Source organism: Amphiura filiformis, chromosome 10 (genome assembly GCF_039555335.1).
Source record: "Amphiura filiformis chromosome 10, Afil_fr2py, whole genome shotgun sequence".
NCBI lineage: Eukaryota > Metazoa > Echinodermata > Ophiuroidea > Amphilepidida > Amphiuridae > Amphiura > Amphiura filiformis.
The window spans coordinates 43,152,879-43,259,054 of record NC_092637.1 but is presented as its reverse complement, the minus strand read 5'-3'; the positions used below and the strand labels follow the sequence as shown (position 1 = coordinate 43,259,054).

Below are 106,176 nucleotides of genomic sequence, written 5' to 3'. Positions count from 1 at the left end.
GGGGGCAAGCGATTTTGGCGGGCCGAGAGGGGGGGGCAAGCGATTTTTGGCGAGCCGTTTGAAATTTACCCCCGGGGCCTCATAATTATAGCACAGCCCCTTAGCACTCTTATTCAACCCATCGTGGTACGTTTTTCCGACAAATCCTGCCGGTCAATTTGTTTTGTTTTTGGTTGATTTGTATGGCGCTTTCAACTACTGAGGTTATTTGCGCCAGTACTCACTCCTTTGTCAAGTCGCACCTGTATAATTCCATTCAGTCACAATACGTAGTTTTCTGCTTCACTGCATCATATTTATTTCTATCCTCTTCATGCCTAGCTCGTTGATATCTCCTGAGTAGAGACCTTGCGGAATGAAGTTACTTTAACTTTAACTTTAACGTCTAGAGGATTATAGAGGATTATGTATTCAAAACCACTCTGCCATTAAAGCCGCTTGAAGTTAAAGTTAACGCGAGAATCTATAGTGTGCCGTAAATTATGATGAAATACGTCATACTTTAGAACAATAGTTTGCCTATTTCCTCATAGACTACATAATTACCACTTATGTATTATCTAGTTAATAGACCAATTATTGGAAATCTAATTTGGTTTGGGTAAAAACATGCTACATGTTGCTGAAAATTACTGATTGAATTAAATCAAAATAAATTTTGTTCCAAACGTCACACTTGATATATAATTTTGTGTGTGCTCATGACGTACACCAAATCAGCTTGCGGAACCAAGTTTTTGGCTTGACTTCAACGCCAGGGGGATTAAGTTCCCGTAAAATGGTCTGGTTTTACTTGAGCCAGCAGTGTACGATACTTCTGGAAGAGTAAAGCAGGTGCATAACATTTTTATATATAACATGTCATAGGTTGTGCCTGGTAAGAGAGAGAGAGAGAGAGAGGGGGGGGTAGGGAGGAGGAGAGGAGGGCATTGGAAGTGGACAGGGAGGTGCTTTGCTGGTAGCCAAGGGGGGCTCCCCGTGGGACATCTTCTCTTCCTTCTTGACCCTTCCCTTTTGGATGCTGGCCGCCGTGATATTTTACGCTTTTAGGCCTTTTTCTGCCATTTTAAGCCCATTTTTGTAAAAACGTTTCCCTTTGAGAATCGGCCCACGCCCTCCTAACAGAAAAACCCTGACAAAATCACTGGGGAGGGGGAAACAGGAGTGCGAGTGGGTAATCATAGGAGGGTCAAGTTTGAGAGAGCGAGTACAGATAGAGGGGAGAAGGAGGGGAAAATAAGGAGAATGTAGCGAAGGGGAAACAGGAGGGGAAGGGGGAGAGAGATTCAGAAGGAGGGGAAAGAAATAAAGAATATGTATTTCATTAGGCTTTGCGAAGTAAATTGGAATATGGAATTGACAAAGCTGACGAGCCTTTTTTAAATAATATTATATATATATATATAGGCCTATAACTATCGTAAGAATATTAATTGAAACGTATAGGGCCTAGCTAGTTTTAAAATAATATGATAAGGAGATTAACGCTGGGTCCCGACATAATCCATGTTGAGTGGTATCGCGAGTTCATTTATGTTTACTCAAACGAAGCTCTTAAGGTAGAGTCTTTTGTCTTGAAGTGGGACTAATAACCATTTGACTAAACAAAAGAGAGACATTTGGATGTAGTTGGTAACAAGCTATTACACATGCCCTTCTTTTGAACGCACATTGATACACATGTCCCGAGTTTAAGCAACAAGACGCTGTTGGTACAGAAACCAATCTGACGTTCGCGTTGAAGTGAATTTGAGCAAGAAATCCAATCAATATTTTTGAAGTTGCCGTTAAAGTTCCAGTAACTTCATTCCGCAAACTCTCTAGTATCTGCTCGTACACTAAAATCCAGATTGTTCCTCTGTCTGCGTGGTAAAAACCAAACGGTGTCTCTTCAGAGCCACACCAGGCTGAGTCAGCCGAGGAAGGGCTAAAACGTGGTCAAATTACTTTGCATGATCCTACGCTAGCTTGACTTCCTCGCATCCAAGACTGTTCCCCAGAGCCCAAGTTAGCGTTATCCATCCGACACCACGTGGAGGTTTGGGTTGAGTTGCCCGCGAGCAATTACTTTGCCAGCTCTACGGACCTTGCCGGACTCTGCCGGTCAATCATCTGTGCCTCGTCTATATAGCGTACGCATGATTGCCCGGTAGCCTGAATTTGTTTGAAAAACGTTCCACGATAAGTTTAATCCACAGCTATACAGACTATTCATTTGAAACCGTGGAACGGCATGAATATGAGGTAAAACCCTTATATTTCCGACGATACACCCCGCCTCACTGAGAACGCAGATATTAGTGCATAAGTAAACCCCATAGTGAACGTTATTAGAAAGCATCCAACTGGAATCTTCCATAGAAACCTTCGAGAATTTAGCAACACCTGGACACAGCAAGTTTGATGCGTCACTGGACATGAGAATTGAGAAGTAGGCCTGCAACCACATCATAAGGTTGCAATCTAAAACTGGCTTTTTTTTTCAGGTTAAAAAGCCACGATCAAATGAATTGTAATTTCTATTCATTCAAGGAATCGATTAATTCTCTTATTCATCCATTACAAATTGTACCAATTTTTTGGAACCCATGCCAGCTCATGATATCTAAAAAAAGCTCTTTAAGGGGGTACTACACCCCTGGCCAATTTTGTGCCTATTTTTGCATTTTCTCAAAAATTATAGCGTATTGGGGACAAGTAAGATATGTATATTAGGCCCAAAAAAAAAAAGGTTCGTCTCAAAGCTGACGCGCGCGTTTGTAAAATCCCACGATTTGACAAAAAACAAATGCGGAAAATTTTTTTTATTTCAAAAAAAAATATTTTTTTAGTTTTTTCCAGAAAAAATAGGCGAAAATCAGACTTTTTTCTCAAAATACCATGAAAAAAAGTCGGGGGAAAAAAAAAAAAAAAATCGCATTTCGCATTTGTTTTTAAACATATGGATAAAATCAGCCGCTTCTTTATTATATATTAGTAAATTGTGATATTACAATTCATATGTATATCAACATCATGAGGAATATTTGGACTAAAAAATAAAAAAAATATTTTGAGCTTAGAATTTGAGCGTGATCCATATTGTATTTATTATGCAAATAAACAATTTCAATGAGCCGGTAGCTAACTTTTTGTTGACCATTGAAGGTCGCGCATTTATACATGAATGAACATGAAAAGAGCTCAATGCTCATGTGTTATCGTGAACATATAGGGGAACGGCGGGTAATCCCACTCTTGATATTGGTATGATGGTTTATTCTATCTTACATAGACTGTCCCACAGTCTCGGTTCCATCTCTGGGTAAATAATTAGAGCTAAAACCATCTTCTCCTTCACTCCAAAGATTAATACCAACACACCACTAGCTAAGCCCTTACTATACTTGATTCATTTTACCTTGACAGTCGCGGGGGTTCGAACGTTCCAATGAGTCAAATAGGGCCCAAACTTACGCAAAAGTGAACACGATAATGCGATTGATTTTCTCACACGTAAAAATACCGCCAATTCAGAGAGAAAATCTTGTTTCTAGTATAGGGCCTCCTATAGACAATTTCTTTGTTGGCCGGCCGCTGAGCTACATCTTGTCACTAATTATAGATACTTCATAATGTGTTCCCATGTTGAAAGTTGACAAGATAGCACAATTGAATGAAGACGATTTATTTGTGCTAGGATTTCATTTAATATAACTATTTTTTATTTTAATAATATCCCATACCTAACCAAGAACATAAGAAAATAGTGTAAAGGCCATAAATATACGCACTCATGCATAGGGAGACAAACATGATAAAGTTAATCTTGTTCTTTTCATTCTCGATCATTAACCTTTGGAACATTTCACATGCATGCTGTTTGCCTCAATGCCTCCTCGGCAATCTCGAGCCATAGGCCTATAGTAATTTAAATCGTGAAACCGTAGAACGATCTGTTGGTCAGCATAGATATTGAATAAAATTGAATCCCATCACATCAATTCAAAGATACACCCTTTTTTTTGAAATACTGGTTACCAGCGACTTAAAATGAATTGACTATACCAGCAACAAAGTTATGGTGCTCCTGGAGCATTGTGTGTCGACGAAAACTCAATCAATCTACAGACCAACTTGTTTATTGTTTTATAATAGCTCTCCTAATCCGAGAGTGTTCCGTTTTGATAGTAAACTCCCTTCGAAATAATTATCAAGCTATGTAACGTGATTGTTGCGTCAATTATGATAGCCCCGCCCCATTGTCAATTCAAATATGGTAGGCACATAACATGCATGAGCCAGTTCTACTGTCATTTTGCGCGCGCGTTGGTTATGATCAATAAATTATCAATGAAAACATTTCAAATATCGCCTTGCTTGCTGAGATCTACATTGATTGGTCAGGCTAAGTAGCCGCTTACACAAACGGCAAGACAGTGAGACCACGGGCGTATATAGAAAACTCGTCCTACCCAGGCTCGGTGAAAGTGAATTCCCACAAAATGCTGGGAACTGGAAGGCAATTTGCCTAAAGATTGGGATGGTCCATGTATCGGGTTTATTTTAATGTTATATAATCTACATTACCAGTCGTTCTCCATGGACCCGAGGGAGGATCTATATCTTACGTTGTTTTAATGTGTAGTAATAGGCGTAAATGAAAAGGTGTTCGGGATTACCCCACTCTTCCCTATAGTATCCTCTTCATTTACTTACGTCATTCAGCCCACTGCCTTGAAAATTAATTTCGCTTCGAACGGGGGAAGGACCCGTACGAGCCCGAATTTTACCAACAGAATTTCTCTTTTTTCGGGAGAAATACGCATAAAAAAATTGCAACGAGTGTCAACATTATTGTAATGTAATAATTATTCTCTTCGAATGGAGTTAAACTTATTTTTGCAATAGATATGCTCTTTAAAGAGGCGTGGTCAGATTTTTTCATCTTCCGTTTTCTATCTTTGATCAAGGTATTATAGCCATGGATAGTGCACTATCACTTCCCCTTTGATCCATCAAGTTTGCCGTCTGAATAAATAATAGCATACCATTATCATGAGGCCCAACCTCACAACGGATCATAAATACCACAGCTGAAAAGAAATTTCTTCTTTGAAAATATCTATTCAACACACAAAATATGTTAATTTGATCAAAAGACAAAACTTCAAAATAATTAAACGTATGAAATTCAAGTCCACTAAATAATTAATATTGGGCAGTGGCGTATCGCGGCGGGTCATCATGTTCAATTAAAGTTTTATTTCATCAAATTCCATCCATGCAAATAATTACAATATAAAAAAAGCTTTTACAATGTACAAACATCGTATAATATGGTGAAAATGATGAGGATGCCACTGAACACAGAGCGTGTTGTTGTGGCACCCTTTACAAATGTCAGTATTAAAAATACGATAAACAAAATTATACATGTAGAAGGATAATAAATACATTTGTAAGATATGTGCCTTGTGGGTATAAACTTATTATCACAAGAGCTATGCTTTCAATTATAAATCAATAAGTAATGATGGTGAAAATAACAACCAAACCTACACAGTAGGTGTAAATGGGTTGTAAAATCCCATTATAAAATAGTTCTGGCATGGCATAAGTATTACAATAATAACAAAAATGTATTTAGCCCGAGTGATAACATAAGCAATTAAACATTGCACGTGCACTTGAAACGAGTCTATATAATGAGCAAAGTTATAACCTATATTATAGGGATGACCAATGAACCATCAACTGGATTAGAACACTCCCATAGACATGCAGGGAGCTCAACTGTGCACTGCTTGCACAGACATTTCTAAATTGAGCTCATTCTTTTATTTTTCATAATTTTTCTGTCAAAATTGGAGATGTTAATGCCAATTATGTTTTGTAACTATCCTGCAAATTACAGCATCATAACTTATTTGGTTTTTCTGTAAGTGTGAGTCAAAATTGGTCCATCGCCACAGTGCGCTTAATTGCCAGTGGCCCAGTGCAGCACTGCTCAGAATGGCACAAAATATTCAGATGAATAAGATCAGGTGAACACCTTGACCTACTGAGCTGTAATTTGGCAGAGTTGTTGTTATTACCTCTATCATACCCTCTGTAAAAAGGAAAAAAAAAAACGGACAAGTAGATCTCGAGTTAAAAATTAAATCACCAGCTTCCCTTTGGAATTTCCAAACACCTTTCGAATCATGTTAAATAGACACCTTTCTGAACATAAATGTGAAGTTTCATGCTCATTTGTTGTATTATTCACCTGATCTCAACCCTAAACATTTTCTTATATTTATACCATCTGCACTGACTTGCTGCTATACACGCACAGGAGCTGTACTTTTAAAATACGCGCCTAATCAATAATGAGTCTTTCACTCCATTGTTAAAGTACTGTGCTCCCTGTAGCATATGGAGTGACCAGGCCCTGGAGTGTGATGGTTTTGTAGCACATGACAGTATTCATTCAAGCCTATCAAGGTCTGTTATTAGTCACTTGCTGAATGGCTGGGCATTATCAGCTATCAAAGAGATACCTTATGCTGCTGCCAATCACAATAGAGGTTAAACATTTTGTTAAAACCCCAGAAGTGATATCAGGACAAAGCTGTGCATGTTGGTACTTGATTGTTTGGATTCCTATGTTGAAAATCCCTTGTAGTACATTAATATTTTTCTTATGTGTAGTGTATATTGTTGTGGAAAAAAAGTTCAGCTGGACTTTTGATTTTGTGCCACTTTGGCCATTATGGAAGATTTTTGGCAAATGTTTTCTAAAAGCATGATTTCAGTGCCTCGGTTTGAAGAAATACTTAATGCTATTGACTAGTAAAGTGCCATTTCATAAGAAACCCTTTGATACTTTCACAATATGCTTGTTTCATGTTTGCATATATATTAAAATAAAGAAATATAAAAAGGTAAATATATGCTTATACCAATTTTGCTCACATTGCTATATTTAGACTTTGTCAATTTATTTCGTTCTAATGACCGGTCAGAATGGGAAACTTTGAAAATTCATAATTCGAACAGTTTTTGACCGATTTTGACCATTTAACCACCAAAATACTTCTGTTGATGAGTTCTTTCCAGAAAACAATCTTTTGTAGCAAAAGGGGCAACATGAAATTATGATGGTCATCCCTACTATATATGTAGCTATTTAATGCAATATTTTGTAAATTAAATCTACACCAAGATATTTAATGCAATGATAAATTACTAAAACATGATAAATGGTGTATAGTTCTGCAGAGCAAGAACGATGAAATGTAAAAGTGATAATCTGCCTATAAAGCCAAGCGAGATGACAAAATGTATCAATTTTGTACAAGAGAAAAATATAACAAAATAACAATAAGGGGTGGTGCAATAATTATGTGTACGGGGGTGAATTCTCAAAATGGTCTGCCAAAAATCGCTTGCCCCCCAAAAAAAACCTTTCCCCCCTTTCGACGTGCCTATAATTCCCCCCCCCCCGGGTACACATAATTATTGCACCACCCCTAACTAAACAATACAAACAGACAGACGAACAAAATTCTGGCTTCTCATGGGCCTTCAAAAGGTATAGATGATTACAGTTGCTGTTGTCGGCTATAATAAATTAAATGGGAAGAAAATGACATATTCTGTTACTAGATAAAAACAATTCGGGCGATTCTGGTCAAATATCATTATTAGTTGATTTCATTGATTTGGCATTCTTTCTCCATGCATACTATTTGACTGCCCTGATTAGCGCTTTGATGTAAAATAAATTTTCGAGGTTTTATAATGGTGTATTTTCGGTAAATAATGTATATTTTCAGTTTTGCTGCTCTTCAGTTTTTAGCTAATTGCATTTATCATGCTTATAATTTTAGATTTTTAAACAGGATACTGAGCACATATGTTCACCAAAGTAAAGTGTATAATAGAAAGCATTGAATTGTGTATAATATGTTGTATCAACAAGCTAAATTCAATACTCAATAGGTTGGCAATTTTGCAGACAACGCACCTGTTGTCAATGTAATACACAAAACAGTTTAGAAAATAATTTGTATAAAACGAAATCAATTGTATTCATTTTATATCCTGTTCAGCCCACATAAATCATGTAAGGTACTCAACTTGTATGTGTAATTCATACAAACCTGCTCCAGACTCATAAAGCACTAATTTTGTTGGGATTAGGGGCTCGGATAGCGACGTTTTAACCTATTTATTCTGGGACCTGAGAGTATATCAGACATATCGAATTGAAAACAAATGAGAAATGTCCTTCTGATATGAAATAATTTTGATTTTTTTTTTTAATTTGCGATATAATATAAATAATTAAAGTGCATATCAGTACATTTATACAATTTACGTCGAGGACTGATAAATTTCAAAATTATCAATTTTTAATCATTTGCCATAAAATGTTTATTATATCGCTAATTTTAAAAAAATCAATATTATTTGATATCAGAAGGACATTCCTCGTTTTCAAAATGCAATTCGATACACCTGATGTGCTCTCAGGTCCCACAATAAATACGTAAAAACGTCGCTAACACAGCCCTTAACACAATAAACTAAGCCTCTTCTGTTTTGCCATAGGCCTAGTAGACCCTGCAGCGAGTACATTACAATCAAGCGCACTTGCAATACACTTGGTACTCGACTATTATTAAAATAATCGTATTTTTTCCATGCACTAAATGTTTGTTACTACCATTGCACACATATCATAGTAATGTACATTTTCCAGCTCAGAATCTCCACCTTAAGGTTATTAATTATTTTAAACTGTTGTGATTTGGTAGTTCACAGCATCTTACGAATGGTAGTGAGCTTTGGCAAAAACTATATTGCTCAATTCATAGCGAGTGTGTAGAAGAATTAAAATATCACATATATACTTTTATAGGTGCTGCGGTTCTTGAGTTACGTTGTAAAGAGGGCTGAAACAACAACACTTTTGTAAATCGTACATAACTCATAAACAACAATAAATTAAGCAAGTTTGCAAAGTATATGATTTGCAGAATTAACTTTTGCAAAACATCAAGGTGTTATTTTTCAATAATATATTGATCTAGATAATGAAAATCGATTTTAGGTTGCTTCGACGAACAATACCTCGTCTACCCTTAAAGCCTTAAAGCAAACTGTCAAATTCGCCCTATTTGTAGTAAAACGGGATGATTTTCTGTTGGTCCGACATAAAATCATAATTTTTTAGATTATGATTTTATGTCGGCCACGATCGCAAAGCGTAGTCTCCTACAAAACTAGTTTGGTTACGCTCCCTCCACATGTGGAGGGAGCGTAACCAACTGGCCGCGTAAGAGACTAACTCTGAGGCCGCACTCGCTGTCCTAATCCAAATAGTGCGAGATGTTTCGAGTGATAGAGGTGAAGTTTATGATGTTGTTTCTTTGCAAATTCCCAATGTTTTTCGTGTCCAAATGTATTGTGAACTTTCATAATGATTGCATATTATCATTTTGGAAGAAAAAAATTTTCTCAACAATTATAGCGCATTTGAGCTCATTTGGGACAAGTAAGATATGTATATTATAGGGGCAAGGACTACAACCACTGCACTGGAAATGTTATTTCAGCACAGACAACAGTTGTGGAGTTACATTCACAAATGAGGGAAAACCAGTATTTGATCAATAAATCAAATAACTACTAGCTTTGAGTTGCTGAATATTCAGTACAGTAGTTGTAGTCCTTGCCCCTATAATATGTGAGTGGACGCGGCGAATCAGCCGTAAACTCGGCAAATTGTATTCTGAGTTCAATAATACTACTGCTGAAGAGGATAATAAGCTTATACCTGTTCAAGTGGTAGATAATAAAGCATTGTATTTTGTCTAGGTATGTATAATCAACAATGAACAATGAGAGGATATTTCTGAACCTCGTTGACTTGGGGATGATTTGAAATGACCGCCAATTATGACTGTTGGATATTTATTACCAGAAATAAAACAAAATTGACCGGGACCGACTTTACGGCTGATTCGCCGCGTCCAGTCACATATACATATCTTACTTGTCACGAATGTGCTATAATTCAGGAAAATGCAAAAATAGGCACAAAATTGACCAGGGTGTAGTACCCCCTTAAGGGCTGGGGTATGAACGTTTGGACAGTATTTATTTTAGGACATCAGAGCATCAGACATATCGAATTGCATTCTGAATACGAAGAATGTCATTCTGATATCAAATAATTTTGATTTTTGAAATTCGCAATTTAATACACATTTTATGGCAAATCATTAAAAATTGATATTTTTGATATTTAACAGTACTTGAAGTAAACTTTATAAATCTGATGATTTATACTTAAAGTGTATGTAGGTGGGATGAAAAGCCGACGATCAATTGAAAATTTTGACCTTTCGTATTGAAGATATGGATTTTTTCCCAAAACACCAAAAAAATTAGGTCTTTTGGGAAAAAAATCCATATCTTCAATATGAAAGGTCAAAATTTTCAATTGACCGTCGGCTTTTCCTCCTGCTACATACACTTTAAGAATATATCATTAGATTTATATAATTTACTTCGAGGACTGTTATATATCAAAATTTGAAAAATATCAAATTTTTATAATTTGTCATAAAATTTGTATTATATTGTGATTTTCAAAAATGAAAATTATTTGATATCAGAAAGACATGCTTCGTATTCAGAATGCAATTCGATAGGTCCGAGGCGCTCTCATGTCCCACAAAAAATACTGTCGAAACGCAATAAACGCTCATTTTAGATCCCTTAAGGCTTTAAAATATTTTATGTTAATAATAAAATATCACGCTCGGGCAGTGAAAAGTAGACATGACGCACTATAGAGACCGTTCAATATTTACGCCAGGGGAGGATGGGAGTTTTGACCCAACAAAAAATCGGGGGAAAACAGCGTTCCTGCACCTCGCGTCCGCTCAAAATTTTCGGATCCTCTTTTTTTCACTTTTACTCCATTAAAACTTAACATTGCCCCCTCGGATTCTGCCCTCAGAGCTGAGCGTAAATATTGAACAGTCCCTAAGAGTGTCATTTCCAATGAAACAGCAGCATTGGCCCACCAAAATGGACCATTCTTAATAAAAATCAGTTCATTGGGAGCACTGCATTTTAGGAGAGATTGTGAACACTCGTCAGCACGTGCGCCCCAGGGGCGTAGTCAGCTTTCTTGGTCAGGAGGGGCAAAATTAAATTTCGGGGGCACAGACGAAAAAAAATTGCAGTTGCATCATACAATACATTATACCGGTTTTGTATTTAGAGAGGCTTTATTGGGACGATGCGCGTGTAGCGCGCAAAAATTTGTATTTTGCACTATTTTATTTTTGCCCATGATTGGGATGAAAAGGGCTTTATTGTGACAATGTGCGCGCAGCTGCCAAACATTTTATATTTTACACTATTTTGGCCCATGATCGGGGTGAATTTTGGTGGAAAAGGGGCTTCTTGCCCCTTTTCTTTTCCTTTGCCCTCCAGATTTTCTCTTTTTGTCAGAGGGCACTTTTTTCTTTCATTTTTGTCAGGGGCACTCTGCCCCCCTTGCCACCCCACTGGCTACGCTACTGGTGCGCCCCCGGAACTCCCCTATGCGGGTGAATCTGCCACATCCTAACCACAAACACCCCACTCCTCCACACAAACCCACCCCGTCATCCACACCCACGGAACACAAGCAAATAAGCCTCAAATCGCAGACACGCACAGATTTATTTCTATTTACACCATTAACTTTACATGTATTTCGTTGCGGTAGCTTATTTACTTTGGAAACGATATTGTAAAGTAGACCTACGTTTTCTTAGCACAGGATCTCCACTTTTTTTAAACATAAGCGCAGACACACACCCGGACTAACGTAGTACCTGCTCCCACCCCGCCCATCCCCACAAAACACACCCCTGCACATAGTGGCTTGTTTGGTTGATATCTATACGAAATATCGAGAAGTCATCAGTGGTGGTGGAAGCATTAAATTACGAGCATATTTTCATATTTCAGATAGCCATTTGTGCGCGAAATTGTTTTAAAAAAGTATTTAGCCCAAAATGATGGTGTATCTTATTTTGCAGGAAGCTTTATTCAAAATGTTTTTGAATGATTATGAAAACGTTTTATACCCTTTATCTATACCCCTTTTCTAACTTTTTGCGAATTATGTCAAAAATGTTTTGTATTTGCTGTCTATACAGGGGGATTCTGTCGCAAAAACGTATAAACACTGGTCCTTATAGTACACGGCGCCATGTGTTCGGGGTATAATATTGCTACATTAGTGGAACCAATGTTTTCCGGCCTCCTAACACCTCATAATAAAACTATATGCCCCTATGATTCCCACGAGGGGGTGAAGCTTCATAATGGTTCCAAAACTCAAAAATGGTCCTGTCATAATCGCTAGGAATAAAATATTCAATTGTCCTATTGTTGTACAGGAGTTCAGGGGTTATAACGTCGAGTAGGTCAAATGTCAAACATTTCATACACAGAGGTCAAATTTTAAAAATGGCCCGATTTCATCGAAACTGGTCTCAAATTACTCCCCTAACATAAGAAATCTCAAACATATATTTAATTATGCAAATTAATGAATTATCGTCACAACACTATAAACATTGAATTGCGTTATCTGTTGACGAAATGAAAAAAAAAGTGCTTTCAGTGGGAAGTGTTAGCTTTCGTTCGATATAAAACTTTTCTGATTGGATGAAGGGAACATTCGGGGTTTTGACAAAAGCCAATCACAGATGCCGTATTTTCCACTAGTCACCAGCTAGAAGCTCTTACAGCTTTTATGATGCTATGCACTCAACCGTGTAGTGTTTGTGTAGTGACAAGGCATTGCTGGTCTAACTTTGCTTCGACACAAATTTGTGTGCTCAGGTGTATCGAGGTGGAAACTGTGCATAGGTGCGTTTTTAAGAGAATCGTTTTGTAGCCAAACCTTTCCATATGTAATGGTATTTTACAAGTTGACCTCAAATGACCTTTGACTTCAGTATATGACTTTGAACACCACCATAGATGCAGCTATGATCCAAATGTGAACAGATTTGAACTGTTCATATGAGATCAAATTTTCACGAGATACAGCATCTCAGACTGATAGAGGTAAAACAGTATCCCTCGCGGTGGATGCATAAAAATGGATTCATTAATCATTTGAGATGTAAGGTGCCAAAAATATTGTTTACACTAATGTAGCAAAATTCGATGCTAACTCAAATACCACCTCATAGCGCCATGTACTATTAACATGAAAGTGAGATACGGATACATTTGTTTTTAAAAATCAATTGTTCACCCGGATTCATTTTGTTCTAAAAAAAAAAAAAAAAAAGTAGTAACATCAAAGCTTATTTGAAGCCTCACAGACATGGCAGGTGTGTGGTTCCCACGCTACTATATATAAACCCAAGACCAACCCCGACTCGCAGCAAGTTGAAGAGGGGCAGCTAACCGACAAGCAAGACAAACAAATTGTTTTAACCTTTTGATATTTGGACCAGACTGATTGAACATTCTCCACGCGTTTTATTTGCACTTCTTTACGAAGGTAAGATTTTCTGTTAGTAATTAATTGAACTTTGTGCCGAATTATTCTATTAGATTTTCCTGGTTATTTTCGAACTTTGGTCATACCGTCATTGATATTAATAGAAAGACATCAAATACGGTCAAAAATCGCGCTCGCAGAAACTCGAAATCAATTTCATTTAGGCCATCTTGATTTTAATAGTTCGTCTGAAAGTCCTCCCCAAGTTAAACACTTTATGCGGAATGCGGTTTTTAAGGGGTGTTTTTTTTTTCTTTATTTTTTTTTTTTTGTCTGTGGATGAGCTTTTTGACAAGATTAAACCACCTTTTCTTCTCTCAAGGAGGTTTCACTGTGGTCAAGATGAAGAATTTTATTGAGATTTATGATTTGGCTGATGATGTCAGACGTGAGATTTTTGTGTGGTGGATTTGAAAAAAAAAACAGCCGCAAAGATACTGAAATTGACTAAATCCATCTGAAATAACGCGCAAAAAACGGGTGATTTTACTAATGCTCGCGGGGGCTTTGAGACGAATTGAGATGGCCTTATCGGTCATTGAATTCATTTTAATTTCATTATATTTTAAATCTTGTGTCATTTACCTTCGTCTAGTAATTAGAACTTGTCTGCTATGATCCAGCGCTGACTTGCAGCAAATTGGTCATTTTTTGTCAATGTTTCGGTTAATTTCGTCAGCGTATACGCCTACTACATAAAATCAAACATTTCTTCACTCTGTGGAATTTATAGGGTAAGTGGGACACTTAAGGATATTATTGGATATAAAATTCATGTAGGTGAATAAAGATTGGACTTATATTTTTATAATTCAAGTATAATCCTAGGACAATGTCTTGTAGTTTTGGGGGCGATACTCCAATTCAGTAGAGAATGGCGGGGCCAATTATGTAATGACTCAACTGTCCCACTTACCCCCAACCCTTTGGGATAAGTGGGACACATAAGGGGTAGGGGTAAATTTGACACATATATTTATGGTATTATTACATTAAAAGAACATATTTTAAAGCAATACATATTTATATTGGAGCATTTGGGCATTATTGACATACCGGTAATTATACCCAAAAAATAGTACTACTATACTATCATTATGTTTATTAATTTCATCTGAATACATGAGGCAGATTTTTTTTCTTGGTTTTTTTTTTTATAACCCAAACACGATTTGCGATTTTCATTCACAAAATCAATAATCAAGTCATTCAATAGGCGTTTTCAGTACTAATTTAATTTTTGAGCTTGTTGGCGGCATTATATGCAATTTAACTTAGTAATTTTGTTATTTTTTGTATCAAAAATTCATTTCAAGAACCACTGTCCCATAGGGTGCATCAAAAGCCCCTCATGTCAACCACATTTTTTCTACCTAGTGTCAAACTGTTCCATTTAACTAGAAAATCATCCCCTCCAAATTTAAATTCAATCGGAGGTCGGGAAGGGGGTCCACCGTGAGCTTAAAGTTCGGACAGAGGCAACCAGTAAAAGTTCGGCCGGCAGCTATTGAATTATATATACAGTTATACATGTACGTATTAATAGCTGCCTTTAGTGAATGTTTTTATATTACCTCGTGTCTCAGACAATACTCAATAAAATGCAAATCCATTTGGACTAAGCAAAAAGGCAGCTATTTTCAGACATATTTGAAGTTATAATAATAGCTGTCATGTGCACGTTCCTCTATTTACAGCCATTTCTGCATGAAAAATGGGTCCATCGTGTTCTTGCGAGCTGAAAGTTTGTGCATTATAGGTGCCTTTTACTAATGACAAAACAATCAGGCAGCTATTTAGTTTTCATTACTTTATACTGAACATCACTGTGGCTGCCATATGAATAACAATCATGACAATGTAATAAATGTACTTGGATCTATGTTGCTTATCAGTGCGAGAGCACGGTGGCCGAGCGGAACGGGCTCCGACTCATAATCGGAAGGTTGCGGGTTCGAGCCTCGGCGACGCCATCACGTTGTGCCCTTGAGTAAGACACTTTATCTCGATTACTCCCCTCCACCCAGGTGTATAAATGGGTACCGGCATTCTTAAGTGCTGGGAAGGTAACAGACTCGCTGTAGCGGAGGTGTAGCGATCCCCCTATAGCAACATTACATGGAGGAGTCTGGCCCAATCGCCAATGAAAGAGAGATGGGCACTCCGATCATTGTTTATACAGGATCGTCTCCTTTACCTTTACCTTATCAGTCCATATGATATTGGCAAATTAGGTAGCATCATTCAGTTTATGCTCTCTCAGGTGTCTGTTTTCTATCTTGCTCCACCACTTGCAAGACATTTTGATTATGTTCCTCACTCTGGGCAGCAGCTAGGAAATCTGCACGCTTTCACGCCACGTTCTACTGCATCATTTACCGCACAGTTGACGGGTCTAACATTGCTAAGCAATTGCAGATAAACTGAGGACTCAGGCCAAGTGTCAACATTGTCTGCTAGGAATTTGTTATTGATCTGCAGGATAGTGAACATTGCCTGTAAAATCAGCTTGGATGACTGTTGACTAAGTGATATTCTCAGGGTCAGGGAACTTTGGCTTTCCAAAGCCTGCGCCAAGTGAATACATGGCTTTAGTGCTGCTGCATCAGGTTGAAGATGAAGTAGCTTTCTCGCTAAAGCTTGTCTCTATTGTACTGGTATCTGTATGGGGACATTCCACCTGTGACCTCAAAAATCAGCACAAGACGGCTACGGTTTGCGGGACACTATTCCAGGAGATTTTAATGCAAGAATTGGACTGGATGATGCAAAATTTGCATACCACCAAAACACAAACAGAAATGGAGACTTCCTACTTGAGTTTGCACAGGAGAACAACCTTATCATCACCAATACCACATTTCAGAAGAAGAAGTCAAAACTTTGGACATGTGTGCTGCCGAGTGGATTCAGAGCACAACTGGATTATGTTTTAATCAGGAAGAAGTGGAAAAACTGTGTAATTAATACACAAGCCTACAACTCTTTCGCAAGCACAGGTTCAGATCATAGGATAGTGACTGCAAACATCCGACTCAGTCTAAGAGCCAACAACAAATCACCTTCAAAGAGAGTGAAATATGATTGGGCCAAACTAGCAACAGACCCTGAACTTCAGGACAGGTATACTCTGGAGATTAAAAACAGATATTCTGTTTTATCTGATGATAATTGTGCAGACCAAACACAAAAATATAATTACCTGATTCAGGCCAACAAGGAGGCTGCTGAAAAAGTAATGCCTAAACTACCAAAGAAGCAAAGAAAAGCACTTTGCTTTGACTCAAGAGTAGAACAAGCTAGACAACACCTAACAGAAGTCAACAAGAGACACGTCAAAGAGAATACCAAAGATACCCATTTAGAATTTGAGCAGAGCAAGGATGAACTAGACCAGGCATATGAAAGAGCAAATAGGGAGTTCATAGAGAACAAGTTGAAGGAATATGAAGAGGCCAATCTGAACCACAGACATAAACTAGCATGGGGTATCATCAATTGTGTTAGTGGCAGGAAAAAGGCAAGGAGTGGAAGACTAAAGGATGACAACAAAGAAGAAAGAATGAAGAAATGGCATGACCATTTCAAGAACCTACTAGGAATCCACCACAAGTGACAATGGAAAATGAGGATATACCAACTATATTTCATGAACTACCCATCAGAACAGATGCTTTTGATATGGAGGAATACCAGAAAGCAAAGATGGCTATTAAGGAAGGCAAGAGTTATGGAGAAGATGGTATTCCACCAGAGGTGATCAAGAGATGCAATATTGACATAATCATACTTGATTTTTGCAATCAAGTACTACTAAACCGACAGAAACCTAACCAGTGGTCCATCTTGAACCTCATCCCAGTACCTAAGAGCGGCGATCTCAGCCTAACAGCCAACTACAGGGGAATCAGCCTAAGCTCAATAGTTGCTAAAACATTCAACAGGATGCTCTTGAACAGGATCAGACCACACCTTGATGATAAGCTCAGACAGAATCAGTGTGGCTTTAGAGAAAAGAGATCGACCACTGAGCAGATTCTTGCCTTGAGAAGGATTATTGAGGGCATTGAAGAAAAGAACCTCTCTGCAGTGGTAACATTTATTGATTTCAAAAAAGCTTTCGATACTGTCCACAGAGGGAAAATGATCAAGATCTTGAAAGCTTATGGCATCCCAGATATCATTGTGAATGCAATTGAAGACACCTACCAGGGTACAGAGGCTAAAGTGACGACCCCAGATGGTGACACAGATGAATTTGAAATTTTAGCAGGTGTGTTACAAGGTGATACGCTGGCACCATATCTGTTCATCATCGTCCTAGACTATTGCCTCAGATCTGCAATAGACGGCAGGGAGGAGAGATTAGGCTTCACTATAAAACCTAGAAAAAGCCGACGAGTTGGTCCACTGAACATAACTGATCTTGACTTCGCAGACGACATTGCGCTACTATCTGATACTGCCAACCAAGCACAGGAACTGCTCAAAATGTAGAAAACGCTGCACTTCGTGTGGGATTACACATGAATGCGAAGAAAACACAATTCATGGTGTACAACCATTCAACAGATGTTGAAATCCAAACCGAGGATGGCAGCTTCCTGGAAGAAGTAAAAGACTTCAAGTACTTGGGGTCGTGGGTCAGGAGTACTGAGCAAGACATCAGAGTAAGAAAGGCAATGGCATGGAAAGCTTGTAACAAGCTCAATAATATTTGGAAATCATCTCTACCTAGACACCTCAAAACACACCTATTCCAAGCTACTGTAGAAAGCGTCCTGCTGTATGGTTGTGAAACCTGGACCATTACCAAGAAAATTGGCAAAGCAATGGATGGCTGCTATACAAGAATGTTAAGATCAGCACTAAATGTGAGCTGGAAAATGCATATGACCAATAAGGAACTGTATGGGGACATTCCACCTGTGACCTCAAAAATCAGCACAAGACGGCTACGGTTTGCGGGACACTGTAAGAGAGCCAAAGGGAGGATTACATCTGATCTGGTAACATGGAAGCCTACCCAAGGAAAACGAACCAAAGGACGTCCCAAGAAGACCTTTGTGGACCTGCTTCAACAAGACACAGGATACACAGTGGCAGAAATTGAGACCAGCATGCAGGACAGGCGGTTATGGCGAGCCATCATTGATGCCCGACAGCAAGAGTCGACGGAGTAAGAGTAAGAGTAAGATCTTTCCACTGAAGACAGCAAGCGGTGCCATCTCTTCGGTGAGATACATGTACCACAGATGTCTGTTCAGGGCTTTGTGGGTTTGCGTGCACTTGTTGCAACACCAAAATTGATATCGGCATACTGCAGGAGGCGCTTGTACAACTGAAGATCGTTCCATGGCGGGCCAGAAGCAACACTGCATGTTATCCAGCAGGAACTTAAGATTATTGTTGCAAATACAACAAATTCACATATCTTTAGTAGCTGGTGCTTTGTTGTCACAGTGCCTTGCGGAAGCTGTTCAATGTGATTCTGCATTAGAGAGATTTTGATACTATACAACAGTTTGGACATACATGACTGCTTGAATGTAATTGATTGGCCCGAGTCCGTAGCTTTACTGCTATCGCTTAGCAATGTTAGAGCCGTCAACGTGGTAAATGATGCAGCAGAAAGTGTTGTGAAACATTTCCTAGCTACTGCCCAGAGTGAGGAACATACGGTAATCAAATGTCTTGCAAGTGGTGGAGCAAGATAGAAAACAGACACCTAATCTGAGAAAGCATATCATATGGACTGATAAATATTAAGCAATTTATTACATTGTTATTCATATGGCAGCCACAGTGATGTGCAGTATAAAGTAATGAAAACTAAATAGCTGCGTGATTGATTTATCATTTAGTTAAAGGCACCTATCATACACAAACTTTAAGCTTGTACTTTGTAGCGCGTGATGGATCCATTTTCCATGCAGAAACAGCTGTAAATAGAGAAACATGCACATGGCAGCTATTATTATGACCTCAAATATGTCTGAAAATAGTTGCCTTTTTGCTTAGTTCAAATGGATTTGCATTTTATTGAGTATTGTCTGAGATATGAGGTACTATAAAAACATTCACTAAAGGCAGCTATTAATATGTATGTATAACTGTATATATAATTCAATAGCTGCCGGCCGAACTTTTACTGGTTGCCTCTGTCCGAACTTTAAGCTCACGGTGGACCCCCTTCCCGACCTCCGATTGAATTTAAATTTGGAGGGATGATTTTCTAGTTAAATGGAACAGTTTGACACTAGGTAGAAAAAATATGGTTGACATGAGGGGCTTTTGATGCACCCTACTGTCCCACCTACCCCAAGTGGCTGGGGTAAGTAGGACACCATATTAAGGCCCTAATTGGCTAAATTGCATGAGTTCATCATGATTTTTTGATATCGGGCTTGGTTTTTTTTATGGTAAATGAAATATATTATCTCTCAATTTCTCCTAATTCTTAGCAAAGACTTTTAAATATTCAGTAATAGATAAGTATAATTCCTCAAAGTTGGCCGCCACATCAAGGTAGTGTTGGTCTCAAGCATCTCCCACAGCTCAAATACCAAATAAACTCCAATGTTGAGCAGTGAAATTATAACATGCATATTTGCAATGGGGTAAGTCACCATTCGGTATAGTATTGGTGGATTTAGTGATGCAATGAAGATCTAGTATAGTAGGTGTCCCACTTACCCCACTGGCCCACTTACCCCATCTTACCCTAAACAGCTTATGAATAATTAAGTATTTTTATTTATTTTTCCAACGTATAAAAGTCTGTCTCTTAAATAAATAAATTTCTTGCTCATTAGTATCTGTTAAAATAATGTTCTGTTAATAAGTATAGTGCATTGCATTTTTTTCCGACTTCCATGGGCATATGAATTATGTTTATTTAACACCTTTAAGTTAATTATAGTTTGCTCTGAAGTTACATAGGTCTGTACCATTTCTATGTTAATTTAACGTGTCAAATTCATTACATATGTTACTCAACTTCATGCGTTTATATTTATACGTAACTTATGTGTTTTAATTATTTAGTAATAAGCTTCCATAAGTCTATAAGCTTCTATTTAACATGAGTGTTTAATTCTTTTCTCAACTTACAAATCTATATTTTCATTCAGAATGTTTAAATCATTATACTTTTCTTAAGGTCTCGGATAGCAACGTTTGCACATATCCAATTGCATTTAAAATACGAGGAATGTCCTTCTGATATCAAATAATTTTGAACGTTTTTGAAATTCACGATATAATAAAAAATTTAAGATAAATTATTCAAAATTGATATATTTAACATTTAACAGTCCTCGAACATTGTCGAAGTAAACTTTTTAAATCTCATGATATATACTTAAAGTAGCCCTATTATGTGGGTGGGAGGAAAAGCCGTCCATCGTTTGAAAATTTTGACGATATCAATTTTTCCCCCTATTGCAAGTAGTCTCATGTATAGTGATCATTGCAATATGGATCGAGGCGATTGTATTGAAAAACCTAAGAAATAATTTATAGCAGTTTCATAATCAGTCGATAGTGCGAACATGTCTTCACTCGCAAACCACCCGAAAATATTCGTCATGCGTTTGCGTTTTAAAGAATCCACGGAAATTTAGTTCCTGTGATCGCCAGGTGAGACAATTTTGAATGTTCGACGACTATGAATGACACAAATATAAAATACAATGATATGAATTTCAATGACCGATAATGAAATTGATTTCGAGTTTCTGCAAGTGCGAGTTTTGGACGAATTTGAAATTTCTTTTTTGCTAGTCATATCAATAAGCAAAGTGCAAAAATAACCAAATGTGAAGTGCGGTTTTTGAATTGTATATTATTATAATGGTGGTGTATGCGCTCCGGTGCGAGCAGCTGCGAGCATTCTTGTGGGGTACTATGTAAGTTACTGCACTGATAGCTTATCATGCTTATGGGGCACAATTTCTCTGTGGGATATAAATTATGGTTCCAACAAAGAAAAAAATAACTTGTGAAAAAGAAACCGTTTCTCGCAATCTATAGGCCTAGGTGTAGGCCTACGTTTTTTGTGCGAGCTTACAAGAATGGTGTGATTATAAATATACCCATCAAGAACCACTGGCCTATTTTGTACACACATAATGCTGGACCCACAAGAATCCTGGTGGGGGTGGGGGGTGTCTGTAGGAGTTTGAGGTGTGTATAATACGTGTCCTGTGTTATATTGTTTGCGTTAATTTGCTATTTTCTATCATTATTATAATCATAGATTCAAAGACAGATATTGAAAATGAAGTTGGGACTTCTGATGTGCTGTATCGTGTTTGCTCTGGTGGCGCACCAACCTGCTTTTGCGGCTGAGGATAGACCCACATCTACTGTGTACGATGAACGCGCCGATCTCATTATCATTATCGTCACTGAAGATGCTATTTATATCATTGTAGTCCGGTAAGAAAACAATTGCCCCGTCATTCCTAAAATAATATAACCATGATTTTATTATTAGACCAAATTACTATTAGAATTATTATAATAAAACGTATCCAGGGCTGTCGCTAGATCATTTTCTCCAGGGGGGTGGGGGGGGGGGGGGGGGGGGTCGAGATATAATTTTTGCTGGTATGACCTGATTTACCTTTTGCCGGTCTCTGGGCAAGGCAACATGATTGCCACCCCTGGCTCAGTCATCGGATAGAAGACACCCCTCCCTCACAACTGTAACCCCCCGTGTAACCCAAGTGTTTTCCAAGCTGTCCCGATTTCTTTACTAGGAAAGGTGCACGAAAATTTGATCAAGTGCGCGCGTAGCGCGAGAAAAATTGCTATTTCAATGCTAAAATTCAAAGGGGGTGCGACGGAGTCACCGAGCCAGTAGGTCAAAGATCCGAATCATCCACGATCTTCTACTAAAAGAACATTACTGGGGCAAATGCGCGCGAAGAAAATGCATTTTCAATGCTACAATGAACAAAATTGAGGACAATTGTGTCCTAAAATCGCCAAAGGAAGATGCATAGGCCTTTTACGACTTCTGGTTAATTTAGTCCCGGTATATTGATCCAACACACGATCACGAGTTTATGCTTTTTCCAGGCATCAGAGGAGCTGCCGGCTGCCCTAGCACTCATAATTATGATTTACATATAGAAAGGATGGAATTATAACTTTTATTTTTGATGTTCGTGTTCAAGTTCGAGATAGGAAAAAATTGAATTTGTAAGGGGACGTCTAGCTCGCAGATTTATCCACAAAATCTAAAAATAAAAATAGACCAAAAGGAAAATTTAAATCGTGAATTTTATCAGAACATTAACCGCCGACTGGGCTTATTTGCCACCCTGCTTAATGCAGTGCCGGATTTACCGTTTTGGTGTCCCTGAGCCAGGCCAAAATTTTGCAGGCCCGCCAATCTCACCGCGAGGAAGGCATGTACACTACAAATTCAACTAAGACACTTTCGCGCGAAGTGTGCGAAAAATTTTCAATTGATCGTCGGCTTTTCATCCCACCTATACATACACGTTAAGTATAAATCATCAGATTTATAAAGTTTACTTCGAGTACTGTTAAATATCAAAAATATAAATTTTAATGATTTGCCATAAAATGTGTATTACATTGCGAATTTCAAAAAATCAAAATTATTTGAGATCAGAATGACATTCTTCGTATTCAGAATGCAATTCGATATGTTTGATGTGCTCTAATGTCCCACAATAAATACTGTCCAAACGTTCATACCCCTTCCCTTAAATAAATAATAAAATAAATAAATTTCGATATTTCAGACAATTTCTGGCCAAAATGAAGGTAATATTGTCATGTAGATAGCCAGTGCGCGCGAAGCGTGCACAATGTTGCAATTCATATTTTGGTTCAAAACATAGTGTTTTGGGACTAAAAAGGAACATACAGGGCACTTGTATACTGGTATTAGAACATCAGAATAAAGACAAACAAATGGTAAGGACATTTTCAAAAAACTTTTTATGATGAAATGTAAGGAATAACTCATATTATTTTGGTTTATCTAAATTTAAAATGTATGTAAATATCGCCCTCAATTTGCACACAAATGTTTAGAGAATAAAACTTACCACAAAAGAGCAGAAAAATGTGAATAATATTTGATATAGAAAAGAGAATCTTTGATAAACAAGAAATGTCTTTAAAAAAGACAATGCCTCAAGAGATTCCAGCGGGCACCATCTGTTATTTGCCATAAGAGATACTTGAAATCATAGAATAAGCTCCGCCACCCGCTGTTTCGGATCCCTCACTGTCTCCCAAAACATCAAAAGCGTTGCACGTATACTTACTTAAGACTGTCCTTTTTCACACAACGCAGACAAAGTAAGGCCAACTTGCCTACAAATGGTCAAATTTTGGCAAGAAATATCTCTGTGTAATCCTATGCAAGTCCCACATCACATCGATATCGGGGATCGTATTTTTTTTACTGAAGTTAGGCTAGGCTGGTTACCACCAGCGTCATGCGCGTGACGTGACACAGCTAAAATAATCGACCGGAAATCGGGGATCATTAAAACAATTTCAAAATACGCAATGACAGTAAACTTAATGGCGAACGGTCCGAATTTTGAGCCATACAAGTTTACGTGGTGAACTAGCTTTATTTAAGCCATATCTTGCAATGGTAATAATTCTGATGTATTTAATGCAGGAATACTTGCATGCCGGGTGGTAATCCGAATAATCAGTCTTAAAACAAAATATTCATTTACTGACATGATCGATGGACCCTGCATTTTTCAATACATTGATGCTGTAGCCTTCGTACAGAGTGAAGAAGGCTACACACAAGGAAGGCTATAATCACGTATCATGTGCCCAAGATGCGTATAGATAATAGAGGCCCTCCAACTCCCAACTTGTGACCACGGAAATAGCTTAATAGCTGTGTAGGAAATTTGAAATTTGGACACCAGAAACTTCAGGTTGAAAGTCAAAAAGTGTCAATTAGTACACCTTGATACAGAAGTTATCATACAGTGATAGTAAGATTTTTTCAAATAAAATCTCTTTTCTGTAAAATTGATTGCTGTGCTGAAAAATATTGCATATAATGGGTACTTGCTTTTTTGTACAGTAATTCATTGTAAGGTACCATCAATGATGGTCACAGAATTCGGAAAAATACATTTATCCATAACTTTGTTAATTTTTTTCCTACAGATATGGTTGACCCTTCATTTTTCAAGTTAAATAATCACCTTTCTAAACAAAACAATTTCAATGTGAAATGTTGTCAATGTTGTCACCAGGACCAAAAAAGTACTAAAAAGGCTACTTGGAAATTTGATGATCATACCTAGCATCAAGGGCTTAGGCAGCCAGCCGTGTAGGGAGTGTTTTACACACCCAAATTTGTAAATACACACCCAGTTTTTGCCCACTTTGTACATAAATTTTAAATTTACACCCCCCGTTTTTAAATTTACACACCCAAACCTTCTGATCCTGCCTAAGACCCTGCCTAGCATGGAGGACAGGCCTAGGCAAAATAAAAGCTTTTTTTCTAATAATTTCTCCGCAAGCGTCATTTATGTCAACAAATTGTTCGCAAATCCACAGCAGGGTTGCAAATATACCATATGTCACTCGGAGTGCGACAATTTGTACAGATAAATTTATCACAGGTATTTTTCTATTAATTTGGCCATTCGTCTGCATATTACCAAAAATAATGCATTTTGGGCGACCGTTTCTCCGCGAACGTTATTTATGTCGACAAATTGTTCGCAAATCCACCACAGGGTTGCAAATATACCATACGTCACTCAGAGTGCGACAATGTGTACAGATAAATTTATCACAGGTATTTTTCTATTAATTTGACCATTCGTCTGCATATTACCAAATATAACCCATTTTGGCCCACCGTTTCACCGCGAACGTCATTTATTGCGACAAATTGTTCGCAAATCCACCGGTTAGTTTTAAGAATATAATACATGGCATAAAATGTGACAATTTATCAAAATAAATTGATAATAATGAACGCTTTTGTGGATATTTACCAATACAATTATACATCTGACATGTATATGAATTATGATTATGTCTTCAGGCTGTCTTCAGTCAGTAGGAATTCAGATGAGTACATGCAGCTGAGACTAGTCAATGATAGTCTCAGGTTGTAGTAAGCTACAAATTTCAAATGTTGGATGACTTGTTCTCATTGCTTACCTGTGTTTCACATCATATTTTGTGGTCAAAATGATTACAAATGTGTAATTTGCAATCATTTCCGACGGCTAGTAAGGATTTGAATGCACACTAAACCCCGGGCCGTGACACTCGTATTCAATCTCTGTATAAAAGTGAATTCACTTTTCGGCAGTTGACACATCGTAAGTTTGAGTGACAGTTGCTAGGCATTTTAAATACACATAGTAACACTTAGCCTAAAATGTACGTACGTAATGTACGACGAACGTATTGCGTACTACTTCAATAGTGAAACAGACTTATCCCCGTATTTAATTGACAATTCCATATTTGATTGCACCAAAGAAAGATGGCGGATGTCGATCGAGTACGTGCTATTTTATCAGCAAAAATACAGCTGATTTAGCCAAATTCAACATGGGGTCATCGGTTATAATATTTTCCTAGCATATTGAGCTAACACCACAGCTACATGGTTTTTCACAATATACTAGTAATAAAATAAAGAAAATCAGTAAGCTTAAGACGAATATTACCTAGGGGAGATCGGGGGAAAGTGGAACATATTTTTGTCCAGCCCAAACAGGATTACGAAGCAAGCATGGCAAAACGTAAGGTTTACAAGATACATATTTGGTGCATACGCACCAATATGAACCTCGCGCCAATCAACCTTTTTGTTCCTTACGACCGGAGGAAAAGTTCGACATATCGCACGACTCTGTAGGATATTTGATTAAAAAGATACAGAGTTAAGTGCACAAAGTACAATAAGTGACTATATCTCATTAACCAATGATCGTACAGATACGCGACCACTGAATTTTTGTACCTTATGACCAGACGAAAAGTTTGACATATCGCACGACTCTCTAGAATATTTGGTTAAAAAGATAGAGGGTTAAATGCACAAAATTGAAAAAGTAACTCTATCTCATTAACCAATGATCCTACAGATATGCCACCGCTGACTTCTTTGTTCCTTATGGCCAGAGGAAAAGTTTGACATATCGCACGACTCTGTGGGATATTTGGTTAAAAAGATAGAGGGTTTGGTGCACAAAGTACAAAAAAGTGACTATATTAAAAACCTCGCGTCGAGGTTTTGCCAAGTTTAAAAATAACGGTTACTTAATAAAATAACGGTTAGTTCATGAAAAAGAAGAAGTGAAATTTAGCAAAACGCGACGAGGTTTATTTACCCGTAAGAGAGCTCTATTGTTCCGCTATTGTATCCGCTATTGTATCCACTATTGTATTCTATTCATAAAAGCTACTGCAGGAATCGCGGCAATCCCTGATCTTGCAGGTGTCTACCGCCGGCGTTTCGTATTTATTAACATTCAAAATGATCCGATACTCTTACATTTATAGACTTATTCCCGCTTTTTATATAATATTCAGAAATTACAATTATGAAAACTACAAACTTTGAAAGTGAAAATATATTACCATCGAAAATATATCATACTTAAATTCTATAGAATCTATAGAGGCATTGCATGTGACGTATCATCCCGTAAATATGGCAGACTACTCAAATGCATTCAACAAAAGCATGATTGCAATCTACCGTGACAGTTCGTCTCACACACATAACCCTGCACTACGATCAAATAGGTTGATGACAACATTTGATTGAATGGACTGTACTCCGCCATAACTACGGTGAAGGACACCGGTTCAAATTCTTTGTTTGGAGCCAATCAATAATTTCATGCAGAGCCTCTATAGATACCCAACCCAGAAGTGCCCATTTATTTTCTAATTTTTTGTAATCGCGCCCAAATATCCCCGCAAATATCTTATACGCGGTTTTATTGATTCATTTTGGGCATTTCAAAAGTTATAAGTCGTCAAAAATGGCAACATCCATTGATAGCAATGGTTGAGTAAACATTGTCTAAACACTAGATAAAAAGACAGCTTTGTACGGAGAAGATGTGAGGAAAAGGAGATAGATCCAGCTATCCTCAAACAAAATATGTGTGCTGCCGCTCATTCAAAAGTAATCATGCTATTCAGGTTTAACAATAAAATACAATAAAGGGGTTCGAACCCATGATGGGTGTGATACACAACTTGCTGCTTAATAGTTTTAGGGAAAGGTCAGTGTCTGTATATCATCATACTATGCATACCATGCATGCAGACCCCAACATCCAGTTATATTTAAAATAAAATATGACCGAAGTTCCATGGCAAATTATCATTTCTGACGCTTGTTGACTCTTTTAACCTCTACGATTTATGATACAGACTATTTTCAATTATCAAAATATCTTTATTAGGTTTGCAGGAAATGACAGGAAAATACATACAACAATAAAATAAACATGATCAACAATCATCCCTTTTCTAACAAAATCCTAAAACACTCTCCCTAAATAATTATAATTCGAAATAATAACACCTATTCATTTATTCATTATAAACCTCTCGCAAACTGGAATGTGTATGTGGTGAATTGTAATTTTAATAACCGATATATGGAAACAAACAGGTACTATAATATTATTCAAAATCAAGAATAATATCAAACAAATCATCCTAGTCGAACAGTACACTTAATTTAGGCCCGGGATTTAGGCCTGCATTATGATTATAGACCTAAAGTAAAAATACTTGAAGAGATAACAAGAAACCTTTCGTGCTTGGCCACTGTATGCTTGGCTGATCCTTGCTGGATGAAGGTCAATATTGATCTATTATGTGAGTGAAATCAAACACCGTGTCCTCGTTGCTACTCCCATGTAATCGAAGGTCGTAAAAATTAATCTGATAACAATAGAAGGTATTCATTACTACATCATTGATGTGGTTGCTCAATGCTCATACATAAAAAAAATTCTTCCACATAGGCTGTTTAGCTTAATCATGTTAATCGGGAAGTGACCTCTTGAAATGATATCATCACACTGATCAGAATGATCTTTATGTTATTACAGTGCGGCCCACATAAAATGTTCAACACAAAGTGAACGATGTTATAACTTGGAGGGCTAACAAACCAACACCGCCAAATTCGACTGACGTGTGTACAACGTGAGAGGCTATGAGGAAATGGAACACTCGTTGTCTGATAATGCATGTGTTTATGGTTCGGATAGCGGTTACTTAGCAGCTCTCCTTCCGCTTGGGTTTATTGAATACACTCTATATATAGTCATCAATATGTCGTTTCCAATCCCTGGCTGAACTATAGGGTTCAGCTATTATTTTTTTAAATAATTCTTTTACCCCATGCAGCTGATTGGGGTGGTTACGGGTCGTTTAAAAACCACTAACCGCGAAATGAGGATATCGAACATAGGCCCCCGCAGGGCTACAAAAAACTGCTAACCGCAAAATATGGATATCCAACTAGTTTCCCCCTCGAAGCTGTAAAAAAAACACTCATCGCAAAATATGGATATCCAACAAGTTTGCCCCGCAGGGCTACAAAGAACCACAAACCGCGAAATATGGATATCCAGCAAGTTTGCCCCGCAGGGCTACAAAGAACTGCTAACCGCGAAATATGGATATCCAACTAGTTTGCCCCTCGAAGCTTCAAAAAACCACTCATCGCGAAATATGGATATCAAACTACTTCGCCTCGCATGGCTACAAAGAACCACTTACCGCGCAATATCTTTTTACCTCAAAAAAAGAATTAATATCTACCAAAACACGTTTCAAAACGTAAAAAGGGGCCAAGTTTAAAAAATCTTTCCAGTGTGGCTTTTCACCCTTTTTTAAACTTGGTCCCATTTATGAAAGTTTCTAAAGACCCATATGAAGTCATCATTAGGCTACTTGTTTTTTTCTTTAGTTGTCAGTGTTCATTTTGTAGAGTAAATTAATTAATGTTCGTGCTTGATTGAAGTTTTTCCGTAAAGACGTTATAATGTAAACTCCTCAACAAAAGTTTGGAAAGTTTTTTCAAGCATCTGTATCTCAAATTATTTGTGACATATTCATACCGTGTTGCATATCAATGGATAGCTACAATACTCCCCTTTACAATGACACCCCATTTGAAACAATAACATTTTTCACGGCTGAGTACACTTCTTGTGAAGGTAGTGGGGTCTCAAACAGAATTTGCCAAATTGACCATTATTCTGTGCAGCAAGCTGCAATCCCATATCTTCACAATCTGGGACCTAATGCAATCCTCCAAGATGACACCTCTCGCCCCAGAGCCACGGCAGTCAAAGACTACCTATAGAATATGGGAGTAGAGCCACAATGGCCTGCCATCAGGCCAGACCCGGGGGCCAGACCTCAACCCGATTGACCACTTGTGGGACTAGCTTGATCGTGCTGTACGTGCCAGAGAAGCCCATTTGCAACCACATTGAATGATCTGCGACGAATCCTTGTTGAAGAATGGAATGCCATGCCACAGTAACGTGTAACCAGGTCGGTGAGCAGCATGAGGAGAAGGTGCCTGACTATTGCGGCTGCCTGTGGTTTTTCCACCAGTTATTGAGGTTAGTGGCTAGCGTTGTTTGAGCACAGAATTTGGCAAATTCAGTTTGAGACCCCAATACATTCACAAGGCGTGTACTCAGCCGTGAAAAATGTTATTGTTTCAAATGGGGTGTCACTGCAAAGGGGAGTATTGTAGCTATCCATTGATATGCAACACGATATGAATATGTCACAGATAATTTGAGATACAGATGCTTGAAAAAACTTTCCAAACTTTTGTTGAGGAGTTTATTTTGATTTAAGCAAAAGTAGCAAATACTCACTTTGTTAAATTCTTCATCGTCTTGTGCGATCCTGCGCCTTATGATGTAGGGCCTATAGTATGTAACAGGTTGACAGACAGTAAATTTGCTAAGTATATATAACACTCTACTTCTCTTTATGAACACGCAATATAATGAAACATAAACCTTCAAATGTTTTTGATAATACATAGCCTACGTCATATTGCACCGCTTTCGAACAGTCTTAAACCTAATTTTTGCATGTAGAAATTAGGACTCATTCTTCATGTTATTACGGTACCACTTTACTAAATGGGACCAAGTTTAAAAAAGGGTGAAAAGCCACACAGGAAAGATTTTTTAAACTTGGCCCCTTTTACGTTTTGAAACGTGTTTTGGTAGATCTCATTAACCAATGATCCTACAGAGATGTGACCACTGACTTTTTTGTTCCTTATGACCAGAGGAAAAGTTTGACATATCGCACGACTCTGTGGGATATTTGGTTAAAAAGATAGAGGGTTAAGTACACAAAGTAGAAAAAAAGTGACGATATCTCATTAACCAATGATACTACAGAGATGTGACCACTGACCGTTTTGTTCCTTATGACCAGAGGAAAAGTTTGACATATCGCACGACTCTGTGGGATATTTGGTTAAAAAGATAGAGGGTTAAGTACACAAAGTACAAAAAGTGACTATATCTCATTAACCAATGATCCTACAGAGATGTGACCACTGACTTTTTTGTTCCTTATGACCAGAGGAAAAGTTTGACATATCGCACGACTCTGTGGGATATTTGGTTAAAAAGATAGAGGTTAGTACACAAAGAACAAAAAAGTGACTATATCTCATTAACCAATGATCCTACATAGATGTGACCACTGACGTTTTTGTTCCTTATGACCAGAGAAAAAGTTTGACATATCGCACGACTCTGTGGGATATTTGGTTAAAAAGATAGAGGGTTAAGTACACAAAGTACAAAAAAGATGCAGCCAAAGATAGGAGCTTGTAGTCACCTGCTCCGCAGCCGACTGATGATTCCGCTTTGCCCCGTGTTCCACTTTGCCCCGGTCTCCCCTAAATATTCGTATCAGGCTGAACTATTTAGGTGCCGTTCACAAAATAATTCGACATTTTTGTAAGACGGGGGTGCAGGCCCTCTAAATATCCGTAAAATCCTTCACAGATACCTTATTTCAGATTAACTTCTTTAAAACAATAAAAACTTCACACATTCAAAGCTTTATATTCTTTTCAAAGTCCAGAATCAAGTCAAACATTTTTATAATCACTCTTCAAGGCAAACATTTTACTACAACCCCGTATAAAGAATTTATGACCGTCCCTGCCATTTTTTTTTCTAATGCATAATTCATTAGCCCGAAATGCAGACTTATTGAGCATTTTGTACCGTAAAAACTTCGTGGCAACATGGAAAACGTAGCCCAAATGTACTTGACAGAATGATTTGTCATGGCAATCCGGCTATTATTTCGCCCAATAGTCGTGTTTCATGTTCCAATTCCAATACATACTGCTTTCGGCAGAAAAAAAATAGCTATAAAATATATGTGTATATATATTAGTGGGATAACTGTTGGTAATGTCCAGGCCTAGAATTGAACATTGTATAATATGGAAATAGGAGTCAAAATTAATTTGCGTCCTCCACGCGAGCGAAAGGTCAACGTTGGTTTAGATGTGTTGCAGCAGCTCACCGTTACCGACGAAACCACATTGAGATTGAGATTGCTTGATGTGATCATTTTTTTTTTCTAACAAAATATTATATTATATAATTTTCAAATATCAGCCAACATATTAAACTCATCTCGCCGTGTGGCTTAACTTCGGTAGCATTTTTATTTTTCATCAGTCAGCTTTCAATATAATTTGCTCTTAAAGGCTCACATAACAATAACAGATGTGGAAATATGAGTATAAACTGACCAGTAGATACCAGTTGTAGTCCTGCTAATTCATGGCCCAGTTAGGAAAATTAGCCCATATTTTGAAGACTATCCTTGTCTTCAAGGTAAAAGAAACCCACTCTTGTTAACTTATGGCCATGGTCTGGCCTGCTGTCAGATCTTTCCCATTTAAGTTCCCCTTTAAGTTTAAACAAGATGCACATCGTCATCATCCCTATATCTTCGTGTCAAAAATTGCCGTGATAGTACAGCGAATCCTCTCGTTTTTAAACAACTACGCATGGCGATTTTATTCGAGATAGGCCGAGCGACTCAGGCTAAGCATACCATGGCTATCATATGAGATACCATAGAGTTTCTATATTCTACACATTATTACGATTTGTGCATGCTCTAGTACCCCCATATGATGTTTCTATTACAAGAAAAATCGATTTGTTTACAGGTAAAACCAGGGTTTTGTTTCCAGTACACTAACTCGAAAAGCAGTACACTAATTAGCAGGGCCTTGCAGCTTGCTGTGGATATCTTTTAGTAAAGATTTTGAAATCCAAAGTAAAAATTGTGATATATTTAATTTTGAGAATTACAATTATACTATACAGGTGCAAGTCCTATAACACAATGCATATGTAAACTTTCTTTATCTGTGTCAATAATAGAATATTGATTTCAACGGAGTATAGAGCTATATGGAAAAAATATTTATAATTCAGGGTGTTGACACTGTGAGATGTGCATTTATATACTACAGCTAGACTAAAATTTGCAATTTTGATTTTCAAAACAAAATAAAAGAGGTCATAGCAACATTATTATATACAGTGGAATCAGTAATATCTTAACTAGCAGAAAAACTGTACTTGGTTTCTTTACTAGTTCGGGTTCAAACGCTATAGGCAGTAGTGTAGCAAGCGGGGGGGCAGGGGGGGGCAGAGTGCCCCCTGACAAAAAAAATGAAAGAAAAAGTGCCCCTCTGACAAAAAATGAAAGAGAAAATCAGGAGGGCAAAGGAAAAGAAAAAGGGCAAGGAGCCCCTTTTCTAGCAAAATTCAGGGCCAAAATAGTGTAAAATACAAATTTTTTGCACGCTACTCGCGCACATTGTAGCAATAAAGCCCTTTTAGCCGGATAATGGGCGAAAATAGTGTAAAATACCATTTTTGCGCGCTACGCGCTTTTATCATCAATAAGGCCCTTTTCGGGAAGCTCGAAGACATACATTCTCTATGTATTGTATGATGCAACTGCAATTTTTTTCGTCTGTGCCCCAAAAATTTTATTTTGCCCCCCCTGACCAAGAAAGCTGGCTACGCCCCTGGCTATAGGCCTATGCCTATAGTCAACTAAATTGCATATTAAATCGTTTCCGTGCTGTTTTCCGAATCCTTTTTACTGAAAGCGTTTTATTTAAAACGCGCCCCATGAATGTGTGCCAAAAATCGCTTGCACCCCCCCTCTCAGCTGGCCAAAAATTGCCCCCCCCTTTTCGGCTCAGTGTCAAAATGTCTCCCCACCCACACCCCTAATTTGACCCTCCCCCCAGTGCTCATAATTATTGCAGCCTGACTTGTCCGACTACGCGAACACGTTTTTGTGAAGGTCGTACAAGCATTCCGAGCAGCACTAATCTCATCTTTCAATTGTTTTGTTTTCACATTTTTCCCTACATGTACGCAGCGAAAAGAGGGATACTAGCACTGCTGTTGACAAAGCTAATGAAATTTCGCAAGTCACCAAGTTTGATATGCTTGATGCTGATGGCGATGGATTCATTGATGCTAATGATTGGGAGCAAGATAATGGTGTTAATCCACAGTTTGACGCTATTCTGAAAAATCATGATAAGAACGGTAAGTAAGGAAACGTTTAGAAGACTTACAAGACTGCACGTGCTTGCTTACTATAGGCAATAAAAAAACTCTCTTTAATGATGCCAATCCCAGCAAACACAAAACGTTTTCGACATTATTCACAAAGGGTTAGAAAAGGTTTAAGGTTGTCGGAAAATATTTTAAATGTCGGGTTATATAAAGGGTACATAATAGGGTATAAAACGTTTACATAACGTTAAAAACCGTTTTTGATAACTGAATTAATGCATATATTCTAAAATGTATGTTGAGAAAATATTTGGTAAAAATGTTTGCAGAAAATATATTACAATAACATTTTGATATAATTTTAACATTATTGTTGCAGTGAGTTTTCATACAAAATGTTTTAAAACGATGAAAGCCTTCACTTCCTTGAAAGATCCGTTAATGGAGTTGCTTGATCGGACTCCACTGAAGTCGTCTCCTGTATAGTTTAGCTGTTAAGCTCCCAAATTCGGTAATTGTGCACTTCGTGATAAAAGTATGAGCATGTCCACACATGAAGTACATGGTCCCAAGTTTATTTTAAGATGTGGAGCAAGAATCTCAAAAATGTATAGTTTGTGCTATCTACGACCTATCGTCGCAGAGTTATTCTACAAAAACCTCATTTGTGGGTAAAAAGGGGACATTTTTAGTTGTATGGGTTGAAAATTTCAACTTGCTCCGATTTTGCCAAAATTGGTGGCAAATTGTTTGTCTTGACATCACGAAACAGTATACCCAGCAAACACAAAACGTTTTGGACATCATTCGCAAAAGGTTATAAAAGGTTGTCAGAAAACGTTTAAATGTCGGGTTATATAAAGGGTATATTAAGAGTATAAAACGTTTTCATAACCTTAGAAAACATTTTCTGATAATCTACTGCTCAGCAAACAAAAATGTTTTACAGAAGATGTTTAAATGTCGGGTTATATAAAGGGTATAAAAACGTTTAAATAACATTCCAAAAACATTCTTGAAAACTTGATACAAAACATTCTGAAACAGAATGTTATTTTTGGGTTGAAAAAATATTTTGCGAAAAATGTTTGCCCAAAATATTTTCAATAACGTTCTAAAAACGTTTGCTCAACGGCGAGCCAGATTTGCAGGCCACTGCTACCGTGCAAAAGACCAAATAATTTCAGATGTCATCTGTATGAGGCTTCCACGAACATGTAGAGGAAGAAGACCATTCAACTACATCGACTGTGTGGCAAGGGACGTCAATCAAGAAATTAATGACCTCCCAAATCTGATGGCTGATAGAGATTCCTGGAAAAGAATTGTAAACTCTTTCTCGGATGCGTCCGCAAGATAGATAGATATAGATATAACCCGACATTTAAATGTTATTAAAACATTTTAAGAACATTTCTGTGTTTGCTGGGTTCAAATATTTTAACATAATGTTATTTAAGTATTGACACAATATTTGGCAAAAATGTGTGCAAAAAAAGTTTACAATAACATTTTTTGAAAACATTTAAAAATATTGTTGTGTGTGTTTTCATACAAAACGTTTTAAAACGTTATCATGATTTTTATATAACCCGACATTTTAATGTTATTAAAACGTTTTTACCTAAACCAAAAGCCAAAATATAACTTATTTAGAACGTTTTTATTGTGTTTGCTGGGATAGTACTTACCATTTTTAAAAATGTACTCTTTACTTGTTATTTGAAGTGGAAGTCAACGGTCAACAGCTAGTCAGAGCGCTATGGTCAGCCAATGGCATTTGACATTTTTAGCCTCTATCTCAGTAGGTTAACACAGTAGATATACAAAATTATTCTTTTTATGATTTGTGTCAGCTAAACGGACAACCAAAATGTGTTATTTTTTTACCCTCAAAATGAGGTTTTTGTAGAATTCTGTAACGATAGGTCATAGCACAAACTATACATTTTTGAAATCCGAGTGATCAGACGAATAATTTAGTGTTTCTGTCGACAATATTACAGCATTTTCACATTTTTACCCCTGTGTGACCTTTCGTGACCTCTAGCGGTCACTAGGGGTGAAATCTGAAATGGCTCCACATCTTAAAATAAACTTTGGAGCATGTACTTCATGTGTGGACATTCTCATGCTTTTATCACAAAATGCACAATGAGCTTAGCAGCTATACTACTGTAGGGGTGGGTACAAGTAACAGATTTGGGATCTTTAAAAAACAACGATTTCCTTGATGATGGTCGTATACAGATGAGTTCATATTTTCCTTTGGGAACAAGCGTCTCTCATCAAACGAGGACATGTACACGAACAAACCGACGAACATGGCGCCAAATGGAATGGTAGACGGCTGCCGCCCTCATTCGTCAACTGTCCGAGTTGATGACTGAGAAAAAAGTGATAAAAAAGTGACGGACTTCGCAACCTGATTTTGTGGCTGTTTACAAGGATCAGTATTAATATGAGGAAAAAGCAATAATCCAGGTCCAGCTAATAAATTTACTGTAAACTGTGGGGCAGGAATGGGATCAGTATGTATGTGAATGAATCACCGTGGTTAAGATAAACACACTGATGACTCGCAGAGCCACACATCACATTGAAATTCCTTTAACCTGTTACCTTTAGACCATTATTATTAACCATGGCTTTTTTTGTTTGTTCTTATATTCTGCAGGAGATGGCAAGCTGTCCTTTGGTGAATTTGCCAGTATTAAAGTTCGGTTCGTCTCTTATTAAACCGGCGAAATATTTGACAACTTGGGGCTCTTTTGTCACTATGAAGTTGAAGTTACGACAAGGAATCGGAAATAAAATTATTTTAATTTGAAATTTCTAAGTTGAAATGAAATAAATCTATTATAGTTCCCCCATCTCCTGGTCAAAGCAGCGGGGATTAATGTCGTGTAATTTTGTGATTGTCCAGAATCGACTAATAAAGGCCGGTCAATCGACTGATGGGAGAGGGGCACGCACCCTAGGCAACCCCCTTAAAACTCCGCTAAAAATCACATAACCATATAAAAATTAAATAAATTATGCTAACCCCTTCTAATGCTTCAGCAGCCACCGAGCCTAAAATAAACTCAGGCTTCGAAGAATACCAAAATCTTGGAACATCCTATCAGTTACATATCCCAGCAAACACAAAACGTTTTAAAAACTTTTTATAGGTTTTGGTAAAAACGTTTTAATACATTAAATGTCGTTTTGTATGAAAACATACTACAAAAATATACAAAAATATTTGTAGAATGTTTAAAAATGTTATTGTAAAATATTTTTTGCAAACATTTTTTACCAATTATATTGTCAACACTTAACATGTTAGAATATTTGAAGTAAGTTATCATGAAATGTTTTGAAAACGTTTTATATGTAGGCCTATCCTTATAATCCACCCGCATTTAAACGTTTTCAGGCAACCTTTTCTAACCTTTTGAGAATGATGTCGAAAACGTTTTGTGTTTGCTGGGATCATGGCCCTTTCATACAGGAGTCAAATTTCCAAATCATGCTTACATTTTGATCAAAATAATTTCAAAGTCATGAAAGTAATACTCTTGGAGCTATTTTTCATATTGAGACTTTTGGTAAGAAGTAAAAAAATCACGAAAATGCATTTTAACCCCACAATATCTCAGCTGACGTCACCTGTCAGAAATGACAGTCGGGTAAAATGAAAAGATCCGAGGAAGTAGAAACATATTAACTTGGCTGTCACCTTTAAAATGATGCACGAAAACCTCAAAACTACTGTCTCTCCGCAAACACAATAATTGGACGACATTAGAAAGCAAATCATATTATTTGCTGAGCTGCTTGACCATGTTGACTAGGCCTAGTCATCGTTTCCTGGTGTAGTTCGTTTCATTTGATTTTCTGGTGAAACCATAATCTGAAATGTCTTAATAAAGAGCTATAAAGCATTATTAAAAACCCTAAACCTGAGCGTATACAATATACATTGTATCATTATTTCGTGTGCGGTTTCATTTTTTATCAGTAACTTGCCTCCCCTCCTTATGAAAACAAAACAAAAATCGTTGATGATTTCTGTCAATTGGAACTGTCCCAGGCCCACACACGCAGCTGCATGTGGGGTAATTAAGTTGGACGCAAAGTGGCGGCGTACGGGGATTTGCCCCCCCCCCCCCAAAAAATTTTTTTTTCAATTGATCGTCGGCTTTTCATCCCACCTACATACACGTTAAGTATAAATCATCAGATTTATAAAGTTTACTTCGAGTACTGTTAAATATCAAAAATATCAATTTTTAATGATTTGCCATAAAATGTGTATTACATTGCGAATTTCAACAAATCAAAATTATTTGATATCAGAAGGACATTCTTCGTATTCAGAATGCAATTCGATATGTCTGATGTGCTCTAATGTCCCACAATAAATACTGTCCAAACGTTCATACCCCTTCCCTTAAGGTATAGGAAAATGTTACATTTTGCCACATTTATAAATTGCACAAATGCATGGCACAAATAACTTGAGACAGGCCAGGGGGGTTAAGGGGTTGAGAAAATTTTCCACAAAAAGAGAAGAACATGAGAAATGTGGGCGAAATGGCCATTTAGCATAAAAATTTTAATTTTTCACGCGTTTCGCGCGCATCATCCCGCTAATTTTAGGATCAGATTAGTGGGACGGTTCATCGGCGGCGGAACCGTGGGGCAGGGGGTCAGTGGCCCCCACTTTTTCGACGGGGGGCTGCCCCTCATCACTTGAATCAAACACATCATGTCATGTGTAGGCCTATCACATAAAATTAATAGGCTATATTCTACCGGCCTAAAAAAATGTAAGATGCACCAAATGTCTTCAATTGGACCCTCATTTTGCAAAATTTCCCAACCTCCCTGTGTATGGATAAACAAACCCCCCTTTTTGCTTCTGGGCATATCCCCCCCCCCCTCAGACACTCACCTGCTTTCGCCCTTTTCGTTTCTGCTTTGGCCACCGACAATTATTATAATAATGGTCAAAATACAGTGATACTAATCTGTAGTAGGCCTGTATGAAAAATGTAAAATGTCAACACTAAAGAAGAACAAAGATATTGCAGCTTTGATTTAAAAAGCAGCCATGAAGGAACTGACGTCACATAGCTCAAAATTAAGTTATAGGCCTACACAAGACAATTTTAACACTACATATATTATGATATATCTCTGACAGTGGAGTATTGAATGATTTATCAAAAATGAATACCTGAGTGGAAGAAGGGCCCAACTCCATCAAAACTGTTTTTGAGATATTAAGAAAAAACTTAATATTTGGAAAAGTTTTATAGGCAGAACGTTTTTATCTTCAGGGGACCTTTAATACACGAACATACAATAGTACATACATTCGAAATTATATATGATGTTTCCATGGCAACGGTACAGGTCTTAATACGAGCTGGAGTTGGGCCCTTCTTCCACTAATATACCACAAGTACCAGTTCCGTGTTATAAATAGCTACAGAAATTAGATAATTACCATTAATTGCACAAATAGAACTCATGTAATAGGTTGGCAAGAAAATTTATTGCAGCCTGAAAAGCAGATTTCCGATGGATGAACAAAATTCCTCTTTAACACTATATTTGTGGAAGAAGGGCCCAACTCCATGGAGTTGGGCCTTTCTTCCATGAAAACCATGATTAAGTGTACGTGGAAGACTATTTGGAGAGTGGATTTTGGCTCATCCTTCACACACAAGGAAGATCAGTCTGCTGGCAATAAAATGCTGGGTCAAACTCATTTTTGTAAAAAATTGGAGTTGGGCCCTTCTTCCACTCAGGTATTCAAATAGCTTATCAAATACCATCCATGTACTTTTGTTCTGGTTTTAATGCGCACGTGCGCAGGTTATAAAGTTTTACACCCCCCTCCCTCTCTGGACTGATGTTTTCTGAACTCCCATGAAATTTACTCCATGTAAACATAGGTGCTCCTACTGAAAAAGAGGAATATGAAACGGAAGTTCACTGTGACACAGGGAGTTTCCCGACGTCTGTAATGTTGCACAATTGAAGTAGAATGTAACATGTTAAAAAAACACAATTGTTTTTATATAACCGAAGGTATGCGTAGGGGCCTATGTCCTCCTTTGAAATCATTTCGAGAGATATGAGATTTTTCTAATCTTTTTAAAGCTAGCATCAGTGTCCTGACCCGACCGGGTTACTCGAAAACTCTTGCTTCGAATTCGCACACGATAGTTTATACGCATTAGTGCTTTGCTATGGTTTTTCGGTCGGACAGCGGTGCAATTTTTTGCACCGGAGGTTATTTATTCTGGTAATGTTGAAATTTGGATGAAAGTTATTTTCCTGAGTCAATCTTTTGAGCAAGATTTGTCTATTTCGGGCAGTCTAAAATTTTGCTGAAGTGTAAATTTTAGCAACATTTTTGATGCAATCGCCTGTATAGCTGTATGTCGTGATCGGCTGTGTTTACTTCAGAACTTCCATTGCTTTACACGGTGTCATGCTTCAGCGAATCCGACTACATTTTGAATGCTACGGTCTCTAGCCTGGAATGTGTAGCTATCGGTGAGCAAATTCTTGGCTTCTCCAGAAATGGCCGGGGGGGGGGCATAAGCTTTCTTCTTTTATAGTAAATTAGATTTAGAATAATTATTGTGATTTTTAACAAAATACTTGCAAATTGGGGAGGCTGTGCATGGGCCTGCCTGGCTATATATGATCATCACATGGTTGCCCTGTACCAGCAATGTTAGACTTCTCCGTAGTCCACTTGCCATTGTGCATATTCAGAATTACCTTTGCATTTAAAACTCCGATTGTGTGCACAATTGATAGATTTTCCTGATCTATTCAGTCACCGTACGCCCTCTGTTAGCTTGATACCCAAGTATTTTTCGTGAGGAAATTCTCCAAAATCATGAAAATAAAACAGACTGCTAGAAAATCACTGGTAGGCATGAAGGGAGCCCTCTTTCAAAAAACAGAAAAAACGAAAGTAAGGCAGGACACAAATGATCACTTAGAATGCCTACATCTAGGGCAACTAGATTTGCTTATAGACTATTTATTACATTATATTATCGAGATTGATAACATAGGCCTATTTCTAAATTTCTCAAAATTCGACTATGGCATAGTCTACAGCAATGTTGGTCCAAGATTGACACCATTATGCACAAATCAATTGTAGTCCCGGCCCCGGGGCTCTGGCAATAAAGGGGTCCGAGCCGGGACTTGGCGGGATGTAACAGCTCAATGTGTCCCGCAGTGCGAGGATGTAGTGGGGAGTGTACGGGGATGTAATGCCTCTCAAACAGGCCGGGATCTACCCCGGGAGTGTACCCGGGACATAATAGAAGAGTACTCACAACTGTGCCGGGCCGTATGTGGGGGAAACACTCACAGGGACTTCGAACATGGTGCCCGGGGCTAGGGGGCGGGGACTTGGCCGGGGATGTACCCCGGGATGTACACAGAAATAGTGCCCGCCCTCGCGGGGACTAAGCCGGACTGTAACATGTTTGTAACAGTTTCCAAAATTACATCCCCGGGTAGGTCCCCGCTATCCCCGATTGGCACATATGTTTTTAATGATGTTCTCCAGGGGCGTAGCCAGCTTTCTTGGTCAGGGGGGGGCAAAATAACATTTTTGGGGCACAAACGAAAAAAATTGCAGTTGCATCATACAATACATAGAGACTGTATGCCTTCGAGCTTCCCGAGAAGGGCCTTATTCGGATGATGTGCTATTTTGTGGTATTTTACACTATTTTCGCCAATTTTCCGGCTAAAAAGGGCTTTATTGTTACAATGTGCGCGCGTAGGGCGGAAAAATTTTGTATTTTACACTATTCTGGCCCTGAATTTTGCTACTCTGCCCCCCCTGGCTACGCTACTGATGTTCTCTTTCATTTTTTCTAAGTCTCATCATTCATAATTAGCTAATTAATTAGTAATTAATTAATTAAATGTGGCGTATAGTTACAAAGTGACATTTTTTGTATTCCATAGTGGCGTATCGACCATACGCCACTTTTTATACACATTTTAGAATTATGAAATATCGGCAAAAGTGAAAAACATCGTATGTCATAGTGGCGTACACGTGTCGGACCTATACGCCACTATGGAATATGAACGACGAAAAGTAACGCCATAGGGATTACACGGCGACCTAGGTGGCGTACGGTAAACGTTAGGTTAGGGTATTTGTTTGTTTTCGATAGTGACGTATAGTTTTATTTTCAGTTTGCCAGCAATAATATGTATTTATTTCTTTTGAAAAATATATAACAATAAAATCTATTTAGTTTACTACAGAAATTTCACATCATTTACAAAATATAATGAATGTCTGATTTACACAACTCGATTTTAAATTGGCATTTCTTCAAAGTAACCCGATTTTCTCGAAAAGTTGTTTATTCAAGCGGCGCCCCACTATACGCCACTATGGAATACAAACGACGAATTGTGGTAATCTCTCTCTTAAAACAACTTAAGGTGAAGGAATTCTGCAAGATTCACTTCATTAATTAAACTGGGCTCAAAAACAAACTTATAATTTTTCACAAGGTCATATCTTAAAATCCTGTCCATAAAAATGAACCAAAATTGCACACAGGATTACTTCAATATTCTACTCTAAACACTAGTCACTCAGTAACCAAACAGTTGTCCAACTGACACAGCAGCAAAATGCACTGACATGGAACAGCTTCCTGGACCATATTCACATCCAAATAATTGGCACCCAACACAAGAAATCTGTGAGTGTGGAGCAATTCATATTTCTTGAAGAAAGTGTATGAAAAGCAGCAGCAGCCCCATTCCACACTATTCCACTTACTCTTTGGAAATTATCACCTGTTTAAGGATCTTGTATGCATTCTCACAGATTTCTTTTGATGGGTGCCAATTATTCGCCTGTGAATGTGGTCCAGGAAGCTGTTCCGTGTCAGTGCATTTTGCTATTGTGTCAGTTGGACAACTGCTTGGTTACTGACATGTGTTTAGAGTAGAGTATTGAAGTAATCCTGTGTGTAATTTTGTTCATTTTTAATTTCAAAGTTGGTCAAATATTGTTAAAAACCATACCAATGTATTCTGTTAAGGTGTATTGAAAATCCAGTCAAGTATTACATTTATTTTCAATTGTTAAAACATTTCAGATATTTTGATCTTGATCCGGTAATCCAATTCTGCGGTTGACCATCAGGGCTAATAGAGAATACATTGAGGATTCTGGGCTTGCTGCTCCACGTGGCTGCTTCACTATTTGCTGTTAATGACTTCCAGTTGCTTTAATGATATGCACACAGATATTTGAACTGAACTACATATTTAATTGGTAGATTCTTTTAAAAAGTTCACTCACATTATTCATATTGCAAACATCTACAGATGACAATGAAACTTTTGAAACCATTTCGTTGCAAATTTTGTGGGATGAGTCATTATTCTTTGGATAAATTAAAAATCCATGTCAGCAGACATCTAGTTAAATATGAACAGGCTTATAGACGACAAAAATGTGCGTTATGTCAGAAAAGCTTGACAAAATATGGTAGGCTGCATAGACACTTGAATAACCACAGTAAACTATCAGACAAATATAGTAATTGTTTGACAAGTTTTTCAAATGATTCCGACTTGGTCGCCCACAAACGTTTGTACACCTCCAGTGGTTTCAAAACTAACAGAAGTAACATCAAACAGAAACCATATCAGTGTGAATATTGCCAGAAAAGTTTTTCCCATAAAAGTACTTTGGACGGTCACCGAAAAATTCACACAGAAGAGAACCCCTACCAGTGTGAATATTGTCAGAAATGCTTTGCAATGAGTAGTAATCTAAAAAGACACATCAAAACTCACACCAATGAGCAACCGTATCAGTGCGAATACTGCCAGAAGGGTTTTTTCTCTCATTGTCATCTTAATACCCACAGAAGAATCCACACCAAAGAGAAACCCTATCAGTGTGAATACTGTCAGAAATGTTTTGTTCAAAAAAATCATCTGGATAGACACGTACGAAGTCACACCAAAGAGAAACCATATCAGTGCAAATATTGCGAGAGGAGTTTTTCTTCTCATTATAATCTTCAAACCCACAGAAGAATTCACACCAACGAGAAACCCAAAGAGAAAATATATCAGTGTGAGTACTGTCAAAAATGTTATGCTGATAAAAGTAGCATCACCTACCACGTCAGTACACACACCAAAGAGACACACGTTCAGTGTGAATACTGCCAGAAGAGATTTTTCCGAAAAAGTGAACTTAATCGTCATACCAGGACACACATAATAGAGAAACCATATCAGAGCAAGTACTGCCAAAAGGGGGTTTCTTCTCATGGTAATCTTCAAGCCCACAGAAGAATTCACACCAACCTCACCACCCACGTCACTAAACACACCAAAGAGAGACTCTTTCAGTGTGAATATTGTCAGAAGAGTTTTTCTCATGTCAAAACTTTGAAAAACCACAGAAAAATTCACACAGAAGAGAGCACCTATCAGTGTGAGTATTGTCAGAAATGCTTTGTGATGAAAAGTCAACTTAAAAGACACATCAAAACGCACGCCAAAGAGAAACCGTTTCAGTGTGAGTACTGTCAGAAATGCTTTCTTACTAAATATCACCTAGAAAGACATATCGGAACACACACTAAAGAGAAACCATATCAGTGTGAGTACTGTCAGAAATGTTTTGCTGAAAAAGGCAACCTCACCTCTCACATTATTATCCACACCAAAGAGAAGCCATATCAGTGTGAATACTGTCAGAAATGTTTTGCGCAAAAAAGCAACCTCGCCACCCACGTCCGTACACACACCAAAGAGAAGCCATATCAGTGTGAATACTGTCAGAAATGTTTTGCGCAAAAAAGCAACCTCGCCACCCACGTCCGTACACACACTAAAGAGAAACCCTATCAGTGTGAGTACTGTCAGAAATGTTTTGTTCAAAAAGCCAACCTAACCACCCACGTCATTAGACACACCAAAGAGAGCCGCTTTCAGTGTGAATATTGTCAGAAGAGTTTTTCTCATGGCAAAACTTTGAAAAACCACAGAAAACTTCACACAGAAGAGAGCACCTATCAGTGTGAGTATTGTCAGAAATGCTTTGTGATGATAAGTCAACTTAAAAGACACATCAAAACGTACGCCAAAGAGAAACCGTTTCAGTGTGAGTACTGTCAGAAATGCTTTCTTACTAAATATCACCTAGAAAGACATATCGGAACACACACCAAAGAGAAGCCCTTTCAGTGCGAGTACTTCCAGAAGAGTTTTTCTCATAATGAACATCTTAAAGCCCACATCGGAAATATTCATGTCAACGAAAAACGCTTTCAGTGCGAATACTGCATAAGGCAATCTTGTATCGCACATCAGAATTCACACTAAAATGAACATCAATCTTGGAGATCACAGAACAATTCACACCAAAGAGAAACCCTATCGGTGTGAGCACTGTCATAAGTGTTTTTCTACGAAAGATTTTCTTGACTCCCACACAATTTTTGAGTGTTACTCTGCAGTATCGGTATGATTTATTGTCTCAATTTCTCATAGTGTATCAATATGTATACATCCAGGAATGTTTTGCTGATTATGTGCTATGTAAATGAATTGTCAGAAATGCTTCACAATAAGATGTTAATCTTAAATAACACATCTCAACTCAAACCAAAGAAACCATCAGTGTGAGAACACTTAGAAATGTGTTGTAGATTACAGTCACTCAATCTTGTGCACATTGTTCCAGTGTAGTGAGAGTCACCATATGTAAGCCTCTTATGAATTCATACCAATAAATAAAGTAACTTGTGCAGTATAAACAAAACGTTTGACAGAATTTGTTTTGTTGGGTTATAAATATGTAAAAGGTATAAAACGTTTCAATAACGTTCCAAAAACATTTTTGAAAACTTGATGCAAAATATCCTAAGACAAAAGTATTTGGCATTTCGTACTCCAGAACCGCATCTCCCCTCTCATTTAAAAAATGAAATTTTTATACCATCAGAAACCTCTAGCTACATACTGTTTGTGAAAAAAATGTCTTGCAAACCATTCGCTTTGCAGAAACATTGTTGTATTTGTTCCGCCAAAAATCGCTTGCCCCCCTCGGCCCGGCCAAAAAATCTTTGCCCCCCTTTTAACATGCCAAATTTTTGGGATCCCAATTTGCAAACCTTAAATGGTCTAGATGTATGTTGCAAGCGCAGTGAGCAGGAAAATTTGCACATTTAAGCGTTTCTGTTTTTCCTTTTTAGAGCGTTTTATTAAAAAGGTGCCCGATGAATGTGTGCCAAAAATCACTTCCCCCCCCCCTCTCGGCTGGCCAAAAATTGCTTGCCCCCCACCCCTTTCGGCTCGCCAAAAAATTTCTTGCCCCCCCCCAATTTTACCCTCCCCAGGGCTCATAATTATTGCACAGCCCCTTAGTGGAATAAGGGCCCAACTCCCCAGCCCAACTCCAGCTCATGTTATGATCTGTACCGGCGCCATGGAAACATCATATATGATTTCGAATGTATGTAATACTGTATGTTCATGTATTAAAGGTCCCCTGAAGATGAAACCATTCTGTATAAAACTTTTCCAAATATTAAGTTTTTTCGTGATCCACAGCCCCACTTTTCTCAAAAAAAGTTGCGATTTTTATACCACTGGAAACCTCTGGCTACATGTTTATGTACAAAATATTTCTTGCAGATTAATTCGTTTTGCAAAGATATCGTGACATTTGAATTTCATTCTGGTGCACCAGAACAAAATTACAACGCATTGTCTATGGAGCAGTGTTTATGTACAAAATATTTCTTGCAGATTAATTCGTTTTGCAAAGATATCGTGAAATTTTAATTTCGTTCTGGTGCACCAGAACAAAATTACAACGCATTGTCTATGGAGCAGTGTAATGCACATAATCATGCATGCATAACTCGCAAACGCAAAATCGGAATCAACTGAAATTTTGGGCATAGGCTTTTTTTGTGGATATGTACTGAAAAATGTCATAAAAAGAGGATGCTAGGATCACGAAATCCTCCTTTAATATCTTAAAAACAGTTTTGATGGAGTTGGGCCCTTCTTCCACTCAGGTATTCAATTATACCCCGTGGGTAAAATTTCCAAACGGCTCGCTAAAAATTGCCCCACTCACCAACCCACCAAAAATTGCTGCCCCCGCCCCCTCGGTCTGCCAGCTTCACGTCATTAGTCCAAGATGTTGGTGGACGTCCTCTTCCTCGTTTGCCTTCCATAGCCCCTTGCAAAATCTGTTTTTCTACACCTCCATGTTTCCTGACAATATGGCCAAAGTACTTCAGCTTTCTCTCCATTATGCCGCTTCTGATGGTTAGACTTGTACCAATCTTGTCGAGGATCCAGGAATTTGTTCTCCTGTCTTTCCATGTCACTCGTAGAAGCCTCCTGTAACACCACATCTCAAAAGCATCTCCTCTTTTCCTATCATTCTTGGTCATAGCCCAAGACTCGCATCCATAAGTGGCAATGGAAAACACAGTTGCACGAAGTAGGCGTACCTTGAGGTCAATGGATAGGCCTCTGCTTAAGGTTTTTAGAAACCTTAAGGGATCTAAAATGAGCGTTTATTGCGTTTCGATAGTATTTTTTGTGGGACATGAGAGCATCTCAGATCTATCGAATTGCATTCTGAATACGAAGCATGTCTTTCTGATATCAAATAATTTTCATTTTTGAAAATCACAATATAATACAAATTTTATGACAAATTATAAAAATTTGATATTTTTCAAATTTTGATATATAACAGTCCTCGAAGTAAATTATATAAATCTAATGATATATTCTTAAAGTGTATGTAGCAGGAGGAAAAGCCGACGGTCAATTGAAAATTTTGACCTTTCATATTGAAGATATGGATTTTTTTTTCCCAAAAGACCTTTTTTTGTTGGTGTTTTGGGGAAAAAAATCCACATCTTCAATACGAAAGGTCAAAATTGTCAATTGATCGTCGGCTTTTCATCCCACCTACATACACTTTAAGTATAAATCATCAGATTTATAAAGTTTACTTCAAGTACTGTTAAATATCAAAAATATCAAATTTTAATCATTTGCCATAAAATGTGTATTAAATTTAAAATTTCAAAAAAGCAAAATTATTTGATATCAGAATGACATTCTTCATATTCAGAATGCAATTCGATATGTCTGATGTGCTCTAATGTCCCAAAATAAATACTGTCCAAACGTTCATACCCCACCCCTTAAATGGTCTAGATACATGTTGCGAGTGCAATGAGCAGGACAATTTGCATATTTAAGTGTTTCAGTACCGTACTGTTTTCATAAGCCTTTCTAGAGCATTTAGTTTAAAAGGTGCCCATGAGTGTGTGTCAAAAATTGCTTCCCTTCCATCTCGGCTTTCCAGAAATTGGTTGCCCACCCCCTTTCGTCTCAGCAAAAATTTCTTGACCCCCCCAAAAAAAATAGCATCCCACCAGGGCTCATAGTTATTGCACAGCCCCTGATGAGTTGATATAAAGTCAAAGATAACAAAAAAATGAGATTTTATACAAATCTTGTTCGTAAAATAATATTACCGGTACTATCAACTCGCCATCACCACGAACTCCCACGAAGTTTACTCCGTGTAAACGTAGGTGCTCCTACCCAAAAGGAGGAATACCCACAGTAAGAGAAGGATGGCGATTTACAGGGAGATTTCCGACCGACGTAGAATCTATGTTGTTCATGTTGTTGGGAAGTCAGGAAAAGCATAGATTTTTATCTTCTTCACCGAAGGTAATTCGTATTTAAAAGTTATTGTTTTTTACTTAATCTTATTTGGGCAATCCTCGGGTTTCGTGATATAAATTCTTCTTAGTCTTTATATAGATGAGGTGACCTATGATGTCACATGTTTACATTCAGACCTCCCTCTGTTGTTTCAAAGCAGGCAAAATAACACAGAAGTGTCTATGACAGACTACATAAGGTCGCATGTCATGAATTGGTCATCTTTTGTGTAACATAATGATTTATGATAAAAATATCACCAATTTTGATTCACTTCAACACAACTTTTAAGGCTAATGGAATTCGATTATAAATTAGTTTCCGATTGGATGTTTGAAAAAATGGACGAGGTCGCTATTTCATTATTCATTATTCGGTCTCTTTTCATTATCCATTATGTCAACAAAATCAATGATTTTATGAACAGCTTTCTCCAAATTTAGGTTCCCCACCAGTACCAAAGTATATTGTTGATGAAAGACCATCTCAAAACCGGTATTAATGCTTAGATCATCTTTACAGACATTTTGCAACAGATTGAGAAAAGATTTGAATTGTTGTCATTAAAATGAAAAGAAATTTGCAATTTTTGTAGTCACTAGAAATATGATGAGGTAATCCTTAAATTTCCATTATTTACTACATCCTCTACCCCTACAACTAAGAAAAACTGCTGATTATGATCAGCAGGGGATGTCAGACATTTTGAGAGTTTCAATTTTGATTATTTCCATTTCAATTTTCAGATAATTCACTTTTTATGAAAATAATGAAAGTTTTGGTCAAATCGAAAAAGTGATGCGGGCGGTCAATAGGAAACTAACAATCGAGTTCCATTAGCCTAATGAATACATATTAGACCGTTAAAAGTATACATTTCTGGAGAGCTTATATTACAAGGATGCCAAATCAACAAATTATAATATCATAATACAGGGTGGGTAAGAAATATACAGGGTGGAACATCAACAAAATTTAAAAAATTTGTGTCATGGTAAACCCCATATTTTCTTTTTCTGAAAGCTATGTAGCTCAAAATAAATATGGATTCAGAAAGACATTGCATGGGCCCTTCCAACAAATTAGGAAGAAAGAGTTTGGTATCCCTTGCGTTAAACATTCAGGGTGGTCAAAAATTGTAAAATAATTTTACAATTTGTATGATATTATCAATCAAAACTTTTTTCCTCCATGTCTGGCACTAAAACTAATAGCATAATTGAATTCCTCATCAAATTTCCTTAAAAATATGTGTACTTTTGAATAAACAGGGTGACTCAGGCCATTTAGAAATGTTGGAGCATTACGTGCACACTTTGTACAGTAACATATAGGGAAAACTGTCTTAATTAGCATTTAATTAGGCAATTAATTAGCTACATCTTTTGTTACAGTTGATCTACTATGAGGTAGATTAACAATCTAGGATGATATATGTGCAATTTGGTGTTCATGCTAGTTGTACTTTTTAAGATACAAAGTTTGCCATATTTTCACAATTTTGTGTACAACCCTATGGGGCTCACCCGCCCCAGCTCCTCCATTGACACATCTTACATATTGAAGTATAAATCTCAAAGTAGTTGTCCAATTGACTAGGGTTTTTTTGTATTTGACAAAGAACATAATTATCTACAAAATGACACCAAACTTTCTAAAATAGGTATCATACTTTTAGAATAAACTAAACTTGAAGTGGGAAGAAAGCATTTTCATGTTACGGCTCCTCCATTTTTGGGTGACCTATTTGTGACATGCGACCATAAATCTCTTTAAAACTCAACTTTTAAAAACCTTTGAAGTTTTGTGTATATATAGCTTGATGCATTTATAAACAAGATTGATACCATTTTTTGTATTATTTGCTTTGAAACCAAAGTTAATGAATAAAAATCAACTTCTTCCATGTAAACTATAGTGTTTTTTTTTTTTTTTTTTGATCACAGACCAACAGAGGGCGTATCAAATGTAAACACATGTCACCTCATCTATATCGAGCCAGAATTTGATTTCCATTTTTTATCTGGATGATTGTTGTTATTGTATGATTACTTCAGAAGTTCAGGGCGTAGACCACCAAATAACTTCTCCATTGAAAAGCACGTAAAAATCAACCTTTCCGGCATTTGCTACCCAGCGTGACAATATTTTTCACTATTTTACGTCATGTATTAAGCTTAATTTTGGTGAACTTCAATCCAGACTTTATACATTCGTGATTCATGGATTCCAAAAAAAATGTTGAAAAGCGATGTCACTATTTCAACACGAAAACTAGGCTATTACTAGCATTAAAACTGGTTTCGTTAGCAGTATTTCGGATAGAGCCTACTTTTCTTGTGAAATCGATTTTATAAGGCCAAGTAAAATAAAAAACATGTTTCACGTCCGGAATTTTTTTAAAAAGGAGGAGGAGGGAGCTTTTTATTTTTTTTTATCTTAAAATCGGTGTAAATACACATAATTTGAGCTGTTATAGCATACACAATATTGCCTGGAAAAAGGAGGAGGCCTCTTTTTATTTGTTGTTCTGAGAGGTAGGCCCCTCTAATTATACCAAAACCTTCAAAAAGTGTTTCTTGTATATTAGCAAAGCTATAGAAAGCATCTCTACTTCCTAGACATATTTTAAAGAAAAGTTATAACCGAATTTCAAAAAATAAAAAATAATTGAAGAAACCTCCAAAAAGGAAGTGGGAGGGGATGTGAAACATGTTTATTTTTTTATTTGGCCTAATATCTAGTTTAATATTCATTATAGTAGGCATATTAATAGGGCAAAATTTCAAGTTCCGTAGAATGGGGTGAAAGGGACGCAGGGGTGAATAGGGACAAAAATGAGACAAGTTTTTGAAATCTCATTTTTTCACATTTGGTCACAGCAGATGTGAAAGAATAAATTTATAAATAAATGGTGTTCAAAATAAAATTATCTAAAAAAAAGTTCTAAAAAAGGGTAGTCAAAACTTTCCTGCTCCCACGGCCACTATTTTAGAAAATGAGCTGGAAATTCACCAGGCAGGACCTAGCATGTTAGGTCCTACAACTTTCTGTAAAAGATTATTTAGTAATTAAATGTCACCTAATACGGGGTGAATAGGGACACCCTTGCCACAACTACAAATTACACCACCACACGTACCTATCCTACCACCCTACCCTGCTCCACCCTTACCCCACTACCCTCATGAACCTACCCCACCACCTTGAAACCCTACCACCACCACCTAATCACTATACCACACCCCTGACCCGGCCCCACTAGCCTCACTAAATCTACCATACCCACTACCCCTACCCCACTACCACACCACCCTACCCAGGCTACCAACCTCATCCACCCCTAATACTATCATGCCACTGCCAGAACTCACTACCCCACACCCTACCCCAGCACTCCACCATCCTACCCTACCACCCTATCCCCTACCCCACCACCCTATCCACTGCTCCACTACCATCACCCTATCCACTCCCTCTACCACCATAATACCTTTTCTCATACTCCACCACCCTGATCCCACTACCCCAACACCCTTGCCCTACCCACCTGGTCACATGTCAAAAGTTGGTACCCCAAAAAAGGTGGAGGTGTTACAATTTTTCGAATGTAGGCAAATGAAAAATGTCATTTTGAACCAACCCTTGTCCTATTGAGCTACTTTGGGTCTCATTTTAAAGCTAAAGAACAGGGCTAAAACTGTAAACTAGTACTGAAAAGTGAGTCAAACTAAATAAATGGCATCAGCTGGAATTGAAAATTGATGGGGTGGAGGAGCAGGTGGGTGAGGAGCAGGTGGGTGTCTGGGTGAGGAGTAATGTATTAGCGTAGGAAAATGTAAGATTTTCATAGTGTTGGTTTGAATAAATTATTGTATCTTCATAACTCCTTTTCATATTGAGCTTTTCAATGTCTCATTTTAGAGCCAATTACTCAAAGAAACAAGATTGACTTCAAAATTGATCAATTTCATATTCCATATTAGTTTCTCATTACATTTTGTACCACAGGTTGCCTCTAAATGCACAGAAGTCAATGCAATCACGTGCAAAAACTGCAAAGGTCCATATCTCCTTTAATATTCACTGTATCATGATAAATGTGTATTTTCTGAAAGGAAATTGCACAAGGAAACTAATTTTTGCATTATGAAAATGGTAGGAAGTAGTGTTGGGAAAATATGAATGATTAATTAAATTTTAATTCAAAAACTTTTTTTGACGCACTCTGTATATCTTGAACGCGATTACATAAAAAAATTTTGAAGGTGAGACTGATGCATCACTATGTTGTGAACATATCCTGGAACATTGGACAAAATCCAACTTCAGACATTTGTTGTGGGGTATTTTATGTAAATAAGGTCCAATTTGAGAAAAACGCATTTGAAAATTTTGATTACATTGCGGCTATGGGCTAATTAGTTATGTATTAGGCAATTACGCCAAAACGATAAACATTTTTGAGGTAAAAATGGTATGAGATGTTGCAGTTTTACAATATAACATTAAAAAATAATTTTTTGGACCATTTTGACCATGTAACACAAAATGGACCACCTCATGACATGCGACCACCTACTAAGTCCCGTGTGGACACACACTCACTTGTAGCGTAATTAAATCGCTGGCTTGCATGTAAGTTACATTTGAAAGTAGGCTAGTACTGTCTATAACACGCCCAGGGCCGTTCCGACCATTAGGCCAGATAAAGGCGGTCACCTAGAGGCGATAAACGTGAGAGGCATAAAAAGGCAAAAAGAAAAAAAAAAAAAACGGAATAGAGAAAGAAAAGGGAAGAAAAAATTACAGCGCCTCCCTTAAGGGGCGCCGAATTGACCAATTCAGGATCAATTGATCATTTTGTGCCCCACCAAGTGATGAAAGCCAAAATCATTGCAATATCAATTTAAGACTGATATTCAATATTATTTTAACCAAAATTAATTAGTGGTAAGCCCTATTTGTGTTAATATTTGCTCGCAAGAATTGGGGGTGGGGTATCATTATGTAGGCCTATCCTTAGCCCTGGGCGCCACAAACCCTAGCTCCGCCACTGGAAAAACCTGATGTGTTTTCAAGGGGGGACCCCCTTAACACTTTTTTTTTGGGTATGCTCTGGTGGGGCGGCAGGGAGAGGCTTTGCCTAGGGCGGCAAAATCCTAGGAACGACCCTGAACACGCCTTTTGTTTTTTTAAATTGTTTGCTTTTATTAGTTTTGATACATGAACATATGTGCATGTGCCTTTTCATAATTCCATGTCAAATCAACCAATTTTCTGAAAAGTTCCCATGTGACCCTCTAAGATTTTGATGAAAGTCCATCAGAATAATTTTTTGTGGCCAAAGTGAACACACACACAAATTTGGTCTCAGATATGTACCCATAGATAATGCATCTGTGACATTTAAGTCATATGATCACATATTTTTGGCACCAGGAGACCCCCAAAATGACAAAATCACACTTGCGGTTGAATAAATTACCAACTTTGAGTGGTCATACTTAAAAAGGAATTTAGAGCCAGATTCTGAATATATGACATACGGTAGCTAGAATGCAAATTTGCAGCTCCATATCTGTTCAGAACAGGAAGTTATGAGCTGCCAAAGTTGGTAAAAATCACCAATGATATCCGGGCCAAACTTCAAAGGGCCATATCTCAAAAACGACATGCCCTATGAGGCCAAATTTTTGTATGGGTTCATTGTGGCCACAAAAGATTATTCTGATAGAATTTCATCAAAAGCTGAGAGGGTCACCTGGGGACCCCTGGTTGATTTGACATGGACTGACCCTACTACACTTTCTAATCAATCAAACTTTCTGTTTGAAGTTAAGTTCATTATGATTTGTAAAATCCAATCTATATTACATTTACTTAACTGTTTTTTTACATTATTTCAGATATTTTGATCAATGATACAATTTCTCTATATTTGATCTACATGGTTCCACCTGGGCTAATACTACATTGAAGATTATAGTCTCTTGTCTTGCATCCTGCGCCACCTGGCTACTCCACTGCTAGCTTGTTACTGACATCAAAAGAGGTGTGAACAGGTATGTGAAATTGTTAATGTTGTTGGATTCTAATGTTCACTAAACTTGTTAAAATCAAACGGAAACTATTCATTTTGATAAGATTGTTGGTTCAAACTGACTATACCTAGTCAAAATGAACATTATATCTCGTCAAAATCAAAATGAATAGTTATGGGAAAAATAAACGAGGGATTCTATTTTTTTTTTTAATGAATAAAAGTACGAAATAAGAGTGCAGTCAGGAAAAATTAGGGGGCTATCAATTACGCTGAGCGAAGCGAATCGCCAAAAGTTTTTGAACAGTCGGGGGGAATGGAGACCCGTGTCCCCAGGGCTGCCTTTTGGAGGAGAGCGAGATCAATAACTCTGATCTCCATAAAATCTGATATCCATGGCAGAGTGAATTGAAAGTTCTGCTCTAAACAGCTCTCCTTGAAAGCTCTTTTTAATGCTCCCCTGCAATTTCCAAAAGACAGTCTCTGTGGCCTGGCCACTGCCCCCCCCCCCCCCACACAAATACAAACACTTTTTAAAACCTTCAAACATCACTAGAAGGGGTGTTGGTTTTGGCTGTATGCAATATTATAAATTCATGTACATCCAAACTTGTGTCCAGTGGCAGATGAAGCATAAAAGTTAGGAAGGTTGAGGACAAGCATATTATTTTGGTCCTGTTTTACTTGGACCTTCCACAAACTGAATTATGCAAAATTACTTTTCAGTTGAATTAACCATGTGATGTGATCATTTGATCAAGCTGAAGAAGTAGTTTATTGCTATTGCTAATAAATGATTTCAGATAAAAGCCAGGATATATAGTAGGCCTATTTCACTGTTCTAAGATGATTAAAATGAACGAAGATTAAAGACCTTAGAAAAGGACCCAATTTTGAGGACTCGCAGTTAAATTATAAGATCACCTCAAAAGCATTCACCGAGGAGTATAAACCTGGACATGACAATACACATGTAGCTCATCAAGTTAGCATGTCCAAAATAGTTATCAAAATAGTGTAATTGTTGTTAAAATGTGCACTTTGACCTTGTGCTAGTCTGCAGGCAGAGGTTGACTTGATACATTGTACTTTGAAATAATTTATCAATAGGTTGCCTTATAAGGGTTTATCTTCTCAATATAACCCACAGAAGAATTCACACCAAAAAGAAACCCTATCAGTGTGAGTACTGTCGGAAATGTTACATGTTGTATGCTGATAAAAGCAGCCTCACCTATCACGTCAGTGCCCACACTAAAGTGACATGCTTTCAGTGTGAATTCTGCCAAAAGAGTTTTTCTCACTGCAAACTGAAAATCCACAAAAAACGTGTGTAAAAAGCGTGTATTTTCAGAAGTGCTTTACATTGTGTGGTACACTTAAAAGACACATCAAAATCCACACCAAAGAGAAACCGATCAGTGTGAGTATTGTCAGAAATGCTATATTTATGTATTACAATGTACTTGGAAAGACATGTAAGAACACACAAAAGAGAAACGCTTTCAGTGCGAGTACTGCCAGAAGCGTTTTGCTCATAATGAAAATCTTATACCAACATACAAAATGTTCAACCCCCCCAAAAAAGAATTGAATGTAGTGTCACCTCCTGAATTACATTAAATGTAGCTATGCGAATCAAAAATCACAAAATATCTTACTTGTTAAAGCCATAATGTACAATCTTTTTAAAGGAACTTGGTCAATTTTTTCAAACCTTGTTTTGGCATATTTGTAATGTTTGCATCTCCCAAATTTCACCTGATACATGTAGGAATATGTCAAATTTGTTATGTCTGTAAGATAAAGCAATTTTGTATTAATGTCCCAAGACATTACAAGCTCCACAAAAATTATGGCCACGATAGCTACAGGGTGTCCCCCCAAAAAAAAAAAAACCAACACGTCATAACCTCATCACACCCTCTTTTCTCATATTTCAGAAAAAATATCAAATATATTTTGGTATGTAATAGAAACCTTAACTGTTAGTTTTTAATCCAAAGAAAAATATTTAAGTTTTGAAGATATGGCCACACGTTTTGAACTCGCCACCCAAAAAGGGTGGTGGTGTTACGTATTTTCAAATTGTGATCTGTTCAATTCATCATACCTCGGCTAAACAAAAAGATTATGACATGGTTTTGGTCTCATTTAAAACCTAAATAATACCACTAAATAACCTGTAAATATGAACAATATAGCTTCTCTACTAACGAAGCTGTGGTCGATTGAATTGCGAGTAGTCAGGGTGGTGGAGGGGGGGAAGCGGAGGGGGGGAAGCGGTACACACAAACTTAAAATCTAAAAGTGGCTGTAAATTTTTTATTACTTATCCTATCATAGTCAAAGTATACATTTTCTGATAGGAAATTTGATGAGGAATCTAAATATGGACTTACTTTTCCTGTATGGGTTAGGGGTAAAATGATTCAGTTCAAAATATGATGAATTGTAAAAATTCTAACATACTTTGGGACACCCTGTATTCGAGATTACCAAACAGCTGTGATTTTTTTTTTTTTCCAAAGTCTGTAGGCTCCCCTATCCTCTAACTAAATAGATGTTATTTACTTTCAGTTTATTACTGCAAGTTAGTAATAAGCAATGCATTAAGTAACCCTTTTTGTATCCGCAATTTTTTTATTCCACCCTGTATAACTTCAAGGTCACCCTGTATAATGAGTCGAAATATGCATTGTTACATTCCTTATGCCTTCAGCTTTCCAAAAATGTATACTTTTGCTAGTTTAGGGTTGATAATTGTGGAGATATTCTAATTTGAAACTCAATTGGTGTAAAAATTCATATATATTTGTGATGTAACGCTACGGGTGGTGAGTTCAAAACACATGGCCATATGCTATTTTTTAAGAAATGTACCCGTTTTCACTCTGTACACGGAGGGGGTTTGGCTACTTTATTTTGGGAATGGGCTTTACCGGTGGGCTTATGGATTTAGTTATTATTTAAAAGCGATTAAGTTACCAAAATATATTTGATCAACCTTTCTGAAATAGAGAAAAAGAGGGTGCAATGAGGGCTGTTTGTTTTGTTTTGTTTGTTGTTGGTTTGGTTTTTTTGGGGGGGGGGGCACCCTGAATGTTTTCTTTCATTTTATCCCATTTATTTGCTTCAAATAGCCCATCATCTTTTCTTTCATAACTTGTGGCAAAGATTTAAATAAATTTGACCGAAAATATATATTATGGCTTTTAACATTTCAGATATTTTTGATCGAGTGATAGGATTCTGCATTCACGAGGGCTGACACAGACGGCATTGGGCTATTGTAGGCTTGTGCTGCTACTCCACTGTTTGCTAGTATTACCTTCCATGGTTGGCTTATCAAGGTGCGCACAGATATTTGAACTACATACTTGAACATTGTTGGATTCAGTTAGAGTTCACATAGTAATCAAATTGCAATCATAAACAGGTGACAATGAAGCTTTTGAAAGCATTTTGTTGCAAATTTTGTGGATTGAACTATTATTCTTTGGATAAATTTAAAATCCATGGTAGTAGACATCTAATTAAATACGTACGGGAGCATAGACAATTAAGACAAAGACCTTTATGTATTTCCAGTGGACTCAAAATTGACATCAAAAGTTGCACCACTCTTAAAAGTATTAGTGGAATCCACGACAGGGCTCCCACCAAGGTGAAACCCTTTCAGTGCGATTACTGCAAGAAAGGCTTTTCTCAGAAAGATTATCTTAAAACCACATCAGAATTCACACAAAAGAGGAACCCTATCGGTGTGAGTACTGTCAGAGGTGTTTTGCACATAAGAACAGCCTCACAGCCCACATCCTCACACACACCAAAGAGAAACAGTTTCAGTGTGAATACTGCAAGAAAAGGTTTTCTCTCAAAAGTAATCTTAAAACTCACAGTAGAATCCACACCAAAGAGAAACCCTTTAAGTGTGAGTGCTGTCAGAAATGTTTTGCATATAAAAGCAGCCTCTCGGCCCACGTCATTACACACGTCAAAGAGAAACCATATCAGTGTGAATACTGCAAGAAATGCTTTTCTCATCAAAATAATCTTAAAACCCACATCACAATTCACACGAAAGGGAAACCGTATCAGTGTGAGTACTGTCAGAAGTGTTTTTCTCGTAAACGCAGCCTCACCTACCACATGGTCAGAATTCATTTGTGCACTTCCAGTGGTCTCAAAACTGACAACAAAAATTCTCAGCAAAATAATATCAAAAGAAACATCAAAAGTAATTGCACCAAAAAGAATCGTTTTCAGTGCCAATACTGCCAGAGGTGTTTTTCTCAGAAATGTAATCTTAATAAACACATAAGAAATATTCACACCAAAGAGGAACGCTTCCATTGTGAGAATTGTCATAAGTGTTTTTCTGAAAAAAGTGATCTTGAAGCCCATATCAGAACTTCTCATACCAAAGAAAAACCTTATCAGTGTGAGTACTGCCAGAAATCTTTTTCTCTGAAATGTAAACTTGAAACCCACAGAAGGGTTCACACCAAAGAGAAACCCTTCCCGTGTGAATACTGCGAAAAGCGTTTTTCTCAGAAAAATAATCTTAAAGCCCACATTAGAATACATACCAAAGAGAAACCCTATCAGTGCAAGTACTGTCAAAAGTGTTTTGGTCAGAGTGGCAGTCTTACTACCCACATAATCAGTATACACCCCAAAGAGAAACCCTATTAGTGAATCGTAACATAGATGTTTATAGTTGTGAGAATTGCGAGTTTTATTTGTGAGAAATGTTCTGTAATTGGCAAAATCGCAGTAATACCAAAGGCCTTTTGTTAGAATTGTGGGAAATGTTTTGCTTGAAGCTTTACTTTGAAAACTCATTTATCATTCACTCCAAAGAGCCCGAAGTGAAGCCTTTGGCAACTGGAAGGGAAGAAGGAAGAAAGAAAACAAAAACATAATGTTATTTTGGTCGGGATTCAAACACGAGACCCCTTGTGTGCCAAGCTTTAGTACATATTTGTGGAATATAGGACTTTTGTGGTCATACACTTTTATAAATCATTTAATTTGCTATAAAAAATCTTTAACTAAACCACTGTAATGCCATTGCTCAATCACCCTAAGTCATATACGCACCGAAACACTTGCCGGGCCAGCAAAACACACATGTGGCATGAGGGCAGTGATCGTGTGCGCGGCACCCGAGGGGTCCCAGGGTCAATTCCCTTGGGTACCAAGTGAAATCTTTATTCATTTTCCCTCCTTTTTCGTTCCTTCTGTGACTTCCGATAGCAAAACACCATGGTTAGGGTTAAAGAGCTAATGTATGACTATGAAAATGTATTTTGTGTGATAATAGGTCTTATATAATAAACCATTATAACTTGAGTCCAAATGTCTAACCTGAAAATGAAGTGTCAGTCTTTAATTGAACACGTTAAGTCACTTGAGGTGGCCTTATATGATATATTCCCATCCATTGTCATTATGTACATGTATATTATTTAAAGTGGACATTTGCATACGTATGTAAATAATATAATTGTGGTTTAATATACTTGTAGTTGAACTAGATCCCAATGATCAGAAAGAAAAGACTATAATATTAAAATATTAATGTGTAAAATCACTAATTTTCAAATATTTTTTCCCAAAATGGTCTTTCCCTGCAAACTACATATTAAAACCCACCCCAATATCATTATTTGAAGAGCGTAGTTTCAAAACCCCTTACATCCACTTCAGACATTTTGAGAAAAGGGGGTCTGCAACAAAAGCGGGATGGGTAGGATGAGCATCCCGCCAAAAACTTTGTTAGATGATTTTTTGATGTTTTCTCAAAATTGCTCAAGTGGATGTAAGGGGTTTTGAAACTAAGGTCTTCATTTCAAACGACACATTTGTAACAACATACAAAGTGACATAGCCCACAGGGTAAGGCTACCCCCTCCCCCCTCTCCCCCGTTGGGATGCTAGTCGCCAAATATTAAACATTTTCTATCAATATTTTCAAATATTTACCCGTGGATGTTACCTTGGCCCCATACCTGAAAAAAATTCTGGTTATGCCACTGATTATGATTTAATAGTATGTGTATCAATATTTTTGGTTATCTGCCAAACACTATGGACCACAATGGCCTCATTGCAATGGCATAGTTCAATAACCTCAATTAAACAATCAAGAGTTCTAAATATGACCTCAAGTTGCAGATTATGAGTTTTTGTACTCAAATTTTTAATGATCATTCAATGAATGTACAAATATATTGGGGTTAAAGAACGGTGCCCTGATAGATGAGGCCATTTGTGGTCCATAGTGAAAAGAATAATCTAGCTACCCTTGACATGATACGCACAAAAATGTACAAGAAAATGGTTTCAAAACTTCTGGCAAAACTAGTTTTATAAGACGTCATCAGTTGTGCTACTAGTATATTCATCTTAATTTCTTTCATTTTTCACTTACCGATGCAGTGAGGCAGTTGTGTGGTGTCTTTCCGGGTGTGGGGGGGCACTCAACCAGCTTTGCGGGGATTGTGGTGGACACCAGTTTTAGCACGTCAGAGGTGTTTTGGTACATCGAAAGGGTAGGGGGGCGCAAAGACCATTTTGAGATTCACCACCTCAGGAAATGCATAAATTGCCACCTTTATGATCTGTGAAAATCAAGTCAAAAATGACAATTATTTCAAATTGCTTTAACTTTTCAGAAAGTTTGATACTGTGCTTTTGAAACTACAACTTCCCATATGTTCCACCAGGACGTATACGCAACTCAGTAAGGATTGTGGTCTTGCTTGCTCCATTGTTTGACGTCCATGATTTGTTTGGAGGTGCGCAAAGATATTTGAACTACATTTACATACATATCGAAATGTCGTTGGATTATTTTGGATATTGCAAACATCTGCATGTACAGTGAGTGACAATGATACTTTTGAAACCATTTTGTTGTATATTTTGTGGAATGAACCATTATTGTTTAGATAAATTAAAAACACATGTAAGTAGACATCTAATTAAATATGTGCGGGCTCATAGACGGAAAAGGTGTGTGTTTTGTCAAACATGCTTATCAAAAAATGGTATGCTGCATAGATACTTCGATAACCACAGAAAACTATCGGACAAATGTAAGAATTGTTTGGTAAGTTTTTCAAATGAAGGTGACTTAGACACCAACAAATGTTTGAGCACTTCTATCTAGTGGTGTTATAGCGGGCAGCAGAAGTGACACCAAAGAGAACCCCTATCAGTGTGAGTACTGTCAGAAATGTTTTGCTTAATTTTTTCTTCAGCCTAATCTACCACGTCCGTACACACACCAAAGAGACAGGCTTTATGTGTGAATACTGCCAGAAGAGTTTTGTCCAAAAAGGTGCCCTTAAAATTCATATTAGAACACACACTAAAGAGAAACCCTATCAGTGTGAGTACTGTCAGAAATGTTTTGCTGAAAAAGGCAACCTCACCTCTCACGTCATGACACACACACCAAAGAGAAGCCATATAAGTGTGAGTACTGTCAGAAATGTTTTGCGCAAAAAAGCAACCTCTCCTCTCACGTCTTTACACACACCAAAGAGAAGCCATATAAGTGTGAGTACTGTCAGAAATGTTTTGCGCAAAAAAGCAACCTCGCCACCCACGTCATTACCCACACCAAAGAGAAGCCATATAAGTGTGAGTACTGTCAAAAATGTTTTGCTCTAAAACATCACCTTGACGGACACCTCCGAACGCACATCAAAGAAAATCATATCAGAAAACACACTGAAGAGAAACCTTATCAGTGTGAGTACTGTCAGAAATGTTTTGTATGTAACAGCCGCCTCGTATCCCACATCCGAACACATACTAAAGAGAAACCCTATCAGTGTCAGTACTGTCAGAAATGTTTTGCTGAAAAAGGCAACCTCACCTCCCACGTCATTACACACACCAAAGAGAGCCGCTATCAGTGTGAGTACTGCCAGAAGGCATTTTCTCGGGTACAAAGGCTGAATAACCACAGAAAACTTCATCAGAACATGCATTAAAGAGAAACCATATAGTACGAGTACTATCAGACAAGTCCAAACTCGCACCGAAGAAAAACCACGCCAGTATACTTACTGTCAGAAAGCACCATCACCTGCCACTAACAATGTTTATTCTCAAACTAAGACTTCAATAGTCATTAATTATAACTCATTCAGAGAAATTCAGAGTTAATTCAGATTATTAACTCATCAGAGAAACAAAATGTTACCAACAAAACATTGCTTTATTGCTGCGTGCACAGTTTGCAACATCAACTGCTAGATTATGCTCAAATGGAAAAAAAGACTCACAATGTCTATTTTGAAATAAATACCTTTTTCTCGTAATTGTATATATGGTATACATGCATCATTCCGAAAACATATCAGTTTGTGTACCGTAAAAAAAGGTTTCCCATGAAAAAACTCTGAATATCCACAGAAAAACTCACACAGAAGAAACAGAGCCACTACCCCTATCAGTTGGAGTATTGTCAGAAATGGCGTGTAAGGAGTAATAGACCTGAAAATGTATCAGTGTGAGTACTGTCAGAAATGCTTTGTTACGAAATATCTGTATTATAATATCTGTCCGTACTATTTTCTCCGAGTCTGCACGCACCTCAAACTTGGTGTTTGGTGCATCTTGACCCAAGACAGAACAAGTTTGTATTGGTTAGTGGGTCAAGGTCATCCAGTGGTCATCTAAGGTCAAATTAGTAAAAACTCAAATGGGCATTAAACTTGGTGGGTGCATATAGACCAGAGACGAAACAAGTTTGTATTGGTTACTGGTTCCAAGGTTTATCTGAGGTCAAATTAGAAAAAATTGTCATGGGCATGAAACTTGGTGGGTACAATCAACATTTAGAGCCACATGAATGAATGAATGTAAAAAGTCGTATAGGCATGAAACTGGGGAAGTCTGTACTTCACATATATTGCATGCATGTTTCACTCGCCTCTCCAATTTTGATGGTGTGGTGGGTACAGTCATCATTTAGAGCCAAATTTTGGGAATGTCATTTCGGGGTCATCTGAGGTCAAATTAATCAAAACTCGTATGGCCGTGAAACTTGGTGGGTACGGTCACTAATGCACATATCAAATGCAACCCCGGACCCAGGGGAATTTAAATTTTATCATGCACACAAATGATCTGATATATATGTATGAGTCTAATACTTTGTTTTCTAAAGATAATGATATAAAGATTGAGCTCATATCGAGCTATGAGTCTTAAAATATAGGATTCGACTCATGATGTCTTTTTTTAAACTCATAGCAAGACCTATAAATATTGGGCGTAAAGCATCCAATTTTATCATTATTATGTGTTGGATCCAATATTTTCACACTTGGATTCATCAAAACATAGTAATGAAATAAATTGTATTATTCTGCCATTTTGTTTTATAATTTTACCATTAATTTGTTTTTTAAAAAGAAAATGAAACCGATTAACTAAATTTTTTGTATCTTTTGTAGTTCGTTCATATGAAATTTCAATTACTCAAAAGTTTGTTAAAATGATTAGAATAACATAATATTAAATAAAATTACAAGTTTTTTCTCTGCCTACTACGACGTGTGCTTGATTTACTTGACTTGTTTAGATCACAACTATTCTTAAAGCCATAATGTATTCCGTCAATTTTTTATTTTTTTGTTCCCCGGGGTTTAATATTCTTTACCCAAATGCTGAAATGTGACCGTACACCACGAATGAGCGTAAATGTCCTCAATTGTATTCTGAGTTACAGTGTAAAATGGGCATGAAGGTCGTATTCATAGGTACCTCAATTTGGTGCTACGTGTACCTCATTTAATGAGATACACGTAGCACCAAATTGAAATACCTATGAATATGACCTTCATGCCCATTTTACACTGTAACTCAGAATACAATTGAGGACATTTACGGCTCATTCGTGGTGTACGGTCACAAATAATATAAGTAATTAACTGATGGGAATGGACGATTTTTTTGTCCATTTTAAGCTCAAATAACAAGGTAAAGTGAAAGAAGCCCCACTGGCTATTTATAAAGTCATAATATTACTTCATGTTCAAAATTGACCTACAAACACAAATCTGGCTGATTTCACTAGTTGGGGCATGTGTATGTAAGCATACAAATATGACCTGATTATATATTATCCCATATTACAAACTGTACGATTATGACTTAACACTTGAGAAAGAACAATCTTATTGGTTCGTGGCACGATGTGAAAAACAATACATTCAGCACATGCGAGTCAACGTGATACTGCGTACATGCTATTTGAATCGTAGAGGCGCATAGCAAGAACGGGACTGGTCGACTTTATAAGCCCGGGGTTAAGTCCTTGTAAAGTGTAGGATTTTACTTTGAGCTTTTATAAATTTGATTAAAATTGGTGTACTTTAATGATTAATATTTTTATTTCAATTGAAGTGTTTAAGAATGAGAATGAAGGTAGTTTTTAGCTACTTCGTCGTGCATTTATCATTTCATATAACATGGGCGAAATCATCATTTTGGGTGTAAAACAACTCAGCTTTGCCTAGTTCCTTATAAAATAATATGTCACCCGTATTATACGAGGGATAGATGCATGACAATAAAAACAATGCTTTGATTCTCTAATTTGTATTCATCGTGGTGGACATTTTGACTTATGCATGTATCAATATTTGTTTTGGTAATTTCTGCCATGTTAATTATTATACTCGTTCTATCGACGTGATATTAGATATATAAGAAAATGGTTTCAAAAGTTTCAATTGTCATGTGTTTAAAAAAAAATGAAAAAACATTAAACCGGAATATGTACCGAATATAAATGGATGTTCTTTAGATTCTCTATTTCCGCTAAATTGATGGTTCCAGAGAGCGTGATTAGGTTCATTTTAGGGGTGGTGCAATAATTATGTGTACCCCGGGTGGTGAATTATAGGGGGCAAAGTTTTTGGCAGGCCAAAAGGGGGGTATAAGCATTTTTGGCAGGTCGAAAGGGGGGTCAAGCAATTTTGGCAGGTCGAAGGGGGGGGCAAGCGATTTTTGGCACAGATATTTTGGGCATCGTTTCTATATTACGCCCTAAAAAGGTGTAGGAAAACATTAGGAACCCGCTCAAATATACAAAATTTCCTGCTCGCTACGCTACGCTCGCATTATATGATAAGACAATTTAAGGTTATAAATTAGGGTTCCCCAAAATCTTAGTGTGTAAAGGGGGGGCAAAGATTTTTTGGCACGTCGAAAGGTGGGGAAAGTTTTTGACACGTGGAAAGGGGGGGGCAAAGATTTTTGGCACGTCGAAAGGGGGTGGCAAGCGATTTTTGGCAGACCACTTTGAGAATTCACCACCGCGGGGTACACATAATTATTGCACAGCCCCTTAAGCAGAAAGGTTTTGCTATGAAAGTGGCGCTTCCGTGAAGCTGTGCCCAATGATATACTGACTGACGTTACTACCTGCCCAAGTTGGAAGTGGTTTAAGGGGCTGTGCAATAAGGCCTAAAAAATTGTTTGATTGGCGTTACCTAAACAATTGAATATATGAATACAAAAGCCACCTAAGTCCATACTTCGGCCAAATTGAGTTAAGCATGGGAAAGTGTTGCTATATACATAGGCCTGTCATATGTATGAAAGAACAACTCAAATTCATTCTCTGTGTCTAAAAGCATGTGAAAAATAGCATGTATGAAAGAATCACCCAATTCCATGATTTGAGTCTTGTAACACATTGATTGAAATCCAGTATGTATAAAAGTCCACTTGTAACACATTTATTGCTAGAGAGTGACTTTTGAACAAAAAATGGGTTTAATAAAGGAAAGTGTGTGGTTTATATTACATGGCAGAATGCTTATCAACATTATACATACCTGTGTGCTTTATTTTGTATTATCTTACTAGTGGTAATCTCATTCTAACATTATTGTCTTTGTATATGATTCAAAAAACCACCTAAGTCCAAAATTTAAAATGAGCCCCACAAAGTCCCTGAAATGCTAATCGTCATACCTAATACAGGTTAATCCACTCATTTGCACGTAAAACTTACCATATTAACCAGGTAAATCTAACTGAAGGAATTAAAATGATACACAGGTTTTTCTCTCAAAATCACTTCCTATGGACTTAGGTGGCTTTTGTATTCATGTATTCAATTGTGACCGTCCACGGCGAATGAGACGTAAATTCCTCCCCGGTCAATTTTGTTTTATTTCGTGTTTAAAAATAAACATCATAAACTTAAAAATGGTATATCATTTGACTTCAAACGATATCCAGAAGCGGGGTTATGGTTTGTTAAACTTTGCTGCTTCAACAAAATTATAGCTTTTTACGTTTTTACATGTGTCTCTTTTTCCACATTGCTGGCAATAAATATCAAACAGTCATAATTGGCGGTCATTTCAAATCATCCCAAAGTCAACGAGGTTTAAGAAAGTTCTCTCATTGTTAATTGTTGGTTATGCATACCTGTACAAAATACAATGCCTGGTAACCCACCACTTGAACAGGATTTAGCAAAAGCAAACAAAGACCAGAGCTATTAAAAGTTCTATAGCCATCTAAGGTAGAAGCTTATTATCCACTTCAACAATAGGATTATTGATTAGTTTTTGACTATCAAAATGAGTCGGATGTTGGGCCAGCTTAAGTTGCCGATGAATATGACCTTCGTACACATTTTATACCGTAACTCAGAATACAATTTAGGGAATTTACGGCTCATTTGTGCTGCAGGGTCACAATTAGGGTAGGTAGGTCGACATTTTTTTCCTTTTTTTTTACACACACTACTTTTTAAGGCTGGGAACTTTTTTTTTTTTTTTTTAAAAATTTAGGTCTAAGGTCTGTGCCTATTTTTAGAGTCGGTCGGGTTATCAATCAGACACTTTTTTAGGCCTAATTACGGGCCCGAGCGGTAAAAATTTCCAAATGATGTGCCAAAAATTACTTGCCCCGTCCCCTCAGACTGTCTAAAATCGCTCCTCACCCCTTCCGGTCCTGTCAAACCCCCCCCTTTGCACATGCCAAATTATTGGAATTTGGAATTCAACTTTGTAATCCTTGTTGTGCGCAGCGAGCAGGAAAATTTGCATTTATAAACGTTTTCATACACCCTTTTTATAGAGCGTATTATTTGAAATGTGCCCCATAAATGTGTTACAAAATTGCGTTCCCCCCTTTTTATTTTTTTATTTTTTAGCTCGGCAAAAATGTTGCCCCCTTCCAACCAGGGCATATAATTATTGCACAACCCCTAAAAAGAAGAAATATAGCTTCTCCAACCAAAAAAGGAAACATGCAAATTGCTATTTGCATTATGCATTGTATTGTGATGTGCCCTGAGTAATTTGATTTAATTTAATTATTTAACTTTGTTTACAAGCTGAAAGTATTTCATGAGATGGGAAACCCCTTGTATTTTGAATTCCCCCAAATTATTGTAAACAAAGTCAGATCTATGTTTGGAACTTGGAAAGCCCCAGTTCATTATTGCACCATCAGGAAAACCCCCCAGGAAGTGATGTAATGTGAATGTGTATAATTAATCTTGGGAAATCCCAAGATTGCAGCAATGTTGTGAAAATGTGATTGAAGTAATGGTTTATTAATAGATGATGGGTTTTTTGCATGAGTACTGATATAAAAAGCTGAAGGCTTTTGTTGGGACTTTACAGAATGCCATGGGAGATTGAAAACTCCACATGTGTGTGATGGTCTTCGTGCTTCAAAAAAGAGAAGTACATTTTAACCAGTTCATATAGCCAATAATTGAGCTAATTTTAATACAGCAACGAAGAAGACAGCGAGCACACAAAAGTGCTCTTCCTCATCAAAGGATTAAAAGTTCTTCTGTCAAATTGCTGGAGTTTGCTGGGTTTGTGAAGGCCACGCATCTGTCAAGAAACAGTGGAGCTGTGTTAAAGAAACCTGTTCCCTGGAAAAGAGTGATTGGTGAAAGAAACACCATTTTTGGAGAAAGCAGCGCAAGGAGATATATTTGTGGAGATAGCAGCGCAAAGGAGATTGGAGGAAGCATCATCATTTTCGTATGAGGATTTTATACGCAAGGATTTATAAATGCAAGTGTACTATGGACATCGCTGATTTTCGCAGGACAAGTGAATAAGGATATATTACATCAGTCGTCCAGAACATTGCAAGAACTCTAGGATCACCAACAAGAAGACAGCTGGTTAAGTAGTCATAGAGTAAAACTGTCATTGTGTGATTTTATTGTATATGCCATATTGTTATTATATGTACCAATCATACTCTGTTTTCAATTAAAGACTTAGATTTTGTTAGCTTAAACAAACAGTGTATTTGTGTTGTGCATTCGTGTGAGTTCGGGAAAAAGGTGATTTTGGCCTTGAGTCAAGTACGACTCGTAACAAAAATTGGGGTCTCGTCCGGGAAAATACACTGTAAAAAAGTTGACATTAATATACTGAGTCTTGAAAGTGAAAGTACAGTATGGCAGAGTTCAAAGCAGAAGAGTTTCTTGAAACTATAAATTGGGAGAAGTTTGATGAGTTGAAGAAGCCTGATTTATTAGCATTTGCCAAACATTATGACTTGAAAGTTAAGCAGGCTACAAGAAAGCAAATAATCAAAAATGCCTTGATTGATGTTTTGGTCGGGGAAGATATTTTTGATGAATCCTATTTGGAAGAGAAACTTGAAGTAGAAATTGGTGGGGATTCAGCATTTAAGTTGAAAGAGTTGGAAATTCAATTAGAATTGAGGAAAATGGAAATGGACCAAAAGAAAATGGAAATGGACCAAAAGAAAATAGAAATGGACCAAAAAGAAAAACTGGAAATGATCAAGTTAGAGAATGAAAATAAAGAAAAACAAGAACGGCTAGACATTGAAAAACAAAAACTAGCAATGGAAGACAAAGCACGCCAAGAAAAGATGGCGCTTGAGCACCAAAAATTAGAAACAGAAGAAAAGGAAAAGGTAGCAAAATTGGAACTTGAAAAACAAAAATTGGAAATGGAAGAAAAGGAAAAGTTAGCAAAACTAGAAATGGAAGAAAAGGACAGGCAAGCAAAGCTCAATTTGGAAGCACATTTGAAAGAAAGAGAAATTGAGGAAAAGTACAAGTTTGAACAAGAGAAGTTGGCAAAGCTAGGTGACAAATACTCATCAAGTTTCTCCTCAAAGTCAGGGTTTGATGTTACAAAGTATGTAAAGCTTGTGCCTAAATTCAAAGAGAAAGAAGTTGACGAGTACTTTCAACATTTTGAAAAGGTAGCTACAAATTTGAAATGGCCTCCAGAGCATTGGACCCTACTGTTACAAAGTAGTTTTGTGGGGAAGGCCAGGAAACTTACTCAGCTCTACCAATAGAGAAGTGTAATGATTATGAAGAAGTCAAACAGGCAGTCCTTAAGGCCTATGAACTGGTGCCTGAAGCATACAGACAAAAGTTCAGAGATTCAAGAAAGCAAGCAGATCAAACGCATGTAGAATTTGCTAGAGTAAAAGAACAAATGTTTGACAGGTGGCTTGGGTCAAAAGAAGTCAAAGATGATTTCGCCAACTTAAGCAATTAGTTCTTATAGAAGAGTTCAAGAAATGTGTCCACGTTGACATTAAAACCCATTTGGATGAAAGCGCTAGCAAAATTAAGACGCTAAACGAAGCGGCGACATTGGCGGACGACTATGGCTTAACTCACAAATTGAATGGGAGTAAATTTAGTCATAACAGAAGTTATTCAAACAGGTTCAGCCATAATCAACCTAGAGCAAATCAGGGTGGTACACAAGAAGTGAAACCTCAGTCTAATTCACAGCATAGTGCTGGTGGTAGAGGACCCCAGGGAGTTCAGGTCACAGAGCAAAATTTGGGACTGAATTTAAAGCCAAAGTAACTTGTACTCATTGTAAGAGACCAGGGCATACGATGACCCAGTGTTATTTCTTAAAAGGCAGACAAGACGCACAAAAACAGCAGCAAACTGCTAGTAATACTGTAGGATGTGCAGTGTCACTTGTGTCAAAGAAACAAGTCAGTCAAATCAAGAAACAAGAATTCCCACAAAAGGGAAGTGAGACAGACAAGGTGTGTGAAGAATTTGAACCATTTGTGTTAGAGGGAGTGATATCACTTGGTGATAATGGTAGTCCAAAGCCCATTAAGATTGTGCGAGATACGTGTTGTGCACGGTCTATGATTCTGGAAGGAACTTTGCCCTTTAATGAGGATAGTTCAGCAGGTAATGCTTTGATCCAGGGTATTGGGATGGAAATAATTAGTGTACCTCTCCACAAAATTAACTTGAAATCTGACTTAGTTTCTGGTCCTGTAACCATAGGAGTTAGACATGAATTGCCAGTCAAGGGAGTGTCCATGTTGCTAGGAAATGATCTGGCGGGGGGGAAGGGTTTCCCTGACCCAATAGTCACAGATAAGCCCTGTTTACAGGATGATAATAGTGAGGAAGAGGAGATATTTCCTGCATGTGCAGTGACACGGGCAATGAGTAAGAGAGCCTCATTAGAAACAATTGAGGACAACCAAATTGATGACTTAGGCTACAATTTGGAAGACACATTTGTGTCAAAGTTGAATGAGAAAGAAGATAAACTTCCTTCTCCTGGGGATAAAAATACCCCTAAAGAGGACGCAGCCTCTGAGCATGAACAAATTGGGGAAACCATGAAAGACCCATTAAGTCATGACAAGCTGATTCTGGAGCAGCAAAATGACCCAGAACTCAAAGAGATCAATCAAAGGGCATTGACCCTAGAAGAAGCAGAACAAAATTCTGTGTGTTTTTACAAACAAGATGGTGTGCTAATGAGAAAATGGCGCCCACCTGATGTACCTGCCGATGAAGAGTGGAAGGTAGTGCACCAAATTGTGGTACCAAAAGTATACCACACTGAAGTAATTAACATAGCCCATGACAGTCCAATGGCAGGGCATTTGGGTGTTAAGAAAACTCATGAAAGAATTCTGAGACATTTCTGGTGGCCCACTCTCAGAAAAGATGTTTCTGAATATTGCAAAACATGTCACATATGCCAAGTAGTAGGGAAGCCAAATCAGAAAATACCTCCTGCTCCATTAAAGCCAATTCCAGCCTTTGATGAACCATTTAGTAGGGTTATTATTGATTGTGTAGGCCCCTACCAAAGACTAAGTCAGGTAATCAATACCTTCTGACAATTATGTGCGCATCAACACGCTTTCCTGAAGCCATACCCTTGAGAAATATTAAAGCAGTGACTATAGTGAAAGCTTTAACCAAGTTCTTCACATTTGTGGGGCTCCCCAAGTCCATACAGTCAGACCAAGGATCAAACTTTACTTCTGGAGTATTCCAGCAGGTCATGTATCAATTAGGTATAGAACAGTATACCTCAAGTGCTTACCATCCAGAATCACAAGGTGCACTAGAAAGGTTCCACCAAACATTGAAAAACATGATCAGGACATACTGTTTGGAATTTCAGAGGGACTGGGATGAGGGAGTACACTTGTTGTTGTTTGCTGCTAGGGAAGCTGTTCAGGAAACTTTAGGATTTAGTCCTTTTGAGTTAGTGTTTGGACACACAGTGCGCGGGCCCTTAAAGTTGTTGAAAGAAAAGTGGCTCAATGAGAAATCAGATATCAATTTGTTGGATTATGTCTCCAATTTTAAGCATAGGCTTAACAGAGTAACTGATATTGCCAAAGAAAACTTGAAACAGGGTCAGGCCAAAATGAAACAATGGTATGATAAACATGCCAAAGAGAGAGTGTTCAAACCAGGTGACAAAGTTCTAGTACTGTTTCCAATTCCAGGACACCCATTACAAGCCAGATATCATGGCCCATGTGAGGTAGAGTCAAAAGTGGGTGAAGTAGATTATATTATCAAGACTCCTGGTAGACGCAAGAGCAGGCAGTTATGCCACATAAATATGCTCAAAGAGTATGTTGAAAGAAGTGACAGTGGCATTCCAAAACCTGTGTGTACAGTAAAACATGCTGATAATGTAGACAAACATGCCGATGTAGACAAAATCGCCAATGTAGACAAGAGTAAAGATGACAATTCTGATGTCACATTTGACCAGGATAAAGAGCTGGAGCACAAGGAGTATAATGTAAAGTTGAACAATTCTGATGTGCTCACTAATTTGGACTCAAAGTTAGGTCATCTTTCTCAAGATCAACAAAGTCAAATTGCAAATTTGATTCACAAATTTGACAATATATTTCCTGATACGCCAAGTAGAACAAATGCTGCGTTTCATGATGTAGATGTTGGTGATACAAAACCAATCAAGCAGCATCCTTATAGAGTCAATCCATTGAAAATGGAACATCTCAAAAATGAGATCAATTACATGCTAGACAATGATATCATAGAACCAAGTAGTAGTGAATGGAGTTCACCGTGTATACTTGTTCCCAAGCCTGATGGTTCATACCGATTGGTCGCAGACATGAGAGCTGCAAATGTTCATTCAAAGACAGACTCGTACCAATTCCAAGAATTGATGATTGCATAGACAAAATTGGGAATGCAAAATTTGTTAGCAAATTTGATCTTTTGAAAGGGTACTGGCAGGTTCCACTCACAGACCGTGCCAAAGAGATTTCTGCTTTTTGTACACCATTTGGTCTTTACCAGTACAAAGTTATGCCATTTGGGTTGAAAAATGCACCCGCAACCTTTCAGAGAATGGTAAATCAAATTGTGGCAAACATAGAGGGATGTGAAGCGTATGTAGATGATTTGATTGTTTACAGTCAAACTTGGGAACAACACATGGAACAACTCCAACAATTGTTTAAGAAGCTGTCTGAAGTACAATTGACAGTCAATCTGGTAAAAAGTGAGTTTTGCCATGCCACAGTCACATACTTGGGATATGTTGTAGGTCAAGGTCAGGTAAAACCTATCAAAGCCAAAGTTGAAGCAATTGAGCAATACCCCACACCTGTAAACAAGAAGGCACTCATGAGATTTCTAGGAATGGTTGGCTATTATAGAAAGTTCTGTCCAAACTTTTCAGAGATAGCAAGTCCTTTGACTGATTTGTTAAAGAAAGATGCAAAATTCATTTGGTCAGAACAGTGTGAAAATGCTTTTCACAAAGTCAAATTAATACTCATGAGTTCACCAGTACTTACTGCACCTGATTTTCAGAAGCAGTTCAAGTTGACTGTTGATGCCAGTGACATAGGCTGTGGAGGTGTTGTGATGCAAGAGGGTGAAGATCAAATAGATCACCCCATTTGTTACTTTTCAAGGAAATTCAACAAGCACCAGAGAAATTACTCCACAATTGAGAAGGAGTGTCTAGCATTGCTATTAGCATTGCTACATTTTGATGTGTATTTGGGTACCACAGTATACCCTGTGCTTGTTTTCACAGATCACAATCCCTCACCTTCATCAACAGGATGAAGAACAAAAACCAAAGACTGGTGAGGTGGAGTTTGACCTTGCAAGAGTACAATCTGGACATGGGAAAGACAATGTAATGGCTGATGCCCTGTCCAGAATTGCATAAAAAACCTGACAAACAAAGATTTCCTTTAAAAGGAAGTTGTGTGTGACAAGTAGTCACTGTGTATGATGAGTTAAACACTCAAAGTTGATAATAGGTTAAAGTTGATGTAAAGGAAGAAAATATTTAAGAAAGTTTTCATTACATTCTTTTAAGGGGGAGGGTGTGATGTGCCCTGAGTAATTTGATTTAATTTAATTATTTAACTTTGTTTACAAGCTGAAAGTATTTCATGAGATGGGAAACCCCTTGTATTTTGGAATTCCCCCAAATTATTGTAAACAAAGTCAGATCTATGTTTGGAACTTGGAAAGCCCCAGTTCATTATTGCACCATCAGGAAAACCCCCAGGAAGTGATGTAATGTGAATGTAGTATAATTAATCTTGGGAAATCCCAAGATTGCAGCAATGTTGTGAAAATGTGATTGAAGTAATGGTTTATTAATAGATGATGGGTTTTTTGCATGAGTACTGATATAAAAAGCTGAAGGCTTTTGTTGGGACTTTACAGAATGCCATGGGAGATTGAAAACTCCACATGTGTGTGATGGTCTTCGTGCTTCAAAAAAGAGAAGTACATTTTAACCAGTTCATATAGCCAATAATTGAGCTAATTTTAATACAGCAACGAAGAAGACAGCGAGCACACAAAAGTGCTCTTCCTCATCAAAGGATTAAAAGTTCTTCTGTCAAATTGCTGGAGTTTGCTGGGTTTGTGAAGGCCACGCATCTGTCAAGAAACAGTGGAGCTGTGTTAAAGAAACCTGTTCCCTGGAAAAGAGTGATTGGTGAAAGAAACACCATTTTTGGAGAAAGCAGCGCAAGGAGATATATTTGTGGAGATAGCAGCGCAAAGGAGATTGGAGGAAGCATCATCATTTTCGTATGAGGATTTTATACATGGATTTATAAATGCAAGTGTACTATGGACATCGCTGATTTTCGCAGGACAAGTGAATAAGGATATATTACATCAGTCGTCCAGAACATTGCAAGAACTCTAGGATCACCAACAAGAAGACAGCTGGTTAAGTAGTCATAGAGTAAAACTGTCATTGTGTGATTTTATTGTATATGCCATATTGTTATTATATGTACCAATCATACTCTGTTTTCAATTAAAGACTTAGATTTTGTTAGCTTAAACAAACAGTGTATTTGTGTTGTGCATTCGTGTGAGTTCGGGAAAAAGGTGATTTTGGCCTTGAGTCAAGTACGACTCGTAACAGTATCCACTTTATATGTTTATAAATATAGTCAAACAGTTTTTAGCATCAAAGTGCTTTTTAGTTGCTTTCAAAGATACATGACTGATTTGCTGTGTTCATTTTGTGTTTGTGAAGCGCATTCCAAATCCTAATTGTTTAGTGATAGTTGCGTATCCAGGAAGACAACTTTCAGGGGGCAACATTTGACAAAAAAATCGACAAAATGACATCAATATTTCCGTTATGCTTAGAAATATATCAAAGTAATATCAATAGCATGCCACACACAGGAGTGAAACACCACTATTTTGTGAGCACTGATCTCTTGTATGATGCATTGTTGCCATGCGCATCAGTCCTATAAATAAAGTACGCTTTCTAAACATGAAGAAGGCTGCTAAAAGATAATTATATCTGAGGTCTTATGATTTGTGAAAATTCATTTGACATTTATTTCAAATTACTTTTCAGATAGTTTAATACAACTGTGCTTTTGAAACTTCAACTTCATGTGTTTTCAAGTACCAGGACTTATACGCACAACAGTAAGGATTGTGGTCTTGCTTGCTGCTCCATTGACTTCCATGGTTGGTTTCGAGGTACACAAAGATATTTGAAGAACATTTACATACATATCGAATACTTTTGCATATTGCAAGCATCTACACATATAGTGACAATGAAACTTTTGAAACCATTTTGTTGTATATTTTGTAGAATGAACCATTATTCTTTAGATAAATTGAAAACACATGTTAGTAGACATTTAATTAAATATGTGGGGGCTCATAGACGGAAAAGGTGCAATTTTTGTCAAACAAGCTTGTCAAAAAATGGTAGGCTGCATAGATACTTCATCAACCACAGCAAACTATCAGACAAATGTAAACATTGTTTGGTAAGGTTTTCAAATGAAGGTGACTTAGTCACCAACAAACTTGTGAGCACTTCCAGTGGTATTAAAATGGACAACAGAGTAATTATCAAACCCTATCAGTGTACGTACTGTCAGAAATGTTTTGCTCAAAAAGTCAACCTCACCTTCCACGTCAGGACACACACCAAGAGCCGCTTTCAGTGTGAATACTGCCTAAAGAGTTTTGTCCGAAATCGTGACCTTAAAAGGCACATCAGAACGCACACTAAAGAAAAACCGTATCAGTGTGAGTACTGTCAGAAATATTTTGCTCAAAAAAGCCACCTCGCCAGACACGTCAGTACACACACCAAAAGAAAACGAGTTCAGTGTGAGTACTGTCAGAAGACCTTTTCTCGGGTACAAACACTGAATAGCCACAGAAAACTGCATACAGAAGATAATCCCTATCAGTGTGAGTATTGTCAGAAATGCTTTACATCGAATACTTCTCTTAACAACCATATCAAAAAACACAGCAAAACTCACAGCAACGAGAAACCTTATAAGTGTGAGTACTGTCAGAAATGTTTTGCTCAAGAAGGCAACCTCACCTCCCACGTCATTACACACACCAAAGAGAAGCCATATCAGTGTGAGTACTGTCAGAAATGTTTTGCTCTAAAAGGCAACCTCGCCTCCCACGTTATTACACACACCAAAGAGAAGCCATATCAGTGTGAGTACTGTCAGAAATGTTATGCATATAATAGCCGCCTCGTATCCCACATCCGAACACACACTAAAGAGAAACCCTATCAGTGTGAGTACTGTCAGAAATGTTTTGCTGAAAAAGGCAATCTCGTCTCCCACGTTATTACACACACCAAAGAGAGCCGCTATCAGTGTGAGTACTGTCAGAAGGCCTTTTCTCGGTTACAAAGGCAGAATAACCACAGAAAATTTCACACGGAAAAGAATCCCCATCAGTGTGTGTATTGTCAGGAGTGCTTTTCATCGAGAAGTAATCTTTACAGCCATATCAAAAGAAATAGAAAAACCCACATCAAGGAGAGACCATATCACTGCGAATACTGTCAGAAGGGATTATCATCTTAAAAACCACAGAAGAATTCACACCAAAGAGAAACCCTATCAGTGTGAGTATTGTCAGAAATGTTTTGCTAATAAAAGCAACCTCCGCTACCACCACGTCAGTACACACACCAAAGAGAAACACTTCAAGTGTGATTACTGCCAGATGAGTTTTGTTCGAAGACGGGAACTTGAAATTCATATCAGAACACACACCAAAGAGAAGCCATATCAGTGTGAGTACTGTGAGAAATGTTATGCTGATGAAGCCTGCCTCGCCTACCACGTCAGTACACACACCAAAGAGAAACGCTTCAAGTGTGAATACTGCCAGAAGATTTTTTTCCGAAAAGGTGACCTTAAAAGGCATATCAGAACACACACCAAAGAGAAGCCATATCAGTGTGAGTACTGTCAGAAATGTTTTGCTCTAAAAGGCAACCTCGCCTCCCACGTTATTACACACACCAAAGACAGTCGCTTTCAATGTGAGTACTGCCAGAAGACCTTTTCTCGTGTTCAAAGGCTGAATAACCACAGAAAACTTCATACAGAAGAGAACCCCCATCAGAACACGCATTAAAGAGAAACCATAATAGGTGCGAGTACTATCAGAAATATCATGATCAAAATATCGCCTAGACAGACAAGGCCAAACTCGCACCAAAGAGAAAGCACCATCCGCTGCCACTAAGGAACGCACCATTAGATTCTCAGGGTGGGGGTAGGAAGTTTTTCTACAAAAAAAACTTCACCCACTACATGAGCAAAAAAAAAACTTTCCCCACCAACACTAAAAAAAACCTTCCCCCACCTAACTACTGTGTATAAATGCATGAAATTTAAATTTAAAAAAAAAAAACATGCCGCCTTCGGCGGCAAAAAAAAAAAAAATTTCTTTCCCCGACCCCAAATTCCTACCCCCTGAGTATCAAATGGTGCGTCCCTAACAATGTTTATTCTCAAAATAGACTTCAATCTATGTAATAATACGTTGTCTATCTGTCTGTGTGTCTGTCTGTCCGCCTATTTTTTCAGACACTACTGGGGGTCGCACGTTCCTCAAACTTGGTGGGTGGGTGCATCTTGACCCGAGACAGAACAAGTTTGTATTACTTAGTGGGTCAAGGTCACCTGAGGTCATCCAGGGATCATCTGAGGTCAAATTAGTAAAAAAAACTGTCATATGGGCATGAAAGCAATGCCATATTATATAATGTAAATTAATTAATTGCACATGCTCTTACAGGGTTAAGCATGAATTCTGCACGATGGGTTTTTTAAGCACATGGTAATTTAACATGTCTTCATAAAATAATGATCTTCTTTTATTTCAAGTCTGTCTAATGTGTTAGATACCATTTTTGTCTCGCCTGAACTTTGTTCAGGATGGGACTTAGTAATCACTATTTCTGTCTGTCCGTGTGTGTGTGTGTGTGGGGGGGGGGGTGTGTGTGTGTGTCCATCCGGAGCTGTATCTGGGGACCTACGTAAGACCTACGGGGACGCTACTTGGTGGGAGGAAGGGTATCCAAGTTTGCTCCGTAACCGTATGTTTTCGGTGAAAAATATGCAAATTAACATAGCTAATTTGCATAATTAATGCGCAAATTAATAGCGAATTTTGTGGACAGACTATCTCAAGATCCGTCAGGCGCATGGTAACAAAACCTGGTGGCGGGAATGATACACACCTGCTGATCACCTGGAAAGTATGTGCATTTGTTAATTTGCATAATTTATTCGGAACGCTTCTACAAATATGGTTGGAAATCTGAAGAAATCTGCCTTGTGGAGCTGTATCTTGGGATCCGTAAGAACCCTAAGCGCTATGATGATGAAGAGGATCTCGATCTGATTCGATTTTCAGTGCAAAATATGGTAATTAAGTACCTAATTTGCATAATTTATGCATAACATGCAAAAACCTTTTTTCTCGGACACTAGGGGTCGCACGTTCTTCAAACTTGGTGGGTGGATGCATCTTGACCCCAGACAGAACAAGTTTGTATTGGTTAGTTGGTCAAGGTCATCCAGGGGTCATCTGAGGTCAAATTACTAAAAACTATCGTATAGGCACGAAACTCGGTGAGTACAGTCAACATTTCGAGTCAAATTTTCGGACGGTCATTTCGGGGTCATCCGAGATCACCCAGGGGTCATCTGAGGTCAAATTACCTAAAACTGTCCTATGGGCATGAAACTTGGTGGGTACAGTCAACATTTAGAGTCAAATTTTTGGAAGGTCATTTCGGGGTCATCCAAGGTCACCCAGGGGTCATCTGAGGTCAAATTAAAAACTTGTATGGGCATGAAACTTGGTGGGTACAGTCAACATTTAGAGCCAAATTTTTGGACGGTCATTTCAAGGTCATCCGAGGTCACTCAGGAGGCATCTGAGGTTAAATTACTAAAAACTGTCACATGGGCATGAAACTTGGTGGGTACAGTCATCATTTAAAGCCAAATTTTTGGACGGTCATTTCAAGGTCATCCGAGGTCACTCAGGGGTCATCTGAGGTTAAATTACTAAAAACTGTCGCATGGGCATGAAACTTGGTGGGTAGAGTCATCATTTAAAGCCAAATTTTTGGAAGGTTATTTCGGAGTCACTAGGGGTCATCTGAGGTCAAATTAGTAAAAACTGTCGGATGGGGATGAGACTTGGTGGGTACAGTCACCGTCAGCCAGGTAATCGTGCCAACCGAGAACCGCCAAAATTTAGGGGTCAAAGGTCAAATTTAAATATTGGTCCAATCAAAGCTCAAATTGAACAGGCAAATCACCATGGGTTGTTGCAGGTTCATTTAGTTTTACCAAAAGTAATCGCGAAAGCAGGCGAGACTCATGGTTCTGGAACCGCCTTGTTCCTATAAATGAGTAACATTTTGGCAAAAAAATGCCATGTAAGTGGCGCACCATTGATTTGCGGGGGAAGGGCGATTTTTGATTTTTTATTTTTTTTTTAAGAAAAAACTTTGAAGTAAAGGAAATCACGTTATTGATGTAGCATATCATGTGACGTCACAATATGCTCTGTGAATATAGGATCATACTAGAAAGTTGTACCTAGGGACAGGTTATAATGGGTTAAATGAATTGATGTTACCCACGTATCCAAGGTAGAGCACCGTTTATGTTTATATTGAATGTTCTACTATCATATTGAAATCATTACCGTTCTTTTTGGTCTCTCGTCGTAAGTAAAGCGATTTAATTGTACAGACGTTTTTGTTTGCATGCTGCTGTTAAATCAATTATACCATCAACCCTGATATGACAGTGACGTCAATACCTTGAAAGCAGCTGTTTCGCTCACGCATCTAATCGGCATCTTTAAGCTTGTGTACACCAGTGCTTTGAGCGAACATTAGCGATTTGAGGCTGCGCCCACTGCCACATCAGGCTGAAAAATGGTATAGCTAATAATTTCTGTAATACAAGGGTCAAACAAAAAGCTGTACCTCCAGCGTTGAGGACCGTTCGCAAACACTTATTAAGGGGGCCTGATGCAAAATGGGGGCCCTTAAAAGTTTTGACCCTCCTAAGGGGGCCTGAAAATTGACCACAAATTTTCCTGGGAAAATTGAATTTATATGCTTTTCTGTGGGGTTGACCCATAATTTTCATGTCTAAAAGGGGGGCCTGAAATTTTTGAGAAGTGAAAGGGGGGCTAACATCTCTGGTATCCTAAATGTCAGGAAGATGAAATTACTCATGATTATACTCTTAAATCTTGGCTACAAACTGAAAGTTGATTAAAATGCGACTTTTGGTTGTTAAGATGTGTTGGTTGAAGTGAATATAGTTTTGGTACGTCGGAAACGGTCTGAAAAGAAATGCTAATTTTAATTTAAAAGGTAGGCCACGTCTATATGGAAATCATTACAAATTCATTTCTGAAAGTGATTAAATTGCTTTATTTTTGTTCAAGTAACTTAATAAATATCCAATGCTTGCAGGTAGTGCAGTTTTACTGGGTATCATGTTTTTAGTACAAAAAAACAGATACATGTTCAAGATAGCCTTCATATTCGCGCTTTTCCATTGGTTGTTGACTTTGGTCGGGTGAGCACTTGTTGGTTCAAGTCGTATTAATTGGGTCATAAGTTAAAATCAAATAAGTCTTCGCACATTTTTTGTATTTGTAAGTATATACAAGGTTATTAACAAATTGATCATCTTATTTCCCCATCAAGATACACCCTTTGCCAGACCTTCATTTTGAGGAGCTCAATTGCATCAGAGATCCTACAGCTCTCCTTTTAACATTTCAGGAGTATGATTTACTAAGCTCCTCACTACTTGAATCCCTATGTTTTAATACAGATATTAAAATATTGAGTTCCTTGTTGAGCACCTATGTAAACACAGGAGAGTGATTAACAGAGCTCCTGCAATTTTCAAAAATGAAGGCCTGATTTTCTTAAAATAAGAACTTAATTACGAATTGCCTTAAACATGTTAAACATGGTCTAGTCGAAATCTGTCAAATTTCGATAACATTTGTGTGTCTGTTGAACCCTTTGATGTTTTCTTCTCATATAAAACGCGTTTTATTTTATTTTGAAATCTGAAGGCATGTCAGGGAGCTCAAATGGGAACAAAATATTTATCCTGAGTAAGAAGTTGGACAACTGCATCTTCAAAACATTATTATAGAGATTATCCAACGCTACAATATGGTGCTTACTAAACTTTTGGCTTCAGTTTTTAACCGTTTCTGACGTACCAAATCTGTATTCGCTTTAACCAACATATCTATAAACAACCAAAAATCACATTTTCGTCAAATAACGTTTAATTTGTAGTAGCCGTGAGTTACGAGTACATGTATAACCCCCGGGGTATAACCATGAGTAATTAAAATATTCTGGCATGATGCAGGTAGAACTTTTAGAATGACCCTCGTATTTTCTATTTTGGCGTTTACTAGCTAGTACATACCTTCAAATCAATGTCGTAGTCAGCGGGGGTGCAGAGCGCCCACTGACCAAAAAAAAATGGAAAAAAATTCGGAAAGGCAAAATGAAAAGGGCAAAGGATAAATGGAAAAGAAGAGAAAAAAAGTGGAAAGAAAAGAAGCTGGAATCGACTATATACGCCTTTCCATACCAAGTGATCGTAAATAATGTTTGCAAATACCAATTTTATTGTATATGGGAACACACGTAGTTAAATTTGATCAAATTTGTCGTGCACACAAATGATCTGATACCTATGTATGAGTAGGCCTATAATACTTTGTTTTCTAAAGATATTAGAATAAATTTTGTTTTATAATTTTACCATTGATTTGTTAGGAAAATGAAACGTTTTTTTGGTATCTTTTGTAGAAGTGCATATGAAATTTCAATTCCTCAAGTTTGTGTTAAAATGTTTAATTCAATATGAAGAATAACATGATTATTTAAAAAAAAGTTTTTTCTCTGCCTTACTACGTCGTGTGCTTGATTTACTTGACTTGTTTAGATCACAAATATTTGAATATTTATAAGTTAATGAACGCATATTACTTATTGGGAGAGAAATTGGACAAAATAATGCATGCGCGCTGATGTTGATGCATCTAATGCACGAGCCCCGAGTGCATCAGACGCATCAGCGCAAGTGCATTATTTTGTCTAATTTCGAGCAATATAATAAAGTTGATTAATCCATTTCATACACGAGAAGAACAAAAACATGTGATTTTTACTTTTTTTATATAACAAATTATCACTAAAAATGTTGGAAAATAGAACCAAATTTAAATGCATCAACCTGCCCGAAAAATGAATCAATCCTATGATACACGTGAAACACTGCGCGTAGTACGCGGAGTGTACAATATGCACAATGCATGTTTCCTACTTTTCTAACAGCTTTTCTGATTGGCTGCTTTGATATAGGAGTGTATGAATGTATGATTTCTGTCCAATTTTGACCTAACTTGGTCACAACCATCATTGACCAGGACCATACATATCACCTGACTTTTAATGGGTAAAGATTACAGAGGGGTCAAATAGGCCAAAAATGTGATTTCATCTGATAGGGTGCGCACAGAATTGGGGTCAAAGGTCATTGAGGGGGAAATCTTACAATTGCATTATCTGGATATCTGTTAGGGGTATGGGGCTCAAACTCAGTGACAACAAATCCCATGACCAGAGGAACATGTTGCAGGGGTCAGGTCAAAGGTCATGCAGACGTCAAATGTTAGAAATGCATTTTCTGTACATCTGTAACAGATACTGGCCTCAAACTTGGAACACTTTGCAGGGGTCAGGTCAAAAGTTATCTTTGGTCAAATCTTAGAATTTCATTTTCTGGACATCTGTAATAGGTACTCGGTGATAAAAAAAACCTCATGACCCGGGAAACATGGAACATCATGCAGGGGTCAGGTCAAATGTCATCTGGGGTCATATCTTAGAAGTATGATTTGTGAAAATCCAGTCAAATATGACAGTTATTTTAAATTGCTTTAATTTTTCAGACATTTTGATCCGGTAATACAACTGTTTTTTCCTATAGGTCTACTGCGCCAAAAAGAATCCTGACTTAGCTGGGGGGCTACTGTAATAACACCCCCACACTAGGTCCTGTTTTGCTATCGGATTCTACTTTCTTCTTCCTGACAAAAAACTAAACATTTTTTGCTCTAGCTAGCTCAGACATACTTTGACTGATTTTGATATAAAATTGGATGGATTGAGCATGATACACAAAGATATTGGTCGAGCTGTGAGTTTTAAAAGATATCGTGCGAGGCGATAGCCGAGCACGATATCTTTTAAACTCACAGCGAGACCAATATCTTGTGTATCGTGCGAAAGGATCCATTCAATTTTATCATTATTATCTTTGAGAATCTGTTTTTGGTCAAAATGTGATTTTTGTCAAAAAGTGATTTTTAGTCAAAAAGTGATTTTTGGTCAAAAAGTGATTTTTGGTCAAAAAGTGATTTTTGGTCAAAAAGTGATTTTTGGTCAAAAAGTGATTTTTGGTCAAAATGTGATTTTGGTCAAAAAAGTGATTTTTGGTCAAAAAGTGATTTTTGGTCAAAATGTGATTTTTGGTCAAAATGTGATTTTTGGTCAAAAAGTTATTTTTGGTCAAAAATGTGATTTTTGGTAAAAAATTTGATTTTTGGTCAAAAATGTGTGATTTTCGGTCAAAAATGTGATTTTCGGTCAAAAATGTGATTTTCGGTCAAAAATTTGATTTTCGGTCAAAAATGTGATTTTCGGTCAAAAATGTGATTTTCGGTCAAAAATTTGATTTTTGGTCAAAAATGTGATTTTTGGTCAAAAATGTAAAATCGATTATATTCTGTAACCGCCTAAAAGTGGGGTCGTTAAACGGTGTTACGATATCTATACACTACATGTATGGTGATCGTGGACTGCAAGCTGATGCAGAGAGCTCCGTGTTCAGGTGAAATTGGTCGCCAATATCCAGAATAATTGGTTTTTAAAAATGTGTATAAAGTATAGGATGGCAGATTCTCAAAGCATAATAATGACCTAACTTGGTCACAACCAGCATTGACCAGTTTGGTAAAAATGCTTCTTCTCTTACATAAAACAACCTGACGTCACTGGCACATAAGCATCAGCTAATATCCAGTGCCCATATGGTGCACACAGAATTGGGGTCAAAGGTCATTTAGGGGGCATTTCCGGTATATAGCCAAATACCTTCAAAATCCTTCTGCCACATATTACATAGCACAATGACGTCACTTGCACATATGCATCGGCTATACCCAGTGCCTATAGCTTGCACACAAAATTGGAATCAAAGGTAGTACACAAAATCGGGGTCAAAGGACACTAAGGGGTAAACTCTTACAATCGCATTATCTAGAGATCTGTTAGGTGTATGGGGCTCAAACTAAGTAACAAGAAATCTCATGACCAGGGGAACATTTTGCAGGGGTAAGGTCAAAGGTCATGCAGAGGTCAAATCTTAGAAATGCATTTATTGGACATCTCGTTATGAATTCGGCAGACGGCCGAATCCGGATTCGGCTTTTGGTAAATTAATTTTTGGCATGCATTACTTTTAAATTAGAGAACAAGGGATCAATGCTTTACCTATAGAGGGCGGCATATCGATTTTTTAACGGTTATCGTCTTTGACCGTACTGTGAGTCACCGTTAGCTAACCCTGTATGCCGCCCTCTTTTGAATACTTATCATCTGATCTCCGTTAAAAAATTGACATGCTGCCCTCTATCATGTATAGCATTGATCCCTTATTCTCAAATTCAAAAGTAATGAATGCGTAAAATGAATTTACCAAAAGCCGAATCCGGATTCGGCCGTCTGCCGAATTCATAACGATCTGTAAGGTGTACGGGGCTCAAACTGGATGACAACAAACTTCATAACCCGGGGAACATTATGGAACATCATGCAGGGGTCAGGTCAAATATCATCTGGGGTCATATCTTAGAATGTATTATCTGTACCCTTCTATGGGTTTTAAGACTATACCGAAAAGAATAACATTGGTGAAAATCCTGTCAAATTTGACAATTATTTTTAATTGCTTTAATTTTTCAGAAATTCTGATCCAGCCATACAACTGTGCCTTTGAAACTACAACTCAGATAGGATTGTGGTCTTGCTTGCTGCTTCACTGTTTGACTTCCATGACTGATTTTGAGGTGCGCAAAGATATTTGAACTACGTGACATACATATTTAAATGTTGTTGGATTCTTTTGCATATTGCAAACATCTGCACGTATAGTGACAATGAAACTTTTGAAACCATTTTGTTGTATATTTTGTGGAATTAACCATAATTCTTTAGATAAATTGAAATCACATGTTAGTAGACATCTAATTAAATATGTGCGGGCTCATAGACGGAAAAGGTATGTGTTTTGTAAGACAAGCTTGTCAACAAATGGTCAGAAGTGTTTCACTAATAAAACCAATCTCACCTCCGACGTCAGTACGCACACCAAAGAGAAACGCTTTCAATGTGAGTACTGCCACAAGACCTTTTCTCTGGTAAAAACGCTGAAAGATCACAAAAAGCTTCACACTGAAGAGAATCCCTATCAGTGTAAGTATTGTCAGAAATGCTTTACATTGAGACAAAACCTTAACAGCCATATTAAAAGACACAGCAAAACTCACACCAACAAGAAACTATATCAGTGCGAATACTGTCAGAAGGGGTATTCTTCCCAATATACTCTTAAAATCCACAGAAGATTCCACACCAAAGAGAAACCCTATCAGTGTAAGTACTGTCAAAAATGTTATGCTGATAAAAACGGCCTCACCTGCCACGTCAGTACACACACCAAAGAGAGACGCTTTCAGTGCGAATACTGTCAGAAAAGTTTTTTTGGAAAAAGTCAACTTAAAATTCATATCAGAAAACACACTAAAGAGAAACCCTATCAGTGTGAGTACTGTCAGAAATGTTTTGCTGATAACAGCGGCCTCACCAGACACGTCAGTACACACACCAAAGAGACGCGCTTTCAGTGTGAATACTGTCAGAAGAGTTTTTATAGAAAAGGTAAACTAAAAATTCATATCAGAACACACACTAAAGAGAAACCCTATCAGTGTGAGTACTGTCAGAAATGTTTTGCTGATAAAAGCGGCCTCACCTACCACGTCAGTACACACACCAAAGAGAAGCGCTTTCAATGTGAATACTGTCAGAAGAGGTTTTATAGAAAAAGTCAACTTAAAATTCATATCAGAACACACACTAAAGAGAAACCCTATCAGTGTGAGTACTGTCAGAAATGTTTTGCTGATAAAAGCGGCCTCACCTACCACGTCAGTACACACACCAAAGAGAAACGCTTTCAGTGTGAATACTGTCAGAAGAGTTTTTATAGAAAAAGTAAACTAAAAATTCATATCAGAACACACACTAAAGAGAAGCCATATCAGTGTGAGTACTGTCAGAAATGTTTTGCTCAAAAAGGCAACCTCACCTCCCACGTTATTACACACAGCAAAGAGAAACCATATCAGTGTGAATACTGTCAGAAGGGTTATTCTACTGCTTATAATCTTAAAACCCACAAACGAATTCACACTAAAGAGAAACCACATCAGTGTGAGTACTGTCAGAAATGTTATGCTGCTAAATCCGGCCTCGCCTACCATATGAGAACACACCAAAGAGTAACCACATCAGTGTGATATGCATGAGTACTGTCAGAAATGTTTTGCTGATACCATCGCCCACCACGTCGGTACATATTGTACAGGTATCAACGAGAAACACTATCAGTGCGAGTATTCAGGGCCGGATTTACCTTTTGGCCAGATGGGCCCGGGCCCAGGGTCTCCAATATTTTCGGCTTCCAAAATTGCCATATGCATCTTCCTTTTTTCCGAAAAACAACATGTTTTGAGTCAAAATAGTGTTACATTGCACAATTTTGCAAGCTTCGAACGCACTGCCCCCTTTGCAACGTGTATAGCAAAATTCGCCTTATTTTTTGGCTAATATATGCTAATTTGTTTTGCACGCAAATTGTCTTATAAGCAAAAGGAACAATAGATCACCTTTTGGTTTTCGGCAAAAAGCATGCACATTCAGTAGTTAATTTGCATTTTTTTTATATGGAAGTCTACTTTAAAATGTATAAATAAAATCATACACGTGACAAATTATCACAAGATCTGATTGGCATATGATAGGGAATCCTGGTCAATGGAAGGATATCTAGTTGCACAAATGCTTAGCAATGGGTGGATTAGGTGGTTAAAGGTCATTTTTAAGTAATTCGGGGTCATCTGGGGTCAAATCACTTGTTTATCGCAGGTGTATAAAGTGTGAACGACTGGAAGTTAATTTGGGGGTAATCCGGAGTCATACAAATCGCCATTGATAGATGGTTGCATGTGCATGAAATTTGATGGGAATGACCACAAAATCAATACAAAATTTTATGTCAATGTCATTTTGGGGTCATCCGTGATCATATCGCAAAAAAATGTCAAGGTCATGCGGTGGTCATTTTGGGTCAAATTGCTATAGAGTGTTACATGCTTATGGAATTTGGTATGAACAATCACCGAAGCAAGAAAACTTATTTTCCATCCGATGACACTTCAACCCAGCTAATGATTATAATTGCTTCATAATGTTACCATTGACTCGTTAGCAAAATGAAACCGTATTTTGGTATCTTTCACAGAAGTGTGCACTAAATTTTAATTACCCATAGACGTATAAAAAGTAACACTGCTGTTATTTCCAAACTGATTCCTGTTTCATGTAGAATAAGGGACCGTTCACAAACACTTGTTAGGGGGGTCTGATGCAAAAAATGTCATCGTGAAAATTTGTAGGCCCCCCTTTTCAGACCGCAAAAATTCCAGCCCCCCCCCCCCTTTGACATGAAAATTATGGGTCAACCCCATAGAAAAGCATATAAACTCTATTTTCCGAGGACTTTTTCACCCCCCCCCCTTTGGAGGGTCAAAAATTTAAGGGCCCCTTTTTGCATCAGGCCCCCCTAACAAGTGTTTGTGAACGGTCCATAAGATGATAATAAAAATATCGCAAGTTTTGTCTCTGCCTAATGCCTATAGATATGAGTCTGATTTAGGCCTACTTGTAATCACAAATAGTAGGATATTCATTTTGAAAATGAACTGCAATCTTATTGGTTCTTAGCCATGCTGTATGACACGATATAACACTGTTTAGCTCGTATACGTCGACTTGATAATTATGCTTACGCGCTAGTCAAAGACGCATACCCCAGAGATGCCACATTTCCTACTTTTGTCTGAATTTCTACTTTTAAAAGTGAACATTTCCGCACTTTTATATATTTTCAGCCCGTTTTGGGACTTATTATTCTAAATTAACATGCTATTTCAGGTTTTTCAGACTTTTTGAGTGGTACTTAGTGGCATCTCTGATACCCAGCAAACACAAAAAATGTTATTAAACGTGTATTTGAAACCAGGCCCGTAGCCAGGATTTATTTTGGGGGGTGCTGATTTTGAAAAAAGTGGACCTTTTTTCAAAATTTGGACCTTGTTGGACTGGTGGGGGCGGATTTGGACATTTTTGGACCAAAAAGGCATAAAAAACTTTTGGGGTCATTGGCATTTTTTTTGGGCATTTTTGGACCAAAAAGGCATAAAAAACTTTTGGGGTCATTGGCATTTTGGGGTCATTGGCCCCCTGGCTACAGGCTTGTTTGAAACGTTTTAATAACTTGTCGGGTTATATAAAGATCATTATTAGATTTTTAAAATGTTAGTGTAAAATATTTTGGGCAAACATTTTAGCAAAATATTTTGTCAACTGTAATAAGATTCTGTTTTGCCTCACGTTTTTATGTTTGTTATTAAAACGTTTTTATACCCTTGTATAATCCGACACTTAAACCTTTTCTGTACGTTGTGTGTGCTGGGTAGCAACAACAGGTCTGATCGACGTAAAACCCTTGTCAAATATATAGGATCTTATTTGATTAAAATTTGGTATACTTAATTATGAGTTGTGTTTTTTAGTGCAGGTTTGACGATCACGTGACAATTCGAATCATCATATCGAAATATCACGTGCTCTGTAAAAATATCAATATCGATATCGATACTATTCGTCAATTCAGCCCCAAACCAAATCGCCCACATGCCAATTCGAACCCTGTATATTGATGTACAAAAAAGTTGGCCAAATTTAACTATTTCGTGATTTTCTCCATAACCGTTGTTTTTACACCAAATCTGTATATTTAGATGAATTGATGTCTTGCATTCGGTCACAAACCAATTCGTTGTACTTTGTGCAATAACCATCTATCTTTTAAACCAAATATCCTAAAGAGTCGTGCGATGTCGAACTTTTCCTCTGGTCATAAAGAACAAAACAAGTCAGCGTTCGCGTATCTGTACGTAGCCGCAGTTTGTGGCCCTCACAACACGGGCTTCCAGTCCTAGGAAATGGAATATTACCGATAAATATATAGAGATGGCAAAATCAGTAAACCACTTTAAGTTACAAATAAAGAAAAGTCTAATAAAAAATTACATCTAATATTTAGGATTATTTAATGACCTCACCCATCCCCCCCCCCATCTCCACTCCAACTATCAATTTCTTGTGTGGACTGTGGAATATCTATATGAAATGTTATAAATATTTATATTGGAGTCTTTCTTTGCATTTTCTTCTCCTCTTTCTTTTTTCTTTTATTTGTTAACTTTGTGTAATTGTATGTTGTAACTTAACACAGTGTAAGGGGGTGCTCGCTTCAGGCCTTTGGGCCTTTTGAGCATCTCCTCATTCAAATGTTGTGTCTTTTATATTTTGTATGTTGATTTGAATGAAAATAAAATGATGATGTATGATGATGATGATGTACATCATTTCCTATATAGAGTCGTGAGATATGTCAAACTTTTCCCTTGGTCATAAGGAACAAAAAAGTCAGTGGTCGCATATCTGTAGGATCATTGGTTTAAAATAAGATATATTCACTTTTTTTTATATTTTTAACCAAATATCCTAGAGAGTCGTGCCATATGTCAAATTTTTCCTCTGGTCATAAGGGAAAAAAAGTCAGTGGTCGCATATCTGTAGGATCATCGGTTAATGAGATAGTCACTTTTTTGTACGTTGTGCACTTAACCCTCTTTTTTTTACTTCTGGATATCGTTTGGAGTCAAATGATTTTTCATTTTAAAGCTTATGATATATTTTCTAAACACGAAATAAAACAAAATTGACCGCGAGCCGACTTTACAGCTGTTTCGAGATGGACGGTCACATATATTCATTAACATATTAAATCGTTTATCCCTTTTGATCAATATCGAATTGGTTTGTGGCTGACTTAGCTTGGGGCCAAATGCATGAATTGGCATATGGCCAAGTCAACTGTGGACGAATTGATTTGGCCGAATCCACCTGCTTCCATGCTGACCAGGAAGTGCCGAAAAATTACGTACTTTTACAAGGCAAAAAGCAACTTTTCTAGGCATTGTTGACATGGTGCTTTCGCCCAAAAAGGTTTCCTACTATAAAGACCTAGCTTTTGAGATGGTTTGTATGTTTGAAGGTGCAAAATTAACAATAAGCTTAAAATCATGGCCCGGTTTACCGCCGAGTTTTGCAAGTCTTGATAATATCGACATAAGTCTTGATAGTAATACGCTGTTTTACTTAGCCTATATCTGGTGGCAGCAGCATTTTCCTACAGTCACGTGATAATGGCGCCGGCGGATAATACACGGGGGGAACTGACGGTGTCCACATCTTTTTTTTTTCTTTCTTTCTTTCTTTTTCAGTTTTTGTATTTTATCAGTACTTGGAGCTGGTGGGGAGAGAAAGCATTAAAATACATTCAGGAAAAAATACAACTTGAACCAAAGATGAAGGCTCCATTTCAAAATCAAAATTAAAAAAAAAACACACACACAGACAATGAGCAGGTTCAAAGACCCACAGAAGGAAGATGACAAAACAGAGTCCTGACCCTATCCGAATCCCATTTTGACCTTTACACAAATAAACCACCAGCCCCTTCTTCATCACATACAATATTTTTATAAAAACATCCAGCATGTCCAGTGTTAATTAAACAAAAATCTTTTTGTATTGCGCTGGTATAGGAGTTGCAAAAAAAAACACACAAATGTTTCCTTAAGAATGGGAAAAATTAGGTAAAGATATTTATTGACAAACATGGTACATTTGATCATTTATGAAAAATGAAATTTTGCGAATTTTAGAGAAAAAACAGGGGCATTCGATAAGAGGTCTGAGGAATGTCTTTCAAATTCTTGAAAAGGTTTTTTTTGTTGTCTTTTGTCTTTTTCTTTCATCAGTAAAACAAAATTGAAGGGTCATTCGGTGTGTGGAGTTGAGATTTGGGGTTCAATCAGTCGTATATTTCATGTGGCACAAATCTATTTGAGGAAGCCTGGTTTAGATATATCATGCAAGCGCAGCTAGCAAGAAATTTTAAATATTTAAACATTTCTGTACTAAGAGTAAGTACCCCTCAGGGCGTCTTTAAAGTACGTACGACAGCATTTTCAATGAGTGCACGCGATTTGAAGCTATTTTGTATGTGCACTCAGGGGCGGCGCCACAGGGGGAGGCAATTGCCCCCCCTATGATTTTCCAAAAAGAGGTAAAAGGAAGGAGAAAGAGAAGAAGGAGAGAAAAGGGAGGGGAGAAAAAGAGAGAGGGAGAAGAAGAAAAGAAGCCATTCCCCTCCTTGTCCATGGTTAGAAGGAGGAACCTCCCCCCTTCGGACATCTTGCCCCTTGTGGAATGCTGACCTATGCGGTTTTAAAGTTGTTGGTTTTTATATTTTGGGCCCATTTTCGGCAAATTTTCCCCCATAAAAGTCACATGGCCTCTCTTGCATTCTCCCAACTACTTTCGCTCGCTACACTCGTGAATGGGCAAATGTTGTCCTTTTCTGGCTAAAAAAGCATAAAAAACTTCTTTTTTTTCGCTCGCTACGCTCGCAAAGTGGACCTTTTCAGCTTTTAGTGATTAGGGGGCGACTACCTCCGTCTATGCACTTGATTGCGGCTTTCAATTTGAAATATTTCCAACCTCAAGACGGGTAGGCCTACCCCCATTCATATCATTTTATCGTGCAAATTTATATAAAAAAAACCCGGCATATTTACAATGCAACTGACTTAACATACCCCGCTTTGCGACCAGAAGCGTAGATCTGACCCGGGTGTGGGGTATAAATCCCCCCAATATTTTGATAGGGTATGGTCCATACAATCATTCCCCAATGTTGACGCCTGTATGTGAGTTTCTGTCCAAAGTAATCTCATATTTGGCCATTTTAGCCTAAAAAGTGCCAAATTTTTCACGCTTCGCGCGACTTTATTTAACGTTTCCACCATATTTCACTTCGTGCAAATTTGTACCATGAACTTATTTTGTTGCCAAAAGGTGCTGGATTTACTAATTGAGTAGGTCCATGCCTAAAACCAGCGGGCTGAAAGTCGGGCCCGTGAATGAAATCCATAAAAATATGCGGTTGGAAAATAAATAAATAACCCTAGAATGGGTGAAAATGGTGCATCAAATGGCTTCATTTGTGCTTTCATTTTGAAATTTTTCTAAATTCTGAGGGGGGCACATCCCCCCTCAGACACCCCCCTGCGTCGCGCAAGCGCGACGGGCAGCGCTGTCGCGCTACATACAAAATTTCCAAAATTGTTTTGCCCCCCCTATCAAAATACCCTGGCGCCGCCCCTGTGCACTGACGTCACGACTCACGACCCAGCCAATCCCTCATTTCAAATCATAAGTTTTGGTTTCTCTTTTGTTCAGAAACCAAAAATCAAGGGATTAAAAAGTAGAGCAGATCTGGTCTGCAATCATAACACTATTATGCTGGGAGGACACAGTACAGGGTATATAACCATAAGTAGGCCTATACAAGTCCATAGCCTATTGTGCTAACATAATTATTATCCCGGGATTATTATCATGATTATCGGAATTCTCCGCTGACGACAGTTGATGCTGTCGAAGGTGGCATATATTACACCCGAGTTCTAGGCCTAGAAATCATATACATGCGCGTATATAGAGGGGTGGGGTGGGGTGATGGCTTTGTTTGTTGTATGAAACATAAACGATGCATGAAGATGATTTGATTACCCGGTAAGCACAACCCATACCTCTTACCTAGGCTCCCCCACCTATATAACCTCCTCTCCCATAAGTGTCTCCTTCTTCCGCATCCTAGCCTCCCCTTCATTTGATATCTACTCTATCTCGAGTGCTCCTCCCCCTTCCCTTTTCACTTTCAATGCTCTCCCATCTGTTTCTCTTTGTCCTTACCCCACCTCCCACACACATACCCCCCCCCCACTCACCACCACCCCACGCCCCCCCCCCCCCACCCCCCACACACACGCACACGCACATGTCTCTATTTTTCTAATTGTTTTTCCAGTAAAAATTGCTTCAATAAAAGTCAGTAGCTTATATTGGAAGTCATATAATGGCCTTCCATCGATTCTGGTACATGGGATTAATGATATGAAACGATTTTGTTTATAACACATATCAGGGGCTATTTTAACGTGCCTCCTGGCACGTTTGTGCAGTGAGATTAAAATTCCGTGCAGTGAGAATTAAAAATCCGTGCTTAAAATATTTCTATGCAATTTGACCAACTTAAGGGGGTACTACACCCCTGTGGTAAAATTGTGACTGTTTTTACATTTTTCTCCAAAAATAATAAGACACTGGTAACAAAAGGTATGTATATTATTGGGGCAAGGAATCCAATTACTACACTGAAATTTCAGTGACTCAAGACAAGCGGTTCAGTCAGTATATATGATAGAAAACGAATCGCTTGTCTTGGGTCATTGAAATTCCAGTGTAGTAATTGAATTCATTGCCCGTATAATATACATAACTTTTGTTACCAGTGTGTTATTAGTTTTTGAGAAAAATGCAAAAATAGACACAAATGTATCGAGGGGTGTAGTACCCCCTTAATAGGGATGCTTTAATATATAGCACCAAGAGCGTATTAGCATGGTCACTTTCAGGTAAAATTTCACAATTTTCACGCTGCGCGCACTTAACATTTCATCACCCCTTCCCTCATAAGACTTTTCAAAGGGCCTCGTGCATATTAAACACACAGTTTGCGAACTGCTTGCATCGTCACCCCACGCTTTGCTCACAACTGTGTTTAAAACCTGAACAAGATCTTTCCAACGTGCGTGTTATAAACGGCTGGTGGTGCGGAAACGCTTGGAATTCACAACAAAAAGGCGCAGACGTAGATCCTTTGTTTGTTCCACTTTTAAATCATAGGCCTATATGACCATTTTAGCTTCAATATTTCAATAAAAGAAATTCCCGCGCTATCACCAAACACCTTTCCCCCCAATCCCTTCCCCCAACCCTTTCCCCCATGTCAAAAAGAAATCTATGCCCCGGGCAAAGGAGAGTGAGATTAACCCATTTTTTTAGCTCATTTTAACATTAAAATGTCGTGTTTTTTGTGCGCTTCGCGCAAGTCAGCGAACCAATATCGTAATTTTTACCCCTTTGCAAATGTTTTTTTTTTTATCTCGAACTTCTTCAAAAAATCAGAAATTTTATTTTTAAAAAGGGGACCTTTTTTGGATCTCATATCAACTGGTAAGCGCTCTTTAACAAAGGTCATAGTTTACTGAATTTACAACCGTATGACAAAACATACGAAAACTTTTTGCGCAAGATTGCAATTTAAAGAGAATTGGTCATTGCTCATTCTAATGAGGATAGTATATGGACAATATAAATGTGCTCCTTCATTTAATGACATAAAATTTGAAAAATATTGTAAGGAACACTTGAGGTTTTGATTTTTAAAACCTACATTTTGGTCAAAAAGTGTGCTGGGATAGGTCGTTTTCAACAGATTTACCACATTCGCCTTGCTATAAACATTGAATTGCATTATCTGTTGACCTAATGAGAAAAAGTGTTTTTAAGGGGAAGTGTCAGCTTTCGTTCGATATTTAAAAAAAAATCTGATTGAATGAAGGGAACACTTCAGGTTTTGACAAAAGCCAGTCACAAATTTCTATTTTCCACTAGATCACACACAGCTCTTATGATGCTATGCACTCAACCGTGTAGTAAAACACAGCCTGCGTAGAGTCTAGACTCGCTGTGCTTGGAAATATCTTTGTGCTCGGTGTAAACTGGGGAAACTGTGCGTAGATGCATTTATAAGAGAATCGTTTTTGTATTCAAACCTTTTCATGTTTCCAAATATTTGGACTTTTTTTTACCAACAATGCTTGAAGAACCCAATTTTTTCGCACGCTACGCTCGCAAATGGGCAAATTTCCCTGTTTTGACCAAAAAAGCATAAAAACACTCTTTTTTTGCTCACTACCTTTTTGACCTTTGGTGATTCGGGGGGACGTCCTGCCTCCAAAACCCACTTCCCGCAAGCTCGCCAACGTGCAGTGACATTTTTTGCCTAAAATAGCCCCTGACACCTATACAATTACAATAGTGGCCCCTTTTGTAATGTCGAATGCAAATATTTCGATGGTCTATATTTTTTCACAGCTAAAATAGCCATAGCTTATTCGGTTTTCTAAACCACGTTTTTTCAATGTAAATCGACATGCTCGATTTCTCTCCTCGTGAATATTGCACTGCGAAATCTAAACATTTCTTTTGTATACTTAGATCAGGTAACCAAATGGATTCTTCTTCACACCATTATATAAACTGAAATGAAAACCGAATCTCCTTGATACAAAAGGTAGAAACAACGAAATCAATATCGTGTGTGTCAAGAGGTTAGGCAGGATAATAGGAAACTACGTGACCAAAACCAAAACTAAAACTCAATATTTGAAATGAGTGGAAAATTCATTATGCTTAGAAATATTTATATGCTTTATATCAAATTAAAGTTTCCTATGGAGTAATTTGAAATAAATAATGTATAGTAAACCTACTTTTAGCATCAGATGTGCTTTTTAGTTGCTTCTAAAACGCCCGACTGATTTGCTGTGAATCGCATTCCGAAATATTGACGCTAATTGTTTACTGACATGCCAGTATCCAGGACTTTTTCGGAGGGAGTGTGGAAAAGGCATGTTTCAAGGGGACAACATGTCACAGCGGAAGCATGCAAAATAAAGTACACTCTCAAAAAATAATGATAAATGTATAAAGATATCTGTTTTAGATGTATTGTGATTTGTGTCAAATATTATTTCAAACTAATTTTGCTTTAATTTTTCAGATAGTTTATCCCAGTGGAATACAACTGCTTTTGAAACTACATGTTCTAAGAGGACTTACGCACAACTCAGTGATGATTGTGGTCTTGCTTGCTGCTCCACTGTTTGACTTCCATGACTGATTTTGAGGTGCGCAAAGATATTTGAACTACATGACATATTTAAATGTTAATTGTTGGATTCTTTTGCATATTGCAAACATACACATACAGTGAGTGACAATGAAACTTTTGAAACCATTTTGTTGTATATTTTGTGGAATGAACCATTATTCGTTAGATAAATTGAAAACACATGTTAGTAGACATTTAATTAAATACGTGCGGGCTCATAGTCGGAAACGGTGTGTGTTTTGTAAGACAAGCTTGTCAAAAAATGGTAGGCTGCATAGATACTTGATCAACCACAGCCAACTATCAGACAAATGTAAAAATTGTTTGGTACGTTTTTCAAATGTTAGCAACAAATGTTTGTGCACTTCTAGCGGTGTGAAAGTGGACAACAAAAGTGACATTAAACAGAACTCTTATCAGTGTGAGTACTGTCAGAAGTGTTTTGCACACAAAACCAATCTCACATCCGACGTCAGTACACACACCAAAGAGAAACGCTTTCAATGTGAGTACTGCCAGAAGACCTTTTCTCGGGGACAAACGCTGGAAGATCACAAAAAGCTTCACACGGAAGAAAACCCCTATCAGTGTGAGTATTGTCAGAAATGCTTTACATTGAGAAAAAATCTTAATAGCCATATTAAAAGACACAGCAAAACTCACACCAACAAGAAACTATATCAGTGCGAATATTGTCAGAAGAGTTATTCTTCTCCTTATACTCTAAAAATCCACAAAAGAATTCACACCAACGAAAAACCACATCAGTGCGAATACTGCCAGAAAAGTTATTCTTCATCGCATTATCTTAAAGTCCACAGAAGAATTCACACCAAAGATAAACCCTATAAGTGTGAGTACTGTCAGAAATGTTTTGCTGATAAAGGTGGCCTCACCTACCACGTCAGTACACATACTAAAGAGAGACACTATAAGTGTGAATACTGCCAGAAGAGTTTTGTTCGTAAAGGTGACCTTAACAGGCATATCAGAACACACACCAAAGAGAAACCTCATCATCAAGCTCACACCAAAGAGAAACCGCATCAGTGTGAGTACTGTCAGAAATGTTATGCTAATAAAAACGGCCTCGCCTACCACGTCAGTACACACACCAAAGAGAAACGCTTTCAGTGTGAATACTGCCAAAAGAGTTTTTTTGGAAAAAATCAACTTACAGTTCATATCAGAACACACACTAAAGAGAAACCCTATCAGTGTGAGTACTGTCAGAAATGTTTTGCTCAAAAAATCAACCTCACCTTCCACGTCAGTACACACACCAAAGAGAGCCATATCAAAAGACACAGTAAAACGCACACCAACGAGGTACTATATCAGTGCGATTACTGTCGGAAGGGTTATTCTTCTGCTTATAGTCTTAAAACCCACAAAAGAATTCACACTAAAGAGAAACCATATCAGTGTGATTACTGTCAGAAATGCTTTACTCTGAAAAAGAGCCGAGACAGACACATCCAAACTCACACCAAAGAGAAACCACATCAGTGTGAGTATTGTCATAAGTGTTATGCTGATAAAACCTACCTCGCCTACCACGTGAGAACACACCTAAGAGTAATCACATCAGTGTGAGTACTGTCATAAATGTTTTGCTGATAAAAGCAACCTCGCCTACCACGTCGGAACATTGTACACGTCTTCATGATATCAATATCAAGTATATGTATACAAAGCATGAGTGGCATATTAGCAGACATATCAAGTGGCAACATTTTGGGGTCATCTGGTGTTAAGGGGCTGTGCAATAAATATGAGCCTCCCCCCGGGGTAAAATTTCCAAACGGCTCGCCAAAATTGCTTCCCCCTCGGCCCGCCAAAAATCGCTTCCCCCCCTCTCAGCCCGGCAAAAAACATTTCCCCCCCCCCCCCCTCTTGCACATGGCAAATTTTTGGGATCCCAATTTGCAAACTTTAAACGGTCTACATGTTGAGAGCGCAGTGAGCAGGAAAATTTGCATATTTAAGCGGTTCCGTACGGTTTTCCTAAGCCTTTTTAGAGCGTTTTATTCAAAAGGCTTGCCAAACATCGCTTGCCCCCCCTTATTGCACAGCCCCTAAATCAATAGATTATCGCAGGCTTGTAAAATTTAGTGTGAACGACCATTGTCCCAGACAAACCCCCTAAAGGTAAATTTGGGGTCATCCGGGGTCAATCGCCATAGATGGTAGACTATGCCATAGTCGAATTTTATTAAAAATATGTTATTATTAGTCATGATGAACCCATTTCGTTGAACTCAAATTTATACTGATGTTTATTAAAATTTAAGGATTCAATAGTAAAATGGTCATAAAGAGTTAAAAATATCAGATGATTAGTGACAATAAAAGTAATTGAATGCAACATTATCTTGCATAATTATAATGGCTCACTTCAATACTGAACAATTCTGATTTTGGGGTCTACCCGTTTATTGATAGCGAACCCCGAAAATTCGACTATGGACTTTGAATTGTAAGCAGAACTTTACCCAAAAACACACTGTCAAGCATACTTGTTTATCAGTCCATTAACCACAAGTACTAAGCATGGATGCGCTAGATGGTTGATGAGAGATTAACTTTCGCGTCAACACAAAAGCGCCGCAAATACCACAGACAGTTGTGTACGGTGTAGTTAATGCCCGGGAGTTAATGGTAATGGCGCGGGCCCAGAAGATTTAAACCATAGCGAGATATGGGCGACCAATCACAAGGCAGATCCATTTAAAGATGCATTACATCATGGCCAATTTTAGTTAGGCCAGAAATTGGCCTAACTCTCCATAGAGTCCCGTGTTAAAAATCTTAACCGCAAGGCAAAGTCAGTAGTCCACTTGGGAAGCTAACAAAGAGAGGGAGTAGGGTGACTGAAAAGGTCAGATGTGAAAATCTATCAATTATGCACACATTAATTAAATCAGAGTTTTAAGCTTAAATACAATATCCAGAGTATGCACAATGGGCAAGTGGACTACGGGGTAGTCTACATAGATGGTGCCTGTTCATGAAATTTGTTGGGAACTTCGAGCTCCGAAGCAAATATTCGGGGTCACTGCATGGGTGACTATTCTTCCTTTATTCGCCCCAAAGGGGAGGGAATGACTTATATTTCACTTTTAAGCAATTTATATACAAACAATTCTAATTTTTTTTACGCTTGCGCTGGGATTACTGAATGCGTCTTTAAATGATTGGTATCATTCGTAGAAGTGTACACGAAATTAGAATTAGAAGTAGAAACCTAAGTGTAGAATGGAACATGGTACATGTATATGATGTAATATGTTTGTTGATTCATGTAGAATAAGATGATAATAAATATGAATATCGCAAGTTTTGTCTCTGCCTAGGTGTGTCTGATTTTAAATTTATAGCGCAAAGGCTTCATAACACATGGATCCTTTATCACCATCGTCCAGCCGCACTGTGCAATATTGGAGAAATCCTAGATTCTTTTTTAGGAGATGTAGATCGAGCTTACAACGCTGAATAATTTTTGATATGGGATTAAGGGATCTAGAATGAACGTTTATTGCGTTTCGACAGTATTTTTTGTGGGACATGAGAGCACCTCAGACCTATCGAATTGCATTCTGAATACGAAGCATGTCTTTCTTATATCAAATAATTTTCATTTTTTGAAAATCACAATATAATACAAATTTTATGACAAATTATAAAAATTTATAGCAATATAAAGTTTACTTCGAGTACTGTTAAATATCAAAAACATCAATTTTTAATGATTTGCCATAAAATGTGTATTAAATTGCGAATTTCAAAAAATCAAAATTATTTGATATCAGAATGACATTCTTCGTATTCAGAATGCAATTCGATATGTCTGATGTGCTCCAATGTCCCAAAATAAATACTGTCCAAACGTTCATACCCCTACCCTTAAGTGAAACATTTCAATATGACTTCAGATATTTAGGTTGGTTGACAAATGTACTTTTTATGTGATTTCTACCACAATTTTTATCCGAAAATGTCATTATTACAGAGGATATAACTTCCTCAAGGATCCTCCGTAGTAAAATTTTCTGTTTGTCATGTGCTGGTCGACGGTTACCCCGGTATGTCGGGATGATTTTCGTGTCGGGCATCATTTTTCCTGGGGATTCGAGTAGTGATTTGGATTTTAGTGTGTTGTTTATATCATGCTTTTGTTCATTATATGATATTTATCCTGCTATTATGTTTTCCCGGGTGTTTTTCTTATCAAGTGCAATTGCTTTATAGTGTTTGTAAATGTGTTTACTATAATTTGTATTGGTTGTATCTGCCTATTAGAATGTACTTTTGTAGTTTTTGCATAATGTATTGTAGGTTTAGTTTCTCTGTTCAGCGCATTGAGGCATGGCATAATGCGCTATATAAATTGCTTTATTTATTTATTTATTTATTTATTTAAATATTAATCTTTACGTATCAGTGGGTTTGCCAATACACTGGACATAAATACATGTGACTCTAAGGACAAACCTTCTCTATACGATCCCTCTCTGCCGGCATTTCAAATGATGAAACTCACACACCTCAATAATTGTCTTCAAAACTGTCGCCAAAGAAAGAATTGTTTAAGGTTGGTCTGAACCCTGGAATTATGGACACTTTCGGGCCTCATAACTGCTAAATTGTTGGTCTAAAGTAAATAAAGTATACATATTTAGAATGGCAAAGACTTGATCGTTCATCTGTGAGGTCAAATTTGGACCAAAATGCTCATTTTTGGCCCAAAATCCCAGAAAACTGTTTTTTGGCCCACTTCTTTTCGTACAAAATTCTTGGGCCAAATTTTTTTTATTATTAATTTTTAAAAACTAGATAAAAATATCAAGGAGCCGGTTTTTTTTTCATTTTTTTGAATTTCAACCAACTTTCGTCAAATATTTTAGGTGAAGTAGCCTCTCTACAAAAGTGCATAGCCAATAAACACGCTATAAATTCATAAACAGAAACATTTTGTTCACTTAGTGATAACTTTTATTGAACTTTTTATTTCAAAATCATGCTACTCTTGATTTCACGGATTTATTCTTTACTCTCAGTCATGTCAAATGCAGTTTACTACAGTTTATCCTTCAATAGTTAGTGTGCATGTCCTCCATCACTATTTATAACATCTGTAATATGACGTCGCATGCTCCTGTTCCACTTTCTCCATCACTCACGGTTGTTTGATGTATATAGAAGTGGCTTCATTCTTAAGAAAATGCAAACTATAGATGGCGCTATTTATCATAAATCGTATTTCTTAATTTGCAAGGGGTAGGTAATCAATACTGCCATTTAAACAGATGGAATAGGTGAAACAAAGAACAAAGAAATTTTATAAACATATTTCATCAAAAAAATAAAAGGAATTCTTTTTATTAAAAGCCTGAAAGAGTAATTTCCAGTATCTAAATAGGGCCACCAATCTTGTCATAAATAGATACATTTTATATCCGAAAAAGCTTTAAAAATGCTGTGAAAGTGAATAATGTCGTAAATAAGGGAAATATATCCGAAAAGCTTTAAAAATGCTGTGAAAGTGAATAATGTCGTAAATAAGGTAAATTAAAGTTTAAAATTACTCAAAAGCATCTGTATACATTAGTATGATACGGCTTTAAGCTGTTTAGGCCTTTGGTTGTACATGATGTCTTGTTTGAAATGATCACACCAAACAACCGTGCACTATTTATAACATCTGTAATATGACGTTGCATGCTTCTGTTCCACTTTCTCAAAATACTTATATGCAAATTTTCCTAATCGCTGCGCTCGTATTAAACATATATCTAGACAATTTAAGGTTTGCAAATTGGGATCCAAAAATTTGGCATGTGCAAAGGGGAGGGGGCAAAGATTTGTTGGCCGGCCGAGAAGGGGGCAAGCAATTATTGGCGGACCGAGAGGGCGGGTGAACATCCCATGATCATAGTGATACAGATGCATTTGCACATATGATGCATTACTGAGCTTCATGCTCAAGGACTAATTGCACGCATTGTTATTAAAATGATTAATGAATAATGTAAATTGCACAGAGTTGTCAACGTTTGGACTACGATCAGTTTTAACACCATAACATTTATATCTTAGACAAATCTTCATGCGGGACATTTGGAGAATCTATATAGTAACGCAGTGTCCAGTTGGTATTCCCCATTATGGGTAGGTCACAGTAAGCATGGTAAGGATTTGCACTCCCCGCCTTTTGACTTGTAATGAGTACCGTGGCAGGGAACCTCTATTATTATCGGGAATTGCCTGTCACACATGATCGCACACAAGGTCGTAGGCAATTGGTGGGACCTCATCTGCCCAGAACATATTGACCCAGGTCAGCATACCGCCCGATATGCTTAGTAGCCAAGTCCGTAGAAGAGTGGATCCACACACTATGTACACAAATATACATTTGCCCACATTTTATTATACGATTAATACGAATTTATTAAACATGGTAACAAATATTCTCTAGCAAATCGGTTATATGGTGGAACTGGTAGGCATATTATAAGTTCGGGATATTAAATATAGGGATGACCAATGAACCATCAACTTGATTAGAACACTCCCATAGACATGCAGGGAGCTCAACTGTGCACTGCTTGCACAGACATTTCTAAATTGAGCTCATTCTTTTATTTTTCAGCATTTTCTGTAAAAATTGGAGATGTTAATGCCAATTATGTTTTGTAACTATCCTGCAAATTACAGCATCATAACTTATTTGGTTTTTCTGTAAGTGTGAGTCAAAATTGGTCCATCGCCACAGTGCGCTTAATTGCCAGTGGCCCAGTGCAGCACTGCTCAGAATGGCACAAAATATTCAGATGAAAAAGATCAGGTGAACACCTTGACCTACTGAGCTGTAATTTGGCAGAGTTGTTGTTATTACCTCTATCATACCCTCTGTAAAAAGGAAAAAAAACGGACAAGTAGATCTCGAGTTAAAAATTAAATCACCAGCTTCCCTTTGGAATTTCCAAACACCTTTCAAATCATGTTAAATAGACACCTTTCTGAACATAAATGTGAAGTTTCATGCTCATTTGTTGTATTATTCACCTGATCTCAACCCTAAACATTTTCTTATATTTATACCATCTGCACTGACTTGCTGCTATACACGCACAGGAGCTGTACTTTTAAAATACGCGCCTAATCAATAATGAGTCTTTCACTCCATTGTTAAAGTATTGTGCTCCCTGTAGCATATTGTGTGACCAGGCCCTGGATGTGATGGTTTTGTAGCACATGACAGTATTCATTCAAGCCTATCAAGGTCTGTTATTAGCCACTTGCTGAATGGCTGGGCATTATCAGCTATCAAAGAGATACCTTATGCTGCTGCCAATCACAATAGAGGTTAAACATTTTGTTAAAACCCCAGAAGTGATATCAGGACAAAGCTGTGCATGTTGGTACTTGATTGTTTGGATTCCTATGTTGAAAATCCCTTGTAGTACATTATTATTTTTCTTATGTGTAGTGTATATTGTTGTGGAAAAAAGTTCACCTGGACTTTTGATTTTGTGCCACTTTGGCCATTATGGATGATTTTTGCCAAATGTTTTCTAAAAGCATGATTTCAGTGCCTCGGTTTGAAGAAATACTTAATGCTATTCACTAGTAAAGTGCCATTTCATAAGAAACCCTTTGATACTTTCACAATATGCTTGTTTCATGTTTGCATATATATTAAAATAAAGAAATATAAAAGGTAAATATATGCTTATACCAATTTTGCTCACATTGCTATATTTAGACTTTGTCAATTTATTTCGTTCCAATGACCGGTCAGAATGTGAAACTTTGAAAATTCATAATTCGAAAAGTTTTTGACTGATTTTGACCATTTAACCACCAAAATACTTCTGTTGATGAGTTCTTTCCAGAAAACAATCTTTTGTAGCAAAAGGGGCAACATGAAATTATGATGGTCATCCCTATTAAATATCTTCCTGACCAGCCAGATCTGCGCATGGTCAAAGACGAGGATAGACGAGTATCAGACCGACGCAAACTGGCTTAGTCTCCACATCAGCCAGTTTGGTTCCGCCCCTCCACAGGGAGCGTAACCTGTGTAGGAGACTCGGTCGGACCTGGTGGGACCTCATCTGATGATCTCTCCCCATCGATTGAAAAATTGTGATCTATAATCCCCGACATTGCTCTTATGAACTGACATCCACCTGACCGTGGGTTAGCTGTGAAGCTCCCCTGGTCTTGTGGAATCCCGGGGGTTCTTGCTTAATAGTTAATTTGCATGGACCGTTTAGCGTTTTGGGGTTGGGTGGATAAAGGTAGATTGATCCCCTCGTCCTAAGTTTAAATTAAATGTACCTGCATTTAAAGGGGCATTTCGTGATCCACAGCCTCATCCCCCCCCCACCAAAAAAAAAAAAAAGTTGAGATTTTTATATCACTGGAAACCTCTGGCTACATAATGTTTATGTACAAAATATTTCTTGCAGATTAATTCGTTTTGCAAAGATATCGTGAAATTTGAATTTCTTTCTGGTGCACCAGAACGAAATTACAACGCATTGTCTATG

The 106,176-nt window shown here is 37.6% G+C and overlaps 3 protein-coding genes across 8 annotated transcripts; all 3 read left to right on the top strand.

The window, feature by feature from the left end:
• Positions 1–13,427: 13,427 nt before the first annotated feature.
• LOC140162894 (uncharacterized) lies at positions 13,428–38,158 on the top strand. The gene is made up of 4 exons (XM_072186199.1): positions 13,428–13,558; positions 21,819–22,000; positions 34,070–34,242; positions 36,890–38,158. Exons 2-4 carry the CDS (start codon positions 21,840–21,842, stop codon positions 36,949–36,951), a joined length of 396 nt encoding a protein of 131 aa, XP_072042300.1. The 5' UTR covers positions 13,428–13,558; positions 21,819–21,839; the 3' UTR covers positions 36,952–38,158.
• A 5,369-nt stretch (positions 38,159–43,527) lies between these two features.
• On the top strand, positions 43,528–46,047 carry LOC140162892 (uncharacterized). Its single transcript, XM_072186198.1, has one exon. It carries the CDS (start codon positions 43,609–43,611, stop codon positions 45,625–45,627), a length of 2,019 nt encoding a protein of 672 aa, XP_072042299.1. The 5' UTR covers positions 43,528–43,608; the 3' UTR covers positions 45,628–46,047.
• A 2,863-nt stretch (positions 46,048–48,910) lies between these two features.
• Positions 48,911–99,395, top strand: LOC140162897 (uncharacterized). Of its 6 annotated transcripts, XM_072186203.1 has the most exons (7): positions 48,911–49,020; positions 54,924–55,079; positions 58,285–58,410; positions 61,741–61,863; positions 76,264–76,391; positions 86,299–86,402; positions 97,505–99,395. In XM_072186203.1, the coding sequence occupies exon 7, from the start codon at positions 97,724–97,726 to the stop codon at positions 99,209–99,211; it is 1,488 nt and encodes a 495-aa protein (XP_072042304.1). In that variant the 5' UTR covers positions 48,911–49,020; positions 54,924–55,079; positions 58,285–58,410; positions 61,741–61,863; positions 76,264–76,391; positions 86,299–86,402; positions 97,505–97,723; the 3' UTR covers positions 99,212–99,395. The 6 variants fall into 6 exon arrangements, 5 of the variants coding, with proteins under 5 accessions (XP_072042304.1, XP_072042307.1, XP_072042305.1 ...); XM_072186206.1 differs by lacking the exon at positions 97,505–99,395 and having other exon boundaries at positions 86,299–88,872; XR_011860369.1 differs by lacking the exons at positions 76,264–76,391; positions 86,299–86,402; positions 97,505–99,395 and adding an exon at positions 63,494–64,624 and having other exon boundaries at positions 61,741–61,948.
• The last annotated feature ends 6,781 nt before the right edge of the window (positions 99,396–106,176 follow it).

Excerpts from the sequence above, each read along its gene's own strand:
- LOC140162892 (XM_072186198.1), top strand. The coding sequence starts at position 43,609 with ATGACAATGAAACTTTTGAAACCATTTCGTTGCAAATTTTGTGGGATG.
- LOC140162894 (XM_072186199.1), top strand. The coding sequence starts at position 21,840 with ATGAAGTTGGGACTTCTGATGTGCTGTATCGTGTTTGCTCTGGTGGCG. Across the intron at positions 22,001-34,069 it reads ATTTATATCATTGTAGTCCG|CGAAAAGAGGGATACTAGCA; the intron begins GTAAGAAAACAA and ends ACATGTACGCAG. Across the intron at positions 34,243-36,889 it reads GAAAAATCATGATAAGAACG|GAGATGGCAAGCTGTCCTTT; the intron begins GTAAGTAAGGAA and ends TATATTCTGCAG.
- LOC140162897 (XM_072186204.1), top strand. The coding sequence starts at position 97,724 with ATGAAACTTTTGAAACCATTTTGTTGTATATTTTGTGGAATGAACCAT.